This window comes from Schistocerca americana, chromosome X (assembly GCF_021461395.2).
Source record: "Schistocerca americana isolate TAMUIC-IGC-003095 chromosome X, iqSchAmer2.1, whole genome shotgun sequence".
Classification (NCBI taxonomy): Eukaryota; Metazoa; Arthropoda; class Insecta; order Orthoptera; family Acrididae; genus Schistocerca; species Schistocerca americana.
In genome coordinates this window covers 757,659,061-757,780,956 of record NC_060130.1, presented here as the reverse complement: position 1 = coordinate 757,780,956, position 121,896 = coordinate 757,659,061, and the positions used below count along the sequence as shown (strand labels likewise).

Here is a 121,896-nt window from a genome sequence, read left to right as displayed (position 1 = left end):
CACTCGCACGAAATTTACGTCTAAAAAACGTAAACAAAACTGGCGACTACCGGCCTTTTACGAAATACTTCCTTTTCGATCTAAATACGGCCAGAAAAGCGAAACCTTCAATAGACAGCCTAAAGAAGACACTAGTCTAAAATGTAATATTAACTAAATTAGCTCTTATTACAATATTAACCACTTAACTTAGCGAGAGCGTCCGTGCTGTCATGTATGTATCCAATCGCCACAACATACGTCATACAGCCTGCCTTTGGCAAAGGGCACATATTATTTTGACAACTGCGACGTAATATCTTAGCAAGATTCGTATGTTAGTAGTGGATTAGTGGTGAAAAGCGCGTGGGCCATGGGCTGTGAGCTGCCCGTAACAATAGTCTGAAATGATAATCGCGTTAAAAAAAGTTTAAATTGTAAACTTGAGAGAGGATATAAAAACATGAACAGTAGCACTGTACCAAAAGGTATAACATGTCATGTGACACTTATGTGACAATTGCTAAAGGATAACTAAGTAGTGTCGTTGTGCTTTTAGATTTAATTTCAGACGCTTTCAGTATTTTGCTGGGGAACACATGGTTTCAAAAAGTTAGTGTGACCAAGTCCTTCCATGACTGCAGTGGCTAAAGGAGAGACATATGGCATGTAATTTTTAGAAGTGTGTATTCAATGAGTCAAGGATGTGTTTAAGAGCGAGTAACGTACTGTAGAGACAAGATTTTATTTTTCCGAAAACTCGTGTTATAGTTTCCAACTTACGCTTTCGAATCCATAACATGCCCCGCATATTCGTTAATCACTGTCTGATGACATGTGCTAAGAATGATCATTTAGTGAGCACTGACAGTAATTTTTAATGTATGATCTTTCATGATTTGTTGCCCTTCGTTTTTCTTACAACGCACACACAGTTAGCGCTTGCTGGTTTTGGAATGCCCGTGAAGGAATTAGTTGTTTGACGGCCCTAATTGCCAGATAATTTCCTCGTAATGCATTGGAATAAGGTGACATGAGTCACAATTTGAACAAGTAATTTCACATTGTTAGCCCTTGTAACTCCCTTATGCCATAAGATAAATTTTATACCAGATATTTTTTCAGTGTCGTGGGGAAAGTCTCTAGTCTTGAAGCTTAGTGAGTTTTGTGATAGTGCTTGTATTATAAGTTCCGTGATAGAGCAGATTTTTTTGAAGTGCTATTGTCTGTGTGTGTGTGTGTGTGTGTGTGTGTGTGTGTGTGCGAAAATTGCTTTTTGCGTTAATGAAAGAAGTGCTCTTGTAGATCTGTAGTATGTCTCTGTATGATATTTTTTTCTCTTTTTAAATATAATTGAAATGATCTTTATTGTATTGTGAATATTCTTTTCATTCCTGTGACGACAATGTACAAGAGCTCTTTATTTGCATAGTGAGCCAGTTGTTTGATTACATCACTGTGTGTGGCAGTGGAAACAGTGTCTTGATGGAATGTCGTATCATTCTACATAGAGCACACTTGAATGTGCATGTCCAGTATTCTTTCATCTAAAATTACTTCCATATGTTCCCCTTTTTGTTTATTGTTGACTTCCTTGCATCTTCATCTGTTTGTTTATAAATAAAATGAACTAAGTACAAGATACTGTGGCAGTTTCCTGGGAGCACAGGATTCTGAAGCCAGATGAGCAGGGACCTGTACAGATTGTACCCCTTGCCAACCTTAGCTAGCTGACAGTACAAGCATGCCATATCAGTATAGCATTGCAGTACACATTCCTCATACAATGTTGATTCCAGTGAATTGCTTGCCCTCTGTACAAGGAGACAGTGTGTCTGCCTAATGCGCATCTCTCTTAACATTATTTTAAATATGGTGACGGAGGGTTGGTTGCCAGTTATGATCAACTGGTTTCCTCTTTTTTTGGTTTTATTGTGATGATACAGAAAAATAATGTGATTTAATTACATCCTGGTTTTTGTCATAATATTCCTCATATAGAATTGTGGACCCACATCTTCATGTAATTTGAAATCGAATGCATCCACTCAACCATCCTCACTTTATATTGCTTACTGTCCACTCATCTTACCATTTTGTGGTGACTATATTCTTTATTACTGTCACTGGGTTGGTGTATGGGGGGTGAAACTAAATAATGTTGTTGTTGAAGCCAGCTTCTTTGGGAAGGTTATCATCTTTCTCATTGAATTATGCATTATACTGAACTCTTATCCACAGAAACTTTACTCTTTTTATCCTTGCTACAAGATTCTTCCACCACCTGACCAATATTTGCGATGTATCTCTTTGAAGTGTTGTTCTAGTTGTGGTTCTGAAGTGTTCTGATAATGAATTATTGTGCGTAATACAACACAACCTCCTAAGTTTCCTCCTATAATTTTGATGGTGTAGTTCAGTATGTGAACCAACAATGTATTCTTTAAAGTTTGATGTCATATGTTACATAGATGGTGTATGCAGTGATTTTGTTTTTATGTTTCAATTGTAGATGTCATTAGTGTGTTTTGTTTGCAATGGGTCATTTAGTTATAGTGAGCTGTGCCTTAGATTGCGTTGTTCCTTAGACTTCCTTGGATCTATTGGAAATAGTGATGCAGTGAGGGATGATAATGAGTTAGATTGCACATTGAAGATGATGATAAAGCAGTTCTCTTTGACTAGTGGTGTCGAACAGATTCGTGTGTAGCATAGGTGTAAATGTAGCTGGAGTTCTACGTTAGCTTGGAACTGGAAAGTACTACAGCATATTAATGTTTTTGAAGCAGCAAATGTAGTGACACTACCTTTTTTTACATTTTTCATTCCATTTTTAAGTTCCTGATAAAACACTAATTTTCCCACTTTGGTATGATATTTTCAAGTTACTGAATTTGAAAGTTGTTATTCGTCACTCATTACAACAGCAAACAAATGTAAAAGCACACAAAAATTTATCTCCAGAAATATAATGAAACCAATGGGACAAACATGGGAAATAGTGCGGTTTTCGATGGAGACAAACTAAGTATATGACAATAAGAATGATGAAGTCATTTCAAAACAAATATTAACCCAAAAAACATACTCTCAGAATTTTCAACATTCATCACAACCAGAAAATGTAAAAACAAAAAAGCCCTTGGCATCATCAATTTTGCTTGGCATATACACTGAGGTGACAAAAATCTTGGCCTACCACCTCATACCATGTCTGACCTCATTTTGCCTGGTGTAGTGCAGCAGCTTGATATGGTGTGGGCTCAACAACTTATTGGACGTCACCTGCAGAAATATGGCATGCTGCCTCGGTAGCAATACATAATTGTGAAAGTCTTGCCAGTGCAAGATTTTGTGCACTAATTGAGCTCTGTTATGTTCATAAATGTTTGATGGCATTCATGTTAGGCAATCTGGGTGGCCAAACCATGTACTCAAATTGTCCAGAATGTTCTTCAAACCAGTCACCAACAATTGTGGCCCGATGACATGGCTCATTGTCATCTATAAAAATTCCATTTTTTGGTTGGGAACAGGTAGCCAAACGTACAGAGGACCCAGTTCATTCATTGTAAATCCAGCCCACACCGTTATGAAGCCAACACCAGTTTGCATAGTGCCATGTTGAAACTAGGGTCCATGGCTTCGGGGGACTGTGTCACACTCGAACCCTATCATCAGCTCTTAACTACTGAAATTGGGACTTGTCTGACCAGGCCACAGTTTTGCAGTTATCTAGGGTCCAACTGATGTGGTCATGAGCTCAGGAGAGGCACTGCAGACAATATTGTGCTGTTAGAAAAGGCACTTGTGTCGGTTGTCTGCTGCTGTGGCCCATTAATGCCAAATTTCACCACACTGCCATAATGGATATGTTCGTCGTATGTCCCACAATGATTTCTGTGGTTACTTCATGCAGTGTTGCTTGTCTGTTACCACTGACAACTCTATGCAAATGCCATTGCTCTCTGTCATTAAGTGATGGCCATCGGCCACTCTGTTGCCTGTGGTGAGAGGTATTTGCCTGAAATTTTACATTCTCAGCATACTCTTGACACTGTGGTTCATGGAATATTGAATTCCTTAACAGTTTCCGAAATGGAATGTCAACTGCATCTAGGCCTAGCTCGAACTACTATTTTCACATGAATCACTTGAGTACAAGTGACAGCTATGCCAATGCTCTACCCTATTATACCTTGTGTACACAATATTACCATCATCTGTATATGTGCATATTGCTGTCCCATGACTTTTGTCACCTCATTGTATAGCTCAAAGAAAGGTGACAATACCAGTAAACTTCACACAACTCAAAGATCTGGTACTTCAAATATCATGTGACCAATATAACTCAAATGAAACCCTCAATACCAGGAGCCCACATGCAACACAAAAAACCAGTACCGCAAATTTCACTTGACGTACATAGCTTATACAAAGCCCTCGGTACCGTGAAAAATTCCGATACTGCAGATTTCACTTGACCTATATGGCAGCTAAAATGAAGCCCTCAGTACCAAAAACCAACACATGCAAACTGTCAAAACCATTATCCAAACCTCCACTTTCCCTACCTAAAACGAAGTTCACAATACAACAAACCAAAATTCACGTAACTATATAAAAAAATAACCTAACCAATGGTAGTAAACCAATATCCATGATACTTACTTACCAAAATCTAACAGACTTACCAAACACTAAAAAGAAGAACCCTGAAATTCATGAAAATTTGGATCACCACCTATTTCAATATATACATGTAACTATAAACACACATGCCATACATTCTACAAATAAACCATATACTTGTCAACCAAAGCCACTTTCAACACACACACTCCTGTGTTAAAAACAACACAAAATCGTCCTCAGTAAGTGCAAATAATTGTAGTTACTTGATTTTAAACAAAGACACCCACTGCAACAAGCAATGGCTGACTTGTAAATATCTCTCACGTATCCATGACAGACAAAAGAAGGAAGGGAATAATAAATCCCCCCCCCCCCCAACCTACTGCAATAATAATCACAAACACAAATCCATCAGTCACAATATGCAGAATTAAAGTAACTCACAAGCAATCTGGAACTAACTATTTCATCAACAACCTGACATACTCAATTCAGTGTCAAATATCTCATTTTCATAACTAAGAAACAACTTCGAAAATAAACATTGAGCTCAAGAGTGCCACCAAATGCCACAACAAACTGTGACCCAACTCAACAACACTGCACCAGTGTGATGTAGCGCAAGCCAACACAGTTACATTTTGGGTCAAAGTGTGGTGAAATTGCAACTTTCTGTGGACCTTTCAAGCTTTTAACATGTTTGAGGGTGTTAACAAGAACAACATTGCCACTCAGACCCTTCTTATCTTCTCAAGGTTTCATTAGGTCGGTCTCTCTCTCTCTCTCTCTCTCTCTCTCTCTCTCTCTCTCTCTCTCTCTCTCTCTCTTTTTAGTGACGACATCCATTGACAGTTTCTTGAAAATCCAATCTCCACAATGTTAGTGATGTCATTGGTGTACTGCATTGTGTAGCATTGTTTACTAATTTCACTTTGGGAACCATGGTGTAGGTATCCAATGAACTGCGCTAATTTTCTTCTTTGTGATTCAAAAAGACACAAATTAAGCTGATATTAGGCTGCTGGCCTACATATAATAAACTGGAATTGTTTCAGAGAGATGTTTATACTGGCACTTGAATGTTGGTAGTTTACTAAAAGAGAATATTTTCAGACAAAAATATAGTGCCATGTAACTATTGTCTAAATAAGGATATTTATGCATGGTCTAAATTGTTGTAGATGTTTAATGCATCTATTAATAACTAAGTTTGGTTAGTAGGAAAATTGTTGAAGTTAATTTCTATGTGCAGCAACATTTCTTTTTCTCCGAACAGCATACCATTTTTTTGTGTTGATCTCATACCTCCCAAACCAAAGCAGACAGTAGTCCATCAAATTTTTCCAAAAGTGCGGGGTTTGCCATATTATGTGAGTTACATTCTGGATGTTATTTATTATTGATGTTTTTGTCAATAACAAAGCTGGGGTATGTTCACCCCCACCAAAAAATCTATCATTAATCAAAATACATAAATGAGTTTATTACAAGTATATATTTAGTTCAAAAGTGTGGTATCTATCTCAGTTGTGATTCATATATCATACCCATACACAACAATACATTACACAAAATTTGTCATCTTCAGTCATCCTATGATTCTGGATAACAAATCAGCTGTGAAATGAAATGAAATGAAATGTCGTGTGGCTAGTGCTTCCCGACGGGTAGACCAGTCTCCTGGTGCAAGTCTTTTGAGTTGACGCCACTTCGGGGGCGACTTGCACGTCGATGATGGTGGTGGTGGTGGTGGTGGTGGTGGTGATGAGGAGGAGAGCACAACACCCAGTTCCTAAGTGGAGAAAATCTCTTACCCAGCCGGGAATCGAACCTGGGCCCCGTTGCATGGCATTCTGTTGTGCTGGCACTCAGCTATTGGGGAGGATGGTTGTCAAATGGAATTACTGTAGAGTTGGTTGTTTTTATACTAGGGCAAATTTCAAAGAGGAGTCTTTTGACTCTAGCCATAGTTGAAGTCAGTATACTCTGTTTCTAACAATGCTTGTCAGCAGTGTAGATGTAAAAGTCACTCATACCTTATGTATGTATTGTGGAGTTTGTACTTTCATTTCCAAGTCACTTACGTAAATGATACACAGTAATGGATTTAAAGTAGTTCCTTATGGCAGTACCATATTGAAGATTGTCAATCCTGATTGATAATTCTTATATTTAATAAATATTTTACAGTTTGAAGTCACCATGTTAGACTTAATGAGGAACAACAGTGTGCAAGGTATTGACTGGATATATAGCTTGTGATAAGACTTCATCAGCAGAGAGTAATACTAGAAAGAAAAGGATATTCATTCAATGGGCTCACCAAATGTTGAAGAGAATATTGAGTGAAAGGAACAAGTGGTATAATTAGTCAGACGGTAATACACACCGATTATTTGTAAGTTTATCCAACTGTACCACCATTAAAACAACACTAATCAGTTCTCAACACTTTCTCTTGGAATTCCTGAAAATCCTTGTGTTGCTCATGCACACTAAACTGACTGGTTAAAACTGTAGCACTACTCCTGCAAATGTCTTGGAATTCTGTCTTCAGACCATCTCTATGACAATACCAAAACCTACATGAACAGTATGCAGGAGTTGGATGGTTCTTCATTTGCAGGTGCTGTGCACGTTTCCACAAGCTTTTGAACAACCCAGTCTTATGAATACTGCAAATAGTAGTTTCTGTACAAAACTTCCTGCCAGAATAAAACTGTGTGTCAGACCAGGACATGAACCTGGGACGTTGTCTTTAACAGGTAGGTGCTCTGTCACCTGAGCTACCAAAGTGCAACTCAAGACCCATCCTCACAGCTTTGTTTCTGCTGGTACCTCATCATCTACCTTACAAATTTACAGAAGTATTCCTGAAAAACTGCCAGGAAGTTTTGTATGAGGCATACTCTGCTGCAGAATGAAAATTCATTCTGGAAACAACACTTGGGGTCAGTCTCAAACAATCTCATCATCAATGGGATCCTCCTTCCTTTCTTCAGTTGATTGGCCTTCAAGCTATCCATTGCAGGTATCCAGCAAATAAAAAGTTCAGTCCACCCAGGTTTCCAATCTCTGTATAAAGGCCAACGAAAGGTACTGTATTTTTCTGGATACCAGACCACATAGGAATTTGGGGAAACTTATTAGCAGATGTAATAATACCATCTCAGGTAAACACTGTTGTCCAATTTGCCATCCCACAATGGGTTGTGTCTCAACTGTTTACCTACAGAGTCATGTCAGTTTGATGAAGTGTTACTGGAAGTAATGGACAGTAAGCTGCAGTTGCTGAAGCTAACTTCTTCTGTGTGCATGTCTATCTTCAGTCACTCAAGTGAGATGAGGTTTTACCAAACCAATTCCATTTTTGTATTGGTCTACACTGTAGTAAGAGTGTTGAAGTACTGCCAAAGACCTGCCTCCTTCCTTAAAAATGTGTTATTTCAAAGAAAATCAATCAAGAACATGGAATTAAAAAAAAAGTTTTTGTGAACATTGATAATAATGTGAGCTGGGTGTTGCATATTTCATATTTTCTCCAAATGTCCAATTTTGGCATCTTGCTATGGGTAATATCAAATTTTAGAGATGAAAGTGATAGAAAGTTGGCCATTTTGCTGCTTTCCATTCCTTTCTGTTTTATGTTATTGCATGGCAGCTTTTCAGTGAGTAAGATACTGTCTGTGTTGTCTAGAAGTTAGTGTCACAGCCTACAGATGTGGAGAACCTGAGTTTGGTTCTGATTACCTCAGATTTTTCTTTGATGGGAAGATATGGAACAGTGGCCATTCAGTCTTGTGAGACCAAATGAAAAGGTGATTGAATAGATAACAGCTGAATTGACATGACAGTCACCAAAATTGCCTCAAAATGAAAGATTTTCACCAGTCTGGGAGCCACATGGTGATTACTTGCCTCTTCAGCCGGGGTCACTAAAATACGCTTCTATGGTGGTACTTGACTCAGAGGTTATTGGTTTTAACCCTGATTGGGTGAAAAAATTTTGATTGGCAGAGTGTAGACAGCAAAGGTAGGAGAAGTGGGGTGTATAAAATTTCTGCAAATGGATGTCCTGGTTTATATTCCAAACCTCTCCACAGTGTCTATGGATTGAGGGCACATGACTTTGTTGATAGTGGTGACGTTAAGCTCACTAGCCCCATTGCTATTAACTTACATGAATGCAAAACATTTACAGTTAAGACTCCTAGTACTCAAACTGCCCAAGTGCATCTACTAAAAAGGACTTATTTCATGCTATTATCCTCAAGATCAGAGGGAGGGGAGAGGAATGAGGGAGTGAAAGGAGGGGGGGGGGGGGGGGAGAATGAATGAGTGAGTTAGTTAGGTAGTTAGTTCATTGCTCAGAAATACATAATATTGTCATCCTCAAGCTTATTCGTGATGGCTCTCTAGAGATGTTTGTCTCTCAATAACAGCTTTTAAGTGTGTGTGTGTGTGTGTGTGTGTGTGTGTGTGTTTAAATTGTTGATAATGCTGTAATATACAGAGTGAATTTGTTGAACTAGAGTGCAAATTTGCTTTCAGACTGAATCATGTGTGTTTGTGAAATTGTATTCACTATGGCTATTATTTTTTCATCTACAGTTGCCACTCCTGGTTGGAATGATCCACCACAGCTTTCGTATGACCCATCAAGGCCTCAACAAACAGCATCAGGAAGAGCTAAACTGACAAAGAGGGTGGCATTCCCAATACAAGGAGCAGAGCAGACATCATCACAGAGAGTTCAGACAGTACTTCCTCCTTTGTCAGCTCCACCTGTTAGCTCTGTTACGTTGGACAAAAGTAAAGAAACTGAGGCTTGCAGGCCTGAAGAATTAAGTATTTCAAATGAACAGTGTTCAAAGGTGGTCAGAAACCTCTCTGAATGCCTGGACCGCAGTGGTTGTGACAGGGTTAGTTCACTTAGCTGTTATTGGGCTCCAAAAATAGGCTTAGTGTAACATTTATGATAGTGCTTATGGGTCATTGCTTTATAGTGCCAGCTTATATTTTTGTGTAATTATTTAGTCTATAAATGACAATACATCATTAGCTACGAATTTTAAGTGTTGATTCTATTTAGTTCAGTCTTCTACTTTTATAAAACCGAATGAACATGTTAATTGAACAACCACCTTCAATCACAGGTGTGATTTTATTTCAGTTTATGATGCATTTTGAGCCCTGTGGGCTCATCTTGAGGTGTTATAACAGTATACATCAATGTATGTGCATTTATACACTTATGGATTATGTGACAGAGTGGATACATGGTTTTTAGCATAGTATGAGTAAACATGTTTATGTGCACATATATACATAAGTGTATAAATGCACATAAACAAGTTTCCTAATACTGTGCTTCAAAACCATGTATCCATTACTGGAAACATGAAGTTATTTTTCTATTTGTCTTAAGTTTGTAAATGGATATTTACAATCTGCCTCTTTGTAATATACCATTGTAATCTTACCACGACCAGAATTAAACTAAATCTGAGATTTAAACAAAAACTATATGGGCTGTTAAATCACCTGAAGATGAGTCGCCAGGTCTTGGAATGTATTGTGCACTGAAATAAAATCACGATTTTGGTTGAAGGCAGTTGTTCTTTATTTTATGAAAGTCACGGAAGAAATACTTAACAAAATACAGCTTAGTGTTTTAATATAAGGTTCACTATTGTGGGGAAGAAGGATCTTTGTGTTGAGTTGAATAACTTATAAAGTTAAACGGGTTCAAATATTTTTTGGTAATAGCTATATTTCTCCTACACTCTTGTATTTGAATTTTCAACTTACCTGAAACCATGTCAGAATTTCTTGAGCAAGTCAAAACATTCGAAGTTCTTCAATTCAGCCTCAAATTTAATTAAAGTATCTTTCATTTCATTAAAATTCTTCAGTTTCCTTTAGTGATCAAAAACTTTTTAATTTTTTTTATTTAAACAGTTAACTATAGCAACCAAATTTATTTATAAATCAAAACGGGATACATAGATACTGTGAACTGCAGTATTGGGATCTTAACACTGATTCATGCATTAATGTCAGCTTGAGTCCGAATGCATGTGACATCATAAATGTGCCTGTGTTTATCCATTGTAATATGGTTATATAGTCTTTGATGCTAATAAGCTCATCCATGATGTACAAAATACATTGTTATTTATATGATTTTTATGTATGAATATATTATTGTTGCAATGGTTGGACTCACTGTTCTGAGGATATTATGACTAAGACATTTCACAATAGAACATCATTCTTGTAGTAAAACTTGATGCATGACGTATCACTGTTTTACAAATGAGCCATCTTTATGTACAGAACATAGTACAAATTGATGATTGCTATAGTTCAATTCTTTTATCTTGGCGGCTCGCGCATGCCCGCCCAGACGCGGGAGGTTGCTGCGTTGCCAGTTGCACACAACGCACGCGCCAATAGAAGCAGCGCCATAGTATAGCATAGTTCGCAAGCTTACGTTTAGGGGGGAGCGCGCAGTTCATGAAGTAAAGCCACCATGGCCGCATTAACCCTTTCGCTGCTACAGAGACGTGCACCCCAGATTCCGCGCTGTGGGCGATTTTGTCACTGCACTGCTCGCCTGTGCACACACACGGTGTTCCGACTGCTTTGACACTCTTTATCATTCGATTCCACAAAAACTATTTGGCTCAAAAATTAGATTTTTATCTATCTTCTTGACTGATACCTTCCCCCCATAAATGACTTAATTTTGTTTCGATGTTCAACGCAGTTATTATGCAGCATTAAATATAGTAAACCATTGCACGAAATTTTGAAGAGTTTGCAGAGGTAAAGTCCATAGAGTATACTTTCCGTATGGTCGATTTTAGTTGCCACCATGTTGAGAATGAAATGTGGACAAGATACCTATATATTTCATTTAATTTAAGTACCACATAAGTGTCGTATGTAATATTGAGAAATATTCCACCTTTCGCGACTGTAACAAAAGTTTTACTTACACTGGGCACGTTTGGCTTTATTTTAAAGCACTTCAATCAATCAAAAGGAAGTAGACAAAATACATTAAACAAAACTGCGGACTTACAAAAACATTAGGACTTGAATATACCGTCTGTCAGTGAAGTGCTCAGAGCTATGTCAAATATAATTTTGTGTGTGGCACACACAAACAGCATTTATTTGCTAAAACACTGATCAGCCGACACAAACGTTGAATATTGTGTTACCGCAGCACAAAACTACGAAAGGTGACTTGGCAATGGAGGAGACAAAATACTGTCCACTGAAGATGCTTCAAAAGAGAAAAACGCGTCTGGTCTAAATAAGTCGCTTATTACAGTTGCAGAAGAGGAATATATTTCAATACCATAGGTAAAACTGCGGCTGTGGAACACTCCATAAGGATTCTAATATGTCAAGCAAAATACTGACACACACTATTGGTATGACTATGAATTACTCATGCTTCGTTGAAGTACAATAGGAAACAAACAATTACCGCTGTTCCTTAGTGCGAAAAAGCGGTTCGTGAGATTGATACAAACACCTTCCCTTGTTATCGCCTGAATTAGGAGTCTTATTGCTTGTTTGGTTTAATTAATAATAAAATATGAAGCAATTGGTATAAAGAACACTTTTTCCAAACTTTCTATAAAACAAAGTCTGCTATCAAGACATGGCTTTTGTTCTATTACTTTATTTATGCCTGAACGTTTCTAAAACTGAAGACACTCGTCCGTGCTCTGCACTGCTGTCGAGATCTGGCAACGTCGTTCTCTGTTCATTGGCTGACTGTGTTTTGTGACGTCAGATGCGCAGAACGAACCTAAACTCGGCCGCCAAGATATATGACGCGCACTTTAGCCACCTTCCACTGTAAATGTGGGTTTTCGTGTCAGGAGTCTCCGAAGACATGTTCGGCTTGCCTTCGATGCATCTTTTCATTTAGACAGAGAGGCTGCATATTTAAGGGAATGTGATTCTGTCAAGAAAGAAAGGTATTCGGAAGGAAATGACTGTGGCCTATAGTAAGGGACCAACCCCAGCATTTGCCTAAACCGCAGATGGGAAACCACAGAAAACAACATTCACAGCTACTGGATGATAGATTCCAACCACCAAGTCACTAGAATCCAGGGATTGCTAGCTCAGCACCTCAAGGCACAGAGCTACCCCAGTTGTTGAAGAATATGAAAAAACTGGTTGTACGTTGTTTTCAAATAAAATGCATCACAGCAGAAGATCAAATTCTGATATTGCAAATTTATCTTTTGATTGTGGATGATTCATCAGTTGATAGTGCATGAATGCACACATTTTAAGATTTAATTGTGTAGGGAATTTGTGACCTCAGTTGTTATATTATTACAAGGGCGTAAATGGAGTTAGGATGAAGACGGAGTGGGAGATGAAGGATACAGTCAGCTCAGACGAATTAAAGTAGCTTCTTGAAAAAAATCTTTTAGAAATGAATGAACTATAGACTTTGTTGTCATCTTGTACCCTTCTGTTCCCCACAAACACTTCCCCATCATTCCATATCAGAACCGGTTTTCATAATTGGGTACTTCCCAGATTTGGATGAATAATGACAGAATTTTGAGCCAATTTTTAAAAAAAATTAAACCATCACTTTTTGGTCAATATTGTTGTTGATCAACGAGATTTTTAGGTGACACAGGCAAATCCAAGTGTGGTTATATGGTCTGATTTTGATGTAATGTTATTTGCAATGATGATTATCACTCCACTGCCTGAAATATTTTGCCCCCTAAGTTCTAACAGTCTCCAAATGATGACTCCAGTGCTAAAATTAAACTGTAACAGCTGGGTGATTTGCCAATTATAGTCATTCGGACATATTTTTAACTTATCATAACACTAGTGGAAATATTAAAATCAATTTTTCTTTTTCGTGTTGCAATCTTATCTGTAATTAGAAACTATCAGAACAGCATACAGCGCAAAAATAATAAATGGCAGCACATACATTAAATTAAACTGAAAGTAAGAACTGAAGAAGTGTGCAACTGCCTGCTGCACATCCTCATCTGAAAGGATTTATTGACCCTTCAAGGTGTATCTTAAGGGACTGAAGACATGATAATCGCATGAGGAGAGATCAGGACTAGAGGGGAGTGTGCTCCAATGTTCCCACTTGAGTTAGTGTAACTTACGCAGTGTGGGAATGTGCGTTATATGCTGCCCCATACACATTCTTCATTCTCCTGTGGATGTCTACCAGTATCTGTCCCTCACCAGCCAAGAAAAGAATAACAGCATGTTAACTGTGTTTGGATGCGTTTGTCGAAAAGACACGAATGCCAGACTAATCCCTTGCTGATATGTTGGTTCTTATATTCCTGTGTCGGAGTCATGCTACATTGCATATATGCCACAGCAATGCCCCTGCAATATCCATCAATTCGATTATATGGCATCTAAGTCACGTGTAATTTCGTTTAGGCTATGGGGGGTCTGACCCCCTGGACCCCTCCTTTGGCTACGTCCTTGAGATAGTGCCCCACAATGATCTGAAACTCAGGGATATACTTTTAAGTTGTTTATTATTTCATATTTTATAAACACATTTTAAGGTAGTATTATATCATACTTTTGAGGAGTTTGACAATAACAAAATTTTTATCTGATGCTCAACTCTCTCTGTCCTGTGCCAGAGTAAGACTGAGATGGCAATAATGAACATCAATTTTTATCCTGCTGTCATAGTCTGAGTGCTGCCGTATACCACCTGTAACAGGGTATTAATGACAGACTTCAGAAATAATTACAGTGCTTTCCAAAAATGAAAGAAAAATTTTGAAGCAGCGGTAACTCAAGAAATAAATGCCATTAAAGTGGAATATATCACTAACACAGTAATACTATTCACAAAGACCACATGCTAATCAGTGATGCTTAAGTTCCTTTGCATTCTCTCTGCATATATGAGGCAAGGGGAATAAGACAGTGATTTGAGCTGTGTCAGTGATAGAAGACAGTCAACTAAGATGAAGTTGAGTCGTCATTTACCAGACAGACTGTAATTTGGGCTTTCGACAGATTGGAGCCACAGCAAACCAAAATAGAGGTGGCTAAGTGGTTAAATGTTTGCTTTTGAGTTGCTTGTAGACTGTAGATGTGATTTGAAACTGCAGATTCAGTGTCTTAGAAGTTTCAAGCGAGGCTCACTGTGTGTCAGAGATCCTGGCAAGAATTTGGATACAAGCATTCCAACAGCTCAGCCCAAATTGGGATTTCTTCCTAGGGATTTATATAAAATACAGTAGTTTGTTGATAGCAGCTGTATTGAAACAGTGGTATCTCCAAACATCTGGAGACGTTGCCCATTCAGTCGTGAGGCATGTCGCCCAGCCCAACACCTCAGCAATCCTGCAGTCAGCATCCTATCTCTCCACCCCCAGGACACTCTCAACACTTTTGTGAGTACATGGATGGTGAGCACGATGCCCCAAGCCATCCTCTGACTGTATCTTTTCCCAGACTTGTCTACGACAGATTCCCTGCGGACAACATAGCTTTGTCATAGGACATCTATTAAGGCTTTACAGATTTTTGTTTCTTTATTTTACACCACCTATTTCAGTTAACTCATGTTTGATCTCCACATCTGGGTTTGCTCTCCACCTTTCAAAATTTGTACAGAATTGTGGGCCATGGGGTGAACGTCACCCAGTACCCAACATGGGAACCAGTCCACATGGGGATTGTCAATTAACTGCATGGTGTTAGCTCCCTCTCCCCGTCCGACTAAGCAGGGAATGCACGATTTATGCCCAAGGTGTTACCTCCTCACACATATTGAGGAGTGGGTGCCTGTTGGTTTGGGGGCACTGGGCAGTGTCTATCAAGCTAGGTGGCCATTGCTCTGTGTGGGTGATGTCTGTGGGGAGATCCCTTGTTTGGAGTAAGCAGTGTCAAGGCTGATGTCTAACACAGTGAAAAGACCAAAATTACCAGCTATTGGCCATGAGGCTATGACTGTCTCTTCAGACAGACCAGAATTCTTCTGTGTAGATCATAACGAGCTTAAGAACTTTCCCTACTTGGCCACACCATGAGAGAAAAGCAAAATCAAACTAATTACAAAAACTTACTCCTTTTAGTTCCTGGTTGCATCTTTACTGATGGAGTGCCCTTTTGACCTACCAAGCCAGTGTTCTTTGTGGAAAACACTGAACATATTTTTTGAGAAATATCTTTCCTTATTAAAGTATGAAATGGTTCTGTTTTAATTAAAACAGTGAATCCTATCTCTAATAAGAAATCTTGCTAATGTACATGTTACTGTAACACTCAACAAGAACCTGAGTAATCTACGGGGTTTAATTTTTCAGTTGGACTTACCACTGCAGAAATTGAAGTAGCGAGGAGTCCACGTATCATGTACGTCGAGGCCAATCAGTGTATAAGGTTGACATCAGAGCAGTCATCCTCACTTTTGAGGGGGATGCACTTCCTGAGAAACTGAAAACTGTGATCTTTGATTGTGACTTGAAGCCATATTTCCTATCATCGATTTGGTGTTTTAAATGCCAATAGCATGTGTTTCCCCAGTGTGTGAACAACTTGATTCGTGGAGAGTTTGGTCAACCACTTCATCCCCCCTGCGGGTCTGAGGGTTACAAAAGGCCCGAGGTATTCCTGCCTGTCGTAAGAGGCGACTAAAAGGAGTCCTCACCTTTTGGCTTTTATGTGATGGTCCCCGGTATGGTTTGACCTCCATTCTTCAAAATTTTCCCGAAGAGCGAGCGAATTGGGGAAGAGCACCTTACGTGGTGCGTCATGTCCATCTTGCATTGAGATCTTTAGCCAACTTTCTCGTTGTGGCATTGCAGTCCTGCTCATCCTTCATCTCTTGGGCAAGGACATCTTCTGGGGTGCGTTTTCCTCCACCCACTATGCAGTGTCGTTTTCTGCACCGACGATGACCATGGAAATCTTTGCACCGCATATCCAGCACGGTAGCCAGTCCATTGTGGTACCCTCTTGGTTGTAGCCCCCTGACTACACAGGGATCGCTCTCCTGATGACTGCGCCATTAACTCCCCACGTATGCCAGGTGGCCTTTGCTGTGGATGGGTGGCGCCCATGGGGAGGGACCCTGGTCAGAACAGGTGGCATTAGGGCACATGACGCACAATGAAGCGTACCAAGTCATCACTTGCCGGTGATCAAACTCCAGCAGTCTCTAAGCATTTGAAGTCTCAGTACAATGCAAGGAAGTATGATCATAAATCGTCCCCCTCCATGGCCACACCATGGGAGGAACGCCAGGCTATGGATGGCAGCAAACCTTATTCACCCCGGTACCTCACATGTACGATAAGCAGGTTGCCACCAGTGCCTTCATCTTGGCGTTCGAGGGTGACACATTACCCGAGTAGGTCAAGGTGATGGTCTACCACTGTGATGTCAAGCCATATATCCCTCTCCCAATGCGGTACTTTCAGTGCGGGAAGTTCGGTCATAGGTCTTCCCGCTGTACCTCCAGCATCACATGTCAAGATTGTGGGTGTCCATCCTATCTCAATACTCCATATGCCTTGCCTCCCATCTGTGTCAACTGCGGAGAGCATCATTCCCCTTGCTCACCAGACTGCACGATTTTACAGTGAGAAAGGAAAATCATGGAATACAAGACCCTGGACCAACTGACCTACATTTTGGCCAAGAGGAAATTTGAGCGCCTATGTCCTGTGGCTGTGACCTCCACTTATGCCTCCGCTACGAGAACAGTTGTACTCCCATCAGTTCTGCAAGTTTCAGTCGGCTCTCGATGAGTGCTTCCCTCCCTCTTACTCCCGTTCCACGTACCTCAGGAGCACTGTCTCCCCAACCATCGGGGACACCAGCCCCTACTTCTCAGCCGGAGAAGCGTAAGTCTTCTTTGGCTCATCTCGCTAGCAGGGGGTCCTTCGGGTCACTCCCTTCCCAGGTTTCTGCTAGTGGGAAAGATGACACCCACCAGTGGCTGAATTGCCAAAAAGCAGTTGGTCGAAGGGCTTCACGATCATCCTCAGTCCTGGAGACTGAATCAGTGAAGCCCTTCCAGCCAGAGAAACCCAAGGAACAGCATGAGAAATTCAGAAAAAAGACCCCAAGACCAAGGGAATTGCGGTGGCACCCACCCCAACTCTGCCTACAAGTTCTGCATCAGAGGACGAGGTGAAGATTCTGGCATCCACTGAGGACCTAGCTCTTGCCAGTCCCTCGGACACAATGGATATAGCCTGTTAGGAAATAAGTCGGTGGCAGCAGGTGACCCTGAGGTGTAGACTGCCTCATTGAGTGTTTCATGCCTTCCCAGTCTCACGATCATGTCGTCCTCCAGTGGAATTGTGGCAGTTTTTTCCACCACCTGGCTGAGCTGTGGCAACTGTTAAGCTTTACACTTGCTTTCTGCATTGCCCTCCAGGAAAGCTGGTTCCCGGCAATGTGGACCCCTGCCCTTCACAGTTGCTGGGGATATTACAAGAACCATAGTGAATATAATAGTGTGTCAGGTGGAGTTTGTGTTTATGTCCTGAACTCAGTATGTAGTGAACCTGTTCCCCTTCAAACTCCTCTTGAAGGTGTGGCTGTCAGGAGGATGCGGACGAGGCAGGAAATAACTGGCCATGGTAGAGATGTCGAAAATTTACTGTCCCATCTCGGCCTCTGCCTCTTAAATACTGGGGTTGCCACACATTTCACTGTGGCTCACGGTAGTTACTTGGCCATTGATTTATCAGTTTGCAGCCCAGGACTTCTCCCATCTATTCACTGGAGGGCACATGACAACCTGTGTGGTAGTGACCACTTCGCAATCTTCCTGTCACTCCCCCAGCGTCATGCCCATGGACGCCTACCCAGATGGGCTTTAAACAAGGCAGACTGGATAGCCTTCACCTCTGCTGTCACTGTTGAATCCCCCCGCCCGCCATAGTGGTGCCATTGATGTTGTGATTGAGCAGGTCACTACAACAATAGTTTCTGCGGCAGAAAATGCTATCTCTAGGGCTCCCCCAGCAAAAGACAGGCCCTTGGTGGTCGCTGGAAGTCGTTGAGGCAATTAAAGTGTGTCGGTGAGCGCTGCAGTGACATAAGCACATAACAGCACCCTTACATAAAGCACCTAATAGCCTTTAAGCAGATCCGCATCCATGTTCAGCTGCTTATAAAACAACGAAAACAGGAGTGTTGGGAGAGGTTCGTGTTGATCATTGGGTACCATACATCACCTTCCCAAGTCTGGACAAAGACCGGAGGTCTTTGTAGGTATCAGACCCCAACAGGTGTCCCTGGCATTAACATCAATGGCGTGCTCCCTACCGATGCAAACGGTATTGCGAGCACTTTCCTGAGCATTATGCTTGAGCCTCTGTGTCCGAGAACTACCACCCAGCATTTCACACCCTCAAACGGTGGATGGAAAGGAAAGTCCTCACGCCACAGTGAACCATATAACTCCCCATTTACAGAGTGGGAGCGTCTCAGTGCCCTTGCACATAGCCTCGACACAGCTCCTGGGCTGGATTGGATCCACAGTCAGATGATAAAAGATCTCTAATCCCACTATAAGCGATATCTCCTTGTCATCTTCAACCGGATCTGGTGTGATGGCGTCTTTCCATCACATTGGCGGGAGAGCACCATCATTCCGGTGCTAAAACCGGGTAAAAATCAGCTTGATTTGGATAGCTATTGGCTCATCAGCATCACAAACGCTCTCTGTAAGCTGCTGGAACGTATGGTGTGTCAGAGTTTCGGTTGGGTCCTGGGTCTCTCTACCACTGATAATCTTGTGTCCCTTGAGTCTGCCATCCGAACAGCCTTTTCCGGCGATGTCTTATCCTTGCCACATTGCATGAGTGGGGTCTCTGGGCCCTGCTCCTGATTTTTATCCAAAACTTCCTGTCGCTCCATACTTTCCATGTCCAAGTTGGTTCCTCCCATAGTTCCCCCTGTATTCAGGAGAATGGCGTTCTGCAGGGCTCCGTATTGAGTGTGTCTCTATTTTTAGTGGCCATTTACGGCCTAGCAGCAGTTGTGGGGCCGTCGGTCTCCTCTGTATGCGGATGACTTATGCGTTTCGTATTGCTCCTCCAGTACTGGTGTTGCTGAGCAGCGCCTACAGGGAGCCATTCACAATGTGCAGTCATGGGCTCTAGCCCACGTTTCCAGTTCTCGGCTGCAAAGTCATGTGTTCATGCACTTTTGTTGGCGTTGTACCATTCATACAGAACCTGAACTTTGTCTTAATGGCGATCCGCCCACTGTAGTGGAGATGTATCAGTTCTTAGGACTGGTTTTCGATGCTCGATTCACTTGGCTACCTCACCTTCATTGGCTTAAGCGGAAGTGCTGGCAGCACCTCAATACTCTCCACTGCCTGAGCAACACCAACTGGGGTGCAGATCGCTCTACGCTGCTGCAACTCTACAGAGCCCTTGTTCAACCCCACCTTGACTATAGGAGTCTGGTTTATGGTTCGGCGGCACCCTCAGTGTTGCATTTACTCGACCCAGTGCACCACTGTGGTGTTTGCCTAGCAACTGGAGCTTTTAAAACGAGTCCGGTGACCAGTGTCCTGGTGGTGGCCGGAGTCTCTCCATTGTGGATCCAACATGCACAACTGCTCACCAGTTATGTTGCACATATTCGTAGTTCCCCGAGCATCTAAATTACCGTCTCCTTTTCCCACTGACGGTAGTTCATCTCCCGCATCGACAGCCCAGGTCAGGGCTCATGATTGCAGTTTGCGTGCAGTCCCTTCTCTCTGAACTGGAGTCCTTCTCTTTATCACCTCTATTTGAGGTCCATTCACATACACCTCCATGGTGTAAACCTCAGCCGAAGCTTCGCCTGGACCTTTCGCATGGCCCTAAGGACTCTGTTAACCCCTCCACTCTCTGCTGTCACTTCCTCTCGATTCTTGACGTGTTCCAGGGCTCTGAAGTTGTTTACACTGAAGGCTTGATGGCTGATGGTATGTCCATAGAGGCCATATTGAACAGCATTCCTTGCCCACTGGCTGCAGTGTATTCACTGCAGAGCTTGTGACCATATCTCATTCACTTCAGTACATCTGTTCCTGTTCTGGTGATTAGTTCCTTCTCTGTTCTGACTCTGAGCAGCTTACAAGCTATCGACCAGTGCTACCCTTGCCATCCTTTGGTAGCAAACATCCAGGAGTCCATCTCTGCCCTGGAATGGTCCAATTATTCAATGGTGTTTGTGTGGACCCCAGGGCACGTCGGAGTCCCAGGCAACAAACTTGCTGACAGGCTGGTCAAACAGGCTACGTGGAAACCGCTCCTGGAGGTGGGCATCTCTGACACTGACCTGCGTTCTGCCTTATGCCAAGGGGTTTTTATGCATTGGGAGACGGAGTGGCATAACACTATGCACAACAAACTGCATGTCATTAAGGAGACTGCGGATGTGTGGAAGTCTTCCCTGGGGGCTTGTCGCAGTGAATCATTTGTTCTTTGTCAGCTCTGCATTGGTCATATGTGGCTCACACCTGGTTACCTCCACCATCACGAGGACCCACCTTAGTGTCGCTGTGGCTCCCAATTTACAGTTGTCCACCTCTTGCTGGACTAGAGCTTTTAGGGTGGAGGTTTTAATGTGTTGCAGAGTGGCTAGCTTCTCCTTTTTTATTTTCATGGTCAGCCAGCCATGGTAATCTGCTTTCTTGTTTTTACTCTCTTCTCCCTGTTCCTTGCGTGTCTCTGTGGTTTTCTTTTCCTGATTTGTCTATTGTAGTTTTTGTTGTCCTGTCGTTCTTCTGGTTCTTCCTTTCTCCTGTTATTGTGCCGTATGTCTTCTTTTTTTTCTTCTTTCCCTTGGATAATTGTTCTATTGGGAACAAAGGACCAATGACCTAGCAGTTTGCTCCTCCCCCCCCCTCCCCCACCGCCACTTTTAAACCGACCTAACAGTTCATGAAAGCTCACCATGTGAGCTACCACAATTCTGTGTCGCCCTCACGGGCTCAGCATTCATTTGCTGGGTACAGGTTTGGCGGCACTGGGATTCCAGAGTTGTGGAGTGGTAAGTGCCGCCAGTCCCCTGTCACTGTAAGCTCTGGGCATGCTTCAGCGACCACCATCCAGTGCAGCGGTGGGACATTGTGTGTGTCAGGGAACAGGGATCAGTCTCAAGGTGTGCTGTGCGCTGATGGGATGCGTGGCTGTTGAGGTGGAACAGTCATTAGCAGGAAACCTCTGGGGAACCTGCCACACCTCAGCTGTATGAGGCTTACACAGGCACGCGAGGCTCTGTCTGAGTGGACCCTTATTTCCCTAGCTGCTTGTTGGATTGAGAGGGAACCCTCGAAATCATCTTCTCCTCCTCCCAGCGGGACAGGTGTACCACTTGGGAGTATTCGCACCCACTCATCAAAAAGGATGAGGGAGGCAAGTCATCCTGGTAATAAGAATACTTTGGACTGCAGTAACAAGGCTCATGGAGTCGTGAGTAACAGCTTGTTTCTGGTGATAAAGAGGAAGGAGGGGACATTTGAAAAAGTGTCCCCCTTTTATATCCATAAGGGTTTGGAAGGCCGTGCTTGAACATTAAAATCTATAAAATCATTGCATAATGGCTCATTATTGGTTGAAAGTAACAGGTCAAAGCAGGTAGAACTTCTTAAGAAATCACAGACACTGTTGAGCTGCGCACACCTCTTTCAACTCCAGTAAGGGTGTTGTCACGTTCCAAGGTGCCATGGACATAGCAGAACTGAAGCAAGAATGGTTCATTGTCACATTCAATTCTCCAATATCCTTTCTGTAGTGGATTTTTAAGCCTTCCTTCTGCTTTTAGTTTCTCCAATTTTATGACTTTCGTTCCCATCGCTGCTGGTTTCCATTTTCGGTTTTTTACTGTTTCCGCCGGCCGAAGTGGCCGTGCGGTTAAAGGCGCTGCAGTCTGGAACCGCAAGACCGATACGGTCGCGGGTTCGAATCCTGCCTCGGGCATGGATGTTTGTGATGTCCTTAGGTTAGTTAGGTTTAACTAGTTCTAAGTTCTAGGGGACTAATGACCTCAGCAGTTGAGTCCCATAGTGCTCAGAGCCATTTGAACCATTTTTTACTGTTTCCTAAGTCATGGACCGGGCGCTAATGACCATAGCAGTTTTGCGCCCTAAAACCAAAACCAAAACCAAAATTCTCCAATACTGCCTGAACGTCTTAGACTTAATGTTCGACCTTACATTTCAAACCCTATGCGATGCTATAAATGTCAGCATTTCAGCCATACAACCATGAGTTGTGGAGGTGAAACGATCTGCGGGAACTGCAGAAAAGCCACACATGATGCTGGGACTGACTGCCCGTCTCCAGCAGTCTGCCTCAACTGCTCTGGGAACCACCCAGTCTGGAGCCGAGACTGCCCTGTTTTTGCTGAAGAACGCAAAATACAGGAGGTAAAAGTGACGAAGCAGATCCCCTATGTCGAAGCCAAAAAAGAATATAAGGTGATGAAACCCCCATCTTTGCCACCTCATATTGTTCCATGGTGCAGGAACCTATTCCCAAGGCAGACACTTTGACACAGATGACACCTAGTGTGTCTGTAGCCACGACAAGCATCTGTACTAGCACGTCTACATGTCAAGGAAAAAAGAGTAAGGGCAAAGCAATCCAGGCAGCTGTACCAGGAACAGCAGTCCCGCAGCAAGCATCCAGAAGGTGCAAGAAAAACAGAGTTCCTCTCAACGCCCCCTTTCCCCCTCATCCTCGAAGGGATAGGGTGCAGGGAAAGGCTTAAGACATTCAGGTCAAAAGCTGTCGTAAGTGCCCTGAGACGTCATTCTTTCCTGTCTCACTGATGGGGAGAACATCATGGAGTTAGATACCTCGGATCAAGGCAGCCCCTCCACCCCCCGTCACTCTACGGGTGCTTCAGCTTCCCAGTGCAAAGGTAGGGGTAAGGTAAAACCGCACTGGTGACATGGCTTCCATCACACCCCTTGTGCTTTTGATTACAAGAAACTCATTTTAAAGATATAGATGTCCCTGTGCTAGAGGGATATACACTATACCGCAAGGATAACCAATTGGGGGAAAGGGCCAAGGGAGGTGTTGCAGTGTTTGTCAATAATGCGCACCACTCCTCTTCTCTCCCCTCGGCTACTGCCCTGCAAGCAGTTGCAGTTCAAATTCAGCGTGTTGAAGGATCACTGTTCGGTCACTGTATTTACTTCTGCAAGATGCAATAGACTCTGAGGCTCTCCCGGATCTTATTTCACAACTCCCGTGACCAGTCCTCCTCATGGGAGACTTCAGTGCCCATCATGTTGTGTGGGGCTTGACCAATATGTGCCCTCGGGGTCAGGTTTTGAAGGGCCTCATCATGTCTCACGAGCTGTGCATCCTTAACACAGGTACTCGCAAACATTTCTCTACTGCTGCTGGGTCATTCTCAGCCATCAACCCCTCTTTCTGTTCTCCTGCCCTCGCTGACTGTTCAGTGAGAGGTCATTGACGAACTTCATTCCACTGACCACTTCCCAATCCCCCTTCACCTCCTAAATAGCTCATCATGTGAAGTTAAGCCACTAAAGCGGATGGTCAGCAGGGCTAACTGGATGCATTCCAGCCAGCTGGTTGTGTTCAAACACTGCAACAGCATCCAAGGATGGGTGGACCACATCACACGAGTGATGATCCATTACGCCGCTGACCTCTTCATGCCACAGTCCTCAGGTCATCCTATGAGACAACCAGTATCTTGGTGGACAGATGAGTGCCGTTCCGTGATCCAGGAAAGGCATGCGCCTCTTAGACATTTTAAATGCTGGCCAACATAAGACAACTTTAGGGCCTTACGAGTCACGAAGGCCAAGGCTCGAATTAAGAAGAGTAAGAAAAGGTCATGGCCAGTGTTCCTCGACTCCATCAATCATTCCACTTCTATAAAATTATGGGAACCCATCTGGAGGACTTCCGGTAAACACAGCCGTTTACTGATAGCAGCAGTGCTGAAACAGGGGTGCCTCCAAACAACACCCAAGCACATTGCTCAGATGCTGGCCAAGCATTTTGCACAAACTACTGCCAATGCAAGCCTGGATCCAGCATTTCGTCGCTACTATGTGACTATGGAGAGGAAAAAGTTGAACTTCAGGTCCAACAGTTCTGAGGCCTACAACTCCCCTTTCTCTATGTGGGAGCTCAAATTGGCACTGACGAGATTCATGACGGTGCACCTGGTCACGACCAAATCTGGTACTGCATGCTTCAACATTTGCTAGCAGCATCAAAGGAAATTCTCTTCGAATGTTGTAATGTAATATGGCAGCCAGGCAACTTCCCAACTCGAGGGACGCAATTCTGATCCCTCTCCTCAAACCAGGAAAGGACTGCATGTGTCCCAGTAGTTATCGGAGTATCGCCTTAACGAGCTGTGTAGGAAAGACCATGGGGTGAATGGTTAGCCATCGTCTAGTCTGGTTGTTAGGAACCAAGCAAATCCTTAGCTGCTATCAGTGTGGATTCCGAAGATTTCAGTCCACTGTCGACAATCTGACCCTCCTAGCTTTGATATAAGTAAGACATATGGTACTACTGTCAGATACTGTAGTCTCACACAACTGCATCAATAGGGCTTTCATGGCCACCTCCCCATCTTCATTCGGTCTTTCCTGCCTCAGCGGTTTTTTAGGACTCAAGTTGGTGATTTGAACATGAGAATGGTGTTCCTCAGGGCAGTGTTTTAAGTGTTACCATGTTTGACATAGCCACCAACAGCATCACATCTACGGTAAGGAATCCTGTATAGTGCTCCTTATTTGTAGACAATTTTGCTGTTTTCTGTTCCTCCTCCAGTGGTGTGTGTGTGTGTGTGTGTGTGTGTGTGTGTGTGTGTGTGTGTGTGAGAGCGCGCGCGCACATTTTAATCATTCTTGTTGTCTTATTACTTTGCCTGCCTTGAATATGGGGGACATCATCCTACATTTTAGAGACACACAATGGTTTATGGGCCTCATTTTTGACTCCTGATTGTCATGGTTGCCACATCTGCAAGACCTGAAAGCCAGAACCCTGAAGGCACTGAACATCATCAAGTACCTTAGCCACAGGTCTTGGAGCGGACAGGGCCCGTCTCCTTCAATTTCATTGGGCTTTTGGCCGTTTGCGGCTGGAATACAGGTGCACGGGGTACGGGCCAGCGAGGCCCTCTTACTTGCGGATCATTGATGCTGTCCATCATGAGGGGATTCGGCTGGCCATGGGTGCCTCTGGGACCAGTCCCATACCTAGCATCTGTGCTGAGGCGGGGGAACTGCCATTTACCATCTGGCATGGTGTGCCTGGCAGATCCTCATGGTGTGTCAGTTCCTTGCAGCTCCAACTTCACCCACGCACCATACTGTTGCTCATCCACCTGTGGAATGCTTTTTTTTTTTTCAATGGTGTACAAGCCACGATGCCATCTGGAATCTGCGTGCAACATGTGCTGGTGTCACTCGGTGTGGAGCCAGTACGACCCAAAATTCAGGGTTTTAACCATCTGCTGTGGCCCGGAGTGATTTTAAATTTGGTGTGGTACAGGAGAGGTAGCACGCCTGCTTCCATTTTTAATGTGATATTCTCTGATATTTTATCTGAGTATCATGACCATGTAGCTCTTCTTATGGATGGATCTAAGCAGAGGGCTCTGTTGGTTTCTCTGTCGTTTTCCCATATCATGTCCTCAAGGTAAGACTGCCATCATAATTTACTGTCTTAGATGCAGAATTATATGCGATCTTGCGAGCACTGGTGTAGATGAGGCGTTCTCCCGGTGTTAGATTTCTCTTCTGCTCAGGTTCTCTGAGTGCCCTTTACTCTCTCCTATGTTTGTACCCAGCAGGTACAGTACCCCAGAGTATCAAGGATGCCCTCCTCCAACAACGACAACTGGTGAAGACCGTGTCTTTCTGCTGGGTACCTGGGCACATTGGAATTGCGGGGAACGAAAGGGCAGATTGGGCAACGAAGGAGGCGTGCCTTGATCAAAAATGGTTCAAATTAGATTAGATTAGATTTACTTTCATTCCAATTGATCCGTAGTGAGGAGGTCCTGCAGGATGTGGAACATGTCAGAAAAACAACAATACAAGTGGAATGATCGTCATTTTTTAATGAACACTAAGAGTCATTTTACAAATACTATTGCACTGAATTTAAAATAAAAAAGTTTTTTATTTATTTATAAGGTAAGAAACATGTAATACAACTACTGTAATACTTATTTACAATGAACACATTACTGCACTGAAATGGTGCAGAAGTTAGATTATACTTACACACACACACACACACACACACACACACACACACACACACAAATTTTCAGTGAACACATTACTGCACTGAAGTTGTGCAGAAGATATGTTGTACTTATATACAAATCAGTTGGTTTTCCTCAGAAATTCATCAATGGAGTAGAAGGAGTTGGCCACCAATAAATCCTTTAGGCTTCTCTTAAACTGAATTTCATTGGTTGTTAAGCTTTTTATGGCTGCTGGCAAGTTATTGAAAATGTGTGTTCCTGAATAATGCACACCTTTTTGTACAAGACTAAGTGACTTTAAATCCTTGTGAAGATTATTCTTATTTCTAGTATTGATTCCATGAATTGAGCTATTGGTTTGAAAAAGTGATATATTTTTAATGACAAATTTCATTAAGGAATAAATATATTGGGAAGCTGTAGTTAGTATCCCTAGTTCCCTAAACAGGCTTCTGCAGGATGTTCTTGAGTTCACACCACATATAATTCTTACTGCACGTTTTTGTGCCCGGAAAACTTTAGCTTGGCTTGATGAATTACCCCAGAAAATAATCCCATATGACATTATGGAATGAAAGTAAGCATAGTATGCCAGCTTTTTCATTTTTATATCCCCTATGTCTGACAAAATTCGCATTGCAAACAGAGATTTGTTAAGACGCTTCAGCAGTTCTGTGGTGTGCTCCTCCCAGTTGAATTTATTATCAAGCTGTAATCCCAAGAATTTAACACCGTCCACTTCTTCTATCTTCTTGTCATCATATGTTAGACATATACTCTTGGGACACCCCTTACAAGTTCTGAACTGCATGTAGTGTGTTTTTTCAAAGTTTAGTGACAAAGAATTGGCTAGGAACCAGTGATTAATGTCTACAAATATTTTATTGGCTGATCTTTCTAAGACTACACTTGATTTGCTATTTATTGCAATGTTTGTATCATCAGCAAACAAAACAAACTTGGCATCTGGTAATGTTACTGATGAAAGGTCATTGATATACACAAGAAAAAGTAAGGGCCCCAAAATGGAACCTTGTGGGACCCCACATGTAATTAGTTCCCAGTTGGATGATGCCTGATAGCTTGATACATGTCTCTTTCCTAATAACACCCTTTGTTTCCTGCCAGAGATATAAGATTTGAACCATTTTGCAGCATTTCCTGTTACACTATAATATTCTAGTTTACTTAAAAGGATATTGTGATTTACACAGTCAAATGCCTTTGACAGATCACAAAATATACCAGTTGCCTGCAATTTTTTGTCTAATGAATTAAGTACATATTCACTGTAAGTGTAGATAGCCTTCTCAATATCAGAACCTTTTAGAAATCCAAACTGTGACTTTGACAGTATGTTATTTGAGATAAGATGGTTATAAAGACGACTGTACATTACTTTTTCAAAAATTTTTGAGAATGCTGGCAACAGTGAAATTGGACGGAAATTTGATGCTATTTCTTTATCTCCCTTCTTAAACAGTGGCTTAACTTCAGCATATTTCAGCCATTCGGGAAATATTCCACTGATAAACGACTGGTTACACAGATAGTTTAGTATGTTACTTAACTCAGAATCACTTTCTTTAATTAACTTTGTTGATATTTCATCATACCCACTAGATGTTTTTGATTTTAAAGATTTTTATGATGGACATTATTTCTGCTGGGGTAGTGAGGGTCAAATTCATATAATGGGAGTTACTTGAAACATCTGGTCTGAGGTATCCCATGGCTGCATCTACAGAACCTGTCAACCAGATCTTTACAGTAACAGTTATAAAATGTTCGTTAAAACGTTCAGCTACACTATACACATCTGTCACCAATGCATCATTTACTCTTAATGCTATTTGTTCCTCTTCATGTCTGGTTCTACCGGTCTCCTCCTTCACTATATCCCATATTGTCTTTATTTTGTTATCTGATATGACTATCTTTTCCTTGTAATATATTTGCTTTGACATCCGTATTACAGTCTTTAATATTTTGCAGTATTTCTTATAATGTGCTATAGCATCAACATTGGAAATGTTTCGGATTGACAGATACAGTTTTCTTTTTGTTTTACAAGATACCCCTATTCCTCGAGTAATCCATGGCTTCTTTGTAGACTTTGCTCTAACCTTGGTAAGTTTTGGGGGAAAGCAGTGTTCAAATAAGGTAAGCACTTTATTAGCAAAAATGTTATATTTTTCATTCATGCCATGAGCACTGTAAACATCAGTCCAGTGAATGTCTCTGAGGAGTGTCCTAAAATAATCAATTTTTGGCTTACTGATTACCCTCTTGAGCTCAGATTTAACAGATTTTATATCTTGTTCAGTATTAACATTTAACAGAAGGAACTGCATGTCATGGTCTGAGAGGCCATTGACTATTGGTTTTGTAATATAATTTTGTTCATTTGACTTTTCTATAAAGATATTATCAATGGCTGTTTGTGAGCAAGTGGTTATCCTAGTGGGGAACTTTACTGTGGGAATTAAGTTGAATGATAGTGTTACTAACTCAAATAGGTTCTTATTGGGAGAGTCTTTAAGGAAATCTACATTGAAATCACCAGCAACCACTATTTCTTTGTTTTTGGTTGTTAAATGGGCCAGTACAGCTTCAAGGTGGTTTACAAACAGATTAAAGTTACCTGCAGGTGCTCGATATACACTTAATATTATGAAAGATTTTTTGTGAAATTCTAATTCTGTTGCACATGCTTCCATATGCTGTTCTAGGCAAAATTTATGAATGTCTATGTTCTTAAATTTATGACAGTTCCTGATGAATGTGGCAACTCCTCCTTTCTCCATTTCTGATCTACAATAGTGAGATGCTAACCTAAACCCTGTAACACTTAAAAGTTCTATACCAGTGGTCACATGATGTTCAGAGAGGCAGATTATGTCAGCTGGGTTTGAAGACTCTAATTCATCTATGCAGATAGTTAATTCATTAATTTTATTTCTCAGTCCTCGAATATTTTGATGCAATAAAGATAGCTGACATTTCACATTGACTGACTTAAAATTGGATGGAGTTAAAATATCTGCTGACAGTTGAAAATTCTTAACCAATGGCTGTTTATGTTGATGTAATAAGCTGGAATTATGTTTTTTGATTTCTTTCTCAAACTGAAGGTTTGTCTCAGTTCTAACCTCTCTTAAAATTTGTTTTCTTTCTGTCCTCCCTACCCTAAAAAAGGGTCTTTTCTGAATCCTATAACCACTGGTATTTTACCACTCATGACAGTGCCTCCCCCCTTTAACTTTCCTGCTATTTCCCCAGCCAATTTACCCTTCCCCTTCCTGTTGAGGTGAAGGCCATGCCTAGTATAATCCCACCTACTGACAGAATCAACATGAACCACACCAATGTGTGACCCCGCACCCGACATGAGCAGCCGTTCCAGCTCCAAATTAACTCTCTTGACAGAAGAGTTCAAATGAGGTCGGTCATGGCGCCCAAGAACAGATACAAACTCAACACTGGTATGCCTCGATGCTGATGCAATCTTCGCCAGGTCACACTCTATGCTGTACCCAGGATCTCTGTCAATACTGTTACCTGCCCCACCCACTATAACCACGGTGTCTTCCTTAGTGAAATCTTTGCAAAGTGATCCTAAATCCTCTGTCACCTGCTCCAGACCAGCACTAGGTTTAAAAAAATTGGTGACCTGGTATTCTGATCCTAGTTCATCCTGCAAGAGTTGGCCAACACCTCTTCCATGGGAACTACCTAACAACAACACTTTCTTTCTCTTTACTGATTTCCCTACATTCTTACTTTTCAATTTGCTGCTGAAAGTTTGTTGTGCCCTGTCTACACCTGTAACTGCTTGAGGCTCACCAGCTTCTAACTGAAGCAACAGGTCAAATCTATTTTCCACATTCACCATAAAGCTGTCAGACAAAGTTCTAGGCCTGTTCCACCTGTTGCCTGTTGCCACTTCCCACCTCTCTTTACCCTTCTCCCTCCTTAACCTGTCAAGATCTCCCCTGGCCTTGTCTAACTCAGCCTGAAGGGCAGCAATTTTCCCCTCCTGTTCCAGTATCTTCCTATCTCTACTACAAATCCTACAAAACCACTGATGAGTCTCATTTACTTCCCCTATTCCCACGCCACTACAGTCACCCACATGGAAAAAACTACAGCACCCATCACACCAATGGCTCTGAGCACTATGGCACTTAACTGCTGAGGTCATCAGTCCCCTAGAACTTAGAACTACTTAAACCTAACTAACCTAAGGACATCACACACATCCATGCCCGAGGCAGTATTCGAACCTGCGACCGTAGTGGTCACGCGGTTCCAGACTGTAGCGCCTAGAACCGCTCGGCCACTCCAGCGTGTCGTGATCCTCAGGGGTTTCGGTGTGCTGTCCCCTTGCATGCTATCACCTCACAGTTGATGTACGAAGCCATGTGTTGGTGGGAAGACAAGTGACTGTCAGTGACCGATAACAAGCTCTGTCCCATCAAGCTGACAACTCGGCTGTGGAGTACTTCCTTCTTACTCGTCTTTGCATATTCCACAGCTCTATGATGCATGGATTCTTACTATGACGAGAGGACCCTCCAATGTGTGATGCTTGTGGTGTGCAGACCACAGTGTGTCACATTTCATTGCACTGCATTTTATCTGACGACCTGTGAACTGCGGTGGGTTTGCCGGCTGATCTCTAGTCTATTTTATGTAATAATCAAACAAATGTGGTTAAGGTTTTAAAGTTTTGTGAATTGTCCAACGTTCCTAACAAGATTTTAGGGAGATATTCTTAATGTGTCAAAGGGTGGCTGGCTCACCCTAGTTTTTTGCAAGTGCTCAGCCAGTCGCATTTTCCTGTCAATGTAGGCTTTCCCAGTGTATACTGCTGATGATATCTTCTCAGGCTTCCATTCGGGGAACTGCGTCGAAAATCTGCAGATTTTCGATGCAGCTACCCAGATGGAAGCCCGAGAAGATTTCATCAACATTTCCCTGTGCCTTTCATTTAGTTCTTCTGTGTTTTGTTTTCTCTGTGTTTTAATTTCTTGGTTGGCTGTCTTCTCTCCTAATTGGTTTTAGTGCATGTGAGAGTGCATGTGATACAGAGTGACTGTGGTCATTTCGAGTGCATGCGTGTACAACACTTTTAGTTCATCTCCACATTCATTTCTTTTAAGAAGTGTAAGGGCACTGATGACTTTATTGTTGGACACCCATTAGATCCAAATGTGCGCGTGCCCACACACACACACACACACACACACACACACACACACACACACGAGATTCTCTGTTGGAGATGACCACCCTCCCTGATCTAAGAAATGGGCTTTCCTAATTAAGAAATCCAAAATTCAGAAACTTACTGTCCCCAATCACCTCTCATATTTTGAAGCTTGGAAGTAGTCTCATTGGTATCGGCTTTTGCCACTGCCGTGGCATGGTCATCAACAGTACCTCGAGTATTTACTCCCATGGGTTCCTATAGAACCATCTTTGAAAAAACAGTATCCTCATATGGAACCGTCTGTTGTCAGGATTTCTTTTTAGGAAACCCCCTCTCCAGAAATCTACGGACCAGTGACACAACAGATGCCAGTGGCTGAAGGAATCACGGACTGCTGGCCCTAGGCCAGCTCGCTACTCTTAATTTCCTACTTCCACAGCAGATAAGACCTCACAAGAGTGCTGACCCTCTAAATTAGTTAGAGATAGAGAATAATTTTTGGGAGAAGACTAATCCATTGACTCAGGAGGTGCCAGATCCTCCCACACCACTGGACACTGAAGCAATATTTTCCGATTGTTATTCCATCCCCACAGGTGACAGACAGTGGTCGTGGGTGCAACTTGTACTCCTGGCCTCCTTAACTTGATACTTCAATGGAACAGCAATGGATATTACTGTCACGAGCCAGAACTACAATTAATGCCATGAGTGGAGCTGCAATTGATATTACTGTTACCAGCCAGAACTACAACTAGTGCCCTCTTGTTCTGTGATCTGTGTTGCTCTCCAAGGAATGTATTTCACTGATGTCAATTCTCCATCTCTTTGAGGTTACAATGCACTCCGATTGAACAGTACTGATCCCGAGAGAGCTTATGGAGGGGTCTGTTTATTGGTTAGTACAGATGTCAGTGAGTGGAGTTCCCCTAGTACCACACTGGAAACAGTAACAGTGTGAGTGATCCCAGCAATCACTGTAACATTGATTTACTCCTGGTACTTATTTACCTTGCGATGACCTCTGCCCCACCACCACCACCACCACCACCACAACAACAACAACTACTACTACTACTACTACTACTTTCTTCTACTTGAGGGCTCTCAATGCACACCACCACCACCACCACCACCACCACCACCACCACCACCTGTGGAGGATTACCACTTCATTGTCTGATTAACAAAGTTCTTTCTGATCTCTGTCTATGCCTTGCCAATGATTGTACTCATATCCACCTATGGCATGTTTATGGCTATTGACCTTACTCTCTTTTTTCCCCAATCTTGTGGCTTCACTGCATTGGTCATTGTATGACAATCTTTGTGATAGCTATGATGTTGCAGTGATCCTTTCTTGGCATTGCCCTTATGGACCAATTGCCATGTTGAGGTCTCTGAAAAGCCAACTAGCTGTTGTATATCTTTGCTGTCACTTCCACCCACCCCCCCTCCTCCTCCCCTGTATTGGACCACTTTCACCAGTGGCCAGTACCAAGGTGAATCAAAGACATTTCAACAGATCTTAAGGACTGACAAAGAGCCCTGGAATGTCTCAAGTGACATCCTTCACCAACCGCCCTCATCACTTTTATGTGACTCAATGCAAAGGCTCACTAATTAACTGAAGGCAGTAAGAAGAAATACAGGGAATGCTGTGTGTCCTCCTTGGGAATATATGCCACTTCATCCCAGATATGGACCAATCTCCATAGTTAACTGTGCCACAAAAGGTAACAATGGTTCTGGGTCTCCTCATTCATGGGGGTATTTCTACTGATGAGCCAGCTCTTACTGATCACCGTATCATCCACTTTGTGACAGTGTCCACATCCTCTACCTACCTGGAAGCCTTTCTAAAGCTTAAATGACAAGTTAAAGACATCCCTCTTTTCTCTCTCCCCCCCCCCCCCCCCCCCTCCACACACACACACACACACATACACACACACACACACACACACACACACACACACACACACACACACACACACACACACTGAATTATGTAATCAATCTTTCATTGATTGAGAACTGCTTTAGGTTCTTGATTTGTCACACAATATTGCCCCAGTCTCTGATCCAATTCATAATCAGACGATCCAACATTCAGCATCTGAATGTGATCCAGATTCCATCTGCTCAGGGTCTTCAACTGTATTTGGCTAGAAGATGCTTTCCTTTCTCAGTGGATAGATAGCACGATCAACCCTATTTTTAAACCAGGCAATAACCCTACGTCCATTCACACCTGATAACCGATTAATGTCGCTGGTGTGCTCTACAAACTGCTTGAAAGGATGGTAGTTCAACAATTACACTGGGTTGTCAAATCATAGAATTTTTTGTTGTGCTATCAATGTGGCTATCACAATGGATGATTCACAATCGACCATTTGGTTAGGCTGGAAATAGCAGTCCAACAGACACTCTCCTGAATGCCAACATGTCATGTTAGTTTTTTTGTCCGGGCATAAAACACGGCTTGGCACTGTCATGTTTTACTTACTCTCATGACTGGGGCTTCCAAGGTTATTTACCAACTTTAGTCAGTTTTTATACCACCGATGGTTTCGAGTTAGAGTGGGTACATGGTTCAACAACTCCCCAGGAGTCCAAGAGAATGGTGTCCATCAGGGCTCCATGCTACATGTGACACACTTTCTCATTGCCATCAATGGGCAAATGACCTCCATCAGACCTATATGTCGAAGAATTTTACATTTGGTATAGTTCCCAGTGTTTAACCTTGGCTGAACATGAGCTCCAAGGACCCATTTGAAGGGTCTCTGTGTGGAAGCGTTTACGTGGCTTCCATCTCCCTCCCACAAAAACACGAGTTTTGCATTTCTGTGGATTTACCACAGTTCATTATGACCCAGAACTCTACTTGGGTACCCAGCTCTTGGACATTTTTGTGCAGCCCTGATTTTAGGTTCTCAGAAAAAAAAGCTAATGTGGCTTCCCCATAGTCATAAACTAAAGACTAGTGTCATGCAAAAGCTAAGCTCTCTTTATATCCTGGCCCATATACCTGCTGGAGCATGGATTGCACTACTCCACTCCATATTTACTGGGTACTGGTCTTGTCCAAACTGGACTATGGTTGACAGGTTTATGGCTCAGCAACGCCTTTGTTTTGAAATTATTCGATGTAGTACATAATTATTTAGTAAGACTGATCACCGACATGTTTTGGACTATCCCATAGACAATCTCCTGGTCACTAATGGCTGATGCACCTGCCTAGTAAGCAGGAGACCTGGGTTCGATTCCCGGCCTTGGTTCAAATTTTTGATCTTCGCTTCAAAGTTTATATAAATAAAATCATATCTGTATGAGACCAGTAAGTCACTGAAAATGTGTCATTTCGTTTGTGTAAGCCTCTACGAAATCTCTTTGTATCCCCTTTAATAAGAGTTTGCTGTGTGTTTCTGCACACTGCTGCTTGGTTAGTACCCAGACCATGAGTTATGACCAATCTATTTCAGTGATTCAGGTTTTGGTGGTCCACATGATCTATCAGCTTCTCTTGCTCTCAGTTTTTCAGGAGTATCAAGGTGCCACCATCATTCATACTGACAGCTCAAAATGCAAGGATAGTACAGGATATGTGTTTACATCTGTCACTGGTCAGGAACAATATTTGTTGCTGGGAATGTTTAGCACCTTTACAGCTGATAGTAATTAACAGAATTCTACATTTTATGGAAAATACCACCCTCAACCACGTTTTAATTTGTAGCGACTCAGTGAGTGGTCTCCAACCTCTTGTTCAATTGTTCTCTAGTTTCTCTGTCATCTCAGGTATTCACTTTCTGGTCTCTGACTTTTATTGCACTGCCTGATCTGTTGTCTTTCTGTGGGTCCCAAGCAATATGGGTATCCCAGGGAATGGTTAGAGGAGTAATTACTCACCCAACATTTGTTTTGATGATCCCAGGCAATGGCTTGTGGGTGCAAATAGGACCTCTACTCACTTGGAGATGGAGCAACTTCTGGTAGGCTACTGCCCCCTTTAATAAACTCCACACTTTCAGGTAGATAATAGATGCATGACACTTCTTCCATTCCTCCCAGAAGGAATCTACTATCCTCTGCTGCTTCCATATCAGTCATACCAGATTAGCCCATAGTTTTTCTCATGAAATGAGCTGCCCCCACATTGCAGTTGAATTGAAGGGGCAGCCATAGTTGTCTTCGTACATACATATGGATTGTCCTTTCAGGATGATTTTTAAATTACTTACCTGAAGTTATGCTCGAAAATCTGTTTTAAGACAAATACTCCCTTAAGGAAGTATTTTAGGTCTAATCCTATTTTCTCTTACCATTAATAGTGTAACATCCTTCGTAATGACTCCAGCTCAATATATTCTTAATTTACTTGGCCTGCAAATGACTGGTATCATGTCAAGTTTTAAAAAAAGTTCATGAAATTTGTGGGCCTCGTATTTCATTCCTAGCTGTCATGTTTATCAAACCTAAGGCATGGAAAATCTTGAACTGCCTTATTTACATGTGCCTGAGAGCAAGTCAGACATGTCTGCTTCAGTTTTTGTCATCCTGGCTAAGTAATGGTACACTTTTGTAGGAGGCCAATCTGATACCAGTGTAAGCGGGGCATGTTGGCAGCCACGTGACTTCACTGCCTGTCACCAGATTCAAACCTGGGTTCTCTGCTGGGTGTGAGGAAAAGGATGGTGGGGGTATGTCCATGGATGACTCCTGATGACAGAATAACAACATTTACTGATCAACTGCAATACATTGGTTGTGGGCTCTCTGGGTGAGGTTTGCTTCCACTTGTAATATTCTTGGTGACGACTGAGGTGACTGGCGGATTTTAACGTGTTCCCACTGCTGTGCTGACATAACTCGGATCTGCTGCCTCGACGGTGGCACTCCAGCCTTGAACAGATTTACTGCAGCAGCTGGTACCATGTGCTATGGGCCTCTGTTGTGTTGACGGGTGGGAGGCATGGCAGCCGGACAGGTCACTGCTGTCTGGTGCCCGCAGGCCAGGATCCCCGGCTCCTGCCCCAGTCATGGTGTTTTGTGGTGGCAGTATTCCAGGACGATGGCGACAGTGTGTTGCTACAAAGCATCCACACGATGACTCCCATGACAGGTGGCTGCTCTTTGAGCACACAGAACACAATTTTTCACGTAACAGTCCACATCTCGCCTATGCATCGTCCACACTCAGCTGGCCAATGAAACATCACTCCCTTCTGTTGTAGCTGCATGAGAGATCATGTAATTTCTGCAAATTTTGGAGCATACTTATGGTAAAAATTCACTAGCCCCAAATAAGATTGCAATTCCTTTACCTTTGTGGGTGTTGGAAAATTTTGAACAGTCTCAACTAGGTTTGGATTGGTAAGAATTCCACCCTGCCCAGTAATGTGACTCAGATACCGAACTTCTTGCAATACAAAATGACATTCCTCTAAACTCGATGTTAATCATGCTGCACGCAGACAATCAAACACTTGGCGTAACTGCTCCTGATGTTCAGGAATATTCTTTGAATACATAATTATGTCATCCAGGTATACCATGCACTGTTTTGGTTATAATTCATGTAACACACTATCCAACAGATGCTGAATGGTTGCCATGGTTATTTAAATTCAAAACAGATGGGAATAGATTATCAGGGAATAGATTTTAAGGCAGCTACAAAGCGATGGAGATTGTAGATAACATGTTCTCGGCTAACTTGCAGCATCAAATTTGGATAAAATCCTGAGCTTTTTGATGATTTCCTACATGAGCATTGTCTGGGACTAAGTCTGACTCATGAAATTGGCAAGGCTACACTTTTGTGCCCAGAGGAAGGCATCCGATTGGCTATGTTATGTTGTGAAGATGGTGGGTGCTGATGTCATATTGTGTACGTCCATAAATTATATTTGCACTTGCTGTCCTGTGTCACTTGCAGTGTCACCGTGTACATCAGGAGGTAACTATGAGAAGTATTCCATCACACTCTTTCTTTTTCAAGTGCACACTTCAATGCCTTATAGAAATCAAGCCATAGTCTAATTTCCAATGCTTCTATTATCACAGAATACCAATAACTTATTGTGTGACTCGGAATTCTCATACATTCAAACATAATGTTGTGTTTATTTAACTTACTATGCTTGGCCACCACCGATTTTTCAAAATTCCTGTATTTAAGGTCCCATTGATATTCACCACAGTGATCAATAATAGTCTGTATTGACTGCTCTGCATAATTGCTACCACACAACAGTTTGCAACATTTCTTTAGTTTTCGAGAATGACTGGAAGACTGGTGTGATTCCTTGCCTGTTTAGGACTCGACCCATCTTCCAAATTCTTGCACCACAGAACTTGTGTGCTGATGCTCCTGGCTTGATTGAACAATATCATATCTTGAATTCCTCGATAACATTGACCCAATATAGTGGACAAAATACCCATTACTTCTAAATATCATCATCAGAGGAATAATCTTTGAGCTGAGGTGGTCCTTGCCTGAAAAAGTCATGGCTCTGTGCATCAGGGTGTTTATCCTAGCTACTGTCTCAGCCAGCTAGTGAAAGCTACGCTTATTGAGATATAGGTCCATATGCATCTGTTTTCAGTACACAGAATGATCAACCGGACTACCTGCTTTTCATTCAACCAACACAAGGCGACTTCCCATTCTTTCATGTCCACTGTAAATTTTATGTTTGGATGTACACTGTTCATGTGGTCAATGAGCTGCTGAACTGCCTAACTGTCATGTGACCAGATTAAAATTGTATCATTAATATATCTGAAAGAGCAGAATAGATAGGCGGGGGCACTGCTCGACACTTGGTCATCAGAATCCTCCGTGAAAAGAATAGCTATAGCTGGTGACAGCAGCAAATCCACATTTGTTCCATCAGTTGTTTCACAGTAACTTCAACCATACAAAAAGTAGGCCTACATCATCTCAAAGTGTGTTGAAACAGTTTTAAAATTTCAGGGGAGACATAAATAGCCAATAGTTTTAATTTATTTCTACTTGTACCTACATAAAAAGGGAGACTACATTGTGAGTGACTGGGATTTTACATGGGGCTATCTTAATCTTCTTTATGATATCAGTGAACAGTTTTGTGTTATTAATGTGATGTCTATAGTGCTCAACTACAGGCACCAATAATTTAACCAGCCTGTATGTAGGAGAGCTGATCACTAACATTTGGTCTCACTGGTATGCCATCTTTGTGTATTTTAGGCAGTCCTTTGTGGCATGGGTTCTCTTGGTCTTAAGTTATTCATAGGTTTGTCAGAATTTTGGCTTTTCTGACAAACTTTGAATGATTTAAATCTAACTTTATGTTTGACGTGGGAAAAATTTATCAAAAAACAAAGATGATGTGACTTACCAAACGAAAGCGCTGGCAGGTCGAAAGACACACAAACATACACACAAAATTCAAGCTTTCACAACAAACTGTTGCCTCATCAGGAAAGAGGGAAGGAGAGGGAAAGACGAAAGGATATAGGTTTTAAGGGAGAGGGTAAGGAGTCATTCCAATCCCGGGAGCGGAAAGACTTACCTTAGGGGGGAAAAAAGGACGGGTATACACTCGCGCGCGCGGTCACACACACACACACACACACACACACACACACACACACACACACACACACACATATCCATCCACACATATACAGCCACAAGCAGACATATTTAAAGACCAAGTCTGCTTGTGGCTGTATATGTGTGGATGGATATGTGTGTGTGTGCGCGAGTGTATACCCGCCCCTTTTTTCCCCCTAAGGTAAGTCTTTCCGCTCCCGGGATTGGAATGACTCCTTACCCTCTCCCTTAAAACCCACATCCTTTCGTCTTTCCCTCTCCTTCCCTCTTTCCTGATGAGGCAACAGTTTGTTGCGAAAGCTTGAATTTTGTGTGTATGTTTGTGTTTGTTTGTTTGTTTGTGTGTCTTTCGACCTGCCAGCGCTTTCGTTTGGTAAGTCACATCATCTTTGTTTTTTGATAAATTTTTCCCACGTGGAATGTTTCCCTCTATTATATTAACTTTATGTTTGAACATACGATATTGCTGGCTCGTACATAAAACTATTAGGGCTTTTTGATAAGAGAAACAGTGGAAATTAAACTACCTCTTGATTTTTACAGTGCATGGAAGTGTGCTCTTGACAAAGAAAGAGCACAGAGAAAGACTTATCATAATGTACCGCTTCATGTAAGTAGTGGTACTGCAGGCGATGGTGGACAGAAAGTGCAAACATAATTGATGGACACAGGTAGTGCCACCTCAGCATGCACCATCTCCATGACCTATTCTAGCCATATGTCATCCTTGGGTATACAAGTGGAAACCTTACAAGTTTCATGACAGTCAGACTTAATCCCTGATGATGATGAAGGAGGCAGTCATTGAAAACTTGGAATTTTATCCAGATTTGATGTGGCATATTAAACAAGATGTTAATGTGTTATTAAGGTGGCTGCTTCATATAGATTTTGTTTGTAACTGAGCTACAGTTTACAAGTTGTTATTTTAACCCTTAATTTGTCATTTTGTGGAGGACGTACATGACAAAACTTATTGAACTCAAACTGAAAACCCCTCGAGTTCTAAAAAAATCCATCATATCTATTTCAGATTTTATTTACCAAGAAGGTTTCAATAAAAAGTGTGATCGTAATATTGTAACATCTTTATGAATGTAAATGTCAATATGTTCATAATTTTGTACAATCTCCAGTGGAAATATTTTTTGGGTGTGTATGTAAATTGCTATGGAGTGGATACTAACTAATGAATTTTTAGCTCAGGGACTGGACAGTATTTAAATTATAAAATATAATTATTCACCACAACTTTACAATTTCTATCCTGTTCTGATGAATTCTCTCAAACCAAGTGTATTACACTAGTATCACGAATTCTTCCTTGTATCAAAAGCAGCAAAGGAGTCTGTTCCCTAGCTTGTCTCTCAGACCATATTAACTTAGACAGCAAATATTGCTAGATGATTATTGTTTCCACTCATCTTTAACATGAATGACATGATTGGCTTCTGCAGCAAGATTGTGACGTTTATGCAGTGTGATCAGAAATGAGAGACATTACCCAAACTTACAGACTCATATTTTGTGGTAGTATTCCATTTCCCATTGATGCTTTATAATGTACTTGTCAGACCCTATTGCAACCTGAGAATGCTAGTACTGCTGAAGGTTCCTTCCTGTGTCAGCAGTCTCCTGTAAAATGGTACCATTACCCCTGCCCCTGCTTCACAGTATCGCATATTGCAGCCCCACTACTGGAAATATGAGAGATGATTCACATCATCTAGTCTGCAAAATCTGTTTACGGGGAAAACACCTAATTTCCTGATTCTGATTATGCCTTTGTATCCTTGCCTCCCAAGATAAATATGTTCAAACTTAATGGATTGCAGTCTGTCCTTGGCTATATTTTCAGCTCCTACTATACTTGTGATTTTACATGGCAGTATTTTCTTCTCATTTTCCTCTTCACAACTCTCTTCCACTGAGCAAGGTGGTGCTGTGGTTAGCACACTGGACTCGGATTCAGGAGGACGACTGTTCAAATACCCATCTGACCATAAAGATTTGGGTTTTCCATAATTTCCCTAAATCATTCTAGGAAAATGCAGGGGCAGAGCCAATTTCCTTTCATATTCTTCCCTAATCTAAGATTGTCTCTAATGACATCAGTAACGGTACATTAAATGTTGATTTTGATTGAGTCTACAGCTTCTGTTTTGATAGTTATTATTTTTCAGTTTCCCTTGCTTGGTTTCCTTCAGTCCTTGTTTGTATATATTTTTATCATTCATTGTTTTCTAAAATTAGCATTTTTTCTGTTTTTTCACTCTTTCTTATAATTCACCTGCAGTGCATTAATAATATCCTGGAAGTTCAATCTTTACTCTTACAGACCTTGATTTTAGACTCATTACCACCACCACCACCACCACCACCACCACCAACACCACCACCATCAACAACAACAATAATAATAATGGTTCAAAAAGACGGAAGAAAACATCTTCTACATATCTGCACAAGCTGTACTTCATTTGTACTCTCTATTGTTAAGTAAATGATCTTATGTGTTAAACTGCAATTTTTTTTTTTACTTTCATATTTTGAATTTAGGGTAATTTAAAATGTTTTTTCAGGATATGAAATATGACTTCAAGATGAGAATTAAATGTTTCGAGTCTCAGTGGAAAGAAAATAAATTTCCAGCAGATTTAAAAGAAAAATTGCTAAGGCTCTCTGAAGGTAAGCTGTGAAATGTATTTTTCATTTCTTTGACGCAATGTGATTAAATTTATGATGTTATGCACTGCAATATGTAGTGATGAATATGAATATTCGTGTGTTTGTGTGTGTGTGTGTGTGTGTGTGTGTGTGTGTGTGTGTGTGTGTGTGTAAGGGAATTTGAATATGTGTCGTGCATCTGCAGAAATTGGTAAGGAAGCTTATAATATTGAGGCAACCGGAATGTAATATGAATAACTGAAATCTCTGTATGAAAATAAATAAAACTGGCCAATTTATGAAATATCTTCATTGTTGAGCCATCTGTCTCAAATAGAAACAGTTAATAGTTTGCAGTGATTTCAATGTGAATTTCTTAAAAGAAATCTAATGAACTGGAAGCCTCATTCAACTGTTATAGTCAAGTTTGATTAATGAATATTTCAACTCGTGTACAGAAAGATAACAGGACCCTGATTGTTTACATTCTCATAGTGGTCAGACTGAAAAAAAATTGGTTAACACCATAGTTAATGCCCTATGCCTCTGACCATGAGGGACAACTAGTGAAAATGAACTATGTAGCTCTGAGACATGTTAATAGAAAATTTTGAGGTTTATTAATACCAGACTACCATTATTAAAAGCCTGATAAAGGTGAAATAGGATGAGGCACCATAGGAACAGAGATGCTAACGTGAAACTTAGTCTGTTCCATATTAAAGTAATGATGTTACAATGAACTGGTGTGGATCATTGGTAACAAAAGAGGGTGTAAAGTAGTGCAGAACAATTCCTACAATGTTAGAAGTAGAGATAGTTTTGCCACCTAGGTAGGAATCATGCATTCAGTCTAACAGAGTTCAATTTTACTTCTTCTCCTATTTCTTACATATGTAATGTGTTGAGTCAGTCCAATGGTGGGTGCCGAGGAATAGGTGGGTGCCGAGACAGAAAGCAAACTGACTAGAAGCACATGTAATATTTATCTAAAATTATTTACTTAACATTCCTTGGCAAGTCCAAATAGTAACCTACACTAGTCCATTACATAGGCACGTTCATATAAAAAATTACAGTAACAGAGGTACTGACTGGTAACATTGCGAAGGCTCAAAGTGAACTCCACGAAGGCTCAAAGTGAACTCCACAGTTAGAGTGGCTGGCGTCAGTGCGACATCTTCTTAAGGCGGCTTGATGGTGGTGCAGCAGAGGGTGTGTCAACAGGCCAGCCATGGATTAGCAGGGCAGTCACATGTGTTAGTGCCAACCTCTGGATGTAGAATGTTAGGCATGGTGTCACTAGTGTGTGACACCGCATAATGACCTACTTGACATTCATCAAGCATAATTGGTACTTTCAGCAGATGAAAAAAGTGTTATAATTTAGTCTATTGGAGACTCCAACAGAAGACATTGTTAAGTGTCTTTCAAAGAATATGGAACTGGCTTTCAGGGATTTGCCATTTACATTAGAAAAAAATTGCAGTTCATGAATTAATGTACAACAAATAGAATAACACCGTAAGTTGATGTTGTGCATTAATAGGGTAGAATGTTCCAGATTTTTCTTATTCGTATTGATGAAAACTGGAAGTCCGAAAAGCCTGGTATTGAGCTTCTCAACAGCTAAGTTTAGAAATGTTTTAGAAACAAATATTTAACATCTTTACATATTTCCACTCACAAATGTCTTAATTCAACACGTAAGGAGAAATTAGTGAGTGCACAAAAGCAAACAGTGAGAAAAAATTTCAAAAATAATTCAACATATATTAGTAATACCCACAAGCACAACACTAGATGGAAAAAAAAAGAAAAACTTTTCATAACTCATTACTACAGCTAGAAGTGTTTCAGTTTAATATGCAGCCACAAAAGTATTTGATCTTGTGTCCAACAGTTGCACTGTTGCTGTCATCAGAATTTTTTTTTTCCCTTGTCTAACATTGTCTGGAAAGTCATTAATGTATATCAGATATGTTAGTAAGCGCCCATCCCAGAACCTGGGGCATGGTACCCTGACCTAATTTTCATTGGGCATTGCTGATGATAGGATATTTTCGGAAATGACTGCTCAAAGTATAGAGTAAATATTGTACAGAACTTAGACAATTTTGCTTCTACATTATTTTCTTTTCACACTTCATCCCAGCTTTTGTCTAACAGTACCCTTGAAAAATCTTGAATTTTGGCTTTAGACAGAGCTCTTTTGTATGTTTGATGGAGACTTGAAACTGTAATGTTTACATGTGTAAAAAACTAGCTTTTGCTTAAAATGTAGCACAAATTACCCAGTTTATGTTCATCCAGTGTTTCATGATGAGAGCACTCGTTGACTTCCAACAAACTTTCAGCATAATTTGAAGCCTTTCCTAAGCTTTTTCTCACTTATTACTTAAAGCAAATATTTAACACACTAACTTATTTGTAACCAAATGTTTGAAGCTGTTTTATATGTGGGATTTAGATTCTTTAAAGAATTGGTTGTTTACTGATGGGTCCTCAAATGCTGCCATGATGATGGTCTCATCTGTATTAACGTGTATGGGATCTGATAAATGTTTCACTAAAAAATTCACTTTATTTGAAGCTTGTGCTGTCTGCATCCTTTGTGCTTTGTGTTTCAGATGTGATCAAAATTAGTCATGGTCAGTTCCTTGTATTCCTAATTTTTCTAGTTTCTTAATAGAATTTTATGGCCAACAGTGTCGGAGGCCTTTGACAGATCTAAAAATATACTTGTGACGCATTCATCCTTGTCTAGTACACCAAGTACCACTATTTGTAACCTCTACTATAGCTGATTCTGTACTTCTGTTACTCTGGAAACTAAAGTGTGCTTCACTGAGGTGGTTATATTTATTTTACGAGGTGCATTCAAGTTCTAAGGCCTCCGATATTTTTTTTTTTTTTTTTTTTTCCCTAATTAACTACTCACCCGAAATCGATGAAACTGGCGTTACTTCTCGACGTAATCGCCCTGCAGACGTACACATTTTTCACAATGCTGACGCCATGATTCCATGGCAGCGGCGAAGGCTTCTTTAGGAGTCTGTTTTGACCACTGGAAAAGCGCTGAGGCAATAGCAGCACAGCTGGTGAATGTGCGGCCACGGAGAGTGTCTTTCATTGTTGGAAAAAGCCAAAAGTCACTAGGAGCCAGGTCAGGTGAGTAGGGAGCATGAGGAATCACTTCAAAGTTGTTATCACGAAGAAACTGTTGCGTAACGTTAGCTCGATGTGCGGGTGCGTTGTCTTGGTGAAACAGCACATGCGCAGCCCTTCCCAGACGTTTTTGTTGCAGTGCAGGAAGGAATTTGTTCTTCAAAACATTTTCGTAGGATGCACCTGTTACCGTAGTGCCCTTTGGAATGCAATGGGTAAAGATTACGCCCTCGCTGTCCCAGAACATGGACACCATCATTTTTTCAGCACTGGCGGTTACCCGAAATTTTTTTGGTGGTGGTGAATCTGTGTGCTTCCATTGAGCTGACTGGCGCTTTGTTTCTGGATTGAAAAATGGCATCCACATCTCATCCACAACCGACGAAAAGGAAGTCCCATTCATGCTGTCGTTGCGCGTCAACATTGCTTGGCAACATGCCACACGGGCAGCCATGTGGTCGTCCGTCAGCATTCGTGGCACCCACCTGGATGACACTTTTCGCATTTTCAGGTCGTCATGCAGGATTGTGTGCACAGAACCCACAGAAATGCCAGCTCTGGAGGCGATCTGTTCAACAGTCATTTGGCGATCCCCCAAAACAATTCTCTCCACTTTCTCGATCATGTCGTCAGACCGGCTTGTGCGAGCCCGAGGTTGTTTCGGTTTGTTGTCACACAATGTTCTGCCTTCATTAAACTGTCGCACCCACGAACGCACTTTCGACACATCCATAACTCCATCACCACATGTCTCCTTCAACTGTCGATGAATTTCAATTGGTTTCACACCACGCAAATTCAGAAAACGAATGATTGCACGTTGTTCAAGTAAGGAAAACATCGCCATTTTAAGTATTTAAAACAGTTCTCATTCTCGCCGCTGGCGGTAAAATTCCATCTGCCGTATGGTGCTGCCATCTCTGGGATGTATTGACAATGAACGCGGCCTCATTTTAAAACAATGCGCATGTTTCTATCTCTTTCCAGTCCGGAGAAAAAAAATCAGAGGCCTTAGAAATTGAATGCTACTCGTAGTAATTCATTAGTCTGTCTTCCACAATGAATTCTAGTATTTTTAAGACTGATGATGGCAGGGAGGAGGAGGGGAAGGAGATTAGCATTTACAATGAGGTCATTAGAGACAGAGCACGAGCTTGGGTTAGAAAAGGATGGGGAAGGAAGTTGGCCATGCCCTTTTGAGGAACTATCCTGAAGTGATTTAGGGAAATCACTGGAAACCTAAATCCAGATGGCCAGACGTGGATTTGAACTGTCGTCCTCTCAAATGCAAATCCAGTGTGCTAACCATTGTGCCACCTCACTTGGTAACAGCAGAGAAATAAGCCTTTAGATTACTATATCTTGTGTGTCACCCCTCTTTAGTAGAGGCACAACTCTTCCCTGTTTCAAATACCCTGGTAAATTACATGAGCTGAAACACTCCTGTTGTTTAATATGGCTTGTATAATGTGTACACATTCTTTAAATACACTGACCTGCACTTCATCTATGCCTGCTGACTTCTTATTCTTTTTGAATTTTTGTTATGTTTCGCTGATTTCATGCTCTGCAATGCTAACATCATTGTACTTGCCACATAATGTTTTATTGGGACGACATTTTGCTTGCGGGAATTTTTGTTGTTGTTTCTCTGCTGTACCTGAAAGATTTTCATTCAGAAAATTTGGTAGTTTCTGTGTATCATTTATTGACCTACCCATGTCTCTATCTGTAAATGGTTGTAAAACAAGAAACAGGGAAACCGAATCCCAACCTTGTAGGTCGCTTTACTTTTATTTTCAGCATTTAGTATTGTTTTGTCATTTACTGACATTTTTTGTGGCATGCAACATTTTCCTGTAAATCTTTTGTATCTTTGAGAATAATTTTTGAACTCTGACTCACTATGCGTTCTTCTTATGGAACTGAGATATTGCATGGTATGGTGAGTACTTTCTTATACTCATTTTCATTTGTCATTGCTGGTGATTAGGATACTTTTGGAAATGACTGCTCAAACTACAGTTTAAATATTGTACAGAACTTAGATAATGTTGCTTATACATAACTTTCTTTACCATAATTTTCTTTACACACTTCATCCCAGCTTTGCTCTGACAATACCACTGAAAAATCTTGAATTTTGGGTTTAGAAAGAAATTTTTTGTATGCCTGCTGTGTGATGAGTTTATCCAATGCAAATTTTAATTTTAAGTGGTCAAAGATCATTAACATGTACTACACAGAGTTCCTTGGGTATATTTGTAACAACATATCTGATTACTGAAGTTTTTATTACCTTTGTTGACCATCTGTCTCATGCTAAGATTGTGAAAAATGTTAATGACTCTGCTACTGGTTTCATCCACGATATTTGTGTTTATATTTGTCTCAACATAATGCTACTATGTTCTTGGTCATTGAAACTTTATCCAAACCTCAGTTAATTTTTTAGAAAAGGTTTCTCTATTTGAACTAGGTGATTGGTACACACAAGGAATGATCATTCTATTATCTGTTAATTCAGTACCTGCTATGTTAATCACTCAAGAGGTCTTGTGATCTTGAGTCGAGGCCAAATATAAATTGGGTACTACCTCTGCTAGGAATATGCCTCCCTGACGTATAATTTACAAGTTCAACAAATTCTTTGTAGTTTTGTGGCTCAGCCCCTATGTTTTCAACTTTGAGATCTAGTTCATTTCTGAAAGCCTTCCATTTTGCTTTAACGAAGTTAAAACAGTATTTGAAAGGTTCACTTTCTACTTGGACAACTCCAGAAACTGTACAAGATATAGGGCAATGTTGTTTCTTTAACATGGTGAGCAGTGTTCTCAGTGATAAAGATGATATCAGGATTATACCCTCTCTGCAATCTGCTGCTATTAAATGATTTTCTTAGTTTAGAATAAAAAGAAAAAAACTTAAGTCTCCCTCTGCCTGTTCAACTTTCTAGTTCTTCCTGATTTTTATCAGTTAAGCTACATCCCCAGTACGTCTCCCAGTACAGTCTTGATGTTTTGGTTATGAAAGTTATTTGGCTTATTGAAGATACGATCAGTGTTAAGTGGTTTGCACACTGATGTAATAGTACACAACTGGCACTCAGTTGTTAAAGCTTCGATGTTGTTTGTCTTTGTGATGCTTGTTGACTTAATCTTTGTATCTGGACTTACAAAGGTAGCACTACCATATTTTTCATGAGGATGTTCTAATACCTCTTCAAGTCTTCAATTTTTGGTGTTCAGATGTTTATCCCTTTGTGTGTTTCTTCCAATATTAAAATGTTCCATGAATTTTGTTTGCACTTGTGTGACAGTAAGACTTTTCTCTTGCGGCAGTCCCTCAATATTTAATGAAGTAATCACAATTTTTGGTCTCGAAGAGGTCCACTTTTGTGAATTTGCCAGTTTTCTCCAATGTTTCTCGGTGGTAGGAAGATTAGCCGTTGATACTTGTTCAACTTTTCCAAGATACGCCTGATTCTGTTCTCTCTACAGCAGTCATTTGCAGAGGCTCCTTCCATGTACCGCAAGCCGGCACTTATGAGGTCTTTCCAAAAAATTCCAGAACACTTGTAATTTTGCACCATTGGTGTGTTGGAGTGAAATGTGATTGGCATCTCTGCACACACTTGTGTTTAATGTGTAACTGCTGGGCATTTCATTGTTGTATGTCTGTTAGTTATTGTTCAATGCTGTATTGACTAAAATGTTGTGTTGCACAGTTTGCGAATTTCGAGATGGCTGAGTTAGAGGAGCAATACTTCTGCATTAAATTTTGTGTGAAACTCAAGAAAGCCTTTACAAAGAGACCCAAATGAAGCAGGAAGCCTACGGTGATGAGTGCTTAAGCTGTACTCAGTGTTAAGAACAATTCACGTGGTTTAAAAATGGCCAGACAGAAGTTCCCAAAGATGACCCTCGTTGAGGACGCCCATCGATCTCTACTGACGATGCTCGTGTCAGAAATGTCAACGAAATTGTGCATGCAAATTGAAGACTAATGGTCCAAGAGATTGCAGAAGAAAACATTTCAGTCGGATCATATCATGAAATTGTTACACAGCATCTTGTAATGCATTGTGTGGCTGCCAAGTTCGTCCCACGGTTCATGAGCCAAGACCAGAAAGACTTAAAAAGGTGTTTCTTAAGAGAATCTAACATGTGAGACATGGGTCTACTGTTACGATGTTGAAAGGCAAAGATTTGCGACAGTGGTCGACAGAAAATAAAATTCTCAGACAGCACTTCCAGCAAGAGCACTGCTTTTGAAAGTGGAAACGCCATTGGGAGCAGTGTATTGATTGTGGAGGAGAGTATTTCAAAGGAGACCGTGCACAATAAGTAAAAGGTAAGCGTAGAAAAATTTTGTGGATATAGTTCCAGAAGTTTTTGAACAGACCTCATACTTGTGTCCTCCTGTTAAACACTGCCGCTGTACTTCTGCTAACAATGTTTCCCTTTGTCAGTGCAGACATCGAACTGCCGTTCTAGTCTCTACCAGTACTTCTGATACCACTTGTAGAGGCTGTGGTGTGACATTAGCTTTCCTCACTGGGCAGCGTAGCTCTGTCAGGAGTGGGCGTGACAAATTGATACGCCTATTATGAATGTAGGCAGTGTCCCAGCTGTGCCGATTGACGAGAGCATAGACATCTGCAGTGCAAACACCACTCCAGTGTTTGGCTGGCAGCGTCTGGTGGTGTCAGGCACCCATTGGCTTGGTGGCTGTGAGGGCCTCAGATCAACCCTCAGCCTATAAGTGCTGTGGCTGGATCCTCAAGTTGGCAGTCCTATCAGGGTGACAGTGTAGCAGTGGCGGCCTCACTGCTGAAGCCAACACTACAGCAGGTGCTGACTTCATGACTCATTGATTTGGTGCCCAGCCTGGCCACATAGTCAATAGTTATGTGCCAAAGCAGACTTGTTGTGTGTTGGCTGCCACTAATGTCACATATGCTGCATGCAGAATCATTGCTGGTTACAGTAAGTCTCTGGTCACAAACTGGGCAGTGTGGCATAATGCTGCACAAGCTTTCTTATAGCAACTAGCCCTTGCCTTTACCTTTCAAACAAAATTTACGTGGTTAATAGACAGATGCTGCACACAACTTCTCTCCCTTAGGTTACATTGATATCTGTAGTGTCAAAGGGGCATCCAGCACAAAGTTAAATAATAAAATAAAGTTTGCCAATTCCTGGAAAAGCAGACATGTAATAGACAGTATAAACACTGGGAAAAAGAAAGCTGTGCTTGTTAACTGGCCACTTGATCATAGCACAATGCTGCAGCAAACGGCAACATGTCCTCGTTTATCATGTGCTGAACAATGAGCCCAGTGATGTGAATGTTTAACATTGGCAGTAAAGGTTTAGACATAATTGTAACTTGGAGTACTTGCAAGACAATCATGACAGACTTGAATACATAGTCGCGGATAGTGTTTGTGAGGCTTTACAGCGCTGTGATGGTATAGGGTCTGGGCTACCTCTGGAATCAATTATGTTAGTTGGTCATCTGGTTGTTTGGTTTCAGACACTTGGGTTGTCACTATTACATTGCACTGTCTGAGATATCTCGGGTTTTCTTTCAAACATCAGTTTCAAACTTTGCTGCTGCCTTTTGAATCGATGTTTTGACATAAGGCAGGTTGCACAGATTTGCAAGAAAGTCGCAAAATCAGTCATCTTTTCCTGATAAGAATAGCATGATTGATTGACATTGATGGAGATGGTGATGTTATATGGCATTTCTGAGTGCAATAGATTTCCAGGAAATTACATAGTTATCCAAGTAACATTTTTTTAGGGTCTACTTCCTAAACAGGCGGCAAATTTTCGACTCTATGTACAACAAGAAAAAGCTGCATAGTGATCTTCTACTTTTAGAACAACTAAATGTTACTTGACATGGTATGTATAAAATTCTAAATTTTCTTTGGCATCAGTAAATGAGGCAAATCATGTTGGGGATTGTTAGCTTGTGTATGTTGTAGCTGTAGTGCTGTATTGGCTACTGCTATTGCTGCTGCTGCTGCTACTTTGACTCTACAATGAAGTAGTGAAAGATGCGCATATCTCATACCTCATCATCACCAAAACCCCCCCCCCCCCCCCCCCCCCCCCCAGGGGGTCCACAGCTCTTTTGTGGATACGTGCGTAGCGAGCACGGGACCCCGAGCTAATGTGGCCCTCCTTCCTTTCTGGGCTGCATCCCTTCCTTTTCTGCATCCGTCCCTCTCCCCCATCTTCGTCCCTCCTCCCCTGACCTCTGGCTCTTTCCTTCCCTATCTCCCCCTCTGGGAGTATGGTTTGTGCCTACGTCCGGAGACGGACGCTTGTAAATGTACCGCATTCTTCGCCTTCTCTGCTTGTATGTCTTCATCCTTCCTTTGTCCTTCTCTTTTCCTTACCTCTTCTCTTTACCCTTTTCTCCGCTGCGGCGTTTGAGACCTCTCTTGTTTCCTTTCCCTTTCTTTGTTTTCCCTTTCTCTTTCTTCCTCCCTGTGCGTGTCTGAAGGCCGACCCACGCATTTTTGAGCGTAGCCGGTGATGGGGTAACACGTAATTCCCTCCCCCCCAGGTAGACATGTACGTACCCCCTGGTAACGGCCAGGCCCAGGGAGGGGTGATTACCCGAGCTGATACCTTCCAAAAGTGCCGATTGGTCCCTCCGTCCGTTTGTCGGGAGGTGTGACCTGAGGTGTGAACAATCACCTAAGGCGGGAGTGCCCTCAGAGAGGGCCCCCACAAGGGAGGAGCGCGCCATCGGAGACGCCGGTAATCATGGGGGATTCTTCCGCAATGGTTTCCTCACCTTCCACTATGTCTGCTCATAAGCGTAAGTTCACTGAGTCTCAGCCACAGACAGTTCTTCCATCGTTGCCACAGTTCCTTGTTGTTTCTCAGTCTGACGAAGGTCATGACTTCTCCACGGTCAACCCTTTCATTATTCAGAAAGGTGTCGACGCAATTGCAGGTCCTGTAAAGTCTTGTTCCAGGTTACGGAATGGCACCCTGTTGTTAGAAACAGTCAGTGCCCTCCAGGCACAAAAATTGCTGCGTACTTCTCTGCTCCACACCTTCCTTGTCCGGGTTGAAGCGCACCGCACTTTAAATTCCTCGTGTGGAGTCATTTATACACGCTCCCTCGATGGCTTGTCTGACGAAGAACTTCAGCACTACGTGTCTGACCAGGGCGTAACGGCTGTTCATAGAGTTATGAAAAGGTTTGACACGAACATCATTCCAACCTGCACTGTCTTCTTGACATTTGACAAAGTTCAACTCCCATCGAAAATCAAAGCAGGCTATGAGATAATTTCCGTTCGCCCTTACATCCCAAACCCTACGCGTTGCTCTCGGTGTCAGCGGTTCAATCACACCAGCCAGTCCTGTTCCAATCCGGCCAAATGTGTTACGTGTGGCAAGGATGCCCATGAGGGTGCTTGTCCACCTCCATCCCCTCGCTGCATCAACTGTATGGGTGACCACGCTGCTTCCTCTCGAGATTGCCCCGTTTTTAAGGACAAAAAGCTCATCCAGGAAATTAGAGTGAAGAAAAAGGTGTCGACCTTTGCTGCTCGAAAATTGTTCGCCAGTCGACAGCCCACCGTGCCTCAGACAGGAAAATACAGCACTGTCCTTGCTTCTCCTCGGCCAACAAAGGAGGCGGCCACGCAGACTTGCGACCTCACCTTTAGTGCCACGGTCGTCAGATCGGCCAGCGCAAAGATCGCCCGTTCAACCTCACCACTTTCGCCTGCCCACTCTCTGGCTCACCCTTCGTCGGGTTCTGCTAAATCTGGAGCCCAAAAGTCAAGATACCAAGACTTCGAAAAAAGAGCATACTCGTGAAGATTTTTTACGTACCCAAACTTCTCAACCATCGGTTCCTCCTTCATCTAAACATCATACTTCCAAGAAGGCTACTAAGAAACCCAGTTCCTCTCCTTCTCCGCCAAGGCATGTCCCATCTACGGCACCACCTGGCAGAAATCGCCCTCGGCCGTCTTCTGTGTCGCCGAGGTGCACTGCTGGCGGCCGATCAACCGGCCGATCGCTGGTGGCAGGAGCTGCTCCTGACCAACCTATGGATCAGGATCTTCTGCCTTCGGCTGAATGCCATTCCATGCTGTCGGTCGCAAGCTCTGAGCAGTCGTTGAGTTGACAGCAACCTTGGCCACATTCCTCCATTTTCTGTTCACCCTATGTCCATTATCCACTGGAATATCCGCGGTATTCGAGCCAATCGGGATGAATTGTCGATCCTCTTACGATCCTACTCGCCGGTCATCTTCTGTCTTCAGGAAACAAAGCTGCGTCCCCGTGACCGCTTTGTTCTCCCTCATTTTCAGTCCATCCGATATGATCTCCCCTCTGTTGAAGGCACTCCAGCACATGGAGGACTCATGATTCTTCTCCATGAAACTCTCCATTATCACCCAATCCATTTAAACACTTCCTTCGAAGCTGTCGCCGTCTGTCTTTCCCTTTCCGGATACACGTTCTCTCTTTGTACTGTATACATTCCATCGTCCACACCAATGGCACGAGCTGATCTCCTTCATCTTCTTGGTCAGCTTCCACCCCCCTATTTGCTGGTTGGGGACTTCAATGCCCACCACCCGCTTTGGGGGTCTCTGCATCCTTGTCCACGTGGCTCACTATTGCTAGACGTCTTCCACCAAGTGGATCTAGTTTGCCTCAACACTGGGGTCCCTACATTTTTGTCTGCCTCCACGACAAATTTATCTCATTTGGACCTTGCGGTCGGTACTGTTCCGCTAGCCCGGCGCTTCGAATGGTTCGCCCTTGACGATACACACTCGAGTGACCACTTTCCATGTGTCCTTAGACTGCAGCCTCAACTGCCATACATGCGCCTGTGACGCTGGAAGTTTGCCCAAGCTGATTGGACACTTTTTTCATCTCTAGCGACATTCGATGACCGTCACTTTCCCAGCGTGGACGATGAGGTCACACTTCTTACCGACGTTATTCTTACAGCTGCGGAACATTCAATACCATGCACCTCCGAATTGCCCCGGCGCCCCCCAGTTCCTTGGTGGAACGCGGCATGCTGTGATGCAATACGTGAGTGCCGACGTGCTCTCCGCGTTTTCCGCCACCATCCTACTTTGGCCAACTGTATCCGCTATAAGCAGTTCCGAGCGCGATGCCGTCGTGTCATCCGCGATAGCAAGAAGGCAAGCTGGAAATTCTTTATTAGCTCATTTAACACTTTCACTCCCTCCTCGGAAGTTTGGAGTCGGCTTAGACGGTTCTCAGGCGCGCCTAGTTTCTCCCCGGTCTCTGGGCTCACTGTCGCGCATGATACATTAGTGGACCCCGTCGCAATTTCTAACTCGTTGGGTCAGCACTTTGCTGAGATTTCGAGCTCTTCAAATTACCCGCCAGCGTTTCTCCCGAAGAAACGTGCAGCGGAAGTGCGACCTCTTGCTTTCTCCTCTCAAAATCGCTAAAGCTACAATACGGTTTTCTCCATGCGGGAACTCCAACATGCACTCTCTTCTTCTCGCTCCTCCGCCCCAGGACCGGATGGTATCCACGTCCAAATGTTGCTGCATTTATCAACCCATAGTCTGCGTTACCTCCTTCACCTTTATAATTGAATTTGGACCGACAGTACTTTTCCCAGACGATGGCGGGAAGCTATCGTCGTCCCTGTTCCGAAACCTGGAAAGGACAAACATCTCCCCCATTTCTCTCACGAGTAGTGTCTGTAAGGTTTTGGAGCGTATGGTGAATTACCGTTTAGTGTGGTGGCTGGAATCCCGCAGTCTTTTAACACCTGCCCACTGCGGATTCCGAAAGCATCGTTCTGCAGTTGACCATCTTGTTGCTCTCTCCACTTATATCATGAACAATTTTCTCCGGAAACGCCAAACAGTAGCAATATTTTTTGATCTGGAGAGAGCATACGATACCTGTTGGAGGACAGGCATCCTCTGCACACTGTTCTCTTGGGGGCTTTTGAGGTCGGCTGCCCCTTTTTCTTCGCGAATTTATGGCAGAGCGCACATTTAGGGTGCGGGTGAACACTACTCTCTCCCGTACTTTCTCCCAAGAAAACGGGGTACCCCAGGGCTCCGTGCTGAGTGTTGTATTGTTTGCCATTGCCATCAATCCAATGGATTGTCTTCTTCCTGATGTCTCGGGCTCCCTCTTTGTGGACGATTTTGCGATCTACTACAGCTCTCAACGGACCAGCCTTCTTGAACGACGTCTTCAAGGATGTCTCGATCGCCTCTACTCTTGGAGCACCGAAACCGGCTTCCCCCGTTTTCGGACGTCACTAAATTCTTGGGTCTTACGTTTGACAGAAAACTGTGCTGGTCCTCCCACATTTCCTATCTTTCGGCTCGCTGTCTGCGATCGCTCAACACCCTCCGTGTCCTGAATGGTACCTCCTGGGGAGCGGACCGAGTGGTCCCTCTCCGCCTCTATCGCGCCTTAGTGCGCTCGAAATTGGACTATGGAAGCATAGTTTACTCCTCTGCTCGGCCGTCTATTCTTCGTCGTCTCGACTCTGTCCACCACCGTGGATTACGTTTAGTGTCTGGAGCTTTTTACACCAGCCCTGTGGAAAGCCTTTATGCTGAGACTGCTGAACCTCCGCTGTCCAATCGGCGAGCAGTCCTTCTGAGTCGTTATGCCAGCCATCTGTCTTCCATGCCTGCTAATCCAGCCCATGGCATTTTTTTTCGACACCTCTTTTGATGTAGGGTATGCAGGCCGCCCCTCCTCCCTACTACCACCGGGAGTCCGCTTCCATCAACTGCTCCATTCTCTTTCCTTCTGCTTTCCTAAAACGTTCTTGACAACTTGGGGCACAGCACCGCCTTGGCTCCGTCTCCGGATCTGCCTGCTCCGTGACCTTTGTCAATTTCCCAAGGATGGTACCCCTTCACTTGTTTATCGTCGGGCATTTGCTGCTCTATGTGCACAAATGAAGGAAGCCACATTTATTTACACTGATGTCTCGAAAACATCGTTAGGTGTAGGGAGTGCCTATATTGTTGGCGACACCCCAAATCAATTTCTGCTTCCCGACCAGTGTTCAGTTTATACTGTGGAGCTTTACGCTGTTCTCCAGGCTGTCCACTACATCCGCCGCCATCAGCGGATACAGTATGTTATCTGCTCAGATTCTCTCAGCTCTCTCCTCAGTCTCCAAGCTCTTTACCCTGTGCACCCTCTGGTCCACCGGATTCAGGACTGTCTGCGCTTGCTCCACCTGGGGGGCGTCTCGGTGGCGTTCCTCTGGCTCCCGGGACACGTTGGTATCTGTGGAAATGAGGCGGCCGATATTGCGGCCAAGGCTGCAGTCTCTCTTCTTCGGCCAGCTATTCAATCGATTCCCTTCGCTGATCTACGGAGCGTTTTATGTCGTCGTGTTGTTCTTTTATGGCACGCACATTGGTCGACACTTCCCCATAATAAATTGCGGGACGTGAAAGCTCTTCCTTGTGCTTGGACCTCTTCCTTCCGAACGCGTCGTCGGGAGGAGGTAATTTTAACTAGACTCCGGATAGGGCACTGTCTTTTTAGCCATCGACATCTTTTAAGCGGCGATCCTCCCCCACTCTGTCCCCACTGCCCTCAGCTGTGGACGGTAAGACACCTTTTAATTGAGTGCCCCTATTTTACTCTGTTACGCGCCCGTCTACAGCTGTCGCCTGATATATATCGTCAATTTTAGCAGATGACACGCGCTCGGCCGATCGCGTTCTCGAGTTTATTAGTGCCAGTGAAATGATGTCAGTCATTTGAAGCTTTTTTTTTTTGGGGACAACCCACCCCTTTCTGTAGTGGATTTTTAAGCCTTCCTTCTGCTTTTAGATTCTCCAATTTTTTGAGTTTTGTTCCCATTGCTGCTGGTTCCCATTTTTTGTTTTTACCGTTTCCTAAGTCACGGCCTGGGCGCTAATGACCATAGCAGTTTTACGCCCTAAAACCAAAACCAAAAACCAAAAACCAAAAACCCTTGGCTGAGCTGAAACACAATTTGTTAATGAATAGTATTGTAGCTAGTGTTTAACATTAGAAAGAAAAAAACATCAAGCTCACCCAAGCTGTTGAATTTTCAGCACTAGCAGGTCAATAGAGCACAAAATCATGTTATTAAAACTTTCCACAGAAAATTGAGATCTCTCATTTAGCTGTCGGAGTAGGCACTTCATGAGTAAGAACAAGGTAGCATTTAGCAGCAGGTACTCAAGAAGACCCCACCAGTGGTTGCCTGCCATTACATACGTGCAGTGAAAATGGGCTCCATCCAAAGAATATACTGTGCCTGTGGCGGCACTTTGTGAATATGATGACCTTTGCACCTTTTGTTCCATTATTGGTTCCAAGTTACAGATCTTGGTGTCTGACTTCAACATGATACTTGACACTTCAGTTAATGATCCCAGAACACACTAGAAGAATATTCTGCAGATAGTAATACTGCTGTTACTTGGGTTGCTTTTCTGATGCTTTTAGTCTCATTCATCAATATTCTTCAGATTGATGAAATGGAAAAGATGAAGAATTACTCTGTCGTCAGTCAATGGCTGTCAGATTCTTTGTGGTTGTGCAAACTGGTAATTCTTTTATCACTGTGTCGTTTTAGCTTAGTTGCAAGAACAAGTATCTAGCTCATGAGCTGTGTGTGCATGATGGTTTACTAAGATAGCTGTTAAATATTGGTATGTATGATTTGTTTTGATGGCGATCCATTTTACTGTAGCATCTCCATGGGTGTTGCACACCATCATAATTAACATATGAATCTGCATATATATGGTTACTCTGCAGTGCATACTTAAGTGCGTGACAGAGGGTTCATTGAAACACCTTCGCACTATCTCTCTACCATTCTTTTGTTGAACAGCATGCAAGAAAAACGAACACTTAAATCTTTGCTTGTGAACTCTGATTTTTCTTGTTTTATTGCAATGATAATTTTTCCCTCTGTAGGTGGGCATAAACAGAATATTTTCACATTTGAAGGAGAAAGCTGGTGATTGAAATTTCATGAAAAGATCTTACTACAATGAAAAACGCCTGTGTTTGAATGATTGCCACCCCAACTCACTTATCATATCCCTGACACAACCTCCCCTATTTTGCAATAATACAAAATGAGCTGTTCTTCTTCGAACTTTATGGATGTCCTACATCAATCCTACCTGGTAAGGATCCCAAACTGTGCAGCAATACTCCAGAAGAGGACGGACAAGCATAGTGTAGGCAATCTGTTTAGTAGATCTGTTGTAGCTTCCAAGTGTCCTGCCAATAAAACACAGCCTGTAGCTTGCCCTCCCCACAGCATTCTCTGTGTGTTCATTCCATTTCAGGTTATTAATAGTCCCCAGGTATTTAGTTAAATTGACAGCCTTCCGATTTGTGTGATTTATCATGTAACCAAAGAATTACTGTTAGTAGTCATGTGGTCTGACCTCTCGCTTCTTATGGTTTAGATTCAATTACCACTTTTCATGCCATACAGATATCTTGTCTAAATCATTTTGCGATTGGTTTTGATCTTCTGATGACATTGCTTGATTGTTTGCAGATGATGCTATCATTTACAATGTAGGTATGTTGTTCACATAGTCTACCAAATTGTGAATATAGATGGGGAACATCTGAGGGTGTACAACACTTCCTCGGGGACACCAGATATCACTTCTGTTTTACTCAGTGGCTTTCCATCAATTACTATGAACTGTTATCTTTCTGACAGGAAATCATGAATCCATTTGCACAATGGAGATGATATTCCATAGGCAGGCAGTTTGATTAGAAGCAGCTTGTGAGGAACGGTGTGAAAAACGTTCTGGAAATCTAGAAATATGGAATCAATTTGAGATCCCCTGTCGATAGTACTCAGTACTTCATGTGACTACGGAGATAGTTGTGTTTCATAAGAACAGCATTTTCTGAATCCATGCTGACTACGTGTCAATAGATTGTTCTCTTCAAGGTAATTAACAATGTTTTAACACAATACATATTCCAAAATCTTACTGCAAATTGAGGGGAGTGATATGGGTCTATAATTCAATGGATTACTTCTATTTCCTTTCTTGGGTATTCGTGTGGCATTGGCAACTTTCCAGTCTTTAGGTATGGATCTATCGCTAATCGAGCAGTTGTATGTGATTTCTAAGTATGGAGCTGTTATATCAACATACTCTGAAAGGAAACTTATTGGTGTACACACTGTACTGGAAGACTTTCCTATATTAAGTAATTTAAGTTTCTTTGCTACTCTGAGGGTATCCACTTCTAAATTACTTATGTTTGCAGCTGTTTTTGTTTCAAATTCTGGCATATTTATTTTGCTGTCTTTGACAAAGGAATTTTGGAAAACTGTGTTTTGTAACTCTGCTTTTGTGGCACTGTCATCGGTAATATTACCATTATTGTCGCACAGTAAAGATTTTGATTGTGTCTTGCTGCTGGTGTACTTTATATATGACTTGAATCTCGTTGCTTTTCTGCCAGATTCTGAGATAGAGTTTCATTGTGGAAACTATTAAAATCAGCTCACATTGAAGTCCACACTAAATTTTGAACTTCTTTAAAACATCGTCAGTTGTGGAGATAAATCTTATAAATCTCACTTGATGTTTTTCGATGCTTCTGCAACAGAGTTCTGGCCTGTTTTATGTATCAGGAGATCTGTCCCATCGGTTATTAATTCATTTGGACTAAATCTCTGTCGCTGTTGATACTATTTCTTTGAATTTATACTGCATCTGGTCTGCTCATACATAGGTTCGGAAGGAATGGAGACTCTCTGTTAGGAAGCTGGTAAACAGATTTTTATCTGCTGTTTCACATAGATATAGTTTACATTTATTTTTGGTGGATTTGGTTTATACACTATGTGATCAAAAGCACCCAGACACCTGGCTGAAAAAAAAAGAACCTACAAGTTCGTGGTGCCCTCCATTGGTAATGCTGGAATTCAGTATGGTGTTGGCACACCCCTAGCCTTGATGATAGCTTCCATTCTCGCAGGCATACTTTGTCAGGTGCTGGAAGGTTTCTTGGAGTATGTCAGCCTATTCTTCACAGAGTGCTGCACTGAGGAGAGGAATCAATGTTGGTTGGCGAGGTCTGGCAAAAAGACGGCATTCCAAAACATCCCACAGGTGCTCTATAGGATTCTATAGGATTTCGGCTCGAAATCGGCGTTCCAAAACATCCCAAAGGTGTTCTGTAGGATTCAGATCAGGACTCTGTGCAGGCCAGTCCATTACAGGGATGTTATTGTCATGTAACCACTCCACCACAGCCCGTGCATTATGAACAGGTGCTCGATCATTTTGAAAGATGCAGTCGCCATCCCTGAAATGCACTTCAACAGTGGGAAGCAAGAAGGTGCTTAAAACATCAGTGTAAGCCTGTGCTGTGATAGTGCCATGCAAAGCAACGAAGTGTGCATGCCCCCCCTCCATGAAAAACATGATCACACCATAACACCACCAACTCCAAATTTTACTGTTGCCCTACACACGCTGGCAGATGACATTCACTGGTCATTTGCCATACCCACACCCTGCCATCGGATCGCAACATTGCATATCGTGAATCGTCACTCCACATAAGGTTTTTCCACTGTTCAATCGTCCAATGTTTATGCTCCTTACGCCAAGCGAGGTGTCATTTGGCAATTACTGGTGTGATGTGTGGGTTATGAGCAGCTGCTCGACCACGAAATCCAAGTTTTCTCACCTGTCGCCTAACTGTCATAGTACTTGCAGTGGATCCTGATGCAGTTTGGAATTTCTGTGTGACGGTCTAGATAGATGTCTGCCTATTATACATTACGACCCTCTTCAACTGTCGGCAGTCTCTGTCCGTCAACTGACGAAATCGGCCTGTACGCTTTTGTGCTGTACATGTCCTTTTATGTTTCCACTTCACTATCACATTGGAAACAGTGGACCGAGGGATGTTTAGAGTGTGGAAATCTCACGTACATACGTATGACACAAGTGACACCCAATCGGCTGACCACGTTTGAAGCCTGTGTGTTCCATGGAGTGGCGCATTCTGCTCTCTCGCGATGTCTAATGACTACTGAGGTCGCTGATATGGAGTACTTGGTGTTTGGACACCTGTGATCACATAGTGTATGCTACTCAGTCTCACTGCAATGATCTTGTGGTCACTAATCCCTGTATCCATCATGATACTTCCTATCTGCTCTGGATTATTTGTTGCCATGAGGGAAACAGTGTTGTCACAACCATTTAAGTTTTGAGTTGGCTCCTGAACTATTCACTCAAAATAATTTTTGGAGAAAGCATTTAGCATAATTTCGGATGACATTTTATGCCTGGCACTAAATTTAAACATATATTTTCACCAACATATTGATGGTAGATTGAAGCCACCACCAATTATAATTTTATGAATAGGATACCTGTTTGAAATGAGAATCACATGCTCTTTAAACCTTTCAGCAGCTGTCTTGTTAAAGGAAGCTTTTAATATGCAGTTTCCACATTGGTTATTTTTAAATTTGTCATTTTTCTTGCTACAATATGCTTTCATAAATATCGGAATCGATTCAGAAGTACTGTCACTCCTCGCCCAAAAGATTATAACATCTTTTTTAAAAACTCGGGTAAATAAGTGTGTCTGTGTCTGTGAGAGTAAAAATGATCACATATCTGTTATGGCTAATTTTTTATATATTTTGACAGGCAACCTGTGTTAGAAGTATGTGATAACAAGCATAATACTTTCGCCAAACACGGCATGAATTTGATATCACTGCAAAACTGTGAATTCTTATCAGTGAAAGAATCTTAGACTGCGAACAATATCTTTGCTGGAAATATGTTACAGGATTTTACTTAGTATGAATGACTGAAAAGGAGTATACCTTAGGCAGGTTGATAATTTCAACCAAAACAGCAAGTTAATAAGCTTTCTTGTCTGTCTCTAACCAAAGCTAATGCCCAAATGTTCACAAAAACACAACCTATGTCCCTTGCCATACTAATGTGTTCAATGCTTGTTGCTCTGCAGGGTACAACCATCAGATAATGTGGAGATGCATTTGTGGAGACTAGGCAGATGTGAAATTTCACTGCACAGTCAAGTCTCATTTATCATGAGAAATTTTAGGCAAAATGTGTGATTTACTCAGTGGGTGTATCTTGAGTGGGAAGTGGACCTATCAGACTATTTGCTTGAGGTTGTTTAGTAGAAACCATGGAAAGGAAATCAGGATGGCCAGGCAGCAATTTCAAACACATTCCTTTGAACTAAGAGTGCTATATTTTGACTACAATGATAATACACTCAGTATTATGTTGAGAATATGTGCACAGGAAGCAACAGGGTATCTAAGGTAGCCCCTGAATAAACTCATCCATGAATGCTATCACATAGTTATGCTGTTAATTTGAAATATAGTAGTAGTCTGATAGTATACTTTGAAGCAAATTTGTCTTTTGCGACAGAAAACATAAAATGAGCTCCCGGAATGGAAACTGAATTTAATTATGATTAAGGAGTGAAGTTATATGTATTTCATGACATTATACTGTGATTAAAATTATGATTTGCAGATTTCAGTGGTTGTGGGGGGGGGGGGGGGGGATGTGGCAGTGTTTTCAGTGTACAGCCAGCCACACTAGACAAAATGCTGCTTGTACCTACATAACAGGTGACACAAGAAGCATGTGGCATTTGAGAAAGAACTGTGACTGGCTGACATCTGACCTCTACCACTCAATGCCCTAGAAAGCCAATCACAAAGTTATTTTAATCAAAGTATAGGTTGTACTACAAACTAATTCCAAAGGACCACATTGCCTGCATATGATTTATGAAAATCTTGATAAGTCAGTTAATGGGTGGGCACACAAATCTGGAGAAAGCCAGAGATTGAGTGTGTTCAAAATGTGCATTGCATAATAAAAATGCTATAAAGACAACAGACATAATTTTTTATTGAGTTTTCCATTTATTTCACTGCCACAATTTGCCAAGAAGAGCCACTATGACTACCATGAAATGGCTGTTCCAATATTCCAAGTATTCATAAATACTTGTGGGGTTTCAGAAGATGACTGCACAAAAATTACAAGATATGCAGAAAACACACAGTGGATAGAGAATCTCTCCAAATTTTTAACTTGCATTGCAGGTACACAATATGGGCACCACATGCTACATGGCAAATGCCAGTGTGATAGTCAAACATGTGTCCTACACATCCTGACCCATTAGGGTCAATATCAGTGACCACGTTAATTATACTTCCTTGTAGCTCTTCCAAATTAAGTGGCAGTGGAGGCAGGCAGGCATGGTCTTTGTCATAACCCCTCAATAAGAAATCACATACAAGTAGACTAAGTCAGTTGACTGTGGGGCCACTGAAGAGGAGGAGAGTATGATGGGAAGCGTATCGAATCAAGCACTGAGACATTTCGACATTGTGGTAATCATGAGTGGCTGAAAGAAAGGGTGGTGGGACACAGTCTTGTTGCAAAATGAAGTCTCCATTGTCTTTCTGTAATTGTGGCATAAGCTGTTGCTGCAGTGTGCCGAGGTACATGAAACCAGTCCAGTTTTCTCTGCACGGAAAAATGGACCATAATCTTTTTGAAGAGACTGTGGCACAAAAATTGTTAAATTTAGCTGAATGGCAAATGCGTTGCACCATCTCTTGTGGATTTCTGTGCCCCAAATGTAAACCTCATGACATGCCTCTAAACACATGAAACGTAGCTTCGTCACTGAAAACCAACTAATGTGAAAAACTGTCTTCCTCCGCTAACCACTGTGTGTTGTTGCAATAGTCGGAATGAAGCTGTTTGTCTCAAGTAGTCTGGGCCCATAATAACTTCAGTCAGTATTGCTTTATAGACAGACATCTGTGTAGGAATGAGCAGAACAGTTGACTTTAGTATTTGTAGTTATCTGCTTGTACATGTTGTATATTTCTTTGGGCCCTTGGTGAATGATTCCCACACACCCTGTACAATCTCTGCTGACAGTTCCAGCTGGCTTGTTTTCTTCACACCTCGTAAGCAGGCTTTCACATGGAATGTGTTGTACCACCTTTGGATTGTTCTGTTTGTTGAAGTTTTTACGTGATATTTGGTATAAAAGCTTTGCTGAACCATCACAACTGAATAACATTTATCAAGTTCAAGAATACAAAATGCACACATTTCTTTATAGTGCACCATGTTCTGACACACCTGCCCCCAAATGATGCTCTCTTCAACTACGCCATGTCATGTTTTATGATTCTGAACTTGGAGAGATGCTCTGTCCACTGATACTTGTACTGTATATGTCTTTTTGTTTTTCTTTTTTTTTCCATGCAGTTTTCTTATGAAACTCTGTAGGTACTTACTGTATGAATAAACCTGTATTTACAAAATAAATTTTGCGAAAATCACACATTTATTTATTAAATTTAAGAATAAATAGATCTATTAAAACTTAATAAATCATGTGTACTAATAGCTAAAGACATGTTTTAACTGATTGTTTTTCATATTTTGACAAACAAGCATTTGTTAAAAGTTTCTGATAACAAGTCTTCTATTTTTGCCAAATATGACATAACTTTGGTATTCTTTAAGCTTTTGTGTTAAGTGTTATCTCATTTGTGATCATCTAGAAATGAGTTTTTTTTGGGATGGTCTGCTCATCTTCATTACTCTAGTTCTAGAAGATGATACTGTGGCTGAATTTATCATATATTTTGTTTTAGCCATGCTCAATTACTTATTTGTATTTTAAGTCAATATCCTTGATCATATTAACAAATTTAAAATTTTTGTTGTTTTGTATGATGGTACTGTGTGACACATTGAGTTTGTGAGAGACTAAGAAAAATGTTTAAAATTTCTAACCATCTTCGTGTTTCGGTATTGAGTGACCTTAATATGGAAATAACTTGGGAGGGAACAAAATATTTAAGTACAAAAGTTTGATATTTTCTGTAAAATGATAACTGCAAATGTATATCTATTACAATTTATTCAACTGTCTAGGATCACAAACTTCATTCGTCACGTGTGAAGACAGTTTGGTTCCTAAGTTACTAGTTACTCCATAATGTGGGTAAAGCTGAAGATGAATTATTTGAATCTAAAACTGGTCATTTATAGAAAGTTTTCAGTCCCTGGCTGTTAAATAAATCTACTGTTCATGTTAATTTGCTTTCAGCACTTGTTGACAAGAATGACGAAACAGCAGAAGACCTATTGAAGTACGTGTTGGAGAATTTTTCTAGCATAGCATCTGGATGGATCCCAGTAATAAGCCATATTCTGACTGTGATGGATTCCACCACATGAAGAAGAAAAATGCAAACAGTATTTGTGTAACTGAAAATGAGTGTGGATGTTTATTGTGTTATTGAAATGAGGCATGTTGAAAGATACAATTTAACATTTTTCTTTTATGAATTTATTTATGCTGGAGTGTAAGCAAAGAATGTATTATATTGTATTCCTGAACACCATTGATCATTGTATTTTGAGTGGAACTGGATGTTGGGTCAATTCCATCAAACTGTTTCTCACTCTTGTTTCTTTTTTATTTACAGTTAGGTAACTTTTTATGTTAAGAATAAAAACAGTAAAAATTAATTAATGTCACATAAGTGAAATAATATGAATAAAGCAGTGTAAGACAAAACAAAAAGCTAATTTGAAAGCACTGTCTCACTTTTGAATCTGAAATTGATATATTATTTTAGAAAAAAATCAGTATTTTGTGCTCATCTATTTTTAGTTGGTAGCACTAACAAATGAAATAACCGATCCTAGCACATGGAAGTAGTTTTCTTATCATTTTTATTGTGGAAAAAGGAAATAGCTCTTTCTGCAAAAATCATGGTAGTGTTGAATAAATCCGAGCTGCTGTACATATGTTAAGGTAACTCAATGGCAGTGTTCTAGGTTTTACTGGTAACAGCTCTAAGTCTCATACACCAGACAATATCAATATTGGTACTTAATATGAATTTCTTACTAACATTAATTATGATAGAAACAGAGGAGATGATCATTAGTACAGCCCCAATTTCATGAACTAAAAAACTGTAAAATATGCAAGTATTCATGAGCTAAAATGTATATAAATATGGCCTTAAAATGAAATATGACATTATAAGAGTTTATAAATAAACATTATTGTTGATGTTTTTAAAAATATACAATGTAAAACAAAATTCACTTCTTAACAGAGTACAGTATCTACTTTTTGCAATGTTTGAAACTGACTAGCATTTATTTTTGAAACATTTGTGTGTCTGGGAAAAAGAAGAAAACATGAAATACAGTGAAAACAGTAACACCTATCCAAACACGAAAACATGTTTTTACTATTGCACACTCTTTATTTTAAAGTATTCCAGATTAGTTAACACATCGTGTGAATATCCCATTTCTGCAGAGTTGCACTGGATCACAAGTTGCATTTTCAGGTTTTCCATTTTCAAAGATCTACAATTGTCACTGAGGATAGTTTTGTACCTGGGAAACCTCTTCTCCACATCATAGGACATTACGAGAGCATATTTGAAGGTGAAAAGGTCACTGCAGGCCAGATTTGGTTCATTGTCTTCTAGTGTTGTGGCATTTCCAGAACGACGGTCACTAATTTTGCACATTGTAGAATATCCAGGATTCCACTTGGAGGTGTGATGGCTATTGATACTTCTGAAAAGTTGGCATTGATGCAATTGATGTACGCCAAGTTTTCAGACAAGGTATCTGTAAAGACCTTTTTCACAGTTTTGATAGCACTTAATTCATTGCTATCAGGCTGACAAAAGATTCATTATTTTGGTGTAGTTGGTGCAGTAATACACAGCAGCATTAAAACAAGGACTCATTCATGTAAGAACAGGCTGAGGGCGAAGGGCAGCAAAAGTTCTTGTTCCTAGAATTTCTGCACCCACAGCAGAGCTTTCACATAGATTTTCTTGCAACAGAAAATCGATTTGTCTGCAACAGGGTAAACTGACCACACCTATACTGCAACTCTGTGTTAACAAGTGTGCAAGGTAAGTGACATGCACCATACTGGCGTAGAGAATTTGAAGCCTGTTGGCTACTTTATCCATGTATGAAGCACTGTCTGTTTTTAGCAGCTAAACATAGTCTCTGTTCACACCATCTGGCCACAGTAGCTTCACAGAATTTTCAAACAAAATGCCAATTGTAGAGTCACCATCATCATTTGCAGCATAGTGCCCACTCACATCAGTGGTTTAATGTATGGACACCCAGACTTTTTGTGAGTAACACTGATTCCTATTTTGTTGAACACCTTGTAGCACACGTATAAATAGTTCCTTCTTTCTCAGTGTAGATTCATGTGGAACTGGAAGTGCCATGTTGTCCAGCAACAGACAAGTGTTGATTCTCCAGCTTCTCCAGTGGGGTGTTTCAGGGCACCACATCTCATACAAGTACTTGAAAAATAATTGCACAGTTGAAGATGGACCTGTCTGCTCAAATAACAGTGTTTGTCTGCTGTCATTTTGAGCACTTCTCTGCACACAACTGCTGTTTTTGGCAGTATTACAATGTTGTACATTAAAGTTTACAAAAGAATATTTCCCCGTCAATTCTGAACAACTTCCCTGCATAATAATGAACAAAACCTCACAATTTGAGGGTGTTAGAGCACTTTACTTTTGGCATGTAGAACCAGACAGCATTTGCAAAGTTAATAGTGTGACCACATGTGCACTGTTTATTACACTGGAAGCTGTCTTTCTTGGCTTTGCGTGTGTTTTGTCGAACCCACACAACAATATCTTATTGTCAGCGAACCAACTAATGTGTTATGCTTCCTGTCTATTATAGTCCTGTACGCTCCTCATATACTACAGTCCTGATAAATGAAGTTTTATAGTAACTGTTGTGTTTGTGACCTGGAACATTCTTAAGTGACAACATTTTCATGTTTTTATTCTTGTCTTCTCAAAGATATGAAAAATATATGCATTTTTGACAGAAGTTGATCGAAATGTGACCTATTATTAAAAAGCTGTAAATACTACTGTATATGAGCAATATATTTTTCTGCACTACAGTACATGGATTGCAAAATTCACCCTAAAGATCAGGAAAAAAATGCCATGCCATTAAAATCCGGACATTTGTCATTAGGACATGTCATTGTAAACAGAAGACCATCCCTTTTTAACCTACCCAGGCTGTGGATATGAACAAAGTTTATACTGCTCTGTAAGCTGCTGTCATTCCTTAAAACTGAATATTTAGTTGCTACTAACTGGTATCAGTTGTACAATGCCTGTAATTCTAGTTCAGGAGCCATCGAATTTTGAAAGCTTAATGAAGCAGTTTTTTGAATAGTCCTTGGATGCTAACTATTTCTGACAGCACTGCTCCAAAGACATCGCCTGCATTTGTCATGTTCCTGCTATCAGATTCCAGGTTCACAGATTGCTTAGATTGATTTTTTCCCACGTACTTTCCATTAAATTACTAAAAGGGCAACAAATGATGAGACTTTTTTAAGACCTATTGTATACTTTGTTCATTATATTGGTTGATTGTAAGAATTATGAGGGGTGTTCTCTAAGTGAAGCAACACTTCTTTTTCTCAACCAAGCTCAGTTGAAAAATAGCAGAATTTGTTGTGAGACATTGTAACAGATTCTCAGTTCAGCCCCTATAGTTTCATGAAGTTTCAGTATGAGGCAGCACTATATGTAGCCTTCAAAATGGCGTCTGCAACGTAGGTACCTTCCAAGCAGAGAGCTGTTGTTGAGTTTCTTTTGGCGTGAAACGAGAGCATAACTGGACGTCACTGTTGGCACACTTGTCCACCAGTTGACATACTCAAAGATACGTGCCTGCTGGGTTGCTCACCGTCTAAAAGGAACTGTAAAGAGCAACGAAGGACAAACTGTGGATAATTGCTTGTGTGTTAAGAGGCTGATCGTGCCAATTTTTTTGTCAAACTTTGTCACAGATGATGAAATATGGGTTCATCACTTCGAATCTGAAGCAAAATTGCAATAAATGGAGTGGAACCACACCACACCTTCTCTGAAGAAAAAATTGAAAGTCAAGGGGACAGTCTTCTGGGACCCTTAAGGGGTTATTCTGCTTGATTTCCTCCTTTATAGTGCAATGATCAACTCTGAAACATATTGTGCTACCCTCAAGAAATTGAAGAAATAGCTAAAGCATGTTCGTCACCACAAAAATGTAAACAAACTTCTTCATAACAGAAAGCCTCACAAGTCTGCACACCCGGGGAGCACACTTTGTCTCTAACATTGACAACTAGAGTCCTACCATGTGGGCATATGGGACCTACCAGTAGAGTAGCGCAAGGCTGTCGCGTTGAACGGAGATTGGATCATATGAATAAAATGGAGAATATACTTTATACTCGAAATTTCGAAGAACATTCTTAGAGTTGCATGAATAAAGCAAGTCAGAGAGTATGAATCACCCGAGAATGTCCTCAGAGTGAGTGAAAGTGTGCTCAAAACCAAAAACAGTCTCCAATTTTGTATGAATAAAACTAGAGGAGCTTCTCACAAGCAGAGAACTATTTTGTTTTTCGAAGTGAGTTCTGTTGAGTTTGTTTTACCAACTTTTTGTAGTAGTGGCAGAATTTATGTTCCTTGGAAGGCACACATGTAGCCCAAACAGATTCTGAAGAGAGAAACTGTACAAGTTAATACTGGTTTAACAATAAAAACATTATTTGCCTGGCAAACTTCCTTCAAGAAGAATATGAAACTAAAGCTCCCGTCCTATCCTTGCTCCTTCCCTGTTGCTCCCTCCTTCCCCTCTTTTGGTGTTCTGATTTACACTAAAGAGCCAAAGAAACTGTTATACCTGGCTAATACTGTTTACGGCTCCCACAAGCATACAGAAGTGCCATTACACGAGGTGGCATGGACTCAACTGATGTTTGACGCAGTGCTGAAGTGAATTGACACCATGAGTCCTGCAGGGCTGTCCATAAATCCATAAGAGTATGAGGGGGTGGAGATCCCTTCTGAACAGCATGTTGCAAGGCATTCCAGATATGCTCAATAATGTTACTGTCTGGCGAGTTTGGTGGCCAGTGGTAGTGTCTAAACTCATAAGTGTGTTCCTGCAGCCACTTTGTAGCAATTCTGGACATGTGGGGTGTCGCATTGTCCTGCTGGAACTGCCCAAGTCAGTCGGAATGCACAATGGACATGAATGGACACACGTGATCAGGCCGGATGCTTACGTATGTGTTACCTGTCAGAGTTGTATCCCATATCACTCCAACTACACATGCGCCACACCATTACAGAGCCTCCACCTGCTTGAACAGTCCCCTGCTGACATGCAGGATCCATGGATTCATGAGGTTGCTTGCATACCCGTACACATCCATCCACTCGATACAATTTCAAATGAGAGGAGGAGATTAGTGTTTAACGTCCTGTCGACAACGAGGTCATTAGAGACGGAGCGCAAGCTCGGGTGAGGGAAGGATGGGGAAGGAAATCGGCCATGCCCTTTCAAAGGAACCATCCCGGCATTTGCCTGAAGCGATTTAAGGAAATCACGGAAAACCTAAATCAGGATGGCCAGAGACGGGATTGAACCGTCGTCCTCCCGAATGCGAGTCCTGTGTGCTAACCACTGCGCCACCTCGCTCGGTTCCAAATGAGACTCGTCCGACCAGGCAACATGTTTCCAGTCATCAACAGTCCAATGTCAGTGTTGACAGGCCTAGGTGAGGCATAAAGCTTTGTGTTGTGCTGTCATCAAGGGTGCACGAGTGGCCCTTCAGCTCCAGAAGCCCATATCGATGATGTTTCGTTGAATGATTTGCACGCTGACACTTGTTGATGGCCCAGCTTTGAAATCTGCAGCAATTTGTGGAAGGGTTGCACTTCTGTCATGTTGAACGAGTCTCTTCAGTCGTTGTTCGTCCCGTTCTTATGGGACGTTTTTCCAGCCACAACGATGTCGGAGATTTGGTATTTTACCGGATTCCTGATACTGACAGTACACTTGTGAAATGGTCATATGGGAAAATTCCCACTTCATCGCTTCCTCGGAGATGCTGTGTCCAACCGCTTTTGTGCCAACTGTAACATCACATTCAAACTCACTTAAATCTTTGATACCTGACATTATAGCAGCAGTAACTAAACTAACAACTGCGCCAGACACTTGCTGTCTTATATAGGCGTTGTCAACCCCAGTGCCGTATTCTGCCTGTTTACGTATCTCTGTATTTGAATAAGCATGCCTATACCAGTTTCTGTGGCGCTTACAATTTTGTTCCTTCTGCCTATTCTTTCATCGTTTTTGGAGTTGAGGTCCCTGATTGAATTTTCACCTCCACTTCCAAATTTTCTGTTTTAAATGTGAGCTATTTGAGGAACAACTCCCTCCCTAGCATCTAGGGTGTGGATTCGTCTCCCCCCTTCCTTCCCCTCTTCCTTCCACACTGTAGCCCCCCCCCCCCTTTCACCGTGCTAGGTCACCAGCACATGTAGTCAATCCATGTGGTGGTGCTGTTATGTATCCATCTCGCTGAGCCCCCTGACAGCACAGGGATCATACTACTGATACCTGAGCTGCTCCCTCCCCATGTATGCCAAGAAGGGGTCGCGTGTCTTCCTGGAGCATCAGAAGTCCTGGCAATGGCCGCCGTGCCAGGCAGCACATGAAGCATATTGAGCTGAAAAAATGTGACCATTCTCAAATGGCTGTCTCTTCGATTGGTGAAGGATCATTGAATGCTGCTTCGTATGACCTGGCAGCCTTCCCTTTCCTGGTTACACCATGGGAGAAGGGAGAGACTCGCAATCTTGGGATGAAATGCTTTCCCCGCTACCTTGTCTGTACTAGGATGGATGGAGACACATCCACAGCCTCAAAACCATTGTGGAGAATATCAAGGTCAAGTTTTGTGAAGTATAGTGACTCGGTAAGATGTGGTCAGGCTCCCTGTTGATCAAAGCTGGTTCTACCACCCAGTTTGCAACTCTTCATGCTTGTGATCATCTTGGCAATGTTCCAGTGTCTATTACCCCTCACCAATCTCTGAATATGGTCCAGGGAGTGTTTTTTAATAGGGACCTCATCCTGCAAACTGATGAGGAACTCTGGGCTAATCTGGAGCACTGCAGCCTTTATTTTGTTCTATGTGTGCAGAAGGATTGCAAAGACAACTTCATCAATACTGGCGCCTTCATTCTGGCTTTTGAGGGGGATACCCTCCCAGAGAAGGTCAAGATTACGTGCTACAGATGTGACATGAAGCCGTACATCCCACCACCCATGAGGTGCTTTCGGTGCTTGTGTTTTGGGCATATGTCTTCCCACTGTACAGCAGATCCTCTGTGTGGTGACTGTGGGCACCCACTCCATGAGGAAAGTCCCTATGTTCCGCCATCCATGTGTGTCAGTTGTCATGACAGACACTCGCCTGATTGCCCTGCTTACAAGAGAGAAAAGAAGATCCAAGAGTGCAAGTCCCTAGAGCGCCAATCTTATGCTGAGGCTCGCCAAAAATATGAGACACAGCATCCAGTGTCACTTTCTTCAGCATTTGCCTCTGTTACACCCCTTTCCCCTCATTCCTCTTCCTTACCCCAGCCTTGTCCCCCTCTCCTCACCCATTCCCCTGCAGTTCCCATGCCCTCCTATCCAGGAGCTGCTCCCCCTTCTTCAGCACCTGGCAGCGATTGGGTTCCCACTCCCCCCCCCCCCCCCCCCCCCCTCAGGGGACTCTTCTCATGCGGTAGCGTTTTCGCTTCCCACGCCCGGGTTCCCGGGTTCGATTCCCGGCAGGGTCAGGGATTTTCTCTGCCTCGTGATGACTGGTTGTTGTGTGATGTCCTTAGGTTAGCTAGATTTAAGTAGTTCTAAGTTCTAGGGGACTAATGACCATAGATGTTGACTCCCATAGGGCTCAGAGCCATTTGAACCATCTTCGCACTGGTGTCTCTCAGGCTGGAAGCCTCCTACCACAATTCGGCCATGAGATGCTCCGTCTGTGTGCTCCCAGGTCGCCTGCTCTCTTTCGGTTCCAGATCTTGCAGACACCTGTACTCCCTCTGTGTCCTGCCCTCCTCCACCTCCTAAAGTGGAGAAGAAGAAACATAACCTCCAAGACAAGAACCCCCCCCGGGTCCCCGATTGTGCCCTCACGCCCCTCACAATCTGAGTCTGACATGTTATTTATGTATGTCACCCCATCCTTGTCAGTGATGACCAATGACCGAGTGACATGACGTCCTGTCGACTTCTTTATGTCTAACTTTGACTCTCGCCACACGATCATCCAGCGGAATTGCAACAGATACTACTGTCACCTACCAGAAGTACATCATCTTGTTTCCTCCTATTCTGCATTCTGTTTTGCTCTTCAAGAAATGCACTTAAGTGATGACCACTCACCAACATTTCATGGCTATCGGGCATTCTGTCAGAACCGTGCCTGCCCCGGGATAACATATAGTGGGGTCTGCATTTTGGTTCACTCTGATGTCATTAGTGACTGGATCCCCCTTCATACCACCCTGGAAGCAATAGTAGTTAGAGTGTAAATGACTCCGGCAATTACCGTTTACAATGTCTACCTCCCTTGAAGTTGGCCACTTCCTTATGTTGAACTGTCTACCTTAAAACAGCAACTCCCACCTCCATTTCTTCTCCTTGGGGATTTCAATGCCCACCACCCACTGTGGTGTAGTGCCACTTCCACAGATAAGAGGTCTCCTAATTGCTCAACTTATTACAGAATTCGATTTGTGTCTCCTCAATGATGGTTCCCTTACCCACTTCACTGCTGCCCACGGCACCTTCACTGCTATCGACTTCACAATCTCCTCCTCTGCTCCCATGGCTTCCCTACATGGGCCATCTCATGATGATCTTTGTGACAGTGGCCACTTTCTGGTGGTTCTATCGTTCCTGTGCTGCCAGCAGGCAGACAGCCCCTACAATGGGCATCCTGCAGGGCCATTTGGTCTTTAAACAGGGTGTTACAAAAAGGTATGGCCAAACTTTCAGGAATGATTCCTCACACACAAAGAAAGAAAATATGTTATGTGGACATGTGTCCGGAAACGCTTACTTTCCATGTTACAGCTCATTTTATTACTTCTCTTCAAATGACATTAATCATGGAATGGAAACACACAGCAACAGAACGTACCAGCGTGACTTCAAACACTTTGTTACAGGAAATGTTCAAAATGTCCTCTGTTAGCGAGGATACATGCATCCACCCTCCGTCGCATGGAATCCCTGATGCAGCCCTGGAGAATGGCATATTGTATCACAGCCGCCTACAATACGACCACAAAGAGTCTCTACATTTGGTACCGGGGTTGCGTAGACAAGAGCTTTCAAATGCCGCCATAAATGAAAGTCAAGAGGGTTGAGGTCAGGAGAGCGTGGAGGAAATGGAATTTGTCCGCCTCTACCAATCCATCGGTCACTGAATCTGTTGTTGAGAAGCGTACGAACACTTCGACTGAAATGTGCAGGAGCTCCAGCGTGCATGAACCACATGTTGTGTCGTACTTGTAAAGGCACATGTTCTAGCAGCACAGGTAGATTATCCCGTATGAAATCATGATAACGTGCTCGATTGAGCGTAGGTGGAAGAACATGGGACCCAATCAAGACATCACCAACAATGCCTGCCCAAACGTTCACAGAAAATCTGTGTTGATGACGTGATTCCACAATTGCGTGCGGATTCTCGTCAGCCCACACATGCTGATTGTGAAAATTTACAATTGGATCACGTTGGAATGAAGCCTCATCCGTAAAGAGAACATTTGCACTGAAATGAGGATTGACACAGTGTTGGATGAACCATTCGCAGAAGTGTACCCGTGGAGGCCAATCGGCTGCTGATAGTGCCTGCACACGCTGTACATGGTACGGAAACAACTGGTTCTCCCGTAGCACTCTCCATACAGTGACGTGGTCAACGTTACCATGTACAGCAGAAACTTCTCTGACACTGACATTAGGGTTATCGTCAACTGCACGAAGAATTGCCTCGTCCATTGTAGGTGTCCTCGTCATTCTAGGTCTTCCCCAGTCGCGAGTCATAGGCTGGAATGTTCCGTGCTCCCTAAGACGCCGATCAATTGCTTCGAACGTCCTCCTGTCGGGACATCTTCGTTCTGGAAATCTGTCTCGACACAAACGTACCGCGCCACGGCTATTTCCCCGTGCTAATCCATAAATCAAATGGGCATCTGCCAACTCCTCATTTGTAAACACTGCAGTGACTGCAAAACCACGTTCGTAATGAACACTAACCTGTTGATGCTACGTACTGATGTGCTTGATGGTAGTACTGTAGAGCAATGAGTCGCATGTCAATACAAGCACCGAAGTCAACATTACCTTCCTTCTATTGGGCCAACTGGCGGTGAATCGAGGAAGTGCAGTACATGTCCACATAACATCTTTTCTTTATTTGTGTGTGAGGAATGTTTCCTGAAAGTTTGGCCGTACCTTTTTGTAACACCCTGTATACATCTGCCATGCACTCTGACACCCCCTTTCTCGAATTGCATTGTTGCGGTCATCAAGGCATCTCTGCCACTATTCTTCATGCTGCTGGCATTGCTATCCCCCTATCCACAGCTCCCCCTCGTCGTCGACCAGCATCATGGTGGACCAAGGATGTAGCTGTCGCTGCCCAGGATCACCAACGAACGCTGTAACGATTTAAACGACATGCTTCACAGACTAATCTTCTCGCTTTTAACCATTTCCATGCTAAGGCTCATTACCTTATTAAGCAGAGTAAAAAAGAATGCTGGGAGTGCTATGTTTCCTCCCTGGGGACGAATGCCTCTTCGTCGCAGGTTTGGTCCAAGCTCTGTAGACTTCTGGGCCACCAGCGACAGTCAACTGTCCAGGGTCTTAACCCCTAGATGCTCTGTGCACTGATCCATTGCTGCTAGCAGAACACATCGCGACACACTTCACACTTTGCAACGGCGTCGGTGTCCTCTTTCTATGGTGCTACCTTTCACAAGCAGAAATGCCAAGTTGAAAGCCCCCCCCCCCCCTCTCAGTTTCAAACCCCACCAAGCTGAACCCTATAATGAACCTTCACTGAATGGGAATTTTTGCAGGCTCTTACCTCTTCACATGACATGGCTCCAGGCCCAGATTTCATCCACAACCAGATGATCCAACACTTGGATGTTCTCCAGATGCAACATCTCTTCAGGGTCTTCAACCGCATTTGGCTCGCAGGTGTGTGGCTAGAAAGTCTGCATAATCCCATGTGCCTTTACAAGTACGACGCAACATGTGGTTCATGCACGATGGAGCACCTGCACATTTCAGTCGTAGTGTTCGTACGCTTCTCAACAACAGATTCGGTGGCCAATGGATTGGTAGAGGCGGACCAATTCCATGGCCTCCACGCTCTCCTGACCTCAACCCTCTTGACTTTCATTTATGGGGGCATTTGAAAGCTCTTGTCTACACAACCCCGGTACCAAATGTAGAGACTCTTTGTGGTCGTATTGTGGGCGGCTGTGATACAATACGCCATTCTCCAGGGCTGCATCAGGGATTCCATGCGACGGAGGGTGGATGCATGTATCCTTGCTAACGGAGGACATTTTGAACATTTCCTGTAACAAAGTGTTTGAAGTCACGCTGGTACGTTCTGTTGCTGTGTGTTTCCATTCCATGATTAATTTCATTTGAAGAGAAGTAATAAAATGAGCTGTAACATGGAAAGTAAGCGTTTCCGGACACATGTCCACATAACATATTTTCTTTCTTTGTGTGTGAGGAATCTTTCCTGAAAGTTTGGCCATACCTTTTTGTAACACCCTGTTTAAAGACCAAATGGCCCTGCAGGATGCCCATTGTAGGGGCTGTCTGCCTGCTGGCAGCACAGGAACGATAGAACCACCAGAAAGTGGCCACTGTCACAAAGATCATCATGAGATGGCCCATGTAGGGAAGCCATGGGAGCAGAGGAGGAGATTGTGAAGTCGATAGCAGTGAAGGTGCCGTGGGCAGCAGTGAAGTGGGTAAGGGAACCATCATTGAGGAGACACAAATCGAATTCTGTAATAAGTTGAGCAATTAGGAGACCTCTTATCTGTGGAAGTGGCATTGAAATCACCAAGGAGAAGAAATGGATGTGGGAGTTGCTGTTTTAAAGTAGACAGTTCAACATAAGGAACTTCAAGGGAGGTAGACATTGTAAACGGTAATTGCCGGAGTCATTTACACTCTAACTACTATTGCTTCCAGGGTGGTATGAAGGGGGATCCAGTCAATAATGACATCAGAGTGAACCAAAATGCAGACCCCACCATATGTTATCCCGGGGCAGGCACGGTTCTGACAGAATGCCCGATAGCCATGAAATGTTGGTGAGTGGTCATCACTTAAGTGCATTTCTTGAAGAGCAAACAGAATGCAGAATAGGAGGAAACAAGATGATGTACTTCTGGTAGGTGACAGTAGTATCTGTTGCAATTCCGCTGGATGATCATGTGGCGAGAGTCAAAGTTAGACATAAAGAAGTCGACAGGAGGTCATGTCACTCGGTCATTGGTCATCACTGACAAGGATGGGGTGACATACATAAATAACATGTCAGACTCAGATTGTGAGGGGCGTGAGGGCACAATCGGGGACCCGGGGGGGGTTCTTGTCTTGGAGGTTATGTTTCTTCTTCTCCACATTATGAGGTGGAGGAGGGCAGGACACAGAGGGAGTAAAGGTGTCTGCAAGATCTGGAACCGAAAGAGAGCAGGCGACTTTGGACCACACAGATGGAGAATCTCATGGCCAAATTGTGGTAGGAGGCTTCCAGCCTGAGATACACCAGGGAGAAGAGTCCTGGGTGGGGGGGGGGGGGGGGAGGGGGAACCCCATCGCTGCCAGGTGCTGAAGAAGGGGGAGCCACTCCTGGATAGGAGGGCATGGGAACTGCAGGGGAGTGGGTGAGGAGAGGCGGACAAGGCTGGGGTAAGGAAGAGGAATGAGGGGAAATGGGTGTAACAGAGGCAAATGCTGAAGAAAGTGACACTGGATGGAGTGTCTCATATTTTTGGCGAGCCTCAGCATAAGATTGGCGCTCTAGGGACTTGTACTCTTGGATCTTCTTTTCTCTCTTGTAAGCGGGGCAATCAGGTGAGTGAGGGGAGTGTCTGTCATGACAACTGACACACGTGGATGGCGGAACATAGGGACTTCCCTCATGGAGTGGGTGCCCACAGTCACCACACAGAGGATCTGCTGTACAGTGGGAAGACATATGCCCAAAACACAAGCACCAAAAGCACCTCATGGGTGGTGGGATGTACGGCTTCATGTCACATCTGTAGCACATAATCTTGACCTTCTCTGGGAGGGCATCCCCCTCAAAAGCCAGAATGAAGGCGCCAGTATCGATGCAGTTGTCTTTGCAACCCTTCTGCACACGTAGAACAAAATAAATGCTGCAGTGCTCCAGATTAGCCCAGAGTTCCTCATCAGCTTGCAGGATGAGGTCCCTATTAAAAAACACTCCTGGACCATATTCAGAGATTGGTGAGGGGTAATAGACACTGGAACACGGCCAAGATGATCACAAGCATGAAGAGCTGCAAACTGGGTGGTAGAAGCAGCTTTGGTTAACAGGGAGCCTGACCACATCTTACCGAGTCACTATACTTCACAAAACTTGACCTTGATATTCTCCACAATGGTTTTGAGGCTGTGGATGTGTCTCCACCCATCCTAGTACAGACAAGGTAGCGGGGAAAGCATTTCATCCCAAGATTGCGAGCCTGGCCCTTCTCCCATGGTGTAACCAGGAAAGGGAAGGCTGCCAGGTCATATGAAGCAGCATTCAATGATCCTTCACCAATCGAAGAGATGGCCATTTGAGAATGGTCACATTTTTTCAGCTCAATATGCTTCATGTGCTGCCTGGCACGGCGGCCATGTTGTAACTTTCTTTTATTTAAAATCATCCAGTGTTTGTGGCATGCTATGATAGCCACAGTAACAATATGATTTACATTGTGTGATGTCCAGTTTTCTGCGAGAGGCCGTGGATCAGAACGCCTTAATGTCAGTTTAGGACCTGACTTAGACATCGTAGTAGTAGCAGAAAAACAAAATGTATGACAATGTACAAAGCGTTTTAGAAAACAATGTTTCAAACAACGTCACAAGGTCACAGGGAGCGTCTCTTGCGACTTACAGTATAGTCTGTGGGATATGGCCATCCTCCTATAGCACGCGTGATGAAACCTTAAATTGCCCTCTGCAATGGATCAAAAGCTGTATATTTAATATGATCGTCCTGCATCGGAAACAGCAGCAGTTTGATAGGTAAATTCGACGACAGACGAGGTGTCCCTTTAGGAGTGCTATACTGAGAAGCATAGCAACAACTCTCTCTCTGTGCCAGACCCATATCGCAGCTAGCGTCATCGCGCTAGCAATGATGCCTAGGTGAGTTCTGTATCGGATGAAGTTAGTGGAGCTTTTATAGTTCGTAATTTTTCTCTGTTGGATGGTACAGAATAATGATGATAGCATGTTGGGGAGACAGATGTGAATGGACGCGTATCTGCTTCGTATTGTAGTATCTGTATCTAGTTTGGAGGCAAACCACAATGCCCGAATATCCACTGAATGGACAAAACACGCTCCTGTTGCATTAACTCAGGTCGTTCTGTTTCTACATGGGTTACAGAAGGTGGAAGATATGTCTTTCTCCTACCTCTGCCCAGCTCCGACTTAAATTGGAACGATCACATGCGCAAAGCTGTAGAAATGGGAGCACCTGCAAGATACGTAGAGGTCTGACTAAAACCAGATTGGAATTTTACTGTAGTAGACAGGTTCCAGAAAGGTGACCCGTTTCAAGATATGAGAGTGCCAGAAATATGATTCACTTGTGGATGTGATCCGATGCAAGTATGTGGTTGAATGGAAAGACTTGATTCCAAATAATGTACATCATTTCTAACAGATAGTGTAACACTAGAGATCTGAAAAGCTGGTGTACAGTTTCTTAGGACCTCAGTCAGCACGTCATCTACTACTACTGTTTGTGTTCCTTCTCAATCAGTCACCGCCTATAACTCAGTGGCAATATCGCAGAACCTCTGATATGGTATCGAGTCAGAATACGTTACAAGCACTATAGAAATATCTAGCTGGGGTGGTGTGAAGGAGTCGTAAATACCGCTTCATAATGTAGTATCTGTATCTAGTTTGGAGGCAAACCACAATGCCCGAATATCCACATCCCTTAGCCGAATCACTTCCAAAATTTAGCGATTTTATAAAGAGGTTGCATCGTGGGCTATGTGTAACTGGAGTGCTGGTCTGATAATATACACTCCAGCGATCACCATCTCGTATTTGTCCGGATAGAAAAACTACCTCATTCAGAGGTAATGTCGTACCTCGATTTATAAAGCCAGTATAGCTTTTAACATGGATACTTGTGTGCACCTGTAGAACCTCTACCGCTTGTGACAGTAACATACAGTAGCTGTTGGGATCGAGTTTTTTAACATCTCTATTTCTAGGACATGGTGGTGGCACTTGCAAGAAAAACTTAGGAGACAAGTCCACCCTTGGTTGATTTTCTCTCAGTATTATTTCGTATAGCCAGCGATCGGTTATTGGCGAAGTGTTGTACTTAGTAGTAGGGGTTGCATAATATGTTCGCATTTTAGCATTGTTGTGACTTGGCGAGACAGCCAAGCCACTACGAGGTAGCCGAAAGGCACGCGCTTAAGCTCACGCAGGCTGGCGTGAGGTCTGGAACAGTTAAAGTAATTGAGACTAGCAAATAAAGTACGTAGCTGCTGGAATACTTAACTTTAATTCATAATTGGTGAACATCGGTCTGACAGTACATGCATCACAAGATAAATAGCAATTGATAATGGCGCCTTGCTAGGTCGTAGCAAATGACGTAGCTGAAAGCTACGAGCGTAATTTGTCAGTGAACCATCGCTAGCAAAGTCGGCTGTACAACTGGGGCGAGTGCTAGGAAGTCTCTCTAGACCTGCCGTGTGGCGGCGCTCGGTCTGCAATCACTGATAGTGGCGACACGCGGGTCCGACGTATACTAACGGACCGCGGCCGATTTAAAGGCTACCACCTAGCAAGTGTGGTGTCTGGCGGTGACACCACAAGCATCATACGTATAAAGTGTGTATTTGTGTTCCGACATGTGCAAAGGAAATGACTATGTCCAGTCGTAAGGAAGGCATGGGTTTGACGTGGAGTACTGTGATAGCATGGGAAGAGTATGTCAAGTCATAAGAATGGTACTGATATTTCTATTTTCAGAGCCACAGCCGTCAACAGAATGTATTTCCGATACTTTGCTCATTGTCGAATGTCGTTCAACTGAGGCTGCAATCGTAGCATTTAGTTGTAAGTACAGGGATAAAATATATATTTACCGATTTCTTAGGATAAACATCCTGCCTGTGCGTGCTTGGCCTGCAGCGCTGGTGACCTGTGCAGGAGTGATTCATGTTTCCCGTTAATGGTAGGAGCTGTCAGACTGGAAATACCTGTTGGAGTGTAGGAATGTAGATGAATTAACCGTGTTATCCTCTAGACCACCGAATAGCGAACTAATACTTAGTATGTGTCAGATAGCTTTCATGATTGCGTGGAAATTTGAGAAGATTGAATATGGAGGTGTGTTTGCACTGGACTGTTATTCCCTCCCATGTAATTTGTTTAGTTGACTGCTTCTGCACATTTCGTTCCTGTATTTAGTTAAGAGAAATCTGTTGCGGTGTGTGGATCTTGCATGTGGAAGACACGTTTGCCAGTTCTCTAGACATGAGAAACACTTTAGTTGACCTTGTAAATTATAGGGATGATTTGGACTCTACTACATCACTGAAATCGGTATTCGAGAGTGGAAATATCTGTTTCCTCTATTTGTTTCGAGTTTCAGAGTAAATGTCTTGGGAGACGTGACAAGTTTCTAGTTAGTCAGTGGTTTACAGGACACCCCATCTAGCTAAAGTTTCGGGTATGTAGAGAAATAATTTCCAGTCTATATCTTGGGAATTATGTTCCACTAGCGATCGCTAGGATGCTGCCTAGTGCTTGATATCGAGAAGTACCGTGAAAATGGCGAACCCAGTGAAAATACATGTGTTCTTGTAATCCCCAAGTCTGGAGATGTGTGTAGAAAAGCGAGCAAGCAAGGAAGCAGGTTCGAAGTAGAAACATTAACGTGTTTGTACCGAGGGGAAACGAGCCCGAATTTGTAGAACAGCTCTGAGAGTGACCTCAGTCTGCTGAGGGTGCTCTGGTCACGCATTGGCGGTGGATGACTTGTGGTCGTCAGCTGCGGGAAAATATCTAGTGCTGTGAGGAGTGTATACGGTACTGTCCGTCTTCACAGTATATGTATGAATGATGTAAAAGGGATGATTTTGTTTGGCACAGGATACGAATTGTATGTGTACTACATCAACACAGTATGTGGTGATATTTGCTGGGTTGGAGATCGGTTTCATGCACTAATATTCAAGCTGCTGTCCTCGGTGGGAGAGCAGTGTAATTGAATAGGAGTCTATCCATATTTGGCATTGTGTAGGGTATGCGGTGATATATTGATGGGTCATAGGTCGGTTTCACGTTCTAATATTCAAGCTCCTGTCCTCGGTGGGAGAGCAGTGTAAATGAGTAAGAGTCGTTCCGTATTTGAAGTTGTTTAGCAGGCACTTTGCAGGGTTTAATTTTTGGTGCAATATGGTTATATGTGCAAAATAGTTTTACTGCTGAAAGTCTCATCTACAGAAAGAAAGAAAAGGTGGATGTTGCTTCGATACAAGGGGCATCAGTAATTTGGCGGGTAAATTCTATAAGAGCCAATCATAATGCTCGATTCATCAACAAGACATGGTTTGTGCTGGGATATAGGAGTCTTTACATAGCAGTGGGAACGTTTGTGTGCGTTGGAAGCAGGAAAGGTAACACCCGATGGGTGGGGTATCATGTTAGGACCGCTGGGAAGAGTGCATTCGATGTTATTCTGCGCTATTTTCGTAAACAGATTCTGTTAGGGCAAGAATTTCCTTGCATACAAGTTGAGACATCACGAAAACTCCTACAAAAGAGCACATTAAGTATTTCTGGGACACTATGCAATTTCCGAGAGGTCGACTCAGGGCATCTGTGGGAGGTTTGACAGCTGACGGCCGCATCACTTTGCGGTGCTGCAGGTAGTCTCCTGTACAGTTTACTGGACAGGGGGTGGCAGACGGTGTCTGCGTATGTTGTTTGAATGTCTGTTGCATTATTTTGCGAGCAGGTCTGTAAGCTGTGCTATGCGTTATTTGGACAGTTTCCGAGTACTGAGTGTGTCTACACATCAGTGTACTGCATTATTTAGGAGGAGCCTGCATTTCTGTACTGAAATAATTTCGGTAAATTAGGAGTGGGGCTGGTCCCGGCGGAGGTTTGTGTCCTCCCTCAAGCTTGGGTGTGTGTGTTTGTCCTTAGGATAATTTAGGTTAAGTAGCGTGTAAGCTTAGGGACTGATGACCTTAGTAGTTAAGTCCCATAAGAAAAAAAAATTAGGAGTTGTTTGCATGTCCGCAGATCGTTATTTAGGAGTAGTTTACAGTTTTGTGGGCTGTGTGGCGTGACGCCAAGCATTTGTTTTGTATCAATATGATAAATATACTCCATCCCTAAATAAATTGTTCCAAAATAAATAAAGTGCACTCCTTCCTTACTCTCTCCAGCAGCCCAGCGCAGGCTGAGTCATTTTCGCGCCATTTTCCACCTCCAGACCACCATCTTCGAATATGTTGCAGGAGGGGTGACAGAACCCCTTTGTGGCAGTATAGTGTACTAGGTCAGATGGAGTCTAGATCTCGTGGTGGAGACACTGCCTGCAAAATAAAAACTTACGTCCAACACAGGCAGAGTCGTTTTCCCGACATTTTCCCCCATCATCTTGGATTACATTATGAAACAGACGACAGAGCTCTCTGGTGGTGGAACTGTGTACTTGCTCCAAAGCTCGTGGTGAACACACTGTTTGCCGCTATCTTGGATAACGGTGGTTGCATCTTGAACTGACGTCATGGCTGCCATCTTGGATTACGTCACGAAACGGACGACAGCACCCTCTGGTGGTGATCCTGTGTTTTAGGTCAGTTGGAGTGTGGACCTCGTGGCGAATACACTGGATGGTGTTGCTGCCTCTAATTACTTAAATAAAGACTGGCACATGATTTTGACAGTTGATGATTATCAAGCATGTTTGCAGAGTCTTTTAGATGGATTGTTATTTTGACAATTTATGACATAAATGTATTGCTTTAATTACGAGTGATTTGCACGTCTGTAGGCTGTGCAATGCATTGTTGTGACAGTTTATAATTAGCAAGTGCGAGTGCAGAGCACTATACATGAGTTATTTAGTAGTAGTTTGCAGGCCTGTATGCTGTGTGGCATGTCAGAGCGTGTGTTCTGTATCACGTTGATAAATATAATCCATTCCTAAATAAATTGTTCCAAAATAAATAAAGTACACACCTACTTCTCTTCAGCAGCCAGTGCAGGCTGAGTCCTTTTGCCAACAATCCCTAGGAAAAGGTGGCGGTTGGGTGACTCAGGTTGGTGGAGGTGAGCTTTGTTTCCCACAACTTTCCTAGGTTGGTAGAGAAACCCTAAGTGACCTTTCTTTACAGCCAAAATTAAAACTAGGCGCCAGTTCCAAGGAAGACATGTCGGTCGGGTTACTTAGTTTAGTGGAGGTAGTCCAAGTGACCTATCTTCCCACAATTTTCTTAGGATAGTAGAGACAACAGTGGTGTGATGCATTATCCTGTTGGAATTTCAACTTCCCGCCATTTTTCTGTGGAAGGTGAGGGGAGGGGGGTTGTGGGGGTTAGGTTGGCGGAGGTAGCCCAATTTTCCTATATTCCCGCCAAAATTCAAACCTCTAGCCAAAATCCGCCATCTTGGATGATCTCACAGTCGCTGTCTTGGATGACGTCATCGCCGCCATCTTTGATAAGGGTACTTTGAGGTAGAACATACTGGGGAGGTTCTAATTTCTTGCTTTTTTCTTATGCACCAACTTATACATCACTTATGACTCTGCTGCGGTGCCTTTTGCGGAATTTTTCTGCAATGGAGAGCTTTTTGTACAGGTTGTGCCAGGAGTTAAGTGTTATTAAGTACACGTCTGTAGGGTAATGGTGGTGGGTCATCGCATGGTCAGCATATGTGTGATATTGGGTGTTATTTTTTGAGGTGTGTTTTCATGATATACTACAAAACCACAGCACAAGTAGTACCAATCAAACAACCAAGTGACGTGCAAACAAACAATTTTCAGACCCCTACTTCACAGATTAAAAAAAAAAAAAACACTCCGGCAGAAACACAAAGTACATACAGGGATTAAACACACAAGGAGAGGCCACTACGTTCTGTCAAGAATTTACTTCAGACTTTGTACACCTTCGGTAGTCCATTAGGAACAACATACTGTGCAAGTAGTGAGGCAAACGTCGTTGGCGATTTGGAGAAAATGAGGAGTGAAATTTCATGCATCATTTACGTGCCGATGCTTTGCGACCGTGATTATGAAATGGCGTAGGCCATGTGGTTAGCGTTGACGCTCCGTAATCGGTGGATCGACTCCCAGTCACGGCTTTTTTTTAATTTATATTTTTTCAATGCTAGTCGTATTATTTCATACATGTTACATTTGAAAGGTAATATGATGAAAAGACATGTGTATTTGCATGAAAGTTTATTCAATTTTCAATGTCAATAATAAAGGGAGGATCAGCATTGTTCGTTTAAGTAGAAATTTTTATTTCTGTTGCAAATCGATTTCAGCTTCTGCGTAACCGCCATCAATGCTAGTATTAAAGCACTACGGACTTACAAATACAAGCAGTAAAACTACAAGATCTACACATATCAATGAAGAGTACTTGTCACAACGAAGGCACAAATGCAACTGATGATGGTCACGCAGTAATTGACATCGATTTTCGACAGAAATAAAGATTCCTACTTCAACGACCATCGCTGACCATCTTTTTGCTATTAATACCTGCATGAGGATAGGGGTGCACGCAGCTCCTGGCGGTATCCCCATTCAAAAAAAGTTTGTGTTGTTCGGTTGGTCGGTAATTTTTTTTTATCACAACAAATATTATATATTTTTAAGTATAGACAACGACCAAAAGCATAAAGTTTTCTGAAAATGCATACCTTTCGTGATTTCCGAAATCCTTTATACAGTATGTGATCAAAAGTATCAGGACACCTGGCTGAAAATGACTTGCAAGTTCGTGACGCCCTCCAGCGGTAATGCTGGAATTCGGCCGCCGTATTGCAAGTCCTTTTTAGTTGACGCCACTTCGGCGAGTTGCGAGTCAATGATGATGGACACGAGGCAGAGAAAATCCCTGACCCCGCCGGGAATCGAACTCGGGAACCCGTGCGCGGGAAGCGAGAACGCTACCGCAAGACCACGAGCTGCGAACTATTTCACTGTTTAACAATTTTGTTATTACACTACAACAAGTGTTATGCGACTTTTTATTACGGTAAACAAGCTGAAAACTTTATATAAAGTGTCTTCAGACTTGTTCATATTTGACTGACAACGAACATGAAACTGCTTCTCATGAGGTACTATTAAAGCACATGCAGTCGTACATCACCGATTTTTAGCACTGACATTTACGAAAATGCTGCGTTACGCATGGTTTACATCCTAATTGTCGGAAGAAAGAGAAATTTTTCAAATGTCAACGAGCTTTGTTTCTCCTTAGAAGCTCTCAAGATTCCTTGTGTATGTGGGACAACTGCATTCATTCAATGTGGTAGATGCCGTTTTAATGTAGATTTTCTCTGTCTGTATGAAAAATTATCATCTTGCAGCTCGTAATCTCGAAAGCGCATCCGACGATTAATCGCACATTATTCTCGTATTCTGGCATCTTGTTGAATGAAGTTAATTAGACCTTAATTTAGCGATGTTTGACCTGCCCTTTCCAAGCTTGTCCCTCGTCCTCGAAACTTGTGTCTGCAGATCGAAACGTCCTGGTACAAAGCACCAATCGTACCTGACTGCAGGTACACTATGAGATCAAAAGTATCCGGACACCCCCAAAACATACGTTTTTCATATTAGGGCTGAACGGAAGGCCTCTCCAGTTTGTCTGAAGAACCGGTTTCAGGCTCTGTCTCAGTCTGATACTGATCTTCGGCCTGACATGGCTGCTTGTCCTGTTCCAGAGGTTGCCCCTCAGTCTGCAAGATCCGGGCGGTCGCAGAGGGTGGGCTTACTGGTAGTTGGGAGCTCCAACGTCAGGCGCGTAATGGGGCCCCTTAGGGATATGGCAGCAAGAGAGGGGAAGAAAACCAATGTGCACTCCGTGTGCATACCGGGGGGAGTCATTCCAGATGTGGAAAGGGTCCTTCCGGATGCCATGAAGGGTACAGGGTGCACCCATCTGCAAGTGGTCGCTCATGTCGGCACCAATGATGTGTGTCGCTATGGATTTGCGCCATAGGGTGGTGGGGTTTCGGGTTCCGCTGGATAGGTCAGGAGTCCACTACACGCAACAAGCGGCTACACGGGTAGCAGGGATTGTGTGGCGTGGGCTGGGCGGTTTTTTAGGTTAGATGGCCTTGGGCAAGTACAGAAAGGGCAGCAGCCTCAACGGGTGCAGGGCAAAGTCAGGACATGCGGGGACCAAGCAGCAATCGGTATTGTAATTGTAAACTGTCGAAGCTGCGTTGGTAAAGTACCGGAACTTCAAGCGCTGATAGAAAGCACCGAAGCCGAAATCGTTATAGGTACAGAAAGCTGGTTGAAGCCAGAGATAAATTCTGCCGAAATTTTTACAAAGGTACAGACGGTGTTTAGAAAGGATAGATTGCATGCAACCGGTGGTGGAGTGTTCGTCGCTGTTAGTAGTAGTTTATCCTGTAGTGAAATAGAAGTGGATAGTTCCTGTGAATTATTATGGGTGGAGGTTACACTCAACAACCGAGCTAGGTTAATAATTGGCTCCTTTTACCGACCTCCCGACTCAGCAGCATTAGTGGCAGAACAACTGAGAGAAAATTTGGAATACATTTCACATAAATTTTCTCAGCATGTTATAGTCTTAGGTGGAGATTTCAATTTACCAGATATAGACTGGGACACTCAGATGTTTAGGACGGGTGGTAGGGACAGAGCATCGAGTGACATTATACTGAGTGCACTATCCGAAAATTACCTCGAGCAATTAAACAGAGAACCGACTCGTCGAGATAACATCTTGGACCTACTGATAACAAACAGACTCGAACTTTTCGACTCTGTATGTACAGAACAGGGAATCAGTTATCATAAGGCCGTTGCAGCATCCCTGAATATGGAAGTTAGTAGGAATATAAAAAAAGGGAGGAAGGTTTATCTGTTTAGCAAGAGTAGTAGAAGGCAGATTTCAGAATACCTAACAGATCAAAACGAAAATTTCTGTTCCGACACTGACAATGTTGAGTGTTTATGGAAAAAGTTCAAGGCAATCGTAAAATGCGTTTTAGACAGGTACGTGCCGAGTAAAACTGTGAGGGACGGCAAAAACCCACCGTGGTACAACAACGAAGCTAGGAAACTACTGCGAAAGCAAAGAGAGCTTCGCTCTAAGTTTAAACGCAGCCAAAACCTCTCAGACAAACAGAAGCTAAACGATGTCAAAGTTAGCGTAAGGAGGGCTATGCGTGAAGCGTTCAGTGAATTCGAAAGTAAAATTCTATGTACCGACTTGACAGAAAATCCTAGGAAGTTCTGGTCTTACGTTAAATCAGTAAGTGGCTCGAAACAGCATATCCAGACACTCCGGGATGATGATGGCATTGAAACAGAGGATGACACGCGTAAAGCTGAAATACTAAACACCTTTTTCCAAAGCTGTTTCACAGAGGAAGACCGCACTGTAGTTCCTTCTCTAAATCCCCGCACAAACGAAAAAATGGCTGACATCGAAATAAGTGTCCAAGGAATAGAAAAGCAACTGGAATCACTCAACAGAGGGAAGTCCACTGGACCTGACGGGATACCAATTCGATTCTACACAGAGTACGCGGAAGAACTTGCCCCCCTTCTAACAGCCGTGTACCGCATGTCTCTAGAGGAACGGAAGGTTCCAAATGATTGGAAAAGAGCACAGGTAGTCCCAGTCTTCAAGAAGGGTCGTCGAGCAGATGCGCAAAACTATAGACCTATATCTCTGACGTCGATCTGTTGTAGAATTTTAGAACATGTTTTTTGCTCGAGTATCATGTCGCTTTTGGAAACCCAGAATCTACTATGTAGGAATCAACATGGATTCCGGAAACAGCGATCGTGTGAGACTCAACTCGCTTTATTTGTTCATGAGACCCAGAAAATATTAGATACAGGCTCCCAGGTAGATGCTATTTTTCTTGACTTCCGGAAGGCGTTCGATACAGTTCCGCGCTGTCGCCTGATAAACAAAGTAAGAGCCCACGGAATATCAGACCAGCTGTGTGGCTGGATTGAAGAGTTTTTAGCAAACAGAACACAGCATGTTGTTATCAATGGAGAGACGTCTACAGACGTTAAAGTAACCTCTGGTGTGCCACAGGGGAGTGTTATGGGACCATTGCTTTTCACAATATATATAAATGACCTAGTAGATAGTGTCGGAAGTTCCATGCGTCTTTTCGCGGATGATGCTGTAGTATACAGAGAAGTTGCAGCATTAGAAAATTGTAGTGAAATGCAGGAAGATCTGCAGCAGATAGGCACTTGGTGCAGGGAGTGGCAACTGACCCTTAACATAGACAAATGAAACGTATTGCGAATACATAGAAAGAAGGATCCTTTATTGTATGATTATATGATAGCGGAACAAACACTGGTAGCAGTTACTTCTGTAAAATATCTGGGAGTATGCGCGCGAAACGATTTGAAGTGGAATGATCATACAAAATTAATTGTTGGTAAGGCGGGAACCAGGTTGAGATTCATTGGGAGAGTCCTTAGAAAATGTAGTCCATCAACAAAGGAGGTGGCTTACAAAACACTCGTTCGACCTATACTTGAGTTTTGTTCATCAGTGTGGGATCCGTACCAGATCGGGTTGACGGAGGAGATAGAGAAGATCCAAAGAAGAGCGGCGCGTTTCGTCACAGGGTTATTTGGTAACCGTGATAGCGTTACGGAGATGTTTAACAAACTCAAGTGGCAGACTCTGCAAGAGAGGCGCTCTGCATCGCGGTGTAGCTTGCTCGCCAGGTTTCGAGAGGGTGCGTTTCCGGATGAGGTATTGAATATATTGCTTCCCCCTACTTATACCTCCCGAGGAGATCACGAATGTAAAATTAGAGAGTTTAGAGCGTGCACGGAGGCTTTCAGACAGTCGTTCTTCCCGCGAACCATACGCGACTGGAACAGGAAAGGGAGGTAATGACAGTGGCACGTAAAGTGCCCTCCGCCACACACCGTTGGGTGACTTGCGGAGTATAAATGTAGATGTAGATGTAGAATTTTGCTGCCACCTACTTCCAGGTACTCCATATCAGCGACCTCAGTAGTTTGGATTGGATTGTTTGGGGGAAGAGACCAAACAGCGAGGTCATCGGTCTCATCGGATTAGGGAAGGACAGGGAAAGAAGTCGGCCGTGCCCTTTCAAAGGAACCATCCCGGCATTTGCCTGGAGCGATTTAGGGAAATCACGGAAAACCTAATTCAGGATGGCCGGACGCGGGATTGAACCGTCGTTCTCCCGAATGCGAGTCCAGTGTGCTAACCACCTCAGTAGTCATTAGGCATCCTGAGAGAGCAGAATGGAGTTCTCCGCGGAACTCACGGACTTAAAACGTTGTAGGTTACTGGGTTTCACTTGTCTCACACGTCTGTACGCGAGATTTTCACACTTCTAAACATCCCTAGAGCCACTGTTTCCGATATGATAGTGAAGTGGAAACATGAAGGGACATGTACAGCACAAAAGCGTACAGGCTGACCTCGTCTGTTGACTGACAGAGACCGCCGACAATTGAAGAGGGTCGTAATGTGTAATAGGCAGACATCTGTCCAGACCATCACAGAAGAATTCCAAACTGCATCAGGATCCACTGCAAGTACTATGACAGTTAGGCAGGAGGTGAGAAAACTTGGATTTCATAGTCGAGCAGCTGCTCATAAGCCACACATCACGTCGGTAAATGCCAAACGAGGACTCGCTTGGTGTAAGGAGCATAAGCATTGGACGATTGAACAGTGGAAAAACGATGCGTGGAGTGACGAATCACGGTACACAATGTGGCGATCCGATGGCATGGTGTGGGTATGGCAAATGCCCGGCGAACGTCATCTGCCAGCGTGCATAGTGCAAAATTTGGAGGCGGTGTTGTTATGGTGTGGTCGTGTTCTTCATGGAGGGTGCCAACAATTTCATACGATCATTTCATTTCATTTCAGTCAAATAATAATGAAAATTCAATAAAATTTCATGCAGATACACGTGTCTTTTCATCACATAACCTTTCAAATGAAATATGTACGAAATAATATGACTTGTGTTGAAAAAAATGCAAATAAAAAACAGATGAGCAGGTTTCGATCCAGCGATCCTACAATTATTGAGCTAACCACATGACTGCCGTCACCTCGTGTTCAGCGTCGCAACGCACCGGTTCATCATGGGCGTGTAATACTTCTCTTGCGATTTTCTCGAAATTGCGTAAGTTGCGCGCCTTACGACTTGCACATTATGTTGTCCTAATTAGCGATTACAAGTGTACAAAGTTTAATATAAATCTGTGATCCGAACGTCGTGACCTCCACTTGTCAATGAAACAAGAGATAGTCTTAGAGAATGTGTACAACACACATATGGCAGAAACACTCAACGTTTGTGAAACAGGTAATGAAAAAATACACCACACCTGAGGAACCAGCACATGGGTGACAAAAGGTATTTCAGATAGGGTACTGTGGTGACTACAAAACTCAGAACATGTGGCACGTCCACTGACAAACAAAGTGAGGTATTTACAAGCTGATACCCAATTGTTGGCAGTCTATTCATGTAGGTCAGACATGCCGGAATCCGAAAAGCAACTAAAAAAAAAAAAAAAAAACGACAGCTTACGTTTCAAATATGATGAATACTTATTCGCGTACAGCCATGACCGAACACACATAGATACATAATACCAAAAGATTCTGGGATTGTAGCAGCCGGCAACGGTGGCCGAGCGGTTCTAGGCTCTTCAGTCCGGAACCGCGCGACTGCTACGGTCGCAGGTTCGAATCCTGCCTCGGGCATGGATGTGTGTGATGTCCTTAGGTTTATGTAGTTCTAAGCTCTAGGGGACTTATAACCTCAGCTGTTGAGTCCCATAATGCTCAGAGCCATTTGATTGTAGCAAAGTGGCGGATTTAAAAATTTTGCGCCCCGAGGCACACCATATTATATACGCCCCCCCCCCCCCCAAAAAAAACATGTTTTATGTAATAACTATTACCTGATCACTTCACAATTGCCGTTTTCGGTGGGAGCGTTGTGAGCTGTTTCCATACTCTGCTATTCGTTGTTCTGAAGGACGCGTCAGCGGTCTAGTCGCGCTAAATCGAAATGTAATATGGTTCATGCACTGTATTTGGTGTACGGCAGTGGATAAAACAAACTTAAAACTGCATTGTGTTAACACATTCTTCTGTTGAAAGACAACAGAAACGAACACAAGGAAAATAACTTTTCTTTTATGGCCTAAAAATCAGCAGAGTGTGTAGGAGACAACGGATTTTTGTTATACAATCACTTTTAATATGTTCCACACGAAACCGTTGAAAATGAAAATATAAAAGTTGTGTTATGATCTAAAAATTGAAGCGAACGTACTTTTACAGAGATGCGTTCAAAATTAAAATGTCGTTTTACGATCTAATAACTTGAATGTGTAGCAGATCAAAAAAAAAAAAAAAAACACACCTTCGGTATTAATACGTGAATCTATAGGAAAACGTAAGAAATGAAAATGAAATACAGATTTCGGTGCACGAACTAATAACTAAATACAGACGAACAAACACAGAACAGCTTCACTATGACTTGACTGTACAGCGCCGAGCGGCCTGGGTCATTCGGGTATTGTTTAGTATTGTCGGGCGCTTTCGGTCACCTCTGCACGTAAACGACGTTTAGTTCCGCATTCTGCCATCGGCAATTGTAAAATAAACAGGTAATTCGTAGTTTGTAACTCCAATGAATGTGCTCTAAGTTATAATAAAAATCACATTATGATCTTAAATTTTTAAAACTAATATGTATAAATAAACAAACTCACCAGTCAGCAAAGCTTGCGTCTGGCTTTGACGGCAGAAAACTCGTTGATCATATCTTCATAGTTCAGACGCTTATCAGTTAGGAGGTCGCTTTCGATGTGAAGAATGGACAAGGCGTTCAATCTCATCTCAGGCAAGGTAGAACGTAGGTACGATTTTAGTCTTCTAAGAGCCGAAACCGAGTGTTCTACTGAACAATTTGTAAGTGCCATACATAGAAATATTCTAAGAGCAATGTCAACATTCGGAAACACGGACTGTAACCTCTCTTTTCGTAAAAATTTACTCATTTTGACAGATATATCACTAATCTCAGAAGATTTCAAAAGTTCCTCGAAATGTACACATTCACTAGGGAAGGGAGACTCTAAATCTGTGTCATATGACGCTTGGAGTTTTGCTGCACGTTCAGCAATATCGCCAGGTGAACTCTTCTTAAGGTTGCCGAAAACTGTGAAGGAATCCAACAGTGTTCAATAGCTTTCCTTCCTGCTCCCTAATTCGGCGTACAAGTTGTCGAGTACTGGGAGAAATGTTTCGACTCTAAATTTTTCCCTTCCAGTTAGAAAAACTCCTTCAGAGTCCGCTTCTTCGTCATCATGAAGTTTGCGTTTTCGTGATCTTTTATAGGTGCATTCATAGTCCATATCAGTCACAATCTCCATGGATTTATTTTCACAATAGTCGAACATGCCACGAGTAGATGAAGTAAATCCTACAAGTGATTCATATAATTCATGCACTATTTTAGTATCAATATTTACACTTTGCAGTTTCAAATTTACACTATTACACTACTGGCCATTAAAATTGCTACACCACGAAGATGACGCGCTACAGACGCGAAATTTAACCGATAGGAAGATGCTGTGATATGAAAATCATTAGCTTTACAGAGGATTCACACAAGGTTGGCGCCGGTGGCGACACCTACCACGTGCTGACATGAGGAAAGTTTCCATCCGATTTCTCATACACAAACAGCAGTTGATCGGCGTTGCCTGGTGAAACGTTGTTGTGATGCCTCGTGTAAGGAGGAGAAATGCGTAAATTCACGTTACCGACTTTGATAAAGGCCTATCGCGATTACGGTTTATCGTATCGAGACATTGCTGCTCGCGTTGGTCGAGATCCAATGACTGTTGGCAGAATATGGAATCGGTGGGTTCAGGAGGGTAATACGAAACGCCGTCCTGAATCCCAACGGCCTCGTATCACTAGCAGTCGAGATGACAGGCATCTTATCCGCATGGCTGTGACGGATCATGCAGCCACGTCTCGATCCCTGAGTCAACAGATTGGGACGTTTGCAAGACAACAACCATCTGCACGAACAGTTCAACGACGTTTGCAGCAGCATGGACTATCAGCTGGGAGATCACGGCTGCGGTTACCCTCGACGCTGCATCACAGACAGGAGTGCCTGCGATGGTGTACTCGACGACGAACCTGGGTGCACGAATGGCAAAACGTCATTTTTTCGGATGAATCCAGGTTCTGTTTACAGCATCATGATGGTGCCGGCCAGAGTGGCCGTGCAGTTCTAGGCGCTACAGTCTGGAACCGAGCGACCGCTACGGTCGCAGGTTCGAATCCTGCCTCGAGCATGGATGTGTGTGATGTCCTCAGGTTAGTTAGATTTAATTAGTTCTAAGTTATAAGGGACTGATGACCTCAGAAGTTAAGTCCCATAGTGCTCAGAGCCATTTGAACCGGCGTGGTGGTATGGGGTGCCATTGGTTACACGTCTCGGTCACCTCTTGTTCGCATTGACGGCACTTTGAACAGTGGACGTTACATTTCACATCTGTTACGACTCGTGACTCTACCCTTCATTCGATCCCTGCGAAACCCTACATTTCAGCAGGATAATGCACGACCACATGTTGCAGGCCCTGTACGGGCCTTTCTGGATACAGAAAATGTTCGACTGCTGCCCTGGCCAGCACATTCTCCAGATCTTTCACCAATTGAAAACGTCTGGTCAATGGTGGCCGAGCAACTGGCTCGTCACAATACGCCAGTCACTACTCTTGACGAACTGTGGTATCGCGTTGAAGCTGCATGGGTAGCTGTACCTGTACACGCCATTCAAGCTCTGTTTGACTCAATGCCCAGGCGTATCAAGGCCGTTATTACGGCCAGAGGTGGTTGTTCTGGGTACTGATTTCTGAGGATCTATGCACCCAAATTGCGTGATAATGTAATCACATGTCAGTTCTAGTATAATATATTTGTCCAATGTGTACCCGTTTATCATCTGCACTTCTTCTTGGTGTAGCAAATTTAATGGCCAGTAGTGTAAATCTCTGGCTTATGTCCTTACAAACTGTCATCATGAACACTGTTTCTAGTCTGCTGAGTTGATTCAAGCTGAAGCCTCATTTCGCACAAGTGGTTTTTCAAGCGTGTTGTTGGCAATATGTGTGAGGGCATTGATAACGCCCTCCCAGTTTTCATATATACTTACACACGCTTCCTCTCTTGCTGACCAACGTGTTTTTGACAAGCTTTTTACCGTTTTGCTTCCTGGTTTCATGAAAGAGAAAAGTTTACCCCAGCCCTGTGTAGAAGCAGAGAAAAAATTATGAAGGTTTTGCACTAAATTGAAAAATGGACATGCTTCCCGACAACAGCTTGCAGCACTAATGCCGACTAAATTCATAGTGTGTGCTGCACAAGGCACATCATGCGCTTTTAGATTTCGTTCTTTAATGTGTGCTGCAAACCAGTCTAGGTTCCTGACATATTGCTTGCGTTGTCATATGACTGGCCTCTACAGTCAGTAATGTCAACGGAATTTGTAGAGAGAACTTTTAATATGGCCTCAGCTAAGTTTTCGGACTTGTGTCCCAGGTTTGCCAAAAACAGAAGGAAACGTTCAACAGGTTCATCATTCTCATTCACATATCTTAATATGAAAGATAACTGATCAACATCTGAAGTGACCGCAGTAGAATCTACTAAAGTACAACCAGTAAGAAGCAAGAACGCTCTCTATGTCACAATAATTTGGCAGACGCCATATTGTATCTGCATTTTTCAGTTGAAGCCCATAATTGGTGGGTTTTGTGTTAAAACTTACACCCTCTGAACATATCCTATTTATAAGCACCAGCACATTGAATGTCTCAAAAAATGCGTCATTACTGGTACGATTTGTTGTAATAGAATGGCGGGAAACGCTATAATTGTGTTTAAGAATTTTAGTATTTAGTTCAAAATGGCTCTGAGCACTATGCGACTTAACTTCTGAGGTCATCAGTCGCCTATAACTTAGAACTAATTAAACCTAACTAACTTAAGGACATCACACACATCCATACCCGAGGCAGGATTCGAACCAGCGACCGTAGCGGTCGCTCTGCTCCAGACTGTAGCGCCTTTCAGTGCTGTTTGCGCGATATTTTGCGATTTTTTCCTCAAAGCTATAGTATAACGTAAATACTTTCGATTTACCCAAATTTATGAAGGAGCAGGTAAAATTGGAACGAGGAGAATTCCAGTTTGAAACAAAGGGAGCCATTTCTGCAGTAACATGGATGTATAACCATCCAGTCACTTTCTTGTCCTCAATTCATGACCCATGAGAAACAGGCACAGTGAAAGGGAAACACAAGGATGGTACTAGTACAGAGATTTCTTGTCCTGAAGTTGTGGCAGAATACAACAAAATAATGGGTGGTGTCGATAAGTTTGATCAATTACGAGAAAGGTATGCTATTGGCAGACGTTCTGTAAAATGGTGGCACAGAATATTTTATTTCCTGGTGAATGTTGCTGCAGTGAACAGTTTTATCCTGTGGAAAATAAGTAAAAGAGAAAGTGGACAGCATGATCAGCTCACGTACAGGATCCATCTAGCTGGCTTCTCATCCCAAAAATGGCGTGGACAAAAACCTGTCCTTCTGGCAAAAAGGGGTAAAGTACCTGAAGATTTTCGTCATGTGGCTGTAGGGGAGCATCAACCCATTTTAGGAGAAACCTACTGGACGTGCCGTCATTGTAGTACCAAAGCTGCGGAAAAGAGCACTCGCTGTGTTTGTACAAATTGTCAAATACCACTTTGCGTAGACCCATGTTTCAGAAAATTTCATGGCAAGTAATTGTGAACAATCATTGTAACAAGAGAAGTTAATTTATTAAATAAATATGACATATATTGAGCAACTTCCCCCATGAACCATGGACCTTGCCGTTGGTGGGGAGGCTTGCGTGCCTCAGCGATACAGGTGGCCGTACCGTACGTGCAACCACAACGGAGGAGTATGTGTTGAGAGGCCAGACAAACATGTGGTTCCTGAAGAGGGGCAGCAGCCTTTTCAGTAGTTGCAGGGGCAACAGTCTGGATGATTGACTGATCTGGCCTTGTAACATTAACCAAAACGGCCTTGCTGTGCTGGTACTGCGAACGGCTGAAAGCAAGGGGAAACTACAGCCGTAATTTTTCCCGAGGACATGCAGCTTTACTGTATGATTAAATGATGATGGCGTCCTCTTGGGTAAAATATTCCGGAGGTAAAATAGTCCCCCAATCGGATCTCCGGGCGGGGACTACTCAAGAGGATGTCGTTATCAGGAGAAAGAAAACTGGTGTTCTACGGATTGGAGTGTGGAATGTCAGATCACTTACTCGGGCAGGTAGGTTAGAAAATTTAAAAAGGGAAATGGATAGGTTAAAGTTAGATATAGTGGGAATTAGTGAAGTTCGGTGGCAGGAAGAACAAGACTTTTGGTCAGGTGATTACAGGGTTATAAATACAAAATCAAATAAGGGTAATGCAGGAGTAGGTTTAATAATGAATAAAAAAATAGGAGTGCAGGTTCGCTACTACAAACAGCATAGTGAACGCATTATTGTGGCCAAGATAGACACAAAGCCCATGCCTACTACAGTAGTACACTCCAAGACACACATCTTCCACATGTTCCCCAAAATCTACAAATCCAATGATCCTGGATACCCCATTGTAGCTGATTATTGTGCTCCCACTGAAAGAAGAATTTCTCTCTTGTTGACAAACACCTCCAACCAATTGCACATCAAAGATACTAACCACTTCCTTCATCAGCCCTTCAGTAACCACACGCCTTTACCTCCTGGACCCATACTCATCACTGTAGATGCCATCTCCGTATACACAAACAACCATGATGCCCAAGCCCTCATCACTATCGTACACTCTCACCCAATGACCTTCAGACTTCAAACCCACTACCTCATTCCTTGAACACCTTACCAACTATATACTACTACTACTACTACTACCCTACTACTACTACTATAATTACTATTACTGTGAGGGGAAAGTATATAAACAAATTTGTGGCACAGGGGCCACACTCATGACACCCTCCTATGCTAAAATACCTTCCTAGCCTTTCAAAACGCCAGACACCTTATCTGATGGAGGTCCATTAATCATATAATCTGGACTCAGGTCCAAGACATCCTATCCTCAGTCCTCCACAACCTTCTCTCCCACCTGCTTCATCTGGTCCTGCTTATTCTAATATTCCACCTTCCTGCACATTGACCTCCACCTCTCTGGTGACACCATCCACAACTCTGTCCATACTACAGCCATTAACCACCAATAGTACCTGCATTTTGATAGCTGTCATCCATCCCACACAAAAAATAACTCCCACACAGCCTGGCCACCCATGGGCATCATATCTACAGTGATAATACTCTTGCCCAGTATGCTGAAGGTTTCATGGGGGTTTCACACACAGGCATTCCCTCCCTCCCCCCCTCCCTCCCCCCCTCCCTCCCCCCCAAAAAAATCTAATACTTAAGCATATTTCCCATGCCATACCTTCAGACAACCCTAACTGTCCCACCACCCCCAAGAATCAGTTACAAAGGAATGCCCACCTCATCACACAGTATCACCCTGAACCATATAATTCACCAGCATTCTGATTATCTATCACATCTGGAAATGAGACAGCTTACCCAAGATCATTTCCACCCTTTTTAAAGTGGTATTTATCTCCCCCCCCCCCCCCCCCCCCCCCCACCAACCTACAAATCATCCTGGTCCATACTCCATACCTACGCCACTCACACAATAAACTCCTTGTAACAGGAATCATATCCTCATGGATGACCCAGGTGCAAGACCTGCCCAGTTCACCATCTCGACAATTGCCACTCCAGTTGTGATGCAGGCTTACCCCACACTGTTAGGTGCAGGACCACATGTGAAAGCAGTTGTGCCATGTACTTACTCAGCTGTTGTCACTATACCGTTTTTCTGTTGATATGACAACCAACCAACTGTCCATCAGAATGAAGCCACTAGCAAACTGTGGCCAACAACAAAGTTGACCACGCAGTGGCACAACATGCAGCTGAGCCCAAGATGTTAAATTTCTATGGCTGCTTCACAACCTGGGCCATCCGAATCTTTCCCTCCACCAGATTTTATGAACCACACATATGGAAGTTAACATGTGTGTGCCTGTGTGTATTTTTGCTCCCTAGCACGAAGAATTTATCCAAAAGTTAGCAAGTTCTCTCTATCTTTTGTGTGTGCCTGTTGTTGACTCAACATTTCTGCTGTTTGGTGAGGGGGTATCCTTTACTCCTAGATTATTTACATTCTACCGGAACGTCACTACATATCAATACAAAACTTACACCTAGAGTATGCATTAGGGGTAGGAATTTCTTATTGAAGAGTATTAATAAAACAGCCAAATTCTTGTAAATCTCTTTGTCTTGAGAAGAGTTAGATCGTGCTGCCCTCTCTTCATAATAAATGCTAATTAACATACTGTTGTAAGAAGTATTTGCTAGGGGTGCAGCTATTGTGTAAGCCAAATGACAACTAGCCACAGTCGTCACAATTGCAAGCACAGTTGTTAAAAGTAAAAAATGAACAGTTTGGATGGTGTTAATAGCAGTGAACACATTTTATTTTTTCCTTCGAATAAATTGTATTTGCTCTTCCACTGAATTAGTCTAAACTTTTACTTTGTTCTAAACATCACATTCAAAATATTAAGGTGCTTATTCACAATCCATGAAGATGAACAAGACACTTTTTCCAGTATATAGCCTGCAAATAATTCTTCTTCTTCAGTGCCTTAAGAGATGTTTTGACTGGAGGTTCTCCACTTCATCCTGTTCTGAACATATTCCTTCATCCATTTTTAATGTTGTCCTTCACTCAGTTGCTCTTTCTACCTCCTCATTCCTTCCACTTTCCCTCTAAAATTATTTGTTGCTAACAATTCCTACACAGTAAGTGTCTCGGGCAAGCTTTTTTTCTGTTTATGATTATTTCTAATAATCTTCTTTCTTCACCTATATATTATTTCATACTTAAATCTGTCCATCTGCTTCACCTTAAGCAGTCTTTTCCATGATCACATTACAAAATTTTCTTAATATCCTTTATCCTTTTCTTTTTAACTGTCCACAATTCACAGCTGCATAACATTGTACTCCAAAAATAACTTGGCAAATGTTTTCCTCAGCTTCATGGGAATTCTTCCAGCTGTCCCCCTTAAAACATTTTCTTTCTCACAGATGTACTCCTTATTTCTTCTGTACAGCTCCTATTTCACGCCATTAAACTTCAGAATTTAACACAAACATATGTGGTGCTGTAAATGCGACACTTGAGTACCAATTGTGAGTAAACCCTATCTAAAAAAATTTCACAATAACGTACGAGCCCTGCATTATAAGATTGATCAAATTAGTGCAATATTAACAAGTGAACTCGAGCATATCTCGGTATTATGCATTTATCAGCACTGGCTAATCCCTGAATTAGTTCAACATACTTTAAGAAATTAGTCTTCCTATTCTTGCAGAAATAACAGAAAGCAGTAGGGGGTGGCTGTTTACATAAAAGAAAACATAATTTCATTGCCTCACCTGACTAAATGTAACAAATGTAGAAAAAAAGTAGGATACTGCAGCAATAAACATTATTAGGTTCAACCTAGTTATTACTACAGTTTACTGATCACCATCGGGAAATTTTCAGGTTCTTTAAATAAACTGCAATACATTGTTCAAGTAAATATTGATTTCCTCACAATAAGTAGAAATTGAGAAGCCCTTTTGAACCCTGCTAAATTCTACAATTTATTGGCTGATGTGAAAACTGCTACCTGAGTAAGAGGCATTTGCCAAACAGAAGAGTTAACACAGAACTTCAATAAAAATTTTCAGTGCATACTTTAGTCACCATCATCCTAAAATACTAAAGTTGAAAATAAAATGAAGTATTGTTAATACATGTCTATAAGAACCACATGTACATGCTACAGTCAGCCTCGTCGACCCCAATTTGGCAATAGCCTGTCTCCATGTCCATAGCGCTCACTGGGGGACAGGGTGGAGATCCGTTGTATTTTCTGATGAAAGATGGTGCTGCCTTGGTGCCAGTGACAGCAGTGTGTTGTTAGGAGGCTGCCAGCTGAGGGCCTGCAACCAACCTGTATGTGTGCTAGACATACTGGACCTACACCTGGGGGTTGTGATCTGGGTTGTCATTTTGTATGACAGTAGGAGTGCACTAATGGTTATCCCATGCACCCTGACTGCAAATTTGTATGTCAAGTCTGGTGATTCGGCCCATTGTAGTGCCATTTGTGAACAGCATTCCAGGGTGTGTTTTCCAACAGGATAACGTTTGTCCATGTGTCGCTGTAACCAAACGTGCTCTACAGTGTGTTGATGTGCTGGCTTGGCCTGCTTGATCACTAGGTCTATCCTCCATGGACCTGCCTCATTGTGCAGCATCTTCAGTGATGTCTTGATCATCTGCTCATGGTGCATCAACAATGGCTTTCGTTTTTCCACTGACAAAACTGTTTGCATGAATTTCTGGCGGTGCAGTTGGTGTCTCCACCATTTTTGCATCTTGGGCCTGTTGCTCTTCCATTCGTTGAAACTACAAAATTCCTGGGGCTCGTGCTTGATATGAAACACTCTTGGTCCTCCCATGTGTCTTACCTGGCAGCCCACTGTAAGAGGTCTCTCAATGTCCTACATGTCCTCAATGGTACTTTCTGGGGTGCACATCAAACCACCCTCATCCGTTTGTACTGGTCCCTTGTCTGTTCAAAACTAGACTATAGATGCTTGGTTTATGCGTCTGCATGTCCAGCCCTCTTATGCCGTATCAACACTACCCACCACCATGCCATCCATTTGCTCACTGGCGCTTTTGACACTAGCCCAGTTGAGAGTCTGTATGCCAAAGCTGCTGAACTGCCTCTGTCCTACCACCATGACTTTTCTCCTCAGCAGGTATGCATGCCGTCTGTCTGCCATGCGTGGCCACCCATGCTATGCCTCATTCTTCGATAAGCCCTTTAATTGCCTGTATGGGATATGTCCCTTCTCTGTTACCACCTAGAGTCAGCTTTTGGCACTTGCTTCAGCGACTTAACTTCATATTACCTGCAACTTTGCCAGTGGGTGTGAACCCTTCACCATTTTGGCTTCGTGCGGCAGCCTGTGTTCACCTTGGCCTTCATTCACTTCCTAAAGATACTACTCCAGCCTCACTCTATTGCATTCAGTTTCATGACCTTTGCATGGAACTTCAAAATAGTACCTTTGTGTACACTGATGGCTCTCGGACTGACTGTGAGGTCAGGTGTGCCTTCATCATTGGCGACATTTTTCAGTATCAGCTTTTGGCACATTGCTCAGTACTTACAGCCGCGCTCTTTGCCCTATATCAGACCACAGAGTAAATCCAGCAACACAAGCTTTTCTATTGCATCCTCTACTCACTCTCTCAGCGCCCTTCAAAGTATCTGTCTGCTGTACACTGCCTGTCCTTTAGTGCAACGGGTCCAGGAAAATTGTCACTTGCTCATTCTTGATGGAGCCACTGTGCTGTTTATGTGGGTTCCTGCTCATGTCGGTCTGCCAGGAAACGAGGCTGCTGGCACTACTACCAAGGCTGCAGTCCTCATACCTCAACCCACTAGTTCCAATATTCATTGCAATGACCTCTGTGTTCCCATCCGTCAGGAGGTGTTGTCTCCTTGGTATCGCCATCGACCCTCCCTTCATGGGAATCAGCTCCGGATTATAAAGCCTCTCCCAGTGACTTGGACGAGTCGTGCTTCGGTAGCTCAGATGGTAGAGCACTTGCCCGTGAAAGGCAAAGGTCCCGAGTTCGAGTCTCGGTCGGGCACACAGTTTTAATCTGCCAGGAAGTTTCAATTGTTCAGCTTGGTATTGATAGTTCTTGGATGTCCTGAGTGATACCATGGCAAATTCTGCCCAACTGGCGAGTTAAATCATCAAAATCCTAGCTGGTTGGAGGGCCCTGCCCATGATGCTCCAAATGTTCAGAACTGGGGAGAGAACCGGTGGCCTTGCTGGCCAAGGTAAGGTTTGGCAAGTATGAAGACAAGCAATAGAAGTTCTCACCTTGTACAGACGAATGTTACCTTTCTGAAATGTAATCTGGTAATCCAAGGATGGCTCTCATTGACTGAAGTAGAACTGATGAGTCCCACTTGAACTGAGCCCCAATGATCAAATCTTCAAACGTGTTTACCTTGTAAAATGTTTAGAACAGAGATAGATTATGTAGAGTATCATTAATGTACGACAATCTTTCTTCATGGTTTTGTTCAGTTGTCAGAATGTGAAGGTTCAGCTGTTACTACAAGGACACACTTCAGGATGGGTTGTGGCTGCTCATAATTAGTGATCCAAAGTTCTTGACCAACCACAATGATAATGATCACCACTGATGTTATATTTCTTCTGTAAGCCTGAGCAGATTTTTGCACTCAACATAAGCTTGACATCTTAACTGTAACAAATGACTGAAGCTATTCTCGTTGACAATGGCGGTATAACATCTTCAATAGCAAACAAATGTCCAAAGCAATCTTTGTTATGTGTACATATTGGTATGGCTTCATTGAACAGCAACTCATCTTCCACAATCTGCGAGTCCTTGTGGTACTCGAAGAGACTCATCTGAGAGTGACACCAAAACTGCTTTCTGTTAAAATGATATTCACCATGAAGATAACATATTTAGTTGCAGACAGGCACAGACACTGTTATACATTAAAGCTTTCGACCAAAGCCTTGTTCAACAAAGAAAACTCACACTAATGCATGCAAGCAAGCACATTTCATGCATGCTACCACTGGTAGCTCTGGCCAGAATGGTCCAATATTGTTAATATTCTAACCTGGAGTTTCTGTTGTTTGATTCTGTTAAAATGACAAATTCAAAAGTGCGTGTTGTAAGGGTCTATGGGATGCACACAGCCTTACAGTACGTAACACGTGCTTGCTAGCTGACCTATCAGTTATGACAATTTGCTTGGTCAGTACACGTGCGTCTGGCTGCAGTGTGATGCAGGGAGTAAGTGCTGTATTAACTAACATGGCCTCGGGCTCGAATGTGTGTCTTTCGTTAGCTCACCACGGAGCCTTTTGATACAACCATAATTATGTCGTCACACACAGTGATGATGGGTGCATGTAGCGTGTGTGTTTTATAATCAGCCTTTGTTAATAAGACTGTTTAAACTTACTTCTCGGTGTTCGCATATTGCCGTACCTCAAGGACCCACTGCTTAGAAATTCTAACAAATATTCCATCTAATTGTCATCTGGGGCAACAACACAAATAACGCCCTTATAGTGTTCTGTCATTAACAGATACTCTTGCATTACATGTTCCTGTCAGCTGCACCTATTGTCTGTTTGAGAACTTCAGCAAAATCAATTTCATATCATGGAACATATTCTTCTTTAGTTGCGATGATAAGCATTTGACCTTACAGAAAAAGAAAATCCAAGTCAATTAGAGCCCTAACTGGTTAGACGTTAATGATGATGTGAATGTTTCTGTCATCTTGGGTAACTGTTGTACATGGAGGTTTTTCATTAGTGGTCGCCTCACCTTCATAAATGTTCACATCACTTAGTTTTCCTGAATTTGGTGGCTAGGCAACTGCACAATATCAGTGCTGGTTCCACCCCAGATTATGACATTATCCCCATGTCACTGATAAAAAGACTTCGGTCCCCCTCCCGACACCCACCTAGCATGCGGCGAGGTCATGTGTAAACTTGGTGGAAAAATGAGGCTGATACATGTTGAGGTGAATTCCGTAGAAATGTTGGAACACACGAGGCAATACTGACCCTACAACTTATCTTAGAAGATAGGTTAAGGAAAGGCAAACCTGCATTCTAGCATTTGTAGATTTAGAGAAAGCTTTTGATAATGTTGACTGGAATACCCTCAAATTCTGAAGGTGGCAGAGGTAAAATACAGGCTATTTACAATGTGTACAAAATCCAGATGGCAGCTATAAAATTAGAAGGGCATGAAAGGGAAGCAGTGGTTTTGAAGGGTGTGAGGCAGGGTAGTAGCCCATCCCCAATGTTACTCAATCTGTATATTGAGCAAGCAGTAAAGGAAACATAAGAAAAAAATTGGAGTAGGAATTAAAATCCATAGAGAAGAAATAAAAATTTTGAGATTTGCCAATGACACTGTAATTCTGTCAGAGACAGCAAAGGACCTGGAAGAGCAGCTGAATGGAATGGACAGTGTTTTGAAAGGAGGACATAAGATGAACATCAACAAAAGCAAAATGAGGATAATGGAATGTGGTTGAATTAAATCAGGTGATGCTGAGGGTATTAGAATAGGAAATGAGACACTTAAAGTAGAAAGCGAGTTTTGTTATTTGGGAAGCAAAATAACTGATGTTGGTTGGAGTAGAGAGGATATTAAAATGTAAACTGGAAATAGCAAGGAAAGTGTTTCTGACGAAGAGAAATTTGTTAACATAGAGTATAGATTTAAGTGTCAGGAAGTCTTTTCTGAAAGTCTTTGTATGGAGTGTAGCCATGTATGAAAGTGAAAAATGGATGATAAGCAGTTTAAACAAGAAGAGAATAGAAGCTTTTGAAATGAGATGCTACAGAAGAATGCTAAAGATTAGATGGGTAAGTAATGAAGAGGTAACGAATAGAATTGGGGAAGAATTTGTGGCATAACTTGACAAGAAGAAGGGATCGGTTGGTAGGACACATTCTGAGGCGTTGAGGGATCACCAATTTAGTACTGGAGGGAAGTGTGAAGGGTAAAAAATCATAGGAGGAGACCAAGAGATGAATACACTAAGCAGATTCAGAAGGGTGTAAGTTGTAGTAGTTATTCAGAGATGAAGAGTAGCATGGAAAGCTGCATCAAACCAGTCTCTGGACTGAAGACAACAACAACAACAACAACAACCACCACAATCACATGCTGAGGTTATGCCCACTTCCCACCTGGGTCAATAAGAATCCGGCTTCTCACACTTCCCGTCCTCCCTTTATTACTAGATCTCCATCATACTAGGTCAGTTCACCATACTGAGACGAACATCAGCAGCACAGTTATCCTACTTAAAAATGGTGGTAAATATTACCATAACTACCATAATTTCAAAAGTTACATATTCTGCAAAATGGTGATATAATTTACAATGTAAGACACCCCGACGTTACAGTATGTTGCAGAGTTGTTATAAAATAATGGTGGTATGACATTAGCTGTAGCATACCCATCTGTCATTGCCATTTTCTATAATTTTACCGATTTTGCACCAATACCAATGCCTCCATTCTAAGATATATGTAAATAAATGACTGAAAAAAATACGGCAACACTAAACAATAAGTAAAGTGTGGTATTTTAACAAATACACAAACATTCTGAGTTAAATTTCACAATGGAACAAAATACATATAAAGCTGTGTACCTTCATTATTAGTGCATGGCGGCACTATAAGACTGCCCCTCGTAGCCTCACAAAGAACTGTGCAAAAAATCATTCACAGCACAATAAATAAATCTATACTTAACCCTTTCATGGACAGTGGGAAGGCATCTTTCCACATATCGTATATGATTCCATCACTGCCCATTGAGTGAGGACAAAACAATCATACACCATGATTCAGAAAATGCAGTGATGTCAAGATTTCATGGAAATTGTAGCAGTAACTAAAGCTGTGATATATTTCTGACAGGTGGCCCAGTATTGCTGCAACTTATAGAAATAGTCTGAAACATGTCAACCATTGCCAACACAGTGTTTAGCTGTCAAATTACCCTGTGCCAGCACACAAGAAGCACATTCCTATTTATTTCCTACATCTACATACATACTCCGCAAGCCACCATATGGTGTATGGTGGAGGGCACGTTGTAGCACTACTAATCATCCCCTTTCCTGAGAAACTGAAGAATGGTCATACTAGTGTTCTATACACAGTCTCCTTTATGAATGAATGAATTACACATTTCTAGAATTCTTCCAGTAAACCAAAGTCATCCATTCACATTCCATACTACCAACCATAAATGACTTTTCCATTTCATATTGCTTTGTAGTGTTGTGCCTAAATATTTAATCAATGTGGTTGTGTCAAGCAGCACACTCTAATACTATATTTGAACATTACAGGATTTTTTCTCCTATTCATCTCCATTAACTTACATCTTTCCACATTTAGAACAAGATGCCATTCATAACACCAAATAATAATATTGTCTAAGTCGTCATGTATCCTCTTATACTCACTCAATTAGGACACTTTCCTGTACACTACAGCATCATCAGCAAACAATTGTAGGTTGCCACTCACCCTATCCTTCAGATCATTGATGTGTGTAGAGGCTGAGTGGTTTTGTTACACTTCTCTGGGGCATTCCTGACAATACTCTTGTCCCTAAAGAACATTCACCATCCTGGATCCTGGACAGTGTACTAGGTACTACCATCGGGTACTTGAGTTAATTCTTGCTGCTTGTTGAATAGAAAACACATGTTTATTTTAATAGAATGGTATAAGGTAATTTACTGAAAGCGGTGTCTTTCAGCAGCTACAATCTTTTCCCACTTTTTGGGCAACAGATGAATTCCAGAATTAAAAATTCAGATTCTTTTGAAGTGGTCCACCTGTGGAGCCAGTTTCAAGATTGTTAAGAGATCTGAAGTGCTGTTCAGAAAGCCAGCTGCCTGGATCAAAACAAGTAGTGATTGGAAGGGGTGATGTCTGATCAATATGGCGGGTGGGATAAGACATTCCATCGAAGTCCCTTTGATGTTTCCTTGACTCCATTTGTGACGTCGTTTGGCATTGCCATGTCTCTGAGTATATTGTGGGCATTTGTCTTTAAGAGTATGATTCAAATTGAGTTATTGTGCTTTGTAGTATTCGGCATTCACTGTCTGACCCAATTGCAGCAGCTCGTGGTACACCACACTGATCAGGATGTGTTTCCTCACTCACTTCAAAATTGTTGTGTTTGAATTGTCAAAACCAATCTCTGTAATTGTTTCTGACAGGGCATGTTATCCATACGCTTTCACTAACAGAAAATGACTTTCTGCAGTAGATTTCCTGGGATGAGAGCACAAGAGTAACACTTCCTGCAAGTGCTGTTTTTAGGTACAAAACCCAACATGTTGAAGACACTAAACAGACATGTTCTTTTTCACTCCACTTCCAAGTCACACACTGATCTGAAAGCCTTATGTTACTGTTGCTAAATATGTCCTGTTTTGCTGTTCACTGTGTTGCACTAGTACATCTACTCCCCTCCCTTCATCAACAGTGAGAATTAATTCAAGCTCCCAATACTTAAGAAGTCATCAAGCTCCTCACACATCTGATAATCTATTCCATATGCTCAGACTATCATTAACTGCAATGTTCAACTGTATAGTTGAACACTGCATCAAATGCTTTCTGGAAATCTAGAAATGTGGAATCTACCTGTTATCCTTCATCCATGAGTTGCAGGATATCATGAAAGAAAAAGACAAGCTAACTTTTGTACCAGAAATTCCTTATAAATCAATGCTGATTTGTGGACAGACGTTTTCGCTGTCTCAGGAAATCTATTAATTTGCAGTGTCGTACATTACCACACCAGGCAAAACACATCCCGAGGTTGGCAGTAAACCATGTGACAGCCTCATCCATCTGCAGCAATCCTGAGGGCTGCACCTGCTGTATATGCAAGCAGCACCACCATCTAGGCAGCTTAAGGAAGATGCAGCACTGACCTCATCCAGTTTGATAGTGAAGTTCCTTCAGTGCATTAGCAGTTTTATTCATAGTCTCTCTGTACTATGTTGATTATGATGACTAAGCTCTGACTAGTGGATTTATGGAATACAGTTGAACTTGCTGCATTAAAGTCAAGTCACTCAGAGTACATCTACTTCTAATTATTTCTGCTTTCTGTCTAAGGCCCACCTTTACCTCAGCATCCACCCCTGGCAGATCTAGCAATATTCCTGTTAGAATATGCTCAAGAATTCAGCAGAAATCAATGTTAAGATTATTAATCTGTAATTTTGCAAGTCTGTTTGTTTACCCTTCTTATGTATAGGAGCCACCTCTGCTTTTTCCAGTTGCATAGGACTTTGTATTGGGTGAGAGAGTCATGATAAATGCAAGCTAAGTAAGGGACCAATGCTGAAGAGCACTCTCTGTAAAACTAAATTGAAGTTCCATTCAGGTCTGGTGACTTACTTGTTTTCAACTATTTCTGCTACTTCTCAGTGCCAGGAACACCTGTATATATGTCCTCCATAAGGTAGTATGTGTGACAGTCAAATGATGGTATATCTGTAAGATCCTACTGTGTTAATGATCTTTTAAATGTTAAATTTGAAGCTTAAGCTTTCCTATTGCAATCTTCTATTGCCACACCAGATTGGTTCTTCAAGCAACCAAATAAAAGGCTTTGGCCTGCTTAGTGCACTTTTTAAGCTAGGTGATAGTTTGAGGTTCTTTGATAAATGCTCAACAGGTGATACACAGGGAGCAAAACCAGATCATACACAAAGTAAAGACTCTTTGAATGTCAAGATATTAACAGAAAATTGTCAAAGCATTTGTAACAAAGTCCCTGAATTTACAACCATCCAGGAAAGCTGTTGCACTCAAATTATATTCAGAAACGAGGACCAGAATTCTTTTGGGTTCTCTGCAAGAGCTTTTCACTGACAAATGATGGTGGAGGTTTTGTATGCTTCGAACATGAGTCTTTGTACTGATGCACAAATTTCTACTTACTTTTATCTGGTGACATTTCTGCATTCACCTTGTATCCTCAGCGTTTTCTGAATTTTATTATTAAACCCCAGTGAGTATTTTCCACCCTTCATCCACCTACCCAGCACATACTCCTCCAGAACATTATTTACAATCTGTTTAAACTTTGCTCATAATTCCTCTATGCCCATCATATTGGCACTAAATGATGTCCATCATTGTCTAAGTAGGATGCTAGTAACTGCTTATCTGCTCTTTCCAGCATAAAAACCCTTCTAGCCTACTGGACAGATTTATTAACTTTAGTAACTATCATTACTGGGATGGCATCATGACCACTGAAACCTGTCTCTATACTGGCAATGTTGATAAGGTCAGGCCTGTTTGTAGCTACTAAGTCTAAAGTAATTTCATTGTGTGTAAGTTTGTTGAACTAGCTGCTCAAGACAGTTTTTGGAAAATGTTCTCAGAACTACTTCACAAGACTATCTGTCCATACTACCTGCAATGAATCCATAGGCATCCTAGTCTATACTTGGTAGGTTACAGTCACCTCCAACTAACACTGGATGACATAAACTGTTGATAATGTACAGCAACCAGCTACAAATTGGTTTTAAATTACTTTATTCAGAAAGTCCTGTTGCTAATTTTGAACTTTTCACAATTCGCCATCAGATGTTTTCTTTTTTTTTTTTTTTTTTTCATGAAAACAAATTATACAGTTATTTCCTCTGAGTTGCCCTAGGATAAACAGTAATTCTGTGGCAACTCAGGGGAAACCAGTGTATAATTTGTTCGATGAAAACATGGAAAAACCATCTGATGGTCAACTGCAAAAAATTCAAAACCAGTAATGGTGATTTTTGAATAAAGTAACTTAAAACCAATTTGTGCCTGGTTGCTGTTCACCATGAACTACTTGTTTCACATAACTGCCACAGTCTCCAACCATGTCTTTATCCAACAAAACTGCATTAACATTGGGTGATCATGGTACTTCTGCATTGCTGAACACATGCTTTCTTTGAATGAGTCTACCAACTGATATAACATAATTGAGTTGCTGGGAAAACATCCGATGATGAACTCACCTGGGCTGGTTAGACACATCCAGATAACTTCACACTCAGACACAATTTCAAAGTTGGCTCTGTATTGGCTCTAATTTCTCAAATTTCCTCCTCATGGTCAGTTCTAAAATTCCTGAAGTAATGGCACACATTTCTTTCCATTTCAATTAGTTACATTAATATAAATAAGAGGTACTACCTGAAAAATTTGTATTATATGAGAAACAGAAAAAATGTCATTAGTATACAGGAAGGGGGGGGGGGGGGGAGGTGACAGTAATATGTTGTCCAACTCCTCCTGAAAAGTGTTTTCCTGAAATTTCAATAGTAAATATTTCTGTGATGCACAACGCCTCTCTTTTAATGTCTGGTAAGAGTGACCTGGCCATCCTTTTTAATCTTCCTCAAGCTACCTCCCTCTCCTCAATAAAGAAGAAACTGTTAGTTCTGAAAGCTTGGATAGGTTATGTACTTTAATATACATGTATCAGCAGTAAGGTAAGTTATGGCCAGCAATTCCATCTCAAACATTTTATACTATTCTTGAGTGTATTTTCCTTTTGATATAACTGAACAATTGTCTTTTTTACAGCCTTGCTCATTGTGCTAGTGACTAATTAGTTGTCCTCATGGACATATTTAAAAGAAGTGATAGAATAACTTAGAGTAGTAAATACTTCTTTCCTTGACTGGGAGTGTGACAAAGCATTTACTCAAAAGTGATAGTGACAAGAGTGACATAGGTTTGGACAGTTAGCAAATTTTGGTGTCTACGATGAAATTCTGTAATGAAACTTACAAGAGATTAAATGTGGATGCTGGACTGAGTCAAACTTGGACCCTCACTTTGTTTTCAGATTGTGGGAGACATAATGTCAGATTGAAGCTTTAATTTGATCATTTATGTTTGCTTGTGTAACTTAGTTCATGAACCACGGGCAACGTATGAGTGGCCAAGTAAGTGGTCCTGACAGTCAGGATAATGGTTACTTTGAAATAAGGCTGGGCATCTCGGACATACTCTGAGTCGTGGTCACCTTTGTGCTCAGACGGCAAAGACTACCAAATCCACCGGTTAGTACCTCAACTGTTAGGGGTAAAACTCAATGAGACCCGGAGCAAGTAAAGCTAGCAACCTGCTTCCCTGGTACTTTAAATATGATGCTGGCAACAATCAGAGCAAAATACCTCGGACCTTTAGTTCATAAAGCATATATATTTATATGAAAATGAAAATGCAAGACAATGTAATAATAAAAAGAAATCCAAAAAGTAAACATAAATTTAAAAATGAAAGAAATTGGATACACATATTTATACATGTAATAAAAAACATGTTCAGAAACTGTTTTAATCTAATGATGAACATTAACATGAATAATTGCTAAGCTATAGTAAATACTTTGACATATCCAATATCCTTGTAAAAAGAGATCTACAGATGAAATTTACAGATGACTACAGCTGCTACTACTACTACTACTACTACTACTACTATAATATTCTGCCATCCTCACTTTCCACTTCTCCCAGTTTAAAATATTGATCCAAAGTTTATAACATTCACCTGCATTATTTCTTCGTTGATAGTCCTCAGTGTCAAACACTGCATTGTTATACTGGATGAAAAATGGGGGATGGAAGTTCAACACTGACTACTGTAAATGACAAAGCCAACAGTTGCACAATTGTGTTTCACAGTTCTTTGCTTAAATTCACAACCCCCAACATTACACTATTACATGGGCAGTTCACTATGGGTTAACTTTTGATAAGCATCATTAATAGTTTGCAAGCAAATGTCAGCATACTACTACAATAGTTTGCTGTTGAACATGTATGAGCAGTAAATACCTAATCATACGGTTTGCTATTTCTCAAATAAGTTGAATAGACACTGTCATTGTCTTAACACATGTCCAACTTATGTTACACTAATTCCACCATCAAGTTAATGCATTATTGTTACACTAACTGATACACACTTCCCACCTAAAAATCAGCCGTGGACTGACTGTCTCGAGAACGAAATTTGGGCCTTTGTATATCCTCACACTAATAGGCACTGGAACTACACATTGTTAGATGTTTAGTTTCAGAAATTACAATTAAAATATAACTCATTCAATTAACTAAATACATTAAAAAATTTATTCTTTTTAACAGTTTCTTCTACCACAAAGATTAGGCCAAATTATTTTTTTAAATAATGAAATTAAATGGTAGAGTTACGCAGACAATACTTTTGACAAACCTAGTAATGATTTTGGAATTAATTAAGGGTTGGCTTTGCTATTATGTATTTGAATGGAGCCAAATAGCTACTTTGAGAATCCTAGTAGTCCTTCCTTCAATTGTTTATAATTAGTGCAGAATTTATATTTGTTTACAAGTTGACAGTCAAATCTAAGTCATGAAACAGTTACTGATTTCACCCTATAACAAAATATATTAACTAGGAATAGTCAAAATAAATTAGGAAATTGATTACATACACAAAACTAAGCAGAAAATTAGATCTGATTCTATATTTCTTAAGACTGAAGGCCAGCCTTTCTCTTTTATGGAAATGCAGATTATACTCATGTATGTTAATGGTAATGAAGCAACAATGAAAAAATGAGTTTAAGGTGGCAGATGGCAAAACAAGGGAATAAGAAAAAAGATCCCAGCTTGCTTTGGCACAAGTTGTCTGCTTCATCTTGCTTTATGTCTCTTTCAGAACTGTTCTGTAACAGCTCTGCTCCAGCCAGTAGATCATGGTGCAATAACAACTTTTAAGTGTTATTATTTATTCAGAACTTTATGTGAACTTATGCACAAAACCAACGATGACTCTTCAATGAAACAGTTTTGAAAACAATACATCATAAGGGATGCCATAGACAATGTAAGCTGAATCATAGAAGGAAGTAAAATCAACCACACTGAACCAAGTTTAGAAAAATATCTGGCCAGTATGCATAAAAACTAATGAATGTGATTTTGATTCTTTTTCTGAAATTTGACAAGAAATACTAAACTTAGGAAGCCATCTTGGTTTTTAAGATTTGGAGGAAGGTGATTTGATTGACCTCCTAGATGCTGACAGAGAACCTGCTTCAAACAAGGGCTGGTACAGTCAGAAATCGAATAAACAGATTCAGTTAGAAACCAAATGAGTATGTGTTGAAGATACAGAACCATGGAGTGCTGTGTGCCAACAGCTAACCACAGAAAACTTGTCAATGGTGCTTTCTTATTCTGAGCAAGGAATAAACATCCTTTTTCAAAATTATCCCAATGAAGAATGCAGCTCTAAAGTGTCTTGAGAAGTAAACTCAGCCATTGCCTGTTACAGAACATGATTCCCTCCAGCACCACTTCAGACACTAGTTTAGCCCCTGCCACATTGTGTTGTACCACTTCTGCATGCTTGTGGGGATGCTACACAATATTAGTAAGGTGTACCAGTTTCTTTGGCTCTTCAGTGTATTCAGGATACACTCATGAAATGGTCATGTTGGAAAATCCGCATTTCATTGATACCTCAGAGATGCTGTGTCCCATTACTCGTGCATTCAGACTCACTTATATCTTGATAAACAGCCGTTGTAGCAACAGTAAATGATCTGACAACTGCGCCCAAAACTTGTTTTCTTACATAGGCATTGCCGTGTGCAGTGCCATATTCTGCCTGTTTACATATCCTTGTATTTGAATACACATGCCTATACCAGTTTCTTTGGCACTTCAGTGTTTATGAGGAATATAAACTGCAGTATTTAGTTAAAATATTTGCAGATCATAACTACAGGACTATAACATTCACACAGATAAGAAAGTCAGTAAATGAGGTCATCTTTACAGCATGTATAAAACTCTTCTAGTGCATAAAATACTTTATATGTTAGCCACTTCTTTATAACATTTTTAAAAGCAAATAATGGAACATCATATGACTGTGAAGCCAATGAATTAAAAAAGCTTAACTCCTACATACTGGCAGCTGTTAATTCTATTCTCATGCCTAGTTGCTGGTGTGTCTATGTTTTCTTTATGTTATGTGTCATGTAGGTGAATTGACTTTCTTAGGGTACATTTATGTTGGTTTCTTTTTATGTGTAATAAACAACTGAATATAAATAATGATAGGATAGTCAGTATTTTCAGCTTTTTAAAATGCACTCTGCATGCATCCCTACTATCAGAAATTCTTAAGGTGCACCTGGTGACCTTTTCTTGCCAAATAAAAGATTATCTTTTTCTGCAGGTGAGTTACCCCACAGTAATACTCAATATATTAAGTGTTTATGGAAGAAGGCATCATATGAAGCAAGGAAAATATTATCACTAACACAAGTTCTATGTTTGCCCAGTAAATAAGTGACACTTGCTAGCTTTGTCCATATATAATTCATTTGTATGTATCTTCCAAGCTAATCTTGACTCAAGATGAATACCCAGGAGCTTTCCTGATTCATTATCCTTTTCTATATTACATAGACTGAAGAGAAGATTTATGGTTTTGCTAGGATTGATTCTTAATGCTCTGAATTCAAAACAATCATTAGTTGCTCTTAATAATTGTTCTTCACTTTGTGGTTTTAATGTATTTAAGTCCTTACCTGCAATTATAAAAGACGTATCACCTGCATAAAGAACTGATTTACATTTTACCACATCTGGAATATCATTTACACAAATGATAAATTACAAAGGTCCCAGTACAGATCCCTGTGAAACAGGTCTTGCGATTTTTAGTGCCCCTGATCTTAAGCTGTTGAAGTCCACCATCTGATTTCTACTATTCAAGTAAAATTCAGTGAGAGGAAGTACTTTGCTTCTCATGCCATACTGCCAAAGCTTTCAAAATAAAATTTTGTTATTCACCAAATCAAAAGTCTTACTAAGATTCACAAGTGTAGGATGAGCAGATAATCTGTGTTCAGAAGAGTTCGATATAAGTAATACAATATTTTTGATTGCCTTAACTGTAGACAGACCTGGCCTGAATCCATATTGAGATTCTGACAAAAATCCATGACAAGTTAAATGCACAGAAATTTCTAACTGCATAAAATAATTTACTATTTTTGACATTACAGGTACAAGGAATATAGGACAGAAATTATTAGGGCTTGCTTGCAACCTTCTAGTGTAAGGGCAAAACAACTGTTCTTTTTAGGCAGGGTGGAAGGCAACCCTCTCCAAACATCCAATCAATTACTCAGTGTGCACAGAGAAGGGTGCTATTATGTCTGCTATCTTTTTAATAATGTATCTGGATAAGCCATAATAATCTCCATTTTTGAATTGAAGGGCTCGGAGAGATATAGTCATAAGCCACAACTTTCGAGAAATTGTGTTTTTCATGTTGCGGCATTCTTAACAATGTCTTATTCACAATGTGTTGAAAAAGTTCCATGTTACTGCAACAGATGGCAGGCTATGATGGAGTGCAGTTCTATGCTGTTCCATCTGGTGGTAATTTCAGAAGATACATAGTCACAAGCCACGGCAAAATGGCAGGTGGGTCAGGAACGTCTGAGGCGTCTTCGGGTCTTCAATGCATATTTGACACAGACAATAGCGGAAGTTAAGATTTACCCTTTGGATCCTGACAGTGATGAATCTTGGCATCCAACGAGCAGCAGTTCCAGCTCAGATGATGCTTCGGTAAGTATATAAAACGGTTTATTTCTGGTGATTAATTTCCTGTGGCTTGTGACTTTGTTTCTCTCAACATTGCCAACGCATTTGACAGCCATCCTGTGTGTTAATGATGAAACTTGATGGGCACATTTATATTACTGCTTAATGGTGCAATAATGTAGTTTCAAAAGCAAAAGATGCGTAAAAAATATTTTAGTGAAATTTAATGTTTTGTGTGGCTTATGGCTATGTCTCACGCAAATTCTTAGACTATTTTGCTCTTCATATTATAGCTTGAAATAAGTAGAACAAACGATGAATCACCCAAAAAACCAAAGCCTTCATGGAAAAGAAAGCGAAATATTGATCAGTGGAAGAAAAATTAAGCAAAACGTTGACAAAATGCTAGTCAGCAGTATAAGTCTTTAAAAACCCACAAGAGTGTTCAGGCCGCTGCTATAGGAAGTCCCTGTACTTGTTTAAATAAATGCTTCACAAAACTGCTTGGAGAGGAAGAAAACATTTTTCATTCATTTTGGAACATATGAAACTTTAATGCCCAGTATACTTACCTGATGAGCTGTATGAAAATGGAACCCAAAAAACGGAGGTTTGTTAACTATTTAAATACAAATGGTTTAATATTTTGTATATTTATTTCATTTTGGTATATTTGTCATAATTTCTTTCAAAGCAATCCAAAAAAGATTTCCAGGAAAATATCATCCAGGGATGTAACATTTTCTTACAATGTGAGGGTATGTGGAATAGAAGTCATGATCTGCAAGGGAGCTTTCCCAAGGGTTCATGGGTTACAGATACATGCACGAAGAGTGAGAAATTGGCAACATCAAATGAAGCAGGGATTTGCAGTGCCAAAAGAAGATGGAAGAGGCTTGTATGTTACTCTGTGCTATAAGTTAGGGATGTACTCAAACTGAGTAGTATACAAATATTTCTATTAGAAAGAGGATATAACCTCACCTTTTTTTTTCTTTCAGGAAAACATGTAAACTACCCACATAAATTTCAAGACGAAGCTGTACAAAGTGTTAGAGAATTTCTCAACGCCATACCAAAATATAATAGTCATTACAGTAGGCAACAGAACCCCAATAAAGTGTATTTGGATTGTTATCTCACAACTGCTTCCTTATTTCGAGATAAATACTCAGAATACTGCAGTATCTGAAAGTAAATTCAGAGAAATTTTCGTATCTGAATTTAACATAGGCTTCAAACTACCAAAAAGTGACACCTGTTCAAAATGTGATGCATTTATAATTGCAATAAATAACCCAGATTTATGTGCAGAAGAAGTCACAGAGAAGAAACAACAATATGAACTGCATCTCAAAAAGGCTGACAGAGGACAAAATATGATTGCGTCTTTAACTGCTCTGGCTAAAGAAAATTCGAAAGAGCATCATGTGATAGCAATGGACATGCAGCAAACGTTCCCCACACCTAAGCTAACAGTTGCTCCAGCATTTTACAAGAGGAAAATATGGTCATACAACTACGGCATCCACAACTGTGGATCAAATAAGGGTTATATCTTTCTGTGGAGTGAGAAAGATGGAGGATGGGGTTCAGATGAGGTTGGGAGCTGCTTATTGAAGTACTTGGAGATAACTAATCCTCAGACAAAACATCTCCACATAATCAAAGACAACTGCAAGGGTCAGGCAAAGAATTGGACTATTATTGCTTTGGAAAGGTCCCTTGTTGCTACCAAAAGATTTGATTCTCTCCAGCATTACTTCCCCGTGGTAGGTCACACCATGCTACGCTGCGATCGTGATTTTGGTCGCATTGAAAGGTATGCAAGAAACAGACGTCCAATAGTGTACATTTCAGATTAATGGGCAGAAGTACTAAAATCTGCGAGTCCAAAACATTTCATTGTAACTAAAATGGAAAGAGAAGGCTTCAGAAGTTTGGAAAGCCTGGAGACATAGATCTCAAAACGTACAGAATCCGCGTTTGGAGATCCCCACCATTTCAGTAAATCTACTCACTTTAAGTTTGAGTCTGAAGATCCCTTCAAGCTAAGTGTAAAGCACTCTTATTCAGACATAGGAGCTTTCATGTCAGTGGATATTTATGTCAACAAGAAATGAAGTCTAGTTGAATCAAAACCATATCACATGCCAATAAAGTACAGAAAGCCACTACCAATTAACCAAAAAAATATTGATGATGTACTGTCTCTTATGCCATACATACCTGCAGCAAATCAAGATTTCTTGCGGTCATGTACTGGAAATAGCGTGTACATTGATGAGGTAGAGGAACTTCCTTGATGTAACTGTATCAATGAAAAAGTAATTTATGCATCTCAGATACCTGATATGTATATATTAATGTGTAAAAATTATATATTCTGCTTGCTGTGTAAGAGGAGTTAAAATAACTCCTTACAAATTCATACTTTATGTTTTAAACAATTTTTTGGGAGATATAGTCATAAGCCACCGTTGACCACTTCTTAATTAGAATCATTCTAAAATTAATATTTTATAGCATTCAGGGAGTTGACTATTTAACAACATGCTTCGCAAGTATTAAGCAAGTGTTTGCAGTAGAAATAAGGTTTCTATTTTGTATTTAACATTTTCAGACCTCCGTGGAACTTTAAACTCACTGTATCTCAAAACTAGTTCTATGTGGCTTATGACTATATCTCTCCGACACCTTCAATTGCTTAATTTTGCTATACATTTCTTGGTTTCTTAGACCTTAATTGTTGACCATTTATCAATTTTTGTTACATTTTGTGTGTGTTTCAGGAGTACATTTTTAAATTGAAAGCTTTGTTCACTTTCACATTTTTGAGAGACACCTAAGCTTGAGCTAGGTACATTTGAGGCATTGACAAAAAAGTCATAAATTCATCAGGTGTAATACTGACATCACTTGAAAGATTTTTATGGTTCTTGCTTTTACCTATTTCAGCCTTCACAACCTTCCAGGCAGCTTTGCTCTTATTATGGGCATTACTAATATATTCATCATTTACTTGGCATTTGGCCCATTTAATCTCAGCCCTGTATTTAGTTTTTATTTTTATGTTCTTCACTTTATAACAGTTCTTTGATTTATCATAGTAAATTATGATTAAAGATCTAAGTTTTTGTAATTTAGGTGTGAAGCATTTATGTACAGATGTCTGTAAATGCTTTATTGCTGAAGATCTGCATCTTTTAGCTATTCTGGAAGAACATTGTTTAAGTGTATCAGAAAGTGCAGTAATAAATTGGTTAAAGACATCATCAATATTGACACAGTCAGAGATTATTGCTTGCTATTTCATCATTTGTTGCTTGGTCCTGTAGTCACATTTGTGTAATTAATTATCCTGATTTGTTCAGTCTACCTACAAACAGTTTGAGTATTATTAACCATATGTTTTAGTAAGATGCCTTTATGGTCAGATAAGAAGTGGGTATCAAACAATTTTACCTCAAAACTGCATTTAGGTATGACATCATTGAAACACGAGTACTGTCTTGTTGGGTTATCAGTAGCACAGAACATGTCATGTGAACTTAACATATTAAGAAAATTGAGATGTTTTGAAGTCCTGGTTCTAGTATCAATGTTGACATCCTCCAAGATAAAAAAAAATGTTATGCTTAGTCTATTTTTCTAACATTATGATCAGTTTTTCTAGTGTCTCGATGAGTAATTCAGTGCTACTATCTGGGATAAAATACAATGATACAATAATAAGTTTTAGGCAGGGCAGTATTGTAGCAGCAGCTTCAAAAAGTGGTCCATCAAGTTACCGAAGTGGGCTCTGAGGTTAGAACTACTCTCATGTAGCAACAAAAAGTATATCTTGGGTGTTATTTTTTTTCAGTAAAATACTATCTAATAGTGAGGCAGTGTGTTCAATGCCAAGACCTTGGTCATCTGGCAAAACATTGTGAAAAACAGGTAGTAATTTGTGGACACCCTGAGGAAGAACGCCGTATCAGACAATAAAGCAGTAAAGTCAAACAAGTGGCGTGGAGGAGGAGGGACACTGAAAGAGTGAGGAACTTCTTGTGAAATGTGAGAAATAAGTACCATAGAAAAAGCATATGACAGACTGAAGCAG

The 121,896-nt window shown here is 41.8% G+C and overlaps 1 protein-coding gene across 3 annotated transcripts; it reads left to right on the top strand.

The window, feature by feature from the left end:
• Positions 1-281: 281 nt before the first annotated feature.
• Positions 282-66,804, top strand: LOC124556550 (steroid receptor RNA activator 1). 3 transcript variants are annotated; one of them, XM_047130507.1, is made up of 4 exons: positions 282-467; positions 9,229-9,539; positions 42,332-42,437; positions 65,813-66,804. In XM_047130507.1, the coding sequence occupies exons 1-4, from the start codon at positions 443-445 to the stop codon at positions 65,941-65,943; spliced, it is 573 nt and encodes a 190-aa protein (XP_046986463.1). In that variant the 5' UTR covers positions 282-442; the 3' UTR covers positions 65,944-66,804. The 3 variants fall into 3 exon arrangements, with proteins under 3 accessions (XP_046986463.1, XP_046986464.1, XP_046986462.1); XM_047130508.1 differs by having other exon boundaries at positions 463-591; XM_047130506.1 differs by lacking the exon at positions 282-467 and adding an exon at positions 512-644.
• Positions 66,805-121,896: the final 55,092 nt, after the last annotated feature.

Coding starts and splice junctions, on each gene's coding strand:
- LOC124556550 (XM_047130506.1), top strand. CDS start 614: ATGACTGCAGTGGCTAAAGGAGAGACATATG. Junction 9,540..42,331: donor ACCGCAGTGGTTGTGACAGG/GTTAGTTCACTT, acceptor ATGTTTTTTCAG/GATATGAAATATGACTTCAA. Junction 42,438..65,812: donor ATTGCTAAGGCTCTCTGAAG/GTAAGCTGTGAA, acceptor ATTTGCTTTCAG/CACTTGTTGACAAGAATGAC.